Below are 144,179 nucleotides of genomic sequence, written 5' to 3' on the forward strand. Positions count from 1 at the left end.
TTTATAAAAATGTTTATAATTATTATATAGCCTTTAAAATTCAATTAAGTTGATATATTATTTATAAAACCATTTCTCAATACTCGAACATTTATGATAACTTTTTGAACAAAGTTGAGTTTTTAGTTTTCTAAATGCCTTATCCAATAATATCATGTCCCAAAGAAAACCAGTAATAAATTTAATATTTTCTCATGAAAATATTAACAAAAAAATCATTAACATGATGATTTACCTGACTATGTATAACTACAGACACTTCTCTATGATGTATTTTTAACAAAATTTTAAATTATCTTCTGTATGAATTACACATGTTTTTCTCCTTCCAAGAGCAAAGACTGCCAAAATTTAACTATGGTTAAACAAACACAGTCTTTTACTTTATGTGAAACAGACTGTATTTCAAACACTGAAAGGCATTTATGCCTGAATAGTGTGTGCAAAATCACATCAGGATTAAGTCTTCTGGTGCAAAATAAAGGTCATAGTATGGGTCCTTTTATTTCATGAAGTTATTTTTCTCTGCCTATATATCTTTTATCTTCTCAGTAAGTGTGCTGAGTTTCTAACATGTGTCAAGCACAGAACTAAACCCATTCTTTCTATGTCCCTGTGGATCATTCATTGTCTTGTCTCCCTTGCGCTGTGTGGTTAAGCAGCTGTTTCTTTGTTTCTAACTTAGAGTCAGTCTCTCACTCTCAATAATGCTTTTCTATCCACCCATTTGTCTACTTTTCTTCCTCTCTTCATTTATCAGCTATTCTGTTACATACTCTTAATTCAAAGATGCATCTCGTCTTTATGTTTATTGAATAGTTTTATGGTTTCCTTTCTGTAGAGGTACTCCTCCCCTTTTTTAATACATGTGCCAATATTTAGTATTAGGAAGAAAATAAAGAGTAATTTTTATAAAAGTAACACTAAATCTAAATTTGATACATGATTGTTTTCCACGTCAACAAGCATAATGTGAAGAGCAAAACACTATTACAAAATTACTTGTATCACAAAAATTATATTTTATGTATTCTGTATTTATATATATGTAATATGTACATTTATATATATTTATGTAATATATATTTATATATATTATTATATATTTATATAATATTTATTATTTTGCTTATAATAAACTGAAATTTTAGGTTTCAATGATAATTAGCATAATTGAATATAAATTTATTGATAATAAGTGACCCTTTGTTACCATATTTTTCAAAATCAAGTAAGCAGAATTTCCTGGTAAGTTCACTGTGACCACTACTACACCCTGCATACAGAAGGCACTGAACTTAGGCTACTTCAGAACATCACCACCAAGACTGGGTCTTTGTGAGTTCAAAATCCCAATCCTTGAAAATCCCAGGGCACAAATTTAATGTCATAAGCATAGGTTGGGAAAAACAAAAAAAACCCAGGTCATCTCTCCTCTAGAAAAGGTAACACTTCACAGGTTAAAGGAAAGGAGGAAAAATAGAGGAGGTGATGAATAACAGAAGTTGGTAAGAAAAAAAAAAAAAATGAGCTCACGAGAAAGGAACACACAGCCAAGAGAGAGCATCTCACTTCTACCCAGTTCCGTACCATCAGTTGTCTTTGTCAGAATCCAACAAAGGCTAAAACAGCACCCACAGCTCTAGGTACCTCTGTGTGTACTTTTTATTGCCAGGAGCAAAGAGCCATACTGGTTTATTTATGGTGCTTTCTAGTAAGGACTTTCCAATCAGTGTCTGCCATATCTGCCCTACGACTTTCTCAGTCTCATTGGAATTATTCTGGACTACATGCCCTTTCAATGGCCCAGGACACTCATAATCCTCTTAGGTGGAAGGTGAGGTCCTAGACATTGAGGAGAAGAGCAGGACTATGGGAAGGGGAAGCCTCCCCTGTGCCTTGCTTGGAAAGAGTGAACTGAGTTTCCCCAGAGCCAGGGCAGAGATGGAACAAGGGCACTGTTATATTAGTACAGATATGTAGGTGGCATAAGAAAAACAAACAAGAAACAAAATGCTCTTTTATACTTTTAGGAACCTGACATCCAGTGCCCTGCATTCTTCCTCTTAACTCTTTCTGTTTTACACTTTTCCAGATGCTTAGCTAGCAGCACACTGGAAGAGTGGTCAAAATTAAAGTTTTTTTCCTTCCAAAATTTTGAGGTCTCAACACAAGGATAAGAAACATGAAAGATACCACATTTTATACCTTTGGATTCTTTAGGGCTACATTTTTGTTATGTATGTTAATCAAGTGGTGAGAATTTGAATTCAGTACAACACTAATTTTCAAGTGTTACTGATGGCATTTTATACTAATTAACATTTTTCACTGAAAGAGCTTAAGTACTTACTAAATAATTATTATCTCCCATTCAAACCCTCCCTGATAAAAAGAAGAAAATGATTTCAAGATTAGGCCATGTACTGTTTTATTTTGTTTGGGGACATGAAGAGCTTTACCTTCTAACTAAGAAGAACTATTTACCACCATGCAGTACCTGAGTGAAAAGTACTCTGTAAGGAGTTAATACTTTTATTTCAATACATAAAATTTATATTGGTAAATAAAAGAATATACATATCATACTATCATTTTGCAAATCACTTATGATTTGAGTCTTTATATAGAAAATAAATACATGGAAACTGAAAGGCTTGGTATTCCACAATTTTTCTCAATAATAGCAAAAATGTATTTATAGAAATTAGACTGTTTCTCTACCAAAATGTTCAGACATTTCTCTGAAACACCACACACACACACACACACACACACACACGCATGCACACAAACATAAACATGATCATTCATTTGTCTCAAAAAAATCTATCCTGTGACATGCCAAGCACGAGCTGAAGCACTGTGGATTCTGTGAATAAACCATACAAAATTCCTACAGCCACAGATTTCAAATATTTTTTAAGTAAAAAGAACTGTTCATGAAGGTTTGTATGTGATTATATTAGACAAGCAACAAATTCTGAGAATGGCAATAAAGGGAGAAATTTCTCTGTCAATCAAAAAACAGAATATACTTGTACTTGTATTTAATAGTATACATAAACATGATCTTAAGGGGATTTCGGAATGCACAGGAGGCAGCTTACTCCAAAGGCAGAGTTGAATATTTACTTTGTATAATAAACTAATGCCTAGTTTTCTCTTCTCATTTTGATCATTCATTATTTAAACGTCAAATTTTCCCTAAACCCATGTATTTGCATATTCTTTAATCTTCACCGTAAATCTTTCCCTCTGTCTCTCCTACACACACACACACACACACACACACACACACAGGGCCACAGACTTCTGATCTTACTTCTCACCAGCTATAGTCTTTGTCCTGGGCCCCTATCTTTCTCACTGATACACCCTCCCCTGGACTCATTAGGGGGTTTTGGAAGCAACTACTCATTTTGAGTTCTGGTACCCTAGTTTCCAGCCTATTTAAAGTCATGGGTCATTGGGTTGTGGATGACTTTCATGAACTACCATTAACACTCTGGGAAGAGAAATGGCAAACTCTCTGGGTCCCCAGCTTTGTGATATTAGGGGCAGAGGATGGGAAAGATTAAGATAAGAGGAAGGGAAAGAAAAAGGAAGAGAACAGGGACAGTTCAATGGTCCTAAATGCCAATCTAACCCAGTCTCTCTAAGAACCATAATGAATAAATACTAATTTATTTTCAGAGCTAGTCACATAAATAATTTTGAACACTAAGTGAAGTGGCCTAAGCTTAAGATTGCTTCCACACCTGTTTGACAAGCTCTGAAATTCCTTCAGTGCTGGGTTCATAGGTCCCAATGCCCATAGGGTCGGGCAGGAAATGTAAGTAAAAGCACCAGGCTGGGATTAAGACAAGAGCAAGTGGTGTTTATTGTGGGAAATAGAGATTAAATGAGTCAGTAAAGGACACAGCTGCTTCTCCATTCTTTCCGATTGTATCTTTTCAAATAATGAAGGTCCAGTGTTGCTCAACCTTCTTATTTTATAAGAGGAGTGCTGCCAACACTCAATCCAGTTTGGACGTGCACAACTCAGGTTTTTCTAGACAGCAGTGGCTGCTGAAGAAGTCAGGCTGATGAAGGTTAGCTTCTTATACAGAAGAAAAGCAAAGGCTTTATGACCAAAATCTGTCACAGAGAGAATTTTAGACCTTGAGTTGCAAACAATTAGGAAAATGTCAATATGACATGTTCTTTATAGAAATCTAACTCTGGCCTTCTAAGTGTTCCAGTCATAGCCTTGTGAAAGGTTTATTCAAGGCAGAAACTGCAAGATTCCTGAGGTAGGACAATGTGCCCCCTTGTTGGCATGATACAATCCTGAAAGCTCCTAAACCAATGGCTACACAGAGGACAGATTAAAGACCAACCTGGGGCAATGCCACAGGGATGTGGGATATAGTTTCAGGTGAGTCATAATGATCTCTGCAAAATTTAAATACATTGATGTGCAGCCAAAGCACATATCCTACTTAACACTGTTAATTTCACTACTGAACCCAAATCTGAACATTCATTCAAGCTTTGTAAAAAGACCAAAATTTTACCAATAAAGATCCATTTTTGAAAAAAAGCCAAAGGAGGCTTAGAACAGCTGTCTCATATGTGTGGTCCTACCTGTGAATTACTAGCTTTGGCTGACCACACTGAGAATTAAAATTAAACTAACGTGCACATGTGTTGTTCTATAATAATTACCCTGAAAATGTTTTACATTATAGACATGTTACCAAGAAGATTCATGTTCTGGTATAAAATATCTTCATTTTAAAATAAGAATCAGGGGTGCCTGGGTGGCTCAGTGGGTTAAGCCTCTGCCTTCGGCTCAGGTCATGATCCCAGGGTCCTGGGATGGAGCCCCACAGCATTGGGCTCTCTGCTCAGCGGGAAGCCTGCTTCCTCCTCTCTCTCTCTCTGGCCTGCCTCTCTGCCTACTTGTGATCTCTCTCTCTGTTAAATAAATAAATAAAATCTTTAAAATATATATATATATATAAAATAAGAATCAAATTATTTTTTAAAATACTGCTTACCAAATAAAACACACATTCATTTGGCAAGCTGCTGTTCTGTGGTCCTTGCTTTAATAAAAGTTTAAATATTTTTTTGTGATATTAGTTAGAGTTAAATAGCTAGGAAATGCTAGTAAGATATCTAATGAAGTAGAATGAATGAATTTCATGATGAATATAAGTGACTACCAGCCTTTTTCTGGTGGAAATATTTATTTAGAGAATGAGAAGGAAATGGAGAGAAGAATATTCTCATATGAAAAGAGGAGGAGGAGGGGGAGGGGAAGGAGGGGGAGAGGGAGGAGGGGGAGGGGGAGGGGGAGGAGGAGGAGGAGGAGGAGAAAAGGGGGAAAAAAAGAGAACAGAGAGAAGTCAAAGACCACAATAACTAATTGGCTGCTTTCCCAATTCTGCAACCAATTATCCCACACACCCTCCTCTGTGTGCGGTGAGGAATAACAGGTGGGCCACAGAGGGGTCTTCTCTGTGTAGCGATATCTCTTAGCATCTTAGTAGGACTAGGTCTCACTGCATATCACTTCAAGGAATATTTTGTGGCTTTATTCTTGATGTTAAAATCTTTTACTCTATTTTCCAACTTCTAATTGCAATGTATTTTTTTTCCAACTTTTTAAAAAGAGTAGGAATTATTAATCATGATCTTTGGAAGTTGGCTATAAAGCAGATGAATTTTCAAATACTTCACAGATAATTATAAATCATACTAAAGTTTGAAAATTACTGCTCCATCCTTTAATTGGATTAAACAATCAATATTAAGCTGAGGTGGCTTAAAGCACTATCCTACCATGTAGGACTCATTAAGAGAAAAAGAAATGGACAAGAATAAAATCCAAGAAGAGTGGTTTGTGATATATATGGTCTCCTTCGTGGAATCCAAATCCCCAACCCCTACCACTTACATGCCTTTCTTGCAACCCACTTCCTTTGACTCTTTCTTCACCATTTATTTTTCTGTTCTCTCTTACCTATTTCTTTCATCTTCACTCTAGCTCGGACTTATTTTCTCAAGAACTTGCTCACTCTCATTAACTCACTCTGCCTTACCATTTCAATCACTCTTCAGCTTACCACTTCTCTAGCAATTTTTTAAAATACAGATATCTCATTTTGATATTCTACAGTTTGATTGTGGCAGTGGCTACACAATTCTTTATGTCTGTCCAAACTCATAAACTTCACACGTAAAAAAGGTGAATTTTACCATCTGTAAATTATGTGTAAATACATATGGCTTCAAAAATAAATTTTAGTTTTAAAAATCCTGTTTTCAGCTCCATTTGCTTCTCTCTGAATCTACAAATAAATATGGGAGGAGAAGCAGATAATAGTGGGTATAGATTTAGCAAGGTTTACTGAACTAGCATATTTGTCCTTTAATATACCTTTCCCAAGTTGAATAGTTAAAAACAAATCCACACATGGAGTTTTATTTTACACTGAAGTTAAGCCTATGTGCACAACCAGTGGAGTGTAGCCAAATGGGTACAAATTAGGGAAGAAGTAGTAAAGACATCTTACTTCTATTTTATAGTTTGAGGTTCAAGTTTATCCTGGATGGAAAGATAAGAAAAACCTTTTCTCTCACTGCTGACTTTAGATAAGAAAAATTACTCCTTTTAAGTAAGGAAGAATTAGAGTCTTTCTTTGATAAACAGTCTTCCCATACAGTCTCATCAGTAGAGCTATCAGATGGTCAAAGGATAATACAATTTCCTAAAGTTTTATAAATGTGATTCCTCCTCAGAATGGTTTCATTATTCTTTTATCACTAGAATTATGAGAGCCCTGGAACAGCAGCAGAAATGATTCATCATGCTATGCAGCTCTTACAGAAGTCCCATCCCATAAATTGTCTTTAGTGTTCTATCTTGGCTGAGTTTTAATTATAATAGGTCATGTTAATTTGATCAAGTTCTATGTCCAATGCAGATATAGAGCTAATATACCTTTTAGAATTATTGTTTTTAATCTTATTTGTGTTTACATATTTTTGTGATAAACTGCTAATGAGATCTCTTAATAGTGGAATTGTTTGTATTAGATATTGGGAGATTTGTTTTAGTGTCCAATGATAAAACACTGCCACTTGCCATTTTATTACCCTCAGTGTAAGTCAATATTTTAAATAGTGTGTGTTTATTTTCCTTATGCCCACATCTAACAGCACCCCCTTTATATCCAGGTTGCACTGTCAACTCCCTCCATTGTCCAATAGCATGGCATTCCTAAGAGAGAAGAGCTAATACTCCCACAGACTCTCAGTAAAGGTATAATTTCTGTTTGATTTTTCTTTGTAATATAAACTTCAGTAGTCAATGTTTCATAAATTTCAGATGGGTCTGGGCTAACATGAACACAAGGAAATGTCACTAGCTAGCCAAATGATGGCTTTACAAATTGGAAAAGTAGGTAGTTCCCAGTACAACATGATTTCCAAATTCTGGGAAGATACATCTTCCTTGAATTTGGTTCCAATTTATTAGACTCCTTTCCCAAGTTACCTGACTTCAAGAAACTTCAGGTTGACAATTTCTCATCTCTTTCAGACTCCCTGCCTTTCATGCTTCAAGATCTTCCAAAAACTCTTACACTGACATTTCAGATATTTAGTCAGAAAGCTTCTAAAATGCAAATACCTTCGGGGTGAAATATCAGCCATTGACACCTCAGTGAATTTGATTTCAACAGAAAGCAGAGTAGTATGAGAAAGAGAGAAATAAAACATATTACAATTCAGAAAGAGTTGATTTTTATACAGGATTTCAAGGCTCAGAACAACCAGAGGTTCATTTATCCCTTACTCGTTTGTAACATTAAGATTTCTATCCCTTTACAGAAACAAAGTTATTATAACCAGACAAGAGATGAAACCTGTATACTCAAGGGAGGAAGCCCTGCTGATAAGAAGCCTGGAATGACAAAATTGAGAGAGTAAATTATGGATTCAGAAAACTTTTATTGGATGGACTAGTGTGTGGCATAAAAATCCAGAAACATGAAACAGGTTAAAATTATTAAGACTGTGAATCCAATGAGTTTCCTTTCCAGATAATTCGGGTATAGTCTAACATTTTCAAAATTGTCTGTAAAATTTTATGAATTAATTTTGATATGAAATATCACTTACACATTTTCTTATTTTCTTGGGATTAGGCTAAAAGAATTTCATTGCATTTTCATTAGAAAGGAGTTCTTTCAGTGAGCTCCTTTAAAGGCAAGAACTACCTATGATCTGAATAATCTATTTTTATCAGAAAAAAAAATTATCAGTAAGTTACCAGATAATGGATTTTTAGTTCTCCATTAACAGCCATTTCTAAGATTTCATGTTACTACTTTAGTGTCTATTTTTAGGATGTTGTTTAATGAATCAGACTAAGTGGCAGCTCAATTTCCCAATCTAGGCCATGTGATTACAGCTATGCAGGAGATGACTGAGTATCTGATACACAGAAAGATCCCTTGCCACAAGTGCCATGCTATTACATTGTATATAAATAGTTTCAATAAGAAAGATTTGAGGCAGAATTTTTATAATACTTAACAGTTTGTTTCTACCTGCTCTCATGACTACAGTAGTTAAATATCAGTCCCCTAAACAAAACCTAGAAATTTTATTTGAGTTACCTCTATTCTTCATCTCTTACATCCTAAAAATTGCCAAGTCAGTATTACCCCATCATTACTTTTTTCTCATATTTTATCACTAGTATATTTAAGAATCACTATAGTCTTTCCAGTATCAACTAAAAAGAAATACTTTAGGTATATTCTTACAAATGATATATATCTATCCTTAGAATCTTACATTTCTATGTACTTTTGGAACCAAATGAGTCACTTCATCACGCCACAAATCCAGCACTCCAGACATGCTGGAAGACTTCCTGTTACTCCTGTTTTTCCATGGGTATAAAACTCCATTCCATCTTGTCTGCCTATTGGAGACATACAAGATGCAAAATTTTTCTTTAAACATTTAAATTTAAAAACATAATTTAGGGGCGCCGGGTGGCTCACTCAGTTGAGCAACTGCCCTCGACTCAGGTCATGATCCCAGAGTCCTAGGATCAAGCCCCGAATCAGGCTCCCCACTGGTGAAAAGCCTGCTTCTCCTTCGCACTCTGCTTCTGTCTGCTGCTCCGCCTGCTTGTGCACTCTCATTCTATCTGTCAAATAAATAAATAAAATCTTTTAAAAAATCATATTTCATATGACTATTTAAGCACATGAGGCTGAGGGCTAAATGCTAGATGCTTACATACTCCTTTCTCTGGGAAATCCTCCCCATACTCTCACATCAGATTTAAGAGTCACATTCTCTGTAACCAAACCACTCACTGTGCACAACTCCTTTCCAACTCTCATTTCGCCTTGACTTGTGTTAGCTACTTGTTTAAATGCTTGTCTCCTTCACTGTACTGTAAGGCCCTATAGTATATACTTAAGATCTACTATGATGCTTTACGCAAGAAGATTAAGTAATGAGGCTGTCGAATGAGGAAATGAATTAGCAAGTGTTGATTACAATGTAGAGGAATGGACTTCCTGTTCCAGAATATGTATTAGATACACGACTTTACTCTCACCCACCACCAAAGTACTGAACGATTGTAAATTTATTAAATTAAAAATAAATTCATTAAAGTTCTGAAAGTGGAAGGAGGGGCAATATTGAACTAAGATTAAAGATTATGACACATTTTAGGAAGAATGAAGGAAAAGTATCCATAGGAGAAAAATGCAGCAAAGGAAGGAGGTTTTTTTTCATGTTGTGTTTTTTGGTTCTTTTGTTTGTTTGGTTGGCTGGTTTCCATGAAGAAATGTTCTGGAGTTGATAAAGTAACAAGTTATAATAGGAGGAGGAGCACAAAAGGAGATGACTGATCAAAAGCTTCAGTTGCACACATAATACAAACCAGTATCCCCAATAAGTGCAGAGGCTGTTTGCTCCTGGACTGTAGTCTAAGGAGAGTAATTGTTCCAGGGGAAGCTTGTGAGTCCTAGGACTGGAGGGTTGGGTCTATTCAGTTACCTATTACTACATGACCAACATATCCAAAAATTTTTACATATATCAACCATTTTCTATGCTCATCAATATACGGGCCAGAACCCAGGGGAACAAAGTTCCACTGTTGCACAAGGGTTAGTCCATCAGCTGTCATCTGCTGGTAGCTGCGCTGGGCTAGAAGGGCCAAAAAAGCCTCACCCACATTGCTGATGTCTTGGGGCTTCTCATGGCTATTCTTAATCTGGGGTTCTGCATAGAATGGCAGTCCCAGGGCAATGAGAGTTCTAATGGAGCTACTGGCTTCTGAGAAGTGAAGGCAGGAACTGCAGATGTATTGAGGCCAAGACTATAAAGTCATTTCTCCTATATTCTCCTAGTCAGGCAGTGAGCAGGGACAGCCCAGATTCCAGGAGAGAAGAAATAAAGTCCACAATTAATGATAACAAAGAAAAGTCACATTGCAAACTAGCAAGTGGGATGAGAAGCATTGTTACCTATTTTGGAAACACACTCTACCCTATATTAACATTTCCTTCCTATTCACTGTCTTTTCCCAAAATTTCATTCTATTACCACAACAGGCCCAGGCTTGAGTGTGAAGATTTCTTTATCTAAATTGGGTCCAGCCACAAAGAGCTTCTCCAAGTGCAGTTCTTTGGAAGCACCATCTCAGCTCCAAAGATAGATAAATAAAAAATAAAGAGTGTGTCCTACCATCTTTACCCAACATTAAATGTGGAAACAGAGACAGAACAACTTCTTATTTGAAAAGGGGAGAAAATAGGAGGCACACAGCCATAACTACTCCATAGCAATTTTGAAATAACTGAGTATATATCTCCAATTGCTGCTGCTATGAGGACAAGGACTTATACTGATCAAAATTCATCTCTGCCCTCAGGTAGTGGTGGTTCTCAGACCTTGGCTCTACCTTCTGCTTTATGTTCCTTACGATATTGCCCATGTTTTCAGTTGAGAGTTATCTTTGCTTGCTTCCTGACTGTAGAAGTTTGAGGCCCAGGAACCTCTTTTTATTTTGAACTCTCTTGTCCCTTTCAGTCCAAACTGAAGTAATTCTTATAAAAGAAAGGTACTTTTTCCACATATCAAATTATAATGTCATCCAGCAGATAATAATCACATTCACAAAATCTTTAAGACATGTTCCCCTCTACTTTGGGTTGTCAATCAGGATATCACAGGACAAATCACCTAAGATTTTTAGAATAACTTTTGCCAAGTTGAGAGATTCAAGCACTGCCATTTCAAATTTTCTGAAATCTTAAAATGGCATCTTCTAGAGAGACCCTTGACTAGATACTGAACCCAAAGCCACATTTTATTGGCAGCACCTGGATTTCCTTAGCTCTGCCTTCATTTCCTACTTTGGGGATATCATGCCAGCTGGACAAGATGGGAATGACAACTGCTTTTATTTTCCTCACCTGGCAAGTCCTAGGATAGAAATAGTTCCTTCAAATTCTGATTGAAAAATTGAAGAGCTTTTTTGTTGATCTCTCTCAACTTACTTTAAAACAGACACTTAAAGCCAGAATTTTCAGTATTCTGTCTGGAAAACCCCATAGACAGATCAACCAGTTAATTACATGTGCTCCTACCTTTTAGGATATCATAGGTACAGTGTTGCTAAACAGTGCAATGACACATAATACATTTCTCCAGCCTCCAATAACAATTTCCTCATTGTTTTTCTGTTCTCCACAATAGGTTCCCTTCCCCCTTATAGGACATCACCACTATTTGGTCATTAAGGCAATGACACACATTTAGAGTTTTTGTTAGTGCAAAGACACTGACTTCTGTTTCATTTGATTGTCAATGTGTGACTGAAATTCATAGCTGCTGTACTCTGAGACCACCATGATATTTGTACAAAGGCTATGTATGCCTCATGTAGGCTGTTCACAGCCAATAACTGAGTGTAGCATGGATGCTGAGACAGGTCTCTATATATAATCAATGCACCCAAAATTTAGTGGTTTAAAGTAAACAACAATTTTTTTCATGGTTTTTTGGATCAAGATTTGGGCAGAATTTAGACAATACTTCTGCTCTATACAATACTTCTGCTGGGGTCAATCTCTCAGCTGTATTCTCTGGTATCTGGGTTGGACAAGAAAAATCCAAAAAGGCTTTATGTGTTTTGCACCTCTGTACTTTTACTCATGGACTTTTTTCTTTATGTGCAAAAGTGGGCTTCCTCACGGCCATCTCAGGACATTCAGACTTCTTATATGGCATCTCATTTCCAAATGACAACATTACAAGAAGTGAAGGAAGAGATTGCAGACCTAAGACTCAGTTGTAGAAATTACACACAATCACTTCTGGCATATTTTACTGGCCAAAACAGCTCATGAGCCCATACAGACTGCTGCAAGAGGGAATTAAATTCCACATCTGATGGGAACACTTGTAGCAACCACGAAAAATATGACACTTGGATTTTCTGCTATTGAAAAAGTCATTGAGATCTCCAACTGTTACACTCTGAACGCACCACTGTCTACATGCAAAGGGCACGATTCCTGTGGGCTGTTCCCAGCCAATAACTGACAGTGGCAGAGACACTGAGTCAAGCCCATCTTTTAAGATGTGGGAATCCTTGGACAGCAGACTTTGGCCTGAGAGCTCCCCTAGAGCCTCACCTAACAGTTGCCCTCTTAAGTCAAGTCCCCTGCTCCAGTTTCAGAGTAGTTAATATTTTTCTTATTCTCAGTAATGCATTGGTTAGTTAGTATACAGTCCTAATATTGAAAGGGCAACAATATAAGTTTTTTATTTATTTTACTATAAAAGAATTTAACTAGAAAAATGGAAAAGAATGAATAATTCTAAGTCCAAAACAGAGCAGTGCTATTATTAGTATGGTTTCATGTCCTATTACATGAAAGCTTTCTCTAAGTGTACATTATAAAGTGATGGACATAACATGAGGAGATTAGAAGGTAACCAGCAATGGAGCTGGAAGGTGCTTGGATTTTGTCATCTCCCTCAACGCTGAAAAAGTACCTCACGACAGGCTATTGCAACAGGCAGAATGAGAAAGAAATTACCTGTTATTTTTACAGAAATGCACAAATTACCTTTACGACTTTAATTGAAAGTAATGACCATCAAGGGTAAAGGAAGACAAATCAGCTGGATTTGGCACAAGTTTAATAATGTTCTTTCTTTCCCATACTCCAGCAACAACGGTGATCAACCTACCTTCTTGGTTCTTAGTGTCCTCACCAGTCCATATGCAGGTACAACCAGATGATCTCCCAGGTTCTATTCACTTCTACAGTTTAAGAACGTGACTACAACTTCAGTTGGACTGGATTATTTCACCATTTTATTTCACGCATATGCCATTCAAGTGTGAACTATTCAACCAATTGATATGAAATCAGAACACCACTAGTAATTACACTTCACTAGCTATATTCTCTACAGCCTCAATTCAAATTCCAGTGTGTACAGACAGAGAAAACTCTTTCTTTTTTGCACTTAAATATAAGAAGAAAACAGATGTAGTAAGAGAGAACATCTCAATAATCATAAAAATTACTTTATTGCCCTCATTAGCATATATACATTCACCTCAATATACAAGAATCAATTTATGGGTAAATGTGCTGTATGTAAGTACCAATTTTTTTTTCTTTTAAGTAGAATGTTCTAATATTGATACACCTTATTGTTTTTCAACTATTCATTTATAATTTTGGGTGGAAAGTGATTTGGAAAACATCCAAAATCTTAATGGATATAACTAACAGAGTTCTGTCTACAGGGATTATTTCATTTATGGAGAGAGACAGAGAGAGGAAGGGAAGAGAAAGGAAGACTACAATGCCTCATACAAGGCTGCCATAATCCTTATTCCCACATGATTTCATAAGCACTAAGAGTAGTGCCTTGTTATTCAATAAAACAATGTCTTCACAACTACTGATCTTTTAATTTTACCTTGAAAGAGTATATAAATGAAAGAAACAAGGGTGGCATTGATGGAACTAACTTAAAACCATGCATTTTTTATATTAGAAGGAAAAGATGTGGAAATGTTTAGAAAATTTGTTTCTGCACCTAAGGCTATGTGCAAAAGAACACATGTGAAAAATAGGCTGTGATTCCAAATTGTGGTCTAACACCCAGGATTTCATAGGATTATTAAGTGTACCACAGTATCTATTAAGTACTGACCTTTGCCACAGAAACTTGGCATGAACTCTTCTCTTCAGGAAACATATAGCCAGAGAGCCTCTGGTTTCTGTTAGATTCATGCAGAATATTGAGCTGATCAGGCTGTGTTTATGGTAGCTCTCCAACATAGACTATGGAAAAACATGATAAATTATCCTTAATAGGGAAATGTTAAGTGATATTAAGTGATCTAAAATTTTAATTTCAATTCAACAATTTTTAATGAATTTCCTAGTGATTAAGCAACTTTTCCCTTAGTTTGCCCTATTATTCTAAGAAAACTGGGAAAATCTCATAATGATAAAGGAAATACCAAATATATAATATAAAGAAAGACATGTGCTCTGGATGAGATTTTATGTATGGTGTCATTTTCCTGCTTTAAATTCTTTAATAGTTAACTTGGCATTTATCCAGTACTTACTGTGCCAGGCACTGGTTTTATAGGAGATACATATAAAATTATTCTATTCTCACAAGTACCGTATGAGGTAGCCAGCATTATTATTCACATTTTTTCACAATAGAACACTGAGGCACAGAGAGGTAAATGCCTTGTTACTAGTCATATATCTTCCCAAAGACTTAAACAGGATGTCTGGCCTAACACATAAGACCCACCCTGATGTGGTCCTTGTCCCTTTGCGAGCAAGCCTTTCTTTCTTCTCAAATCTTGTACTTCAACCATGCTAAACTACTTTGACTCCTTGAACAAGTGATACCCCCTCAAGTTCATTACTATATTTTTCTCATACTTGGTCTTAATTACCTTTGAAAATGGATACTTTTCTGCCAGAAACTTCCTGCCAGAAGTTCCTTTTCTTGACCCTTCTTTGTCTTGGCTGCTCTTCCTATGTCCTCCCATAAATACCCTACTGTCATTTCTGACACTGAATTTAACTACAAATTATCTAACTAAAAATTATAACTATAAATTGCTTATCTCTTAGCAGGTAAAAAAGTGCCATCTTCTCTACACCAGCTCCCGTAATTCCTCAAATGCACTATACTACTGATTACTAAATTCACCTTAAACCTAACTCCAGATCTAAGGATAAAAAGAGAAACATTACATAGCATGTGCATGTCAACTGTAATGTCAGCACCTTCAAAAACAAAAATGTGTATTAAACATATCTATCTCTCCAAAGAGGACAAGTATACAGTACCTGTTTGATTAATATTTCTGAAATGACTAAATGAAAATAGAGAAAAATAAATTACTTCTGCCTTCATCTTAGAGTAATTATAATTTTCTTAGTTATAATATTGAACAATTCTTTGATGGGAAATAATACCAGGTGATTTATTCATTTCACACAAACGAATTTATATATATAGACATTTTCAATTAATAGACCAGTAATATTTATGTTGTTTCCTCCTTATTGCCCTGAAATACCCCAGAATGAGATGAATGGTCCAAAATTTAGGAAAATGTTAAAAGCATTTAAAAAAGAGATGGAGAAGGAAAGAACACTCTAATTTTCTTGAGAGATAAATAATTTTGCTAACCCATAAGTTGAAAAAAAAAAAAGTTTTCATTGATATCTTCCAAGCACCTAGATATTAGAAAAAAAGATAGAGTAAGGAAGAAAAATTTAAAAACTAAGATTTCAGAAAACAAAACTTATCTGAGTGATTCTTAGGTATATTTTATTATAAGCATTATGTGTGATTTACAGAAATATTATAGAGGAAACTGGCTCTTGATTGCACCAACAAGCCTACTTATAGAATTAGACATGTTTCAGTATGCATCTACTTCTTAGGAGTAAAAATAACTTATACCAAAGACCTCCATATACTAAGATAATATGCCCCCCAAAAGGAGGAGTACCAGGGAAAGACAATATTTGATAGTTGTCCATAATAATAAATCCTCACCAATATGCTACATCGATTAGGTTGGCTTAACTGTGTATTTTCCTCTAACTTTTGAAAATGAAGAGATATTGGCAATAACTAAGATGATTCATAACTACAATAACACATTTCACAAACATCCTCAGGAGCTTGAGTCAAATTATATAAGTTAATCGCTATTACCACACAATCCAAGAGTCCTGCATAACAGAGAAGACAGACTGCAAAAGCAAGTAAAATTATCCAATACCCTCCTGGATCAATATATAATTTTTTATAAGTACCACTATGGCTGTTTAATTAATCACGGCTTTATTTCCAAGATGAGTCTTTCACTTTTTAATCTCAAATCAAGAAATCTTTCCATTGTTTTTTATTCTTTTCTAAACTATCCCTTTAAAATGTCCTTCCCACTGGTTTAAAATTATGACTTTTTATATATTATTGAGTGCATAGGCCTTAAATATCTGAAAATATGTCTGTACCTCATCTAAGAATTTCCACATAAATATGAATATATTTCAATTTTAAATTGTTCTATAGAACCCAAAGACATGATTGTAATCATCTTTATGTGAGAGGGACAAAACTTCTGCTCAATGTAACAAATATATAGTTATATCCTGTTCAAACTATTTAAAGGATTGTATATTTTAAAACATTTGAAGTCAGAGAAAACTGTAATGAGCCTACTTTTTTCCAGTTTTTCTGAATCTAGGAATCTAGGGAATTTTTATTTGAGAAGAATAAAACTAAAACTAACCAAATCAAATGGGCATTTTTATATAATTTTTTTCATTTTCATAGCTTTTTTCAATTTTAAAAAAACATATAGTGGGGGTATAACACATATTACTTAACAAATCAAACTTATGAATGAAAAGGCCTATTCAGGTTGTAAAATGGATGGGATAGAACCAAAGATAATTGAGTAAAGTATTAATTCCTACATATGAGGTCTCTGCAAATATTCTATTTACCCTTCCAGATCCATCAAGCACTGTACCCTTGAGGCTAATCTATGTAGGCTAAATCAACGGGTTCTTTGCCCCTTGGCTCTCAGTTCAGTTAGAACAATAGGAGGCAACAGCAGGAGAACAGAGGCTAAAGAGAATATGCAGTAATCTGAGTAATGGCCCCTCAAAGACATCCACTCCCCAAACCTCAGAGCCTGTAAATATATTACTTTATATGGAAAAAAGAAATATACAGATATGTTAAGAATTTCTAAGATAGGTGGGTGCCTGGGTGGCTCAGTCAGTTGGGCGTGTGCCTTTAGCTAAGGTCATGATCCCAGAGTCCCCTGCACTGGGCTCCCAGCATAGAGTCTGCTTCTGCCTCTGACCCTCCCCCTGCTCATGTCCCCTCTCTCTCTTTCTCTCAAAATGAATGAATGAATGAATGAATGAATGAATGAATGAAATCTTTAAAAAGACCAGAGAATTCCTGAGATAGAGACATTATTCTGAATTATCCCAGGGGACCCAATGTATTACAAGGTTCTTTAAGAGGGAGGCATGAGGATCAAAGTCAGAGAGAAAGCAAGATGAGGCAGGGAATGGTGGGGGGCTGGAGAGCAATGCTGGTGCAACGTGAGGACAGAAGCAGAAGTCAGAGAGTTGGAAAGAGATTTGAAGGCACTACCCTACCGGTTTTGAGACATAAGGGGCCATGAGTTAAGAAATAGAGGTGTCCTCTGAACACTGCAAGAAACAGGAAAACAGATTGACCCCTGAAGTCTCCAGAAGAAAGGCAGCTTTGCTAACACCTCAATATAAAAAAATCATGGATTTTTGTTATATCAACAATAGGAAATGAATACATAGAGCCAGTACAGGGTATTCCTTTCCTTAGCTACCTCCTTGCAAGTTTGCCATCAGCTGAAGGAGTTCCTCTCTGGAAAGCCATAACTCTGGTCAAATGGAACTCTCCATGCAGCTAGTTGTTCTGGGATCTAGTAATCAACCTATCCCTTTCCCTTCAGGTCTCAGGGCCATCCTGCAAATTCCTTGTTGGTTTCCTTAAATGTTGCCCAAACCTAGGTTAAGACAGTAAATTTTCTAATCACCCAACTGGAGAGTATGACATGTTTCCTGTTGAGATCCTAAAATCTTGCAATATGCAATTGGGTCTTGAACAGGGACTTATCCAAATTTGGTTAGTATTACTGCCAAGTATTACCTTGTGTACTTTATTTATATGCTTATTACTATTTTATTCATGTGGTACCACATTCCCACATTCATCTACTTAAATGCATTCTTTCAACATACTCCTGTTGATTGTCAGCTACATGTTAGTACTTGTGCTAATTACTGGGCATGCATTGTCGAGTCAGGGTAGAAAAAGAACTGCCTTAATACAGCTTTCAATTTTATGGGGGAAGGTAGACACTAACGAATGAATTACAAGATAAATGTAGTAATATAATAATAATGAGTGCAATGAGAGAGGAAATCTATAATAACTTAATGCTATATAATAATTTCATTATGTATAATAATGCTATAATAATAACTTTAGGAAAGAAAGAGTTTTCCTAACGAAGGAGGTCAGAGAAGACTTCATTGAGTAAGTGACATAAAAGAATTTAAGGAGAAAGAGGAGAGAGAGAAAAGGATGAGTCCGGCTAGAAGGAAGCATGAACCAGAGCCCTATAACACTATAATAGGAAGGAACATGGTGAGCATGAGGACCTTTAAAAAAAAGAAAAGATTGCAGTGATTGGTACAGAGAATGAAGCAAAGAAGAGGCTGGAAAGTGAAGAGAGGTCAGACATCATGGGGGTTAATGTGTTTTACAATTTTCTTAGAGCAAAGAGGATACTGATTACCTGTACATGCTTGGGGGATAGGACAAATAGATAGCAGTTTGATGTATTCAATATGTTCTAACTTGTGTTTTAAAAACATCATTCTGTCTGAAAAGTAGGAACCTACTAAAGTCAAATCTGCTAAGGAAAATGGAAAACATGTTCCCAGAAGTAGAAGGAAAATCAGGGCAGTACAGTGTCATAGAATCCATGGAGAAAGAGGCTATAGATACATTTGTCTTACTGGAATAATGGTTCACTGAAGTTAAGTTTATGCTATTCATTTTCATATCCTTTCTCAGCTACTGACACATGACTCAGAGGTATGAACATAGAATATATTTTAAAAATTAATTTTAAGGGATGCCTGGGTGGCTCAGTGGGTTAAGCCTTTGCCTTCAGCTCAGGTCATGATCTCAGGGTCCTGGGATTGACCCCTACCCACATCAGGCTCTCTGCTCAGCTCCCTGCAGGCTCCCTGCTTCCCCCTTTCTCTGCCTGCCTCTCTGCCTACTTGAGATCTCTCTCTTTCTCTGTCAAATAAATAAATAATATGTTTTTAAAAATTAACTTTAAAATACATGTGTCACCATATCTACTTACCCTAACAGATTAGTGTACCCACAGGAACTCTCTTGTCCTGGCAACACCAACCAGGCATAAACATGCAGGGTTTCTCATACTTCCTTTCTGTAAGTGTTTTTCTTACAGAATGAAAGATAAAATATAAGAATACCCAACACTATACTGAAGGAGAACAAAAAGTTTTAGGAGTGACAAAGCCCCATATCATATAGACTTATTGAAAAAGATATAGTAGTCAAAGCAGTGCAGTATTTGTGAAAGAATATAAAAATAGATCAATGGAACAGAATCAAGAATCCAGAAATTAGACCCACATAAACAGAGTCAGCTGATCTTTAAAGAAAAAGCACATCAATACAATGGAGCAAAGATAATCTTTCCAACAAATGGTGAGGAACAACTGGACATCCACATGCAAATAAATGAATATAGACACAGATCTTATACTCTTCACAAAAAGTAAAGTCACATACTTAAATGTAAAATACAAAACAATAAAACTCCTAGAAGATACCAAATCAGAGAACTTAAAGAGACTTCAGTATGGCCGTGATTTTCAGATACAACACCAAAAGCACAATCCATAAAAGAAATAATCAATAAGCTGGACTTCATTAAAATTTTTAAAAAGTTCCAAGAGAATGAGAAGACAAATCTCAGACTACAAGAAAACATGGCCAAAGAGAAATTATGAGAAAGAACTGCTATCCAAAAATACTCAAAGAACTCTTAAAACTGAAGAGTAAGAAAACACCTAATTCAAAAAACAGGCGTGGGGTGGTAAAGATTCTGACACCTCACTGCCGAGGATAAACAGATGGCAAATAAGCATATGAAAAGATGCTCTTCAGCATATGTCATCAGAGAAGTGCAACATAAAACAAGAATGAGATACGACTAAATACCTACTAGAACAGCCAAAATGCAGAACCGTGAAAACATCATATGCTGGTGAAGATGTGGAAAAATAGGAACTCTTAGATTTGCTTGTGGGAATGCAAAATGGCCTGCTTACTTTGGAAGACAGTTGGTGGTGTCTTATAAAACTAAACCTAGGGGCGCCTGGGTGGCTCAGTGGGTTAAAGCCTCTACCTTCGGCTCAGGTCATGATCCCAGGGTCCTGGGATCGAGCCCCGCATTGGGCTCTTCCTCAGCGGGGAGCCTGCTTCCTCCTCTCTCTCTGCCTGCCTCTCTGCCTACTTGTGATCTCTGTCTGTCAAATACATAAATAAAATCTTTAAAAAAAAAACAAAACTAAACCTATTTCTACCATGTGATCCACCAGTTGTGCTCCTTACTATTTACCAGAAGAGTTGAAAACCTATGTACACACAAAAATTTGAATATGGATGCTTAAAGCAACTTTAGTCATAATTGCCCAAATTCAGAAGCAACCAACACATTCTTCAACTGGTAAATATCCAAATAAACTAACTGTGGTATACCCAGACAATGGGAATATTATCAGCACTAACAAGAAATGAACTATCAAACCATGAAAAGACATGATGGAAACTTAAGTCAAAGAAGTTAAAAAAAAAAGGGGGGTACCTGGGCGGCTCAATGGGTTGGGCCTCTGCCTTCGGCTCAGGCTGTGATCTCAGGGTCCTGGGATCCAGCCCCGCAGCAGGCTCTCTGCTCATCAGGGAGCCTGCTTCCCCCTCCCTCTCTGCCTGCCATTCCCAGCTTGTACTCCCTCTAATAAATAATTAAAATCTTAAAAAAAAAAAAAAAGTTTTAAAAAAAGATAATCTGAAATACGTGTACTATATAATCCCAACCATAGGACATTTTTAAAAAGGCTAAACCATAGAGACAGTAAAAAGTCCAGTAGTTGTTAGGGGTTAGAGAGAGTGGCAAAGCATTGAGTAGGCAGAGCACAGGATTTTTAGGACAGTAAAAATACTCTGCATGATACCATAATGATGGATACATATCATTACAGATTTGCCCAGTCTCATAAAATGTATATTAAGAGTAAACCCTAATGTAAACTATGGACTTTTATGCCTCAGTGTAAGTTCATCAAATGCAACAAATGTGACACTCTGGGGGTGATGTTGATAATGGAAGAGTCTATGCATGTGTGGGGGTAGGGTGGCATACAGGAATTCTCTGTACCTGCCTCTCAGTTTTGCTATGAACTTAAAACAGCTTGAAAAAAAAAAGAGTCTTAAAAAAACAGAATGCCGCCCCCACCTTTAAAGACAATAGTGTTAAGACCCAGATCTGAGAGATGTTTTGAGTGATATTCATAAAGTGTTTAGTTCAGTGCTGGATGTATTTTAAGGGCTTAATATATCTAGGCATAGCTATTATTTTCCTTTATTCCATACTCATTTTCAAACCATACAAAGCACAAATAAGTATTTCTCCTACATGTCTCACAAACCCAGGGAAGGGTAGTCAAACAATGAAGAATATTTCTGTGAAAAATGAAATATATTTAAGCAACATGAAATATTTCCAAAAACATACATCTAACAAGCCATAAAATGAAATTATTTTGGTTTAAATAATTGGATGCTTTCTGAGCTAGCAATACAGAGGCACTTCAATAAAAGAGTTTCCAGTCATTATTACAGAATTTAAAACAAACTGACTTTTAATAAGGGCAGATTGTGTCCATGGTTCTTAAGTGTATACTTTTGAATTACTTTAAAATCTAACTAATTAGAGGAGGGCCTATACTACAATTTTAATGTTATATCTATATCTTTGGATATTCCAAATAAATCAAACTATTTAATTTCCCCAGCTATTCTATGAGTTATCATAATAAAAAATAAATCTGTAATCCAAGCCTATGAGTAAAATAAATTTGGTGCATATATGTAAAAGCATACAAAAGAAAAAGGCAACAAAGGCACTTTCAAACTTTGCAATTCCTACTTTGAAAGAGACAGAAAGAGGTAAGATCCTGGACAGTGTACCTCCATTTGATGTAATTAAGAGTTTAATTTATCCAGAGATAAGTCAGTTAACTAGCTTTTTCAAAGAACAGGAAAAAATATATATTTAAGATTCCTGATTTCAAGCTTTACTACAAAGCTGTGATCACCAAGACAACATGGTACGAGCACAAAAACAGACACATAGACCAGTGGAACAGAGTAGAGAGCCCAGATATAGACCCTCAACTCTATGGCCAAATAATCTTCAACAAAGCAGGAAAAAAAATACAGTGGAAAAAAGACAGTCTCTTCAATAAGTGGTGTTTGGAAAATTGGACAGCTATGTATAGAAGAATGAAACTCGACCATTCTCTTACACCATACACAAAGATAAACTTGAAATGGACAAAAGACCTCAACATGAGGCAGGACTCTAGAGGAGAACATAGGCAGTAACCTCTTTGACACCAGCCACAGCAACTTCTTTCAAGACGTGTCCCCAAAGGCAAAGGAAACAAAAGTGAAAATGAATTTTTGGGACTTCATCAAGATCAAAAGCTTCTGAACAGCAAAGGAAACAGTCAACAAAACAAAGAGGCAATCCACGGAATGGGAGAAGATATTCACAAATGACAGTACAAAGGGCTGATATCCAAGATCTATAAAGAATTCCTCAAACTCAAAACACACAAAATAGATAATCATGTCAAAAAATGTGCAGAAGACATGAACAGACACTTCTCCAATGAAGACATACAAATGGCTAACAGACACATGAAAAAATGTTCATCATCATTAGCCATCAGGGAGATTCAAATCAAAACCACATTGAAATACCACCTTACACTAGTTAGAATGGCCAAAATTAACAAGACAGTAAACAATGTGTGTTGGAGTGGATGTGGAGAAAGGGGAACCCTCTTACACTGTTGGTGGGAATGCAAGTTGGTGCAGCCACTTTGGAAAACAGTGTGGAGAGTCCTTAAGAAATTAAAAATAGAGCTACCCTATGACCCTGCAATTGCACTACTGGGTATTTATCTCAAAGATACAGATGTAGTGAAAAGAAGGGCCATCTGCACCTCAATGTTCATAGCAGCAATGGACACAGTTGCCAAACTGTGGAAAAAACCAAGATGCACTTCAACAGATGAATGGATAAAGAAGATATGGTCCATATATACAATGGAGTATTATGCCTCCATTAGAAAGGATAAATACCCAACCTTTGTGTCAACATGGATGGGACTGGAGATTATGCTGAGTGAAATAAGTCATGCAGAGAGAGTCAATTATCATATGGTTTCACTTACTTGTGGAGCATAAGGAATAACACAGAGGACATTGGGAGAAGGAGAGAAGAAGTGAGTTGGGGAAAATCGGAGGGGGAGATGAACCATGAGAGACTGTGGACTCTGAGAAACAAACTGAGGGTTTTGGAGGGGAGGGGTTTCTGGGGTTGGGTGAGCCTGGTGGTGGGTATTAAGGAGGGCACTAGGCAAGGTGCATAAACAATGAATTTTGGAACACACACACACAAAAATTAAATTTAATTAATTAAAAAAAATATTCCAGTTAAGTATATCTTCAACCAATTTCTTGATGTTTCCACAAGATATTTTGCAATCTGCTTTCCTGTTTAATTTTACTCTGTTCCTTAAAATCCCAGATCAGATTTTACCAAGATTTTCTTTTGTACTATTTATAGAAAGAAAGGGTGAACCAAACTTTAAAAACAATCAGCAAATGAGCATCAGCCTAAGTTACCGTGAGGGCTGGGAAATTGGAGATTCCCATATGGAGAATTGAATGGTCCCAAACAGTGATGGTTTTATAAGAAAAAATTCAGATTGGCTAGAAGGGATAGATCAGTTTGGTAGTAAGCCATCTCTGCGTATTTTTGGTCCATATATTTCAGATTTACATAGAAGAGTTCTTTAAGCTGACTCTTGAATCAGGTTAAGAGCAAATTTTTTAGTCTGTTAAAAACAACAGTAACCGACTATTTAAAACTTACCCAGCTCCCAAAAATACAGAGATTTGTCCTACTACCATACTGCTTATAAGATGAAAACTCAAATTGGCTATAAGGGATAGATCAGTAGGGCCCTACAGGAGTTTCCCTGTGAGGAACTGAGAGAAGGAAAGAATACAACCTTAGTGAAAAGATTGGACAGTTTATTATATGGGTGCAGGCCAAAAATGAATAATTAGTGGACTACCTAATTCAGGAGTCCTCTGGATGACAGCAGTAAGGGGAAACCCCCCCACACACTGAGGTCTGCGTTTCGGACAGTGAATCAAGTCATACATTTTATCTGGAAAAACAAGTGGCCATACTATACCCAGGTCTTTGAGCACTGGCAAATGTCTTAGATGGTTGATCAGCAGCCTAAAACGAGCACTCTTGAACAACTGGGGGAAAACATGTGGATGGAACCATGAGAATGGTGTAAATGTAATCATATTTCCACAAGGGACTATCCTATGAGGAACTATCACTAAACAAGCAAGTTGCAGGATGAATTCACCTGCTCTATCCAGCTCTTTTCACACCTCTTTTTTTTTCTGAAAGAACTTTCCCAATAAATCATGTCAACAAGTATCTCCTGCTCATATTCTACATCTAGGCAACCTGACAGTGGAGGATAAAACTATACTGCCATCCAATGGAAAAACAAAAAACAATAATAAAACTAGTCCTCTTGGACTGAAATTTAAATAATGAAAACATTTTCAGAAAATTTGGAACCATAGGCCTTTCATCATATGGGTTTCAAATGTAAACACGGGTTTTGTGTTTACATTTGTGACCTACAAATATTCTATGAAAAAAAAATAAACTTCAAAAAATTAACTTTATGTGATCTAGGTTGTAATACTCCTATGTCTTTCCAGGTGAAAAAAAAAAATTCTCCCTGATACATCATGCTCACTCAAGATCTGATATTTTTTTTTCCCATATTTAAAACCTAAAGAATATGAGTTCATGATCCACAATAACAAACACATGAAAAACAAGCTATTATGCAGAAGAGACGAAAGAAACAAAAATAGCATAATTAGACCTCCTAGATTGTTATATATTTGAATTATCTGATATACAATTTAGAGAAATGATATTTAGAATATTTAAATACATTAAAGAGGTAATATGAATAGGCAAAGAATGTAAGATTTCAAGTAACAAGGATTTGAAAAAATACAAAAAAAAAAAAATCCCAAATAGAAGTTCTAAATATCTCCATCTATGTCTATGTATATAAACTCAAGAATTTCAACCTTAATGGATGTAGATATCAAGAAATTAATTCTGAAGTTTACATGGAAAAGACTTAAAAGGGCCAACACAATATTAAAAAACAAAGTCAGAGGACTAACACCACCTAACTTTAAGACTTACTATAAAACAACAGTAATCAAAACAGTGTACTATTGGTGAAAGAATAAACAAATAGATAAGTGGAACAGTGTACAGAGTCCAAAAGTGAATGGTTCAAATCTCAAACACAAACAACACTAAATGCTAATGTGGACAAGGCACAAGAAAAATTTTCATCCATTTCTGGTGAAAATGCAAAATAGTACATTAACTGTGGAAGAGTTTAGCTATTTCTTGAAAAGCTAAACATTGTCATGCAATTCAATCCAACAATCATGCTCCTTAGTTTTTATCAAAAGGAGTTGGAAACTTATGTTTACACAAAAACTTATGCACAAATGTTTATAAAAGATTTAGTCTAACTGCCAAAACCTGGAAGCAACCAACATATTCTTTAACTGGTAAATAAATAAATTACAGAACATCCATACAATGGAATATTAATTATTTAATGATAAAAAGAAATGAGGTAAGAAGCCATGAAGAGAAAAACAGAAAGCTTAAATGTGTATTACTCGGTAAAATAAGCCTATCTGAAAAGACTACACCTTGTATGATTCCAAATATAGGACATTCTAGAATAAGAAAAATTAAAGAGACCTTAGAGAGATCAGTGATTGTCAAAGATTTGGCAGGACTTTGGTAGGGGCATAGGAGGGATGAGCAGAGAGGAATAAATAGTGGAAAAAAGGGGATATTTAGAGTACAGAAATAAATGTGTATATACTGTAACAGTTGGTAATGATAGTAATCATTTGTAAAAATCTCTATAACAGCACAAATCCATATACCATTGATAATATTGTCTCCAATACTGGTCCATCAACTCTAATATAAGTACACAGACACGTAAGAGGCTAATAATAGGAGAAACTACGGGCAGAATGGGAGGAAGTGTATGGGAATTCTCTTCACCTTCTGCTTAATTTTATGTAAACCTAAAACTAAAAAATAAAGTATAATGAAAATCTAATTAAAAATAATCTCAGTGGACAATTAAATACATTAGCTATTACTAAAAAGAAAATTAGTGAATTGAAAAATAGATATAAAATTGCCCAGAATGCAGCACAAAGTTGTCAAACTATAAAGAGAGTAAAAGATGGGATTTAGGAGATTAAAAAAAAAAAAAAAAGAATAGAATGAGAAAATCTACCATATGCTCTCAATTCAAGTATAAGCAAAGCATATAGGGTTATTGGATTTGTTATAATATTTGAAAATATCAGCTAAGAAATTTCTAAAATTGATTAAACACATAAATCCTATAAATCAGGACGTACAGAAACTTGAAACACAAATTGAAGAAGAAAAAAAAAAACCCGCCTCTAAATACCTGGTAGTAAAATTGCGAAACACAAAATTGAAAAATGGAACTTTAAACATCCATTCAGTGAGAAAAGGAATGACAGGTTGACAGCAGGTTCGTAATTATGAACAATGCAAACCAGGATACAGTGAAATGTCTTCCAAAATTGAAAAATAACTTTCAGTATTAGAAAAAAAAAAATCTATAAAGGGTGCCTGGCTGGCTCAGTTGGTAGAGCATGTGATTATTGATCTCGGTGTTGTACATTCAAGAATTCGAGCCCCACATTGGATGTAGAGATTACTTAAATAATAAGATTTAAAAAGCACGCGCGGGGGGCGTCGCCTGGGTGGCTCAGTCATTAAGTGTCTGCCTTCAGCTCAGGTCATGATTCCAGTGTCCTGGGATGGAGCCTCATATCACGCTCCCTGATCAGCGGGGAGCCTGCTTCTCCCTCTCCAGCTCCCCTGTGCTTGTGTTCCTTCTCTCCCTATCTCTCTGTCATTAAAAAAGAAAAGAAAAGAAAAGAAAATACCAATGATTTATAATGGCTAAAATGATGTCCTTCTTAATAATGAGGAATAAGATTGCGTGCTTTAGCTAGGCCTATGGCAATTGAAAAGACAAATACCTTAATAAGAGAGGATGATTATTTAATGAGCCAAAATAACTTTATGGAAAAAATTACACATGTCAACATTTAGTCTAAAAAATAGTTAAAAGATAATATAATCTTTATGTGAAAATCTAGATTCAAATATGATTTACTTTCAAATAATACAGAAAATGAAATGGATTATTACAATCATCTTAAAGAATAATATAATTTAAGAAGAATTTATATGGAGAAATTTAACAACCAAATAAAACTAAACCTGAAAAAGAACTCATGAAACTGATAAAGCTTTATATTAAAGATATCTATAACTAAAAAAAAATTATTTCCACAGTATATCCTGTCTTACAAATTCTAATGAAAAACTGAATACATCCACATGACCAAAGGGATCATGAACTTAGCACAAGGAGTGAGATGTGAGAAATAAGCAAAGTGTTTTATGAAACTGAGAGACTCTAAAACAAGTTATAAGATAATAAATATCTATAGGAAATTTGAAATGTGAGTATAAGGATTTTATTTAGGGCTTTGATACCAGCAGATCCCCTGAGTAAAATCACAGTAAAAAAATGAAAACAAAGATAAAAAATTATAAATCCTTATTTTATATATAAAAATTTCAAATGTATTATGTTAGGATTATAGATCTCTTCATATTTTTACATTGGTTTTGTAAATTAAAATAAAGTGAATGTAGGGACATGCAGAGAAAATGCAGCACGCTCTGTGATTCAGGAATGTGAGTTCTGGATAGGCAAGAAACATAAATTGAATAGCTGTAAGTAACTGAATAATTTATAGCTTGTGGAGACTTAATTAAAGAAATAATAATTATAACTATTGGGAATGAAAAAAATGACCGAGCTGTGTTACCAGCTGTGTTACGAGCTGTGTTACTTGGTCTTAAAAAAACTCTGTACCACAATCAACAAGTGTAAACAAAAAGGAAACAAACCACATTTCAAAGAGATTTGGAAAGTAAACATCTGCTTGGGAGTGAAATGAATGGCAGGCCAAACACTAGAAACTCTCTACTTTATCAAGTCATTTCTACGGGGGGCAAAGGGAGATGGTATATAAAGAAGAGAGTCTTCATCTTAAAAAGGAAGTAAGAATTTCTTAACAAGTGCATTATTTTATCAAGTATATTGATCAATATAAATACCAAAGACTTTAAAAATTATATATGTAATATACATATATGCATGCATACATATCTGGGCTTAAGTAGACAAGAAGAACTAGTAGAAAAATCTCAACATTAAGTTGTTCTGCTTAAGTAAAGTTTGTTAATAAGTGATGATATTAAAACTTTTCAGCCAGGGAGCACTCAGAAAGAAGATGGTATTTCTAAAATACTTATTGCTTTAAATGTTTAATAGAGATATCATGAGCTCAGGCTAATAATAATAAAACAATTAATTTTTAAAAATATGTGTGTAAAAATATGAATACACAATAACATGTCAATTCATAATATTCTAGATCTTCCTTCTTGTAACAATTAAAGCATGTAAATTTAAAAAAATATATTGAGCATAAATAACAAATAATAAGGGGATTAAGAGGTACAAACTTCCAGTTGTAAAAAAAAATAAATCACCCTGATTATAAATATAGCATAGGAAATATAGCCAGCAATATTAGAATAACATATGGTGACAAAAACACATAAATTTACTTTTTCAGAAATGGAGATGGTGAGTAGGAGGAAGAGTGTCATGGTGTAGAAAAGTAGCCCAAAATGTTTGCCTTATGTTTAAAGAGATAGAACATCATGGGGTAGCCAGTAATCCTGTCTGAAACAAATAAAAAAGTACAGAAGGATACAACAGCTGGGCAGAGAACATACTTCCTGTGTAAACCAGGTAAGCAAGAGTCCAAGAACACCCCCCCCAAAAAAGGCCTACTTATCCCTGGTATATAGCAAGAGGTCACAGAGAGGCATCAGTATTGAAAACAGATGCGTTCTACCCCCTCCCCCCAAAAAAATGCCAAGGAGAAAAAATATATAACTAGATCTGACCTAAAGACTATATACTACCTCATGGGTCATGAAAGTCATGTCCTACTGTAATAGAATTGTATGTCTATACCTGGGGTTCCCTGGTTGCTGCTGTTGGCAAGGACAGAGGCAATAGATTCTACCACAAGCAAACACTTCCAAAAGGAATGACTAAGACTGGCTGTGAAAGGAGAAAAATGAAAACAATTAGTAAATTAGGATTGCCTTTTTAATTTATTATTTATTTATTTATTTATTTACTTATTTATTTATTTTGCTGTTGTTTAGGTCTATTGGATCACCAGTCACTGGTTTTGAGAGGATATTTGAAATATACTGCTTATTCTGAATATCTGAATGCTAACAGTGGAGGACTATCTTTTAACAATAAATGATGAAGGAGCCCTAATGAACTTTACTCAAATTTGAAAGCAAAGTTAGCTTGGGGACCCACTTACAAAGCAAAGATAATCTAGTATCTGGTACATATTGGCAATCACTCAGTTCACAAGACGCAAACAAGAGATGATAGGTTTAAATGTTGTGTGAAATGGGAAATGGATATTTAAGTCCTAAAACTGGAGTTATCAAAGATTCACTTAATGTGCATGTACATACAGATACATGTGCACACACACTGCCCCAAATTTAAAATGTATTCCTATTATTATATGTAAAGTTTTATGAATATGTCTTGACATATTCAGTTAATGGACTTTTAAGACTTTTTTTCAAAGATTTAGCTGTGTTTTAATTCACATTTACTTTCCCCAACACTGATTCACCATGGATTCTCAGTGTATAGATTAGATATATTGAGGGTATTTCATATTTTAGACACATAGCATGCATTACATTTTCAAAATAAATGTAGAATATTCATTTAATCAAGTCAAGATATATATGAACTAAAATATGTTTAAGAAAAGACTGGCTTGTATGTTTATCAAAGAGAAAAACTCTGTTATTGTGGATAAAATCATCAATACTCAGGAGGTATAGATGCCAAAATTAGAAATGTGTAAAGTATTTTTATTTTCTAGCATCAAAGGCCCAAAATTTAGAAAACAAAATGAATGTTTTAGACTTTGACCAGTCTCCGGAAAACAGTAATAATACATTAAAAATAAAAGTAAAAATAAAATATTAAAAACTTCCTCAAGGTTTACAGTAAACATCATGTAACATAAATTGCTATAAACTCTGATTGAAATTTTAAAAGTGGTGACTTGATTACCAGGTAAATAGTTATTTTAAGTAAATTACTTTTGACAAATTGTTACTTGGCAAACTGGCTTTCTGAGAATTAGCAACTTTCTTTCTCAGAAAATTGACTCAAAATCATACTGTCAATTTCTCTCACCATGGTCAATAGCCAAACTAAAGCTTGTCCCTTCAACATATTATGCTCCTTTTATAAATGAGTCTTTTAAAATATTGTATCATTTGGCTAAACACCCTTTCATTTCTCCTCCCTATTTGTCTAATGAAATCCAATTAATTGTCAGCCGTATGTCAGCTCTAGAAAACTTTCCCTTAACCTCAGAGAGGTAATACACAGAGTTGATTTATAGTTACATATTCATTGGTTTGAATATTTGGCTAATCATGGTCACAGAGTGGATTATTTTTCAGCAAATATTTATCACCCTGTCCTTTGCAGATGCAGAGTCGTTGCTCTGCTCTACTAATGTTGGGACTGGGTGTGTGAATTGTTTAACTAATGGAATATGGGCCATGCCTGCTTCAAGGAGCATCATGTGTTTCTGCTTGCTGTCTTGGTTTTACCTTTTTGTCATTTACCAGAAGAGGATGAGAAATGCTTGGATTAAAACTGTCTCCAGTCTCTATTTTGTGGTCAACTTCAAAGAGAGTGCATGTCCGCATGAGTCAGGGGAGGGGCAGAGGGAAAGAATCTCAAGCAGACTCTCTGCTGAGCATGAAGCCCAATGTCTGTGGGCTCAATTCCTCTACCCTGAGATCATAAGCCGACCTGAGATCAAGAGTTGGACCCTTAACCAACTAAGCCACCCAGACTCCCCTAAAGTAATTATTGAATAAACAAATGGGAAACATGGAAAGAACATAAATTGTATATAGTATAGCATATTAGTTCAATAAAATATAGCTCATTCTTTCAAAAATGGCTATAGTAATGAAAAAATCCACTTCCTTTTTTCAGCTTATAATACCTGTTTTAAAAAAAGGAATATTTTTTAAAAATAATACAGTTCATTATAATACGTCAATAGAGAATCCCAGAGATACACATTTTATAAATCATGCAAACTAAACCATTCACACTTCACACAAATCTGTTAATATTCCAAAGAGGTATGTCTGTAAATAGATAGACAAAAAGAAATAATTTTATAAATAACCAGATTACATCAAATAAATTATTTTAAAATCAAGACAATATAATTTTAATTTCATGGAGAAGAAAGGTTTTGAACTGAAATTGAAGCAAAGGCTAAATTCCGTAAGACATCATATCTTCTAAAAATGAAAACCTCTTGGAGTGCCTGGGTGGCTCAGTGGGTTAAGGCCTTTGGCAGGGGTCATGATCCCAGGGTCCTGAGATCGAGCTCCACATTGCGCTCTCTGCTTGGCGGGGAACCTGCTTCCCCCACCTCTCTCTCTGGCTGCCTCTCTGATGACTTGTGATTTCTGTCAAATAAATAAATGAAATCTTAAAAAAAAAATTAAAAAATGAAAAAAAATTAAAACCTCTCTATTTAGAAGAGATATTATAAAAATTAAGAGACCAAAGGGTACCTGAAGGGGCTCAGTTGATTAAGCAACTGACTCTTGATTTCAGGTCATGACCTCAGGGTCATGAGATTGAGCCCTGTGTTGGGCTCCACACTCGGTGGAGAATCTGCTTGAGATTCTCTCTCTTTCCTCCTCTGCCCCCTCCCTGCCTGAGTGTGTTCTCTCTCTCTCAAATTAATGAATAAATAAAATCTTAAAAAAAAAGAAAGAGAAAGAAAAAAATCATGTTTTCATATTATGTATTCCAAATGTGGATAGTGCATATTGACTTTCTTTTATGGATTATTAGAAAATGGATATTTTCACACTGTCATGAAAACACTTCCCAATCTTGAATTTTATTAGCTTCATGATTGCCAAAGTTTATTGCATTAACATTCTATTTTATAAACATTTTCCCCATAGTTTTTCAAACTTAAGTAAATTTACTGTTCACCACCACTCCTTTTTCTAAGGCTTCATAACTTATTTAAGTCCATTTCTCATCAGAATTTCCTTTGAAAAGGAGTCATAAGTACAGTATTACATGAGTTCTTTCATGACAGAATGTGTATCAGTTGTTTCTCAACTTGAATGATAATTTGGCTTAAAATAATTTTATTATTTTATGAATTATATTTTCATCCAAACATATTCCAGTTGTCTATGTCACTGAATATTTCTGTTTAAAAATCTAAGGGTAACTGGACATTATTCCTCTTTATAGGGCTCTAGATTTTTGGCTTAAAAAGTCCTTTGTTCTCACTTGAATTTCAATAATGTACAGACAATATATCAATACTATTGGTAATTTTTCTGAATCAACATTTTTTAGAGTTTTGCTTTATGATATGTAGATTTAGTTTTTTCTTTAAGAATTTTTTCATGTTATTGCCTTAAATATATATGCATATAATATATAATTATGTTTTAATATATACTATATACCAGATATTCATTTGTTGAATGCTTTAAATTTTTAATGACATAGGAAACTGCTTATATTTAAATTGTATGCAAAACTGATATGAGAGAAATATATTTACACAGGGGAAAAAATGCAAAGATTATATAGAAATATACACTGGAATGATTTAATGTTTATACTGGATTGTCATGGATGATTGGTGTTTACGTTTCCCCCTCCATGAAACAGATTTTTTTTTTGTTGTGTTTTGTTTTAAATAATGAGCTTTTGATGTTCTAAAATAAATAAAAAATAAAACAAAATTTATAGGTGGACTGATTGGAGGTTAAAATTCAGCTCAAGCTTTAAAAATGATTATGGGGGGGGCGCCTAAGTGGCTCAGTGGGTTAAAGCCTCTGCCTTCAGCTCGGGTCATGATCTCGGGGTCCTGGGATCGAGCCCCGCATCAGGCTCTCTGCTTGGCAGGGAGCCTGCTTCCTCCTCCCTCTCTCTCTCTCTCTGCCTGCCTCTCTGCCTACTTGTGATCTCTGTCTGTCAAATAAATAAATAAAATCTTTAGATTTTCATAGTTTCTTTGAGACTCAGTTTTCTCCTCTGAATATTGAAGATAGTAAGAACTATTCCACAGGATTACATGGATGGAGTAAGATAAAGTACTCAGTCAGTATCAGGAAGAATAAATAACCAATAACATAACTTATATTCATTGTCTTTTCAGCATCTCCATTGCTACTATGTTAGTGTAAGCTAACTGTATCTATTTCTTGCACTACTCATATTTCCATACAGCAAACATCAGTGTTCCTTTAAAAATATAAATCACTATACTTGAATAAAAATGTAAAATAAACAAAACAAAATAAATATATAAATCATTGTATATCATTCTTCTGCTTTTGCAGCCAGTAAAATCAAGTTTGGGTACAAAAATTGCCATGTCTCTTATTTTTCCACTAATGACTCCAGCAAACTCATGTTCTAATATTCCTTATTAGAATAGTAAGAAAAGAGAATAGAAATAGAAAAGAGGCCCTAAATCTCACTGTAAAACTTCTTCTAGCCCTCAATTTCAAGAGCCCTAAGTACTTATTTACTTATTTATTTATTTATTTTTTAAAGATTTTATTTATTTGACAGACAGCAATCACAAGTAGGCAGAGAGGCAGGCAGAGAGAGAGAGGAGGAAGCAGACTCCCTGCTGAGCAGAGAGCCCGATGCAGGGCTCTATCCCAGGACCCTGAGATCATGACCTGAGCCGAAGGCAGAGGCTTTAGCCCACTGAGCCACCCAGGTGCCCCATAGTACTTATTTAAAACAAATAAATCTTTTCTGAGACCCTAGAACTTTGCAATCTGAGTATAAATTGGAACATTTTTTTCTGGAAAACAATTTGACAATAACTCCAAAAATGTAAAATCTATATATTTTTATTAACCAATTCTATTTCTCATAATTTATTGTATTAACAAATGTGTGCAAATATATATGTGCTATAAAGGTAAATAATATGTTTGCTTCCATTTTTTTGTTGGTAGAAGGGCTATATCAATAAGGGAATAATAAATTGGACTATACCCTACACTATAATAAAATGAAGCTATAAAAAAGGGAATGAGGTAGAGAAATGGGACTTCTAAAATAAAAACAGGAGAATAAAATCACTTCATTTTCAATTTCTTTCACTGAAATTCCAGAATGTAATAAAAGGAGTTAAAGACATAAATGTCATCTCCAACTCTTCTAACTCCAAGAGGCATGTGAAACCCTGAACCATCAACAAGAAGAAAGGCTGATAAATATGAAGATAGAAGAAGCTAGAATGCCTACTGCCACAGACCTGTGTAAACTCCAGCAGATTTGTTTAGTGGATAATAGTATAGAATGTGATACAAAATCACTAACACTTCATTTGTAAAAATAAAATAGGGTTACTAGAAGATAGCACAATCCATTCAGCAAACATTGTTCAAATCTGAAAAGACGGCACTCCATAGGAAAGTACTCTGTCAAAATGACAAAATTTTTATGACAAATCTTTTTTTTTCTTTCCTTTTCTTTCTTCCTTCCTTCCTTTTTTTTTTTTAAATTTGACTGATGACAGCTTTTTTTTTTTTTTAAGATTTTATTTATTTATCTGGCAGACAGGGATCACAAGTAGACAGAGAGAGAGAGAGAGAGAGGAGGAAGCAGGCTCCCTGCTAAGCAGAGAGCCTGATGTGGAGCTTGATCCCAGGACCCTGGGATCATGACCTGAGCCAAAGGCAGAGGCTTTAACCCACTGAGCCACCCAGGTGCCCCTGACTGCTAACAGCTTTTAAACTTACTCCTCTCTCGTGCCCTCCACATCTGGGTAAGCTAAGAGAACTTGGTTTTCACTCCTTTGGCAGAAGATTCAAACCATACAAACCTCTGTCTATGGGCAGGAACTTTCATTCTTGACTCACCTCTGAACCACAATAAAGCTAAGAGCCAGCGTCTCTGCACTCTCAAGCCATTTTAGACCTGCTTTCTCCAGATAAATCAATCATGTAAATAATAATCATACCCTCTTGTTTGTGTAGCATCATCAAATTCAACATCCAAACCAAATCTTGGGTAGCAGTCCATCTGCTACTAAAGATGATTGCAGCACAGGGAAAAGAATTGCCATTGTGAATGAATCGGCCTTGAGGGTTTTAGCTGGCAGTGAAAACAGAGGCTAAAGGACCTCACTCACACACTCAGTTCTGTAAGAGTAGAAACATTAGTGACAGCCTAGTATATATCTCTGGATAACAGTCTTCTCCACCCTTATTATTGTCACCACTACTTTTATAATTTCAACAATTCCACAATGAATCCAAAAAGGTTCTATACAAATATATCTAAGAAGGAGGATGAAAAAAACAAAAGAAACAAATAGTCAAAAAAAGAAGCACACCGGAAAACGGTCACCACAGAACAGATGAAGATTTTGAAGAAATACAACTCCATAAATTTTTAAAAGTCAAGAAATCAATGGTCTCTTTAACAAAGAGTAAAAACAAAGATGCAGTTGCTCGGGTCTGTATGGGAGGCAGTAGAAGGAGATCAAATTTTAGTTTGTCAGCATTCATTTAAAAAGTAGAAAAAGAACCAATGAATTCACAAAAATGGCACATAACTGAAGGGGCTCAAAAAGAAAATAGACACCACTGAAAACAAATTTAAGACCATAAAGGACAAATTTTGTTTGTTTGTTTGTTTGTTTGTTTTGGAGAGAGAGAGAGACAGACAGGAGGGAAAGGGCAGAGGGAAAGAGAGAGAATCCTATGCATGGAACACAGGCTCACAGCCCTAAGATCATCACCTGAGCTGAAATCAAGAGTCTGACACTTAAACAACTGAGACACCAAGGTACCCCAGAAGCAATGTTTCTAAATCTATCTATGCAAAAGACCAGGTTTTCTTTCTACCTTTTTAACTTCTAGTCCATTACAGATGAATAATTCTCTGCAATATATGATAAAAATTAATTACCAAAGAAAAAGTTTCTGGCTGTGGTGGTATTATAAAGGTGGCAGATTCCCACTTCCTCCATCTTCTTCAAAAAAGAACAATTATAAAATTGGACAACATTTACAAAATAGCCAATCTGGACTCTGGAAATTGATTAAGGATAAGAAAGAAATTGTACTGTTCATTCTGGAGAAACTGCTAGGACTCTGGATAAAAACAACAGAAATCTCTGATCTTTTTGCATGGATATACCCATACCTTCACTACCAGCTCCAGATGAGAATAGTGGTTTTACCAACAGTAGTCCCAAACCAAAAGCTTTAGTGACAGAGAGGTGAAAATTAGCCAAACTGTGAACACACAGATTGATAGGCATAGAAAATGATTTACAAGAAATATGCTCAGTATCATTGATCTTTAAAATGGGAACTTAAAACTATGTGGTCAGTAAATCTTTCACACAGCAGGAAAGAATATCCAATGGGAAAAAGTCAGTCTCTTCAACAAACAGTTTTGGAAAAACTGGACAGCTACACACAAATGAATGAAACTGGACCACTTTTATATATCACACACAAAAATAAATTCAAAATGGTAAGAAACCTAAAACCATAAAATCCCTGAAGAGAGCATAGACAGTAATTTCTATGACATGTAATAATACATATAACAATACTTTTTAATATATATCTCCTAAGGGAAGAGAAACAAAAGCAAAAATAAACTGTTGGTACTTCATCAAGATAAAAAGCTTCTGCACAGAGAAGAAAACAATCAATAAAACTAAAAGACAACCTGTGGAATGGGGGAAGATATTTGCAGATGGCATATCTGATAAAGGTTTAGTATCTAAAATACATAAAGAACTTATAAAACTCAACATCCAAAAAAATAATAATCTAATTTAAAAATAAGCAGAAGACATGAAAAGACATTTCTCTAAAGAAGACATCCAGGGGGGCACCTGGGTGGCTCAGTGGGTTAAGCCTCTGCCTTTGGCTCAGGTCATGATCTCAGGGTTCTGGGATCGAGTCCCGCATCGGGCTCTCTGCTCAGCGGGGAGCCTGCTTCCTCCTTTCTCTCTCTCTGCCTACTTGTGATCTCTATCTGTCAAATAAATAAATAAATAAAGTCTTAAAAAATTAAAAAAAAAAAAGAAGACATCCAGATAGCCAGATGGTGTATAAAAATGCAACAGACTTCTGTGCATTGATTTTATATTCTGCAACTTTGCTGAATTCCTTCATCAGTACTAGGCAGAGTCTTTCAGGTTTTCTACATAGAGTATCATGTTATTTTTAAAGCGTAAAATTTGACTTCTTCCTTACAGATATGGGTGCTTTTATTTCTTTTTGTTGTCTGATTGCTGTGACTAGGATTTCCAGCCCTATATTGAACAACAGTGGGGAGAGTGGATCTCCCTATTGTGTTCTTGACCTTAGGGGTAAATATCTCACTTTATCCCCACTGAGGATGATATTAGCTGTGGGTATTTCATATATGGCCTATATAATGTTGAGGTATGTTGCTTCTATCCCTATTTTCTTGATGGTTTTTTCAAGAAAGGATGTTGTATTTTGTCAAATGCTTTTTCTGCATCTATTGACAGGATCATGTGGTTCTTATCCTTTCTTTTATTAATATGGTGTATCAGGTTGATTGATTTGCAGATGTTGAATCACCCTTGCATCCCAGGAATAAATCTCACTTGGTCATGGTGAATAATCCTTTTACTGTACTGTTGGATCCAATTAGCTAGTATTTTGTTGAGAATTTTTGCATCCATGTTCATTAGGGATATTGGTCTATAATTCTCTTTTTAGTGGGATCTTTGTCTGGTTTTGGAATCAAGGTAATGCTGGCTTCACAGAATGAATTCAGAACTTTTCCTTCCGTTTCTATTATTTTGGAAGAATGTGAGAAAAATAGGTAATAATTCCTCTTTAAATGTTCAGTAAAATTCCCCTGGGAAGCCATCTGGCCCAGTACTATTGTTTGTTGGGAGATTTTTGATTACTGATTCCATTTCTTTGCTGGTTATGGGTGTGTTCAGGTTTTCTATTTCTTCCTGCTTCAGTTTTTGCAGTTTTTATTTTTCTAGGAATTTAATCATTTCTGATTATCTAATTTGTTTGCATATAATTGCTCATAATGTTCTCTTATAATTGTTTATATTTCTTCAGTGATGGCTGTGATCTCTCCTCTTTCATTCATGATTTTATTTATTTGGTTTCTTTCTCTTCTTTTTGATAAGTCTGGCTAGGGGTTTATCAATTTTGTTAATTCTTTCAAAGAACCAGCTCCTTGTTTCATTGACCTGTTTTACTTTTCTTTGATTTTTATGTCACTGATTTCTGCTCTAAACTTTATTTTTTCCCTTTCCCTGTTTGGTTCAGGCTTTACTTGCTGTTTTTTACCAGCTCTTTTCAGTGTAAGGTTAGGTTGTATATTTGAGACTTTCCTTGCTTTTTGAAGAAGGCCTGTATTGCTATATACTTTCCTCTTAGGGCCACTGTTGTTGCATCCCAAAGGATTTGGACTGTCATGTTTTCATTTTCATTCACTTCCATGTATTCTTTTTTTTTTTTTTCCATGTATTCTTTTTTTAATTCTTCTTTAATTTCTCAGTTGACCCATTCATTCTCCAGTAGGATATTCCTTAAACTCCATGTATTTGTGATCCTTTCAAATTATTTCTTGTGGTTGACTTCAAATTTCATAGTATTATGGTCTGAAAATATGTATGGTATGACTTTTTGTATTGGTCTTTATCTTTGAATTTTTCAAGCTTCATTAGCATATATACTGGTGTTCAGTGTTTTTGTTGATTTTGAAGGGAGTTCTCTGGACCTCTTGGACTTGACTGCCTGTTTCCTTCCCCAGATTAGGGAAGTTCTCAGCTATAATTTGTTCTAACAAGACTTTTTCTCCTTTTTCCTGTTTTTTCTTCTTCTGGGACTCCTCTTAAGATACAGACATTATTTCACTTTATGGAACTGCTGGGTTCCCTAAATCAACCTTCATGATCTAATAATCTTTTCCCTCTCTTTTCAGGTTCACTATTTTCCATAATTTTAACTTCTATAACACCTATTCTCTTCTTTGCTTCTTCAATACTCACTGTGATTATATCCAGTCAGTTTTGTATCTTAGTTATAGCACTTTTAATTTCAGTCTGACTAGTTTTTAGGTCTTTTATCGCTGTAATAAGGGTTTCTCGGTCTCTTCTATGCTTATTTCAAATACAGTTAGTAGTCTTATGACGGTTGAGCTAAATTCTTCTTCAGATTTGTCTCTTATATCTGTTTTTGATCAAGTCCCTGGCTGTGATAACTTCCTGACCTTTCTTTTGGGGAGAATTCCTTCATCTTGTCATTTTGGCTAAGTTTCTATCTTTCATGGTTATGAAAGCTTGTTATATTTCTTGCACCTCAGAGTAATGCTATATTACATAGAGTTCATCCACCATCTAGGGCCTGGCACTTCAGGAAGTGTTTCTGGTATATGCTATGTGCACTCTGGTTTTGCGTTTTGGCTGCTCTTTCCCACTGGTCATTCCTGTGCAGAGTTCCCCTTTACTTGCTATGGGGGGTGTCTGGATCTTTATCTAGGTGTGCTTTGATTTGTTTGTTGAAAAATCCTTGAGAAAGAAAGAAAGACCTCCAAAAAAAAAAAAAAAAAAGAGAGAGAGAGAGAGAGAAGGAACTAAAAAAAAAAAAAAAGACAATCACAACAAAACAAAACAAACAAACAAAACTATAAGCCTGATTCCAAAGAAAAAGAAAAAAAGAATCCTGATTTTAAAAAATAGGTGGGGGAGAAAAGGAAATGATAAAACAAGTTAACAAACATATAAAAAAACTGTTAGCGTGATGCCAAAGAGAAAAAAAGAATAAGAAAAAAATATATAGCCTGGTCCTATTTCCACAGAGGGGGCTGCTTTGAAGCACTGTATCAACAGTAAACTTGGTGCATGTTGTGTGTTGCTCTTCTGGCTAAGAGTCAGTCCTGTCCAGGTGAAAAACACTTGCCAATCACAGGAGAGTGCGATTTGATGTAAGGGGTTCCCAGCTCCACTGAGGGTCACTGTGTTGCTCTGAAGTTGGATCTTGTTCGTAGTAAAATGGCACCATCCCACGCTCTCTTCTCAAGACAGGGGATATCACACCCCTGCAGTCCAAGAGGAAAAAGCAAGGGCCTTCAGCACATCCAGGGCCACACCTTTCCTGTTTTATCTTTGGCATGACTGGGATTCAAAACTCCAAATCTTAAAAGAGCTGGCACCACTTAGATCTGCTCCCTCCTCCAGGTTAGAGCCTCAGTGGACTCTGACTAGTACTCCTTTCCCTAGAATAACCGTCTCCCACCTGTATGGTACATGAATATATGGTGTGGCACCGTGAAAAGCAGTGAGCTGGTTATCTGCTCTTCCTATGAGGCTTTGTCTCCCGCCAACTTAAAAGAGTATTTGCTGGTGCCTACAGGGTCTTTTGTCCTTGGAGAGACAATAAACCCCCTTCCAATGTACTCCAGGAGGGGAAATTATCTCTCCCAGTGGCATCCAGGAGATGCTATACCACTTTGTGTGTGCTTCTGGGCCAGAGACCTCCTCCTCCCCAGGAGCTCATGCTGCTGCTCTGCTTTTGCACACTTCCAAAACCTCAGAGTTGGGTTACATTCACTGTCTGCAAAACCTGCGACACTCAATTACCCCATCTCCCCAGTATGTGGTTCAAGAGGTTTTCTTCTTGTTGAATCTGATTCCACACTCTCTGAAGCCCTCTCCCTTTCTCTCCCTTTTCACTCCCCATAAAAACGGTCCCCTCCTCTCTGCAGCACAGCATTTTTTCTCTCCCCCAGTTCACTTCCATGCATCTCAACCCTACCATGCTGTCCTCCTCCAACATCTCCAAGAATCAGATCCTTCTTCCAATACTAAGATTGATTTCCTGGGTGTTCCAAGTGATATGACCTCAATTCAGCTGTGATCAAAGATGAGGAAATCTCAGGGTCCCCTACTTCTCTGTCATCTTAACTCATTCCCCCAAAGAAATAGACTCTTAATGAGAGAGAACTGATAGTTACCAGAAGGGACGTGGGTTGGGGGTTAGGTGAAATAGGTGATGGGGACTAAGGAGTACACTTGTGATGGCATCATGTGTTATATGGAAGTCTTAAATCACTATGTTATACACCTGCAACTAATATTACACTGCATTTTAACTAACCAGAATTTAAATACAAATTTTTAAAAATGTAAATAAATGAATAAATCGCAAATAAAATCACAAGATACCACAAAACATCTATTAGAATGGCTAAATTAAAAATGACTAATAATACAAAGTATTGATAAAGATATAGAGAAACCAGAACCTCAGGCATGGTTAGTTGGAAGATAATTGGCACAGCAACTTTGGAAAACAGTTTGGCAGTTTCTTAGTTAAATGTGATTATTATGACCCAGAAATCTTACTTCTAGGTACGTACCTAAGAGAAATGAAAATTTTCACATGAATATTTATATTAGCATTATTCATAATAGCCAAAAACGAAATAATCCACATATCCATCAAATGGTGAATGGATAAATAAAAAATGGGTAAATAAAAAATCCATGCGATGGATATACAATTCAATAAATGAAAGAAACCCCCAGTACATACTATGACATGAATAGAACTCAAAAGCATAGACTAAGTGAAAAAAGCCAAATACAAAAGACTTTATACTGTATGACTTTATTTACATGAGGTGTTTAGAGAAGGCAAAACTAAGGAGAAGGAAACCAGAGTAGTGCTTTCCTGGAGCTGGGGCTGGGAACATGGAGTAACTGCAAATGGGCCAAGAGAACTTTTTTGGATTATGGGAATATTCTAGAAGTGGACTGTGTCAATGATTACAAAACCATATAAATTTGCTGAAAATTTTGGAAAGATTCTGAAAATAAGAAGATTATCAGAACCCACATGCTATAAACAAACAAGAGAAGAAAATAGGGTAATTTTTAGAAGTATTCTTATGAGACATTAATTTGATTAAAATACAGATTGAGATACAAGTTAAATTTTTATCACATTGTGACACCTATTTAATGTACTTTTTAAAATGATGTTAAAACTGGGCCATGTGGGTCATGGGGGTGACAACTAGAAAATTATTTAATGGATTGGAAACATGAGTTGTTAGAGAAAAGCGGTTCTAACATTTTTTAAGTATCAATTATTATAGTACTATTCTATTTATAAATAGGTATTTTTTTATATTTAATGTTCATAGCCATCCTGTCATTATAAATAAGTAATTTAAAATTCAGAGAGATTTATTAGCCCACACTAACAAGTGATATATACAAAATTCAAACTTAGTTATCTTATTTCACATTTTATGAGTTACATCTTACAGCCTTTGCATAAGCCACAGAAATTTGTACACCAATGAAACAAACTAATTGCCATTCCTAATAAAATATAAAAAACAAAAATATTATTTGTATTGACTTTGTTACAAGTATTTAAACTGAAAATATCATATAGTCAACATAACATCAAAAATGTTTTTTTGGTGAGCAGGGGTTAACATATCAGTGTTAAGCAAATTATTTTAGAAAATGCCTATTTCAAAATAACTCCTTTCATAAATGAGATATGTTTGATACCACTCCCACTGTGCTGGACCATGAGGAAATTCATCACATTGTAATGTTACAAAAATATTCTCTTTTCACTTATTTCCAGAAAGCAGTTCTTGTATTTGAAATGAAGCTGGCAAGTAGAAAATGGATAAGCAAGGAACTTTTTTCTTCATCTGCCTGCCTCTTGCCTAGCCTAATTAAATTTGTCTAGTCTGAAAATTTCCAGTTGTAAATGCTCTTATTATTCGAAAACACTATAAACATTTACACTGAAATATTCTTAATTCATAATAATGGAGACTTTTGGAAGTATTATCAAAAATATAAATAAATTTTAAAGTATATTTGCAGCTCCCAGGTCACTGTATACATTGTAAGATCATATGATTTGTCTCTGCTATTTTCTAACATATCAATTTTTACCATATAAGCCATTAAATGACAATAAGGAAAGGTCATGAGGTGAATTCTGTTTTGTGAAGCTTTTATATGTAATAAGTCAAATGTTATCAAATGTGCAAATGATTAAGGAAATAAGACTATATGAGGAAGAAAATTCAATATAATTATGAAAGGAGGATCTCATATGCAATCGATCATATCTTGGAAGGGAAAACATCTGTAGTTGTAATTAATATTAAAAATACCTAGTATAGTATAGCTGTTAATCTTGATTTGAGGGCACATAAGAAGAAAATTGGCCAAACCTAAAGAGATTTCTTGACAGTAGAGGTAAACTGGACACATTTTAAAATAATAATAGTTTTCTTGTCTGAAAGGTTTCAACGTGGTCTATCAAATCACCGATATGTATGTGTTCTGCTAAATATAATATAATATAATAATGCAACTCCAAAAAAAGGCAAAAGTAAACACATGTAATAAGAATTGGCACTGTATTGAAAAGTGTACATGGGTAGGAAAGTTAAGAGGACAAGGAATCAGAAAAAAAGCACTACTGAGGAAATTGTGGTAGATACTATAACGTGAACTTCCTAGCACCCATCCATTCCAATCACCTTTTCTTTAACCTTCCTTAACTACAAAGGATGGTGAGCTAAAAAATCGTATCTTCCAAGATTCCTTTTAATGTAGGAGAAGCCATGTGGTAAATCCTGGCCAATGAGACAAACAAATAGTTCTCTTATGATATCTGTAAATTCCTTAGCTCTCCTGGTAGAGCTGCCACTTTCTGATACTTCTGTTACCTTTTTGCCAGGAGTGAGATATAATGGTAGCTATATTGTGGCCTTATATGGAAAAGATCAATAGAATAATAGAAATCTTAATTTGGACATCCCTGAAAACTGATCTGACTTGGGTATTTATACAAACACACAAAAATAATAAATCAGCAATCATATAACCTCTAGACTTTTCATTATATAATTTAAAAAATTAACTTTTATTTTATTAAACCAGTCTAATGTTGCAAACAAGCTGATGCAGAAGTTATTTCAAACAATCCAGGTGGGCCATGAAGAGCATCCAAAATCCCAAAACCAAATTGTAGAAGCTATGAAAATACCAGTGGATTTTCCCATGGCTGATTAGATTGTAGGACATTTTAATGAGAGGAAGTCCAAAACTAATACAAAACCCCCTTATCTGATTAAATAGATGATTAGAAGAATAAAAGTACTGTTAGTAGAAACTGTATTTTTCAATCTTAATGAAAGGAAACAGAATAGAACAACTTTTCAACATCTTTACAAGCGTATGATTTTATGATCAGACACAGTTATTAAACTCCTAAATGTAATTATTCAGAATATTAAAAAGTCAGAAGCCATATTTCCTGCCCATGAAGGGTTGGGATTGGATAGCATAAACACTAACACATTCACTGTACATATCATTACTTCTTAGTAATTAATTCTTTGTGTTTTACTTCCTTCCCTTTCCTCTGCATCTACCAGAATCCAAGCCACCATTACTCTCACTTGACTTTCTTCAAGAGGCTGCTAACTGGTCTTCCAATGCCCATCTGGATGGCCCTGACTACCTTCCATGTAATTGTTGTACACAAGAAGCTAATGTTACTTTTTGAAATGTAAATCCTATTATTCTGGCTTAAAACACTTTAGTGGTTTTCCTTTACCTTAAAGGACTAACTCTTTAACATGAATATCACGATATTCTATGGTCTGACCTCCAACTGCTCATTATGTAGAAAGCTCCCTCTCTGGATTCTAAGTACAAGGACTTTCTCTCAGGTTCTTGGAATGTTCTGGTCTCCTTCCTTTGTACCTATGCACATGCAACTCCTATGTAAGGATCTTTCTACTCACACCCTCCTGCCTCAGATGCTCTCCTTTAGCTCTCAGCTCAAAGGTTATTTCAACAAAGAAGCCATGCTTACCTCCTTGCTAAATGCAATCCATTTATTTTATAGTCTCATGGTCACAGTGTACATACCTCTTCTTCCTTCATAGCACTTACCCCAATCTAAAGTTTTCAATTATTTACATGCAATTATTTACTGTGATTAATATCTATCTAACAGCAAGCTGGTGGAGGAGGTGGGGGGGACTCCATTTCAACCTGTGCCCTGAATTTAGCTGGATATCTGTCAAGCCAGTCTGAACACCCATGATATCAGGCTGATATGTGAGATTATACATTGGAATCTCTACAGGGGCCTTTGTTCCTTTAGTACAAAGGAAGGAGTTGTGATTGTGTGGACAGATATCAGAGGATAAACAGAAGGGGGAGGGGGACACCAGAAGCTACCCACTAGGAAGTAAAATAATACCCCAGTGCAAAAGTGTCCTGCATCTGGGGGCCAGCAATAGCTTGCAGAGTGGTGGTGGTGGGAGGGGAAGCACCCAATAACAGTGCTCAAACAGCATCCAGGAGCTTAACAGGCAAACACCAGGACTGGGGCAGCCACTTGTGTGGAACTGTGCCTGCAGACCTGCAGGGCAGGCTATCACCACAGCTGCCACGCGCACCTATCCATACCGGGATTGCTTGAAATGTTGCTGGCACAGGGGACAGAGACAAGCAGAGACCTGGATCAACCACTAAGAAAATCACTGGGGGCATGTACTGCCTGTGCAAGGCTGTGGTTTTCAGTGGCACTTACAGAGGAGGAGACTGTGTGTTCTGGAGTATTCAGAGAGGAGCAAACTGTGGCTTCTTTCCTCTGGGACAGAGGTCTGGCGCCCTGGCCCTTTGCCCTGGCCCTCTGAGAACAAAAGCTGGCAGAGAAAAAAATCCCCCCCAAAAAAACCATTTCCACGGAGCCCAGTCCCTAGATAGGGGACAGAGCAACTCTGCCCAAGCAGGGTTGCCTGAAAAATAATGTGGCAGACCCCTCTCCCAGAAGACGATCTGGAAGAACAAGAGAAAGACAACCCGAGGGTCCCCATAAAACTGTAAAACCCTAACACCAGGGAAAGATGTTATACTAAACTCTTGGTGTTCCTTCATGGCATGTGTATTTCTTAGATACAACTTTTTTATTCTTTCTCATGTTTCTTCTCTTTTTTTCCTTTTACCTACTTAACATTTCAACTAGATGCTTCATACAACATATTCCATCATAACTTTTTAACTTCTACTCTTTCACACATATACTTTTGTATCTTTTTCTTTTATATATATATCTATTATATATAGATATAAGCTTCAATGTAGTCTTTTCCCTATTTGATACCATATATATATATATTTTTTTTTTTTTAATTTCCCCTGTAACTCTGGTAAGAAGTATTCTCTAACAAGGAGAACAAAATACACACAGGAAGAACTAAAGCACCCTACCTTGCCCACATTAAGAGATTATAGCCCCTCTTTCCTCATATGCCCCCCAACTGCTTTTTTCTCCTAACTTCATAAATCTTATTCTTGGGTTTCATTTTGGCTGGGTTTTCTTGGTGGTGGCTTCCAATTGCTCCAAACTTTCCCAGGGTGCACCTTGCCTGGATTGTGATTGATATTTTCAACTGTATATATTCCCTCAACCACCCCTCAACAGAATGAGTAGGAGGAGGAACTCCCAACAAAGTAAAGAACAAGAGGCAATGGCCTCCCCCACAGACTTAATGGATATGGATATAAGCAAGATGTAAGAAACAGACTTCAGGGTAGCAGTTATGAAGACAATAGTGAGGCTAAAAATGAAACAAGAGGGGATTGGGGAGGGAAACAAACCATAAGAGACTCTTAATCTCAGGAAACAAACTGAGGGCTGCTGGGGGAAGGTGGGTGGGGAGGGATAGGGTGGCTAGGTGATGGACATTGGGGAGGGTATGTGCTATAGTGAGTGCTATGAATTGTGTATGACTGATGATTCACAGATCTGTACCACTGAGACAAATAATACATGTTAACCAGAAAAAGGTAAAAAAAAAAGTAGAGAAAGAAAAAGAATAGAAAAGAAAAGAAAGAAAGAAAAAAATCTTAAAAAAAATTAGCAAGGCTGGAGAAAACCATTAACAGTAACATACATTCTCTAAGGGCAGAAATGAGAGCTAATCAAGCCAAACTTAAAAATGCTATCAATGAGATCCAATCTAATCTAGATAGTCTAACAGCTACAGTAAACAAGGCAGAAGAATGAATCAGTAATATAGAAGACAAATTGATAGAAAGGAAGAAACAGGAGGAGGCCTGGAACACCTTAAAAAATCCATGAAACAAAACAAAACAAAAAATCCATGAAAACAGAATTAGAGAAATAAATGACACCATGAAAAATTCCAATGCCAGAATATTGGGATTCCTGAGGTGGTGGAGAAAGAGAGAGAACTAGAAGATATATTTGAGCAAATCATAGCTGAGAACTCCCCCAATGTGGGTAATGAAACAAGCATTCATGTCCTAGAGTCAGAGAGGACTTCCCAAGATCAAGGAGAACAGACCAATGCCCTGGCATGTAATAGTAAAACTCACAAGTCTCAGAACCAATGAAATCATCTTACGGGCATTAAGGGGAAGAGATTCCTTACACACAGAGGGAGGAACATCAAAATAGTGTCAGATCTGTCCACAGAGACCTGGCAAGCCAGAAAGAGCTGGCAAGACATATTCAGGGTACGAAATGAGAAGAACATGGAGGCAAGAATACTTTATCTGGCCAGGTGTCATTCAGAATGGATGGAGAGATAAGGAGCTTCCAGGACTGTCAGACACTGAAAGACTATGTGACCACTAAGCCAGCCCTGCAAGAAATATTAAGGGGGTTCTATAAAAGGAGAAAGAACCCAAGAGTGATAAAGAACAGAAATTTACAGAGACAATCTATAGAAACAAGCAACCTGATGACAATAATATCTTATCTTTGAACAATCATTTAACATGAACTGCCTAAATGCTCCCCTGAAATGGCACAGGGTTGCAGACTGGATAAAAAGATATATCCAGATAGTATACTAGACACTAAAGTACATCCAGACTGAAAGTGAAGGGTTGGAGAACCATTCTTCATGCCAATGAACCTCAAAAGAAAGCTGGGTAAGCAATTCTCATATCAGACAAACTAGATTTTAAGCTAAGTACTGTAGTTAGAGATACAAAAGGACACTCTATCATTCTTAAAGGGTCTATCCAACAAAAGGATCTAACAATTATAAATATCTATGCCCCCAATAGGATAGCAGCCAATTACATAAGCCAAAAGTTAACCAAAATAAAAAAATATTGATAATATAACATTAATAATCCACTCTCAGTAATAGACAGATCATCTAAGCAGAAAATCAACAAAGAAAGAAGAGTTTTGAATGACACAAGGACCAGATGGACTTCATCAATATATACCAAACATTGCACCCTAAAACAATAGAATACTCATTTTTCTTGAGCACACATGGAATTTCTCCAGAATGGACCACATACTAGGTCACAAATCAGGTCTCAAGCAATCCCAAAACACTAAGATTATTCCCTGAATATTCTCAGACCACAATGCTTTGAAACCGGAACTCAATCTCAAGAAAAAGTTTGGAAGAAACTTAAACACTTGGAAGCTAAAGACCATCCTGTTCAAGAATGTTTGGGTCAGCCAGGAAATCAAGTAACTTAAACAATTCATGGAAACCAATGAGAATGAAAATACATTGGTCCAAAACCTATGGGATACTGCAAATTGGTCCTAAAGGGGAAATACATATCCATCCAAGTCTCACTCAAAAAAATAGAAAAGTCCCAAATTCACCAACTAACTTTACAACTTAAAGAAATGGAGGAAAAAAAAAAAAAACACAAAACAATCAATGAAGCCTAAGCCTTGCATAAGAAGGGAAATAATTAAGATTAGAATAGAGATCAATGAATTAGAAACCAGAAATATAGTACAGCAGATTAATAAAACTAGAAGTTGGTTCTTTGAAAGAATTAATAAGATCGATAAACCACTGGCCAGACTTATCCAAAAGAAAAGAGAAAGGACCCAAATTAATAAAATTATGAATGAAAGAGGAGAGATCACAACTAACACCAAGGAAATAGAAACAATTATCAGAAATTATTATCATGCCAATAAATTAAGCAACCTGAAAAAAATGAATGCATTCCTGGAAATGCATAAACTATCAAGACTGAAACAGGAAGAAACTGACAAACTGAATACACCAATAACCAATAACAAGATTTAAGCAGGGATCAAAACCTCCCAAAAAAACAAGTGTCCAAGACCTGATAGATTCCCTGGAGAATTCTACCAAACATTCAAAGAAGAAATAATACCTATTCTCCTGAAGTTGTCTCAAAAAATAAAAACAGAAAGAAAACTTCCAGACTCATTCTATGAGGCCAGCCTTACCTTGATCCCCAAACCTGGCAAAGACCCCATCAAAAAGGAGAATTTCAGACCAATATCCCTGATGAATATGGATGCCAAAATTCTCAACAAGATCCTAGCTAATAGGATATTAAAATAATGTTAAAAGTATTTTCCATCATGACCAGGTGGGACTTAGCCCTGAGATGCAAGGGTGGTTCAACATTCACAAATCAATGTGATAGAACACATAAATAAGAGGAGAAGAACCATGTGGTCTTCTCAATTGATGAGGAAAAAGCACTTGACAAAATACAGCATCCTTTCTTGATTAAAAGTCTTTAGGGTGTAGGGATAGAGGGAACATTCCTCAATGTTGTAAAAACCATTTATAAAAAGCCCACAGTGAATATCATTCTCAATGGGAAAAGCTGAGAGCCTTTCCCTTAAGATTAGGAACATGACAAGGATGCACACTCTTACCACTATTGTTCAACATAGTACTAGAAGTCCTAGGAATGCAATCAGACAACAAAAAGAAATAAAAGGTATTCAAATTGGCAAAGACGAAGTCAAACTATTTCTTTGCAGATGATATGATACTTTATGTGGAAAACCCAAAAGACTCCACCCCTAAATTACTAGAACTCATACAGCAATCCAGTAATGTGGCAGGATAAAAAATCAATGTACAGAAATCAGTTGCTTTCCTATACACTAACAATGTAACTGTAGAAAGAGAAATTAGACAATCAATTCCATTTACAATAGCACCAAAAACTCTAAGATACCTTGGAATAAACCTAACCGAAGAGATGAAGGATTTATACTCTAGAAACTATAAAGCACTCATGAAAGAAGCTGAAGAAGACACAAAAAGATGGGCAAACATTCCATGCACATGGATCAGAAGAATAAACATTGTTAAAACGTCTATGCTGCCCAGAACAATCTATACTTTTCAATGCCTTCATGATAAAAATACCAATGGCATTTTTCAAAGTGCTGGAACAAACAATCCTAAAACTTATATGGAACCAGAAAAGACCCTGAATCAACAAGGAAATGTTGAAAAAGAAAAAGTTGGGGCATTATGTTGTCTGATTTCAAGCTCTATTACAAAGTTGTGATCACTAAGACAGCATTGGTATTGGCACATGGTATTGGCACATGGTATTGGCACAAAAACAGACACATAGGCCAGTGGAACAGAGTAGAGAGTCCAGATATAGACCCTCAACTCTATGGTCAACTAATCTTCGACAAAGCAGGGAAAACTATCCAGTGGAAATAGGACAGTCTCTTCAATAAATAGTTCTGGGAAAATTGGACAGCTATATACAGAAGAATGAAACGTGACCATTCTCTTTCACCATACACAAAGATAAACTCTAAATGGATGAAAGACCTCGATGTGAGACAAGAATCCACCAAAGTCCTAGAGGGGAATATAGGCAGTAACCTCTTCAACATTGGCCATAGCAACTTCTTTCAAGGCAGAACTCTAAAGGTAAGGGAAAGAAAAGCAAAAATGAACTTTTGGGACTTCATCAAGATTAAAAAGCTTCTACCAGCAAAGGAAACAGCAAAACAAAAAGGCAACCCACAGCATGGGAGAAGATATTTACAAATGACACTACAGATAAAGAGTTGATATCCAAGATCTATAAGGATCTGCTCAAACTCACCCAAAAAACAAGTCAAAAAATGGGCAGAAGACATGAACAGACACTTCTCAAAAGAAGACATACAAATGGCTAACAGACACATAAAAATATGTTCATCATTATTAACCATCAGGGAAATTCAAATCAAAACCACATTGAGATACCACCTTATACCAGTTCAAATGGCAAAAATTGACAAGGCAAGAAACAACAAATGCTGGAGAGATTGTGGAGAAAGGGGGACCCTCTCACCAACCCTGTTGGTGAGAATGTAAGCTGGTACAGCCACTTTGGAAAACAGTATAGAGGTTCCTCAAAAAGTAAAAAACAGAGCTACTCTGTAACCCAGCAATTGCACTACTGGGTAATTACCCCCAAAATATAGATGTAGTGAGAAGAAGGGCTACATGCATCCCAAAGTGCATAGCAGCCATATCCACAATAGCCAAACAGTGGCAAGAGCCATTCAAGAGAAGAATGGATAAAGAAGATGTGGCCCATTTATACAATGGAATATTACTCAGCCATCAGAAAGGATGAATACCCAACTTTTGCATGAACATAGACAGGACTGAAGGAGATTATACTGAGTGAAATAAGTCAAGCAGAGAAAGCCAATTATCATATGGTTTCACTTATTTGTGGAACATAAGAAATAGCATGGAGGACATTAGGAGAAAGAAAGGAAAAATGAAGGCGTGGGGGAAATCAGAGGGGGAGATGAACCATGAGAGACTACAGACTCCGGGAACACACTGAGGGTTTTGGAGGGGAGGGAGGTGGGGGGATTGGTTAGCCCAGTGAGGGATATTAAGAAGGGCATGTATTGCATGGAGCATCGGGTGTTATATGCAAACAATGAATCATGGAACACTACATCGAAAACTAATGATGTACTACTGCATGGTGACTAACATAACATTTAAAAAAATGAATAAAAATTTTTTTTAAAATTTTTTAAAAATCTATCTACCTAATTGAGTATCTAAGATCTTGCAGAATGTCTTACACTATCTTACAAATAAGCAGCTAACCATTATTTGTGTAATTATTGAGTGATCTGAATCAATTACAGGAAAATAAAGCTCTATGAGCCCAGGGACAATATCTATTTGACTCAATGTTTAAGAATGAATGAATGAATGATCAAGATAAGAATGACAAGGTAGGGGAGGCACCTCCTATCCTGAAGAAGTTCTGGAAATGGATGGTGGTAATGGTTGCAGAACAATGTGACTGTGCTTATTACCACAGAACTGTGTACTTAAAAATGGTTAAAAGAGTAAATTTATGTTAGGATTATTTTACTGTAATAAAAATTTTCAGAAGAATAATAAAAGAATGCAACTGAACTGATTTGAGCTGTATCTACTACATATAAGTTCTAGACTTTGGACGTAGCCTTAAACCTCCTAACCTGTTTTCAGATTCATTTCTGACCTTCTAAGAATTAAGTATAAAAACCAGAATCTGACCAATATTACATGTTGTTAGTATGGATTTTGTTGGATTTCTCAGAATACTTAAATAAGTGTATTGTTTCTGCTATTGCCTTAAGGCAAGTTGACAAACAGTTATTATATGAAGGTACTTGCACAAGTAGATGATGTGATGAGAATTAGAGAGCTTAATTCAGCTACCTCCAAAGGCATAGCAGTATCATTTCAATTCTGCTTTCAACTAAGAAAGCTCAAATGTTTGACTGAAGTTTCCAGAAATATTTAGCTTTGATAATGGAAATAAGGGTGGTCTTTTAATTTTTGGCAATTGTGTTGTCTCTCTTAATCCAATTTTTCTTCGTATTGTATAGGGTGGAGTCTTCTCGATAGGAAATTGAACATCTGTATCAAATGGCAATGCAATTAAATTTTGTCCTGTCATTTGTGGCTATTGTTTTATCTTATTCAGAGCAGAGCAAAAGTTCTGTTCCTTGGTGGGGGCGGGGATGTTGTATCTGCACACATTTTTATTGTAATTTTCCTTTTTTAAAAAAACTTGATCAAATTCCTCAAAGTCAGGAGCTATATTGAACCTTTAAATAGAGACAAAATCTGGACCTGGAATGCATGTTAGCTCACATTTCACTGAACAATGTCATTCTTACTGGTTGAAGGGCAGAGGACATAAATTTAAAAGGTACACAATGCACAGCTGGCTGAAGCTGTTTCATGGCTGAAATAAAATGTGAATAAACTCACTCCATATGGTTTCACTCACCAGCATCAGTTTAGGTCAACTTTTAAGAAAAGTAAAATGCAGAGGAAAGAGTAAAGTGCAACTCTCGTTATAATTAGAGCACTACCAAAATCATAAAGAATACAATCTACATGAATTCTATAATTGTTTTTGTGCATCTGAATTTATTGAATACCACATGGGGGCATATTAATTTAAGGGCCTATCAACTTCCATTTTCTTCCTAGTTTTTGCTAAATCAAACTCAAAATTAAAAACTAAAAGTGATTTAAAACCTTCACAATGTTTGCATGGCACTATGAATTAATGGGGCAGTTAAGAAAAGGAATTGATGTGCCATTTTGCAAGTCTTAAATAATGGTAGGCAATGAGCACATCAATTTGAAAACAAAATCAATCAATTAATCAATCGATCAATCTTTATAACTCTCTAATCATTTATTCCATCATCACTTTTTACATTAAATATAATCCTCATGTCTCTCCTGTACCAAAAGAGAAATTGGCAGAAATAGTGTGACAGAGAAGGAGTAGAGCAGGGACCTGGAACTTTAATCCCTGTTCAAAGTACGTACCATGGGCATTCCATGCTCCAGGACACAGGAGTATGCTTGGAGAACAAGACTAGGCAAACAAGGCTCCCCATGGTTTAATCCAAATCAGAATTTGGAAGGCAAAGGCCAACTGGTATCTGAGAATGTGCAGGGGATTGCCTCATTCTCTGGCTATCTCCTTTGCAAGTACATGCTGCCAAAAGGAAAATAACTCAAGATCTGGGGCAAATGAGTGCCCACTAGATATTATCAAAACACACTCTATACTGTGTGCGTTGGTGGAAAACAAGTACACAGAAAGCAAAATCGGATGGGGGTGAGTTCATGAAGTAAGAAGATACCATGAATTCAGGTGAGATAGTAGTAATAGTATTACTAATAATAACAATAACAACAACAACAAATTGAAATATAAAGAGAAAATATGCTTACATGTCCACGACATGGTAGGTACTATTTGAATGCCAGGAATATGAAGCAAACAAGACCGAGCCCTCCCAAGATTTTAAAGCCAATGACAAATGATTGAAACAGATTCTGCTTACTACCACAGTCAGATGAGACATATTTAACCCAAACAAGAAGTTTAGGAAAGGTTTCCTGGAGTAGAGGATTCCTGAAGTGAGTTGTGGAAAATGAGGATCATTCATCTGAGTGGATAAGGATGAGTGGAAAAGAATGGGGAGAGGAGGAGCATAAGGTGGTAGAATGATACAAGTGTAAGTTATTATTACTAATGTCTGATGTATGAATTAATAAGTGAAGGCTGAGTTAGAAGTCAAGTCATAAAGTAGATTACCATGCAAAATAGATTGAACTTTATATTGTAAAAGTAATGCAATAAAGGCCATCCACTGCCGGTTGTCTTCAAGTATTCTTGCATGTCCTTGATAATTCTACCAGATTGCAAGGATTACGTGTCTCCAGATACTGAGCACTTCATGTATTTACTCACATAGGCAAATAAATAGTTTAAGACCACTACTGTATAACAAGGTAACTGGGGACATTCTCCAGGGAAAGAATAGGAGTGGCTGGTTTGTTTCTCTCTACAGTGTGTGTTGCTTGGTCCAAAACTGCTGCATTCCTAGGTTCTTCAGCTGAGAGTTCAACCTACTGCATGGGCAGCTTTCTAAGCCCACTGTATCACCCAGTGGACACAAGGGTAGTAATACTGGTGCAGATAATGCTGATGCTCATCTGTTACCTGGGCCACAGGGAATAAAGTCTTTTTTCTTTGACTCTGGAGTCTTCTGCCACCATCCAAACAATTATGGTAGTTTAACTAATTCGCTTGAAGGTAGGAGGAAAATCTAATAGTTTTCACAGTGTTTGACACTTGACTACAGTATTAAGAGTAAATTGAACAGAGTATGTTTCCCAACATCAACACTACTGACATTTTGGGCTGGACATTCTTTATTGTGGGGTATTGTCCTGTCCATTGCAGGATGTTTAACAGCACTTGTTTACTCCACCAACAGGGTGCCATTAGCAACCCTCCACTATGACAACCAAAAATGTCTCCAAACATTCCCAAAAGTCCTCCAAGGGGACACTGTTGAAAACCACTGGAGGAGGGCAAAGTCTAGAGTTTGAGGGATTAGCTAAGAGAATATCACAATATTTACAACAAAGGAATGAACTAGGAGAGTGGTAATAGGGTTGGAGAAAAGAAAACACATTTATGAACTATTATGAGGTCTGATTAACACAATGTCACAGATAATCACCATCTTCCTGGACTATACTGTGGCAAAGCAGGAGATATATATATATATAAATACAGGAGATATATATATATATATGTATATATATACATATATATATATATATATATATATATATACACAGCCCTGGGGCAAGATCATGAATGAATGCAAGTATCTATCCCAGAAAAATGTGAGCTGTTTTGGGTTAATTTTCCTGATAAAACAGGGGGAAAAAAAAACATATTTCCTAGACTTATAACTATATTCTAATTTCCAGAGGCTATAGTGATCAATTTTACTAGAGATTTCATATCTACTGCAACAACTGCAAATCAGGTAATCTTTTGGTTAACTTTATAGTATTCTACCATCATCCATCATGATAAATTTAGTTTTTGGTTTTTTTTTAAGATTTTATTTATTTATTCGACAGAGAGAGAGATCACAAGTAGGCAGAGAGGCAGGCAGAGAGAGAGGGGGAAGCAGGCTCCCTGCTGAGCAGAGAGCCCCAATGCAGGGCTCAATCCCAGGATCCTGGAATCATGACAGGAGCAGAAGGCAGAGGCTTTAACCCACTGAGCCACCCAGGCGCCCCGATAAATTTAGTTTTTAAAGGAACTGAGCTGTTGAATTAAATGCAGAAATGGTGAGTACCACAACCCCTGTATTCTTGAAGTTTCTGATTTATTGTCATGGTCAGACTCCGGGTAGAATTAGTTTCCAAGGCTTCCACTTTCACTTTCCTACCATGATAACTCCCTTCTATAGTTCATAGAACCAATATGAATGTTATGCTGGCTGCTAACTAAAACCAATCCAATTATGCTCTCAGAGTTCAAGGAAATGACCTGGAGATTGGCCCACAGACCCATTAGATCTCTGTGAAATAAAATAGCATCAAGACTTCATTATTACTGGGCCTCCATATGCCCTCATTTTAAAGTGGGGGTTGGGGGGGTGATATTTTGGTTACTCTGAATTAAAATCAGCTTATATTCTATCTCCAACCATCATTGGATGATTTGGGAATTGTCCTTCCCCAGAGCCAACTTAGTCCATAAAAATGGGTTCCCTTGTAGAAGGACTGGGATACTGCTAAATATTCCCAGAGTGGGAAGAGGATTTGTTCCAAAATACCCCTCCACAAACTCTCTACTAAACTCTTATCTCAACTCTATATACCCACCATGTATGAAAGAGGTTTAAGAATTACCTAACAAATGGCTGGTCACCTACTTTTTGCAAAACTTTCATGGTTATCTACCACATAATCCGCTGTGGCTTCTGATATCTACATCATCAGACCTCAGACAAAACTAAGACAGGAAGATCCAATTTTAGCATCTTATTATAGATACAAAAAAAAAATTAAACAATGCCTAGAAATTCAAATTATCGTTACAGCAATAAATAGAATAATAGAAAAATTACAAAAATCGTAGAAAAATTACAGAAAGAAAAAAAAGTACAGAAAAAAATAGAGGAAAACATCCCCCTAAAATTCCAGAAACCACAGACAAGTGATACCATTTTGATTTATTTCTATGCAGTTATTTCTTATTCTGTGATATGGTTGACATATTATGGTAACATCCTATATAGTACTTCCTATTGAGATTTCTTTTGACTTAACTCTGGCATTTTCCATAGGACTCTAAACACTTCACAAATAGAACTAATAGGGATAAAGTAGCCCACTGGGGATATGCACCACAATTTATTTTTCTCTTCCCCTATTGTTAAGCACTATGATTGGCTCCCAATTTTAGCAATTATGAATTTAATATCATAAATACTTTTTCCCCTGGCATTTTTTTCCTAGGTTCAAGCTTTATAATCTATTCACAGAGGTATAATTACTGTCTTAAAAGGAAACCCTTCAAGATTTAAAGGCTTCCCACTGGTTTAAAACCAGGAAGTCTCATTGTTGCTTTATCCTGGCAAGATAAGCACTGAAAAGGCTAGAAGAGGGTCAGAATAGAGAGAGGCTGCGGCCCCAGTCTAGTGGCAACTGCTAAGACCTTTAAAAGGATAGATGATGGGTTAAGGAGGGCATATATAGGGGCACCTGGGTGGCTCAGTGGGTTAAGCCTCTGCCTTTGGCTCAGGTCGTGATCTCAGGGTCCTAGGATGGAGCCCCCCATCGGGCTCTCTGCTCCGCAGGGAGCCTACTTCCCCCTCTCTTTTTGCCTTCCTCTCTGCCTACTTGTGATCTCTGTCTATCAAATAAATAAATAAAATCTTTAAAAAAAAAAAAAAAAAGAGGGCACGTATTGCATGGAGCACCGGGTGTGGTGCCTAAACAATGAATCTTGGAACATCGAAAAAATAAAATTAAATTTAAAAAAAAAAAAGGATAGGTAAAAACCCAAGGCACGGGGACCCTCATATCTGACAAGTACTTTTGTGGGATGATTTTGGCTAAAATAATCAGGGGCGCCTGTGTGGCTCAGTCAGGTAAGCGTCTGCCTTGGCTCAGGTAGTGATCCCAGGGTCCTGGACTGAGTCCCATGTTAGGCTCCCTGCCCTGCATGGAGCTTGCTTCTCCTTCTCCTCCCTACTGGCGCTCTCTCTCACGGTCTCTGTCTGTCTCTCTTGAATAAATCTTTAAAAATAAAACAAAAGAATCACATGTAGTTTGTAGACCTGAAAACTGAAATACTATTAGAGACTAGTTTTTTTAGTTTAAGACAGTAATGAAAACCTCAAAGGCTTATAGGTGATGCTGGACAGATGAAGGCGGGAAGGTAGCTTAGTGGGTGTGCAGTGAGTCTGCTGCAAAATGTGCCTATATAAGGTAAAAATCATGGCTCACCCTCATATAGGCTTGCCAGATTTAGGAAACAAAAACACAAGAACCCCAGTTAAGTTTGAGTTTCAGATAAACAAGGGCTGAACCTCTATTTGTTTTGTAGGTCTTAAATATTACATGGGTCATAACATATTAAAACATTATTTATTGTTAACTGAAAATTCTAATTTAATTGAGCAACCTTGCCTTTTATCTGATAATTCTAGCCTCACCCTGTTGTTGATATCCAAGAGGGTAGGCATAGGATTGCTTCAAATCTCACAGGAGCTACCAGAAATCTGGAGTTTCTTATGAAATCTCCTTATTTCTAAATTTTAGCAGCTAGTTCAAAATGTTTTAAAAACACATCTGGAGGCCAGATGATGGCAGCAGGCCATCAGTTAGGGAACTCTGATATTAGATTATGATCCAAAATAGACTAAAACATATCTACCATTGGAAGGAACAGTTCTAATGCATATTAATCATGTCTTCTTGTCAGTGATTTTCTGAGAGCAGATGTAGACAGGGGGAAGACAGAGAAAAACCATGTGGCCACAATACCTTCAGAGGAAGTTGGAGAAGAGAAGATTAATGTTAGCAAAAAAAGCCTCTGGATACCACACCTAAACTCCTCCTATTTGACTAGTTCATATAGAACCAGCCCTGTGACTTACAATAGTCAGAGTATGCCCTTGAAATTCAAATAGGTTTCATTAACCTTAGTCAGGTCAACCATTTTAAGGTAATACCAAGGAAAACACAAATTTTTCCTATATTTAAATCCCACAAGGCAAAGCTTCCACAAAAAAACAATAAAAAGTTATTTGTGTTAACATTTACTAGAATAAACTGTAGTTTCACTTTAAACTTCTATTTCTTAATTAAGTATGTTTAAGTTTCTTCAGTACTAAAATTGAGATAATTTTAATTGAAAAATTTTCTGTTTCTCCACTAGGTAAGAGTGATTTCCTCTGATGATTTCCAAGTCCCAAAGTCCTAATTAAAATAAAATAATGGCTTTCCAATCAGTTGTGGGAAGGAGACATTTAGAGAATTACCATGAGGCACTTTGCAAGGAACACCATTAAAAATGATGAATATAGGTAGCTGAACATTTTGCTGCTGCTAAATTGAATTCCGAGGGTAGGTGAAAGAGCTTTTATTTACGTGGTGCCAAGCCTTGATGCATATGCATATAAACTGTCTGGCATATGTAGTATTATAAGTCAAACAGCTTTGTTCCTGTAAAATAATTCTAGATGCAGAGTTGCCTGGATATAATTGCCAGAATTCTATATTCAGCATGTATCTTATGTTTGCTGGAATAGAAGGGACAATGTATACTGGTTAGCAAAAAGGAGTGAGGTTCCTAAATTATCTTTACCTGTTGTTTGAGCCTTCAGTTTGGAGCTGAAGTCCAGATTTCCTAGTGAGCTGTTTAATTAATTTATCAATAACCAAGTGTAAACACACATTCAATTAGGGATCACATTCAAAATCTTTAACCTTCTATCTGACATAGTACTGGCCAATCAGAATGGACACCAACATAGTCAGAAAAGATGTTTGCAATTTAAAAAATGTTTTTAACATATTCCTGTATCAATATATTAGCACCGTATAAAGGCCAGAAAGAGATGTCTTAGGAGAATGAAAAAAATTAGGGCCCGACTCTTCCTTCCAATTGTATACTATAACTGATGTTTATATCAGAAGGCAACCTCTCTGATTATCATTTAATTCACTGGCTCCTTAGGGTAAGTCTCAGGGGAGAAAAACACAGGAAAAATCAGGAAGTGAAGCATCACAACCAACCAGTTCTCTTCTTCTCTCTAGTATTTAAGAGGCTGGTTTGGTTTGCAAAACTGGTGCAGTTCTTCCCCTCCTGGTTCCCAGGCCCCTTTTCAATGTAACTGTGAGGCTCCTCCCACAAAGACGGAGGCTCTTTCACTTGCCTTTGTATTCAGCTGGCCTTGCTATTTGTTTTGACCAACAGTGGAAATGGGTCGTTTCTGAGCCTTGGCCCTGAGTGGCATGCACACTTCCAAGTTCTCTCTTTGAAACCTGCTGCCACCATGCAGGCAAGCCTGGGATGACCTGCTAGATAATGGCACATGGTCCAGTCACCCCTGCTGCCCTCGTCAAACTGCTGGCCGAGTACAGAGACATATAGAAGCCCAGGGAAGATGAATCTTGGCCAGATAAGTAGAGGTATCCAGCTGACACACAGACTTGGGAAATATAATGAAGAATTGTTGTTTTAAGCCACATTAAAAAAAAAAATGAGTGTGGGGGGCAGGTGATTGGTGATGCAACAATAGATGAATACAACTGACCTTGCTAATTTGAAAAATTCGAAGCAGAGAGAAGAAGCAGAAGCTAGAGTTTTTATTAGTAGACAAGAATAAAGAATATACTAATGTTTCAACTTTTACAGTTGTGTGAGGCATGATTCAGAAATACTAACCCTAATCCTTCACATTCCTACAGTGCTAAGGTTGACAAAAACATCGCTGTTTGAATACAAAAGAATGGGTTGGGGGACAGAGATAAAGATTATTTTTGTGTGTAATTTAACACTAAGAAATGGAGAAATAAATTTGCAATAGTCTGTAAATTCTTTTCATTGATGCTACAGATAAAAATAGGTGGAAAACGTACTTCTAGAAACCTTCTCTGCACTACATGTACATCCCAATGTCTTAGGTGAAGCTTTCTGAAATCCAAATGAACCTAATAAAATGATATTTCTTGAAAGCAATTTCTTTAAAAACATGTTCTCATTTAAAGTGACCCACAATGTCGCTTTAAATGCCAATTTTCTAAGCATCACTAGGGAAAGAAGTTGACCTTTCTCTTCTTTTAAACGGAAATATTTGGGTCCATATGGTACTTTTAATTTAAATGTCATTGATTTTCAACAAATGATAACAAGGATGTTGGCATTAAACAATCCTAGTTCTCTCTCTCTCTCTCTCCCTCTCTCTCTCTCTATATATATATATGCTTTTTTATTCTAGATGCCAAGACAGTACAGAATTAGAGCTGGAAAACTGTCACTTAAGGATAAATACCACATAAGATTAAAGATAATGAGAAGCCTGAACTTCAGTAAAAACCATACTGACTGTTATTTCAGAAGAATTACAAATGAGATAAACATTACTGATTTATAATGCCCTGAAATCCTGACAAGAGGACCAACTAGCATGGATTTTTGGCTGTCTTCTAAAATCAGCCTGGGAGAAACTGCGAGTAAGACAAAAACATGGATCTGAGGAACTAACATTAAAAGAATAAAAAGCCTCTGGTAAACTAACATTGAAAGAATGAAACAAAGATTACCTTGAACTAGGACATATGGGCTACTAGGGGGTGTAGGGTATCAGGAGTGGTGACAGTCATGGTCAAGCCTGTGGCAAAGGGGCCCTACAGTGCTGTGGAAAAAGTGGCTGGGATAAATTATTTACATTCTATTCTTGCTCTGTCCTCAAAATCCCTTCAGACAGTCATGGCCCATATCCCTCATGGATACCAACACTAACAGCAAAGGGAGCAGAGAAGCACCAAGCAGCATGAAAGCCCATGGGGTAAGGAGTACATGAAAACAGGTGCAGATTGCCCTGCCTGGTCTTCAGGTAGCCACTCCACTACTGCCTTCCCCAGTGAAGATGCTGTGGATTAAAAGTCATAGAGTTTATTACTTCAGAACAATCCCTGACTAAATAAGTTGCCCTCAGTCACAGCAGTAAACAAAAGTAGTTTTAAGCATCTCTGTCTACATACTGAGGCAAATGGACTCATATAACCAATAACCTACTGGACACTCCCCTTTGAATGCTTCATTAGGCCCATTAGTCTTTATATGTCCAAAATAGCTTTTTCTTCTCCATAAAACCCACTCTTTTTTTTTCTTTTTTCAGTGAATGGAACTATCACCCATATAGCCATCCAAGCCAGAAACTTGAGAAACATTCCAGCCTCTTGCAATACAATTTGTTACTAAATCATGTCATTCTTCCCTGCTAATATCCATTTTCTTCATTCCTACTGCTAGTGCCTTAGATATACAATTTTAATTTATATAGTGTTATATATAATTTACATAGTGCCATATATAATTTATATAGTGCCATAAATAATTTTGCTACCAGGCTATCATTGTCCTGGACTCCATTATCATCAGAATGAGCTTTCTAAAACAAAAATCTGATCACACAACAGGATAAAATCTTCAAAGTCCTCTTCTTGATCTTATTTCCAGATTTTATGTTCAATCATAAACCATTCCACACAAGATATATATTATTTTTAAAGATATCTAGAGAGAAAAAAATTGCTTATGCCAAAACTTAAGCATCTATATTTGCAAGATTATGTTTTCATATTAAAATTATGCCCATTGTAATACTATTTGAAGGTCTCCCTATTATTTCAGTTTATAACATTAATGATAATAATTTTAATGAAGGATCCTTATTACCCATTATGTGATTTAATTAGTTGTTAATTTTCCAAAATTACTGCCTAGATAACTACCCTCTCCCCTTTACAAAGACTGACCACATTTCAATGAAAGAACTAAGGAAACAGTTGAGGGAAAAGATCACTCTTTAGCCTCATCAGCTCTTTTCTGCTCAATGTCAGAGGTGACGGCTTTGTCACCAAAAGAAATCCCAAGTCTGCTAAAAAGGATGACACAGTCTCTCTAATGAAAGATGTGGGACTGAGCAGGACTCACTTGTATTTACCACCACGTCTCTTCAGCTTTCCTAAGACAACTAAGTGTGTCAGCACTGGCGTATATGTATACTGAATATATAGGAAAATATTAATGACTAGTATAAATAGAAAAGAAAATGTAAAGTTCTTAATTTTGACTCCTCCTTGAGTCTCAAAGTGAAAACTTTTATGGAATTAGAAATGCCATTATACTCATTCCCTGGCCCTTGATCTCTGTACCCAGAGGTCTGAGAATTCCTTAACCAGGAGCCTTTTTCTAGGACTCCCTATACTCATCTCTCCTTCTTGTATTAAAAAACCCCCACTCCTAACCACCAGTAGGATCTTTCTCCCTATATTCATTCTACCCCCAGTTCACATGTATGCCCCAGTCTATGACATTCTGTCTAGAAATGCAATCTGGGCTTCTCAAAGCTACAAGTCCCTTGGTAGAATAGCAGTTAGGGTAGGGGGGAAAGGAGGACTCAAGCACTCTAGCTTCTATGGCCCAGTTTGAAATTAGCTCCTCATCTTGGGTTTTACCTTTGAAGTCTTCTACTAATATGAGATGAAAGCTCATCTCGTTCTCTAGTGAACCTGTTAGATTAAATACAAGATCCTCCCATAGGGCAAACACTAATTTGGGAGCTAGCATTAGTGATAGTAAGGCACATACTCCTTCTCTAAGCATCAATGAGACCTCTACCACATACTTGCACATTTGATTTTCTAGTCCTTCTTGAATTCAAGCAATATAAAAAAGGAAATATATTACTTTTAATGACTTCTCTTTTTGGAAGTGCTCAAGAATTATCACTCCCAGAAACATTCAATTAAGTTCTCCAATTGTCTTCAACCTTTATCTTGTGGAATTTGCAGATGGGTGGAAAGGAAGGAAAATCATAGCCAGTTGTTACCAATATTTTTTCCCTTTTCCCCATGTCTAGGCTGCTGTGCCTGCCTTATAAGTTCTGATTTTACTTTCATCAGTAAAGCCCAAAATACTATTGTCTGACTTAGTGCTTGAAATAACTCTCTAAATATATGACTTCATGAATAAGTTACTGAATAAAGAAACACAGGTCATGGCAAATGTGCACAGCTCTGGAACTGTGGTATGTCTTATCTGCTACATCTTTGTTTTCTACCAAGAGAAATGGGTTTTTCCGTTTCATGAAATACAGAGTATCAGATGGTGATTTGTTGAATATTACCACAAGACAAAATCCTGGCACCAGTGTCCCAAAAAATGCCATAAAGCTAAAATGAAACTCAAAAGGACTTTCATTAAAATAATAGTTAAAAGACACTTATTCCAGTCAGGTTTATCCAGTGGTTCCTCTAGGTTCTGTGTACAAGGCCCAGAGAGGACTGCAGCTGCCCTCTGAGGGTGAAGTCAGCCAGCCAGCCACCTCATCTCTAGCCTCTTATATTCTCAGCTCCTAAAGCCACAAATGGATGAAATCCCCAGATATTACTAAATTATATTAGCAACTAAATCTGATTTAACTAAAATTCTGGCATGTCCATCTTGCCAAACAAGGCTATTTTACTTGCATTCATCATCTCTTCTCTATGAGTGTTCATAGTCACTATTTGCCAGCACCATCCTAGTCATTTTAAGGATTTAAAAGGGAATATGAACTTGGTGGCAAGTAAAACAAATGCACAAAAATGACTAGGAGAAAATACAAGAAAATACCAGGAAACACTAAGAGAAGCTATATAATCTTTAGATTATAAGAATCTTTATAAATTATAAACTATAAATCTTTAGATTATAAATTATAAATCTTTAGATTTTAAGAAACAGAGAGAGGGACACCTGGGTGAGTCAGTTCTTTAAACATCTGCCTTTGGCTCGGGTCATGATCGTAGGGTCCTGGGATCAAATCCCACATCATGGTCCTTGCTCAGTGGGTAGTCTGCTTCTCCCTCTGCCTGCCACTCCCCATGCTTGTGCTATCTCTGACAAATAAAAAAAAATTTTTAAATAAAGATGCAGAGAGAAAATGAGGCAGGGATAATAGAAATAGCATGCTCAAGTGGTGCTTTAAAATATGGGTACAAAATGGGCACCTGTGTGACTCAGTCCACTAAGCCTGACTCTTGATTTAGGCTTAGGTCATGATCTCAGGGTTGTGAGATCAACCTCCACATCTGGCTCCTCACTGGACATGGAACCTGAGACTCTCTCTCTCCTTCTCCTTCTACCTCTCCCCATCACACATGTGCATGCACACACATGCATACTCTCTCTCTAAAGAAATTAAAATAGGGGCACCTGAGTGTCTTAGTCATTAAGCTTCTGCCTTCAGCTCAGGTCATGATCCCAGAGTCCTGAGATCAAGCCCCACATCTGGCTCCCTGCTCAGCAGGAAGCCTGCTTCTCCTTCTCCCACTCCCCCTGCTGTGGTTCCTCTCTCACTGTTTCTCTCACTGTCAAATAAATAAATAAAATCCTAAAAAAAAAAAATTTAAAAATATATAATATATACATACACATATATACTTTATGTATCTAAAAAAGAGAGAGCAGAGCAGGGCAGTCAGTGGAAATGTAGTTACTGATGTCCTCGATTCCATCTCCCAAGCCCCAAATTTTATCTTCTACTCCTGATAATACATCCAAAAAATACTGACACTTACAAACCGCATGAAAACGTCTTTGAGTTAAGAAACACATTTCAGAATCAATTAAAATCATAATAAAATATTGTTTCTTGAACATAACTGAGAATTGCTTTGTTTTGTTTTGGCATTGTGAAAAACAGAATAAAAGTTGGTTGAACAAAGACATGTACTTTACTTATTCTGATCCTGCTCTGGCTTTAGGGTGAATCTAATATTGTTTGTGCATGTGTCATAATGATTTCTGGGATTTGGTACTCACGGTCAGATAAACTGACCAAGGAATCCAGGGAGCTCTGTGTGGCACAATCCGATATCACAGAGGTTAGAGGAATGATGAGAACCAGGAAATTTTAAAGTTTATAAAACAAAAGGGAAAGCAGCTGTAAAAGATGAGATCCAAATAGACAAATTTGTCTAAGGAGGAAAACAGATGTTGCTCAAATTTATTTCTTGTTTCTTCCTGTCAATGATGTAACTCTGAACTCAGACATTAGGCCCAGATGGTTTACCCAAAAGGAGATCTGTAGCCAGAGACCTCTTCTTAACCAATTTTGGTAAAAATCTACTCATCTTTTATTATTCTATTTGTCTTTATTTGCATGACTTGCAATTCCTGAATTTCAAAAAATATTTTTTAAAGGTTTACTCAAAACATATTGATATCCGGGCAGATTCAAGCAAGAATTTATTTTATATAATTATCAAAATCAAATCCAAGCAATGAGAACTATCCTTGGCAGCATTCACAGGGAAATGAATGGTGTAATTAGGCTTACAAGTATATAAGCAAATTACTTAATTCAATATTTTAAGGGAGTTAAAACTAAGGTGAAATACATTTAGACAGGAGAGTTAAAAATAAAAAATGATAATCATTCAAATTAAGAAATTTGAAAAAACAAAACAAAATAGGGTCATAAATAAAAGCAGATAAAAATGATACAAAAATAACAAAAGTGAGATCTTCTAAAAGATTAGTAAATCAGATATCTGACAAAACCAAACAAGTAAAAAGAATCAAACAGTATCAGAGAAATGGATAAATCCATTTACATGTACATACATACAACAGAAACGTAAAACATAGTAAAATACAGGTATGAATAGCTATTTAGTAATAAATTTGAGGTTGTGGATTAAGTGGATTCATTTAATCAAAATACAACAATGCAAACTTGGTTCAATAAGAAATAGAATTTTAAATATACTAGTAATTTTTAAACACATTGAACTATTAATCCAACACTCTCAAAGTAAGTCTAGTTCTTGACCATGTTACTGGTGAATTCTACATCCACTACTGCAAACATAGCTAGTAATTAATTTGATCGAATGAAGATAATTTCGGTCTGTTTTGAGGGTGAAGTGGATGAACTCTGCCTCAGAAGAGTTTTAATATACATCAAATAAATATAAGCAGACTTTGGTTTACACAGTACTATGGCAACACAGATTTTATGTTAGTTGTCATAAAACTATGCAAAGTGAGGACCCTCTGTATACAAAATTGCAAATAAAAAATTACATTGAAACAGTTATTAAATAGTAATAGATATGAAGATGCATATGTTGCTTCTTTACTAATGTAGTAAATCAGGAAATAAAATCTGGAAGTGATTCTGATATCTATCTTAATTTCAAAAGGGTAATGAGCCTCAATATTATTTTTAGATATCTACAACTAAAGAGTAATATAGAACTATATCTAAAATCTATTGTTGGAGAAGTAATAGATACTGTTAATGTTATTGTTGTTTTGTTTTGTTTTGGTTTTTTGCATATATCTATAGTTGATGAAAGTCCTAAATTCGGTTTCAGGTTGGTGAAAATAAATATGTACTTTCTTTCTTATCCAAATTTTTGGATACCCTGAATTTTATTGATGGAACCCTTAGTTCATAGACCCCAGGTTAAGAACCTCAAAGACAAATTACTTAATACTTTGTACCTCAGTTTTCTTATCTGTAAAATAGGAATAATAGAATACCTACCATGCTATGTTATTTGAAGAAAAAATTAATAAATATAAATATAAGTCAGTTAGAAGAATAGATGTAAATAAGTATCTGCTACTGTTACTACTCATATTATAGATTTTTCAGTGGATAATTAATTCCTATCTAATAAAAGTTGTTCCAGAGTATAGAAAAAGATAAACCATGCCTATTTAATGAGGCTAACACAATTATCCAAAACCAGATAAGGACAATACAAAAGAAATCAGAATCAGATGTCCAATCACATATGAACACAGAAGCAAGAACTAAAGTAAACATATTCATAAATAATGTATCATGCTTAGAGTTTAAATCAACATCAGAAAATTTACCAATAATATTCATCATATTAAATAGACTCAAATATAAAAACAATATAATTCCCCAAGAAACAAAAAAAAGCAACTGTCAAAGTTGGCACTTATTTAGGTAAAAAACTCTTAGAAGGTAGGAATAGAAAGGAATTTCTTTAATTTGGAAAAGTTTGTAATTCCAAGAAATACAGTAAAAATTATATTCAATGGAGAAGATACATATAAAAGCTGTTTAAGATCTGAAACTACCACTGATATTGTTTGTCAGTGTCTGACCAATACAATAAGCACGATATAGCTTTTACTAAGGAGTACTGAGGGAGAGTTCACCTATATAGAAAAATCAACAGAATGAACTAAGAAACCATTCACATCAATAGAAATTTTACCATATTTGCTGAAATCAAGATAGATGTTAAAATATAGCTGCATATCCCTACATCAAAAATAATCAAATACAAAATATTTAAGAAATGCTAACAGTGTTTTGTTAGTAGTAACAAAAACTGAGTTAAAATATTAACAAAAAAGTATCTAACAATCATGTTATCAAAAATACTAACACCGTTTTAAATAATACCAAAGAAGATAAGTAGAGAGAGTCTGCTGTTGGATCAGAGTACTTAAAAATGAAAAGAGAACTTTATATCATCAATAAATTAACTTACTCCAGTAGTAATTAAAATTGGTTTTTATAATAACTTATAGATGCATTCTAAAATTCATATGAAAAACTAAAAATCCATGAATATCTTAGTATATATTCTAGGGAAAATGAACCAGATATTAAACAAACTTTGAAACAATAGCATAAAACAACATGGTACATGTGTAAGAACAGACCAATAAATCAGTGGAACCAAATACAAATCTTTGAATAGACCTATGTGCATAATGATAATACTGTATAAAGGGGAGACTGGCTACATCTGCAATACTTCATTTTGAGCAGAAAATTTAAAAAAAGAGACTGGCAGGAAATTTAACAAAATTCAACAAAAATTTAACAAAACAGCTGTCTGGAAAGATGGCAGTAACAGCAAGTTTTTCAATCTTTTGAATCCTTACAGGCAAAAAACTAAATAAAAAAAACAAAAACCAATAGAAACCATTTGCAACAAATTAAATGACAAGTTATCTCCACAAACCCTTCAAATACAAGAAGGTGGGGATAAACCAGCAATTTCCAAATGATCTCAATGGTAGTGCCCAGTGGCACATTTGAGTGATGAAACTATAAAAAGAAAATCAGAACAGTGTGATTACTCTAAATACTATGACAGTAATCATATGGCAGGAGGGAGGGCATTGTGACCTGAAGGGGTTTTTTGGGCAGGAGGTAAAGTTTTATTTCTTGATCTAGGTGTTACTTGAATTAAAATAATTCCAATAGGTTTTAATTGCTGCTATGTAAGAATAGTTGAAATGTAGGTACTTGTCATATTCTTCTTTGTTCTAGTCTACTTTTCCGTTGCATTAAAATTTCTCTAAATGACAATAAAATGTGGTTGTAGATCAAGAAGCTGGCATGTATGTTTTCCTCAAAGCGCAAAGTTGTAAGCCAGAAAACTCACTTGTCATCTATTTCCCTAAGTCTAGCATCAAGAGAGGCTCTGAGCTTCTTTGATAGCTATGTCACATATGATAATAAATAATAAAATAATATACAAGAAGTAGTATATACAGAAATGTTCTCATTCAAAATTCTTGAAGTTCCCAATAAATTTGATACTAAAATACTAGGAATGTATCATCATTCATAGATAAGTGATACATGATAAATAGATGATACCATGCAGAGATTTGTGATTAACTGCTATTATAATAGTGACAGATTTTATGATAATCTATCCAAATCATCCATCCATCTCCCAATTATGATAATAAAGTTCATATTAAATGTGTTCAATATGTTTTATAGTTTTAAAATTGATTTCACATTTATTATTATAATAGATCTTTCCAATATCACTAAGAATTGATTCAAAGAACATGTAATACTATTTTTTTTCACTCTTCAACCTGAGGATTAATTAACTTGCTTAAGATTTACATATTAAGCTTGTGGAGGAAATAAAATTCAAACTTAAGTGTTATCTTTCTCTAGTCATTTTGTTAGTCATCTTAAAGCACCGATTTTTCTGGATTTGGAGGTTAGTCCAGCTTATATGGCAATTAAACCCACAGATTTAACCTCATTAATTTAATATTCTAGCTGTGTTAATTAAACTAAGAAAAAAGCATGATCAAACACTGACTTCTGGGGCACCTGGGTGGCACAGTTGTTAAGCATCTGCTTCAGCTCTGGTCGTGATCCCAGAATCCTGGGATCGAGCCCCACATCAGGTTCCCTGCTCCGTGTGAAGCCTGCTTCTCCCTCTCCCACTCCCCCTGCTTCTCTTCCCTCTCTCACTGTGTCTCTCTCTGTCAAATAAATAAAAAATCTTAAAACAAAAACAAAATATTGACTTCTACCTGCAAAACATAAGGGATCTTCTGAAATCTTATTTTCTGCTTTCAAATTCATCATAGATTACAAGGCAACCAAAGAAGATTAAAGTAATAAAAGGAATGAAATTTTATTTTGTTTGTCATCTACTCACAGTCCTTACAACACTTCAAGTAATTTCAGAAGAACAGATTTCCTTAGAAACCTTAGGGTTGCAGGTTAGTTTCAATTAGAATATTTTAAAAAAAATTGACATAGGTAATGAAAATTCTATTTGTCTAGGAAGAGAATGCTTAAGAGTTCTAGAGTCCAGTATTTTGCCATGCAACCTCTGGGTGCTTAATATTGACATAATGACTCCAAATATAGATAAAGGAGCTTTTTATATTAGTTCATCACAACTATCCATATTTTTATTCTATGTCACGAATAAAAATAAATCTCATAAATGAGAATATCAGAATCCAAGTTATCCAAATTTAACTGCCCTCTTTAAAATATATATTTATCAGTGAGCTATAAACTATTTTGTCAATGGCCATGAAGGCTATTACTGCATTATTCCTGGATTTACAAAGCAAATATCCCTTCACACGCATTGATCCCTCACAAGGAATTTTGTGGAAAAAAATCAATTCAACAAATATTTATTGATCTGCTAATAGTGTACAACATTGAAATAAATACTACATATACAAAAAGTAAGTATGAGATGAAGCTCTTTGCATTAAATTAGCTAACAATCTAAGAAGAAGAAAACACAGGAAACCAAGTAATTATAAAATAATGTACATGCATTTTTACCTGTGTTCTTTAAAATATAGTATTTATATCTTCACACAACCCACTGTCCTGCAATGTCTCATGTTTTCAAAGGAAATAAGTGAGGTAATGATTAATTCTACACTGGGGCATGAGAAGTCAGGGAAGATGTTTTAGAAATTTTAACTTTCAGCTGGCTCCTAAATTTTATGTTAGTTCCCACAAGAAACTTAAAGCCAATATATTTTTAACAAATCATTTCAATTCTTTTTGTCCATTAAATCATTTTGGTTCTTATACTGCAAGTAAAAAAAACTAACTCAGAATAAATTAGGAAAAATAAAATTATTTAATTTGAAAAGATGTAATAATATCAGCCCTAAGGAAATAGGAATGACAGATCTTAGAAGGCATGGGAACCAAAAAGGATCTAGAGAGCTACATAGCAGAAACTCATGAACACTCTTTTTAACATACTGTTGTCCAGGAAAAAAATGAATCCCATTCACATGTTGAAAGTATGATATACAAAATACATGCCAAATATAGGATTATAAGTATAGGATAAATGTATCATTCAATAAATTATTACAAAGCAAATACACATGTAAACAAACACTAATTAACATGACTCTTAAAAGCCTTGATTATGTCTCTTCCCCATTAGATCCAATCATTTCTCCCTAGATGTCATCAAAATTGACTTTGCAAAAATTATGTTGTCACTGCTAAAGTTATGTGAAGTTTGAAAACAAGCAAAAAACTCCCAACTAATATCCATTGTTTATTCTTTCTTATTATATTCAAATTCAAATTTCAGAAAGTGATGAGTGAGGAAAGGGGTAGATGAGAAGAGAGACAGATAAATGGCCAATGGAGGAAGAGACAGAAAGGGGATGGGGAAGAAATGAAGAGAGAAAAGGGAAGAGAATGCCTTATTCAGGTTGATCTAGTTTGGGGAACATCCCTACCCTTAAATGACAGTCCCAGTAGAGACTAGATAGAATCAAGAGAGAAGGAGTACTTAAACCTATACAAAGATGCCAATACCAGCAGAAATGGGAATCAGTGCTGGTCAGACAAACTCACAGATGTCTCCAATATCCATACATTTTCTATTAGTGCCACTATAGAAAATGTTTTTATATAGTAAAAGACTTCCAAATCTGCAAAACTGTATAGTTTGGGACCATATATCTCAATTCAATAAAAAATCAAAATTTTCTCTCAACATTTTTCTTGTGGTGTCATCTAACCATACCTTCTCCACTTTATATTGCAGATTTCATTTAAAACCTGGATCAAATTCTACTTCTGCTAAGAAGCCAACAAAAGCCCTTGTAATATCCTGTATCCACATCAGCATGATGATCTCTTTGTGCTAACCCTTAGTATAATTTCCGTTTAATGAGTACCTACTCTGAACTATGTGGTGCAAAGCACGCACATGCATTACTTTAATTTTTATGATGATCCCATGAGATAGGTAATGTATCACCCCCATTCTATGGAAGAAGAAAAGTGAGATTTCGTATACTAACAAAAATCATAAAACTATCAATCTTTTTATATAATCTAAGGTACAAAATCAAAGTGTTCTGGACACTTGAGTACTATTAGACATTCTTAACAGAGTTAAGTACCAATATTAAAAGAGAAAATTTAGAAATAATGATCTAAAAAGACAACCGAAATTTGTTTTACATTTTAAGGTACTTGATGGAAAATAATCTGTGTTAAACAAGAGGTAGTATCTTAAAGCAGAATTTACCAAACTTTTGGTTTTTTTGGTGGGGTTTTTTTGTTCCTTTTTAATGATTTGAGAGTTTGAGACAGAGAAAGCATGAGAGAGGGAGAGAGAAAGCAAGAGTTGGGGAGAAGGACAGAGAGGGAGAAGCAGGTTCCCCACTGAGCAGGAAGCCTAAGGAGGGGGTTGGTACTCAATCCCAGGAATTGGGAATCCCAAGTCACGGAATCATGACCTAAGCCCAAGGCAGATGCCCCTGCCCAACTTTCTGACAGGAAATATGTTTAAGTTGATAGCAGAAATTATTCCCTTAGAGGAACAAGTAATATTAAAATATAATACCTGGCTTTTAAGAAAATTTAAGTTAAATTTATCATATAAGAGTTCTATAGAATTACATTCCCAGCATTTTTAAATTAGTAAGGAATAAAAAGGTAGATCCTGTAGCACATTGTTATGCTAATGGAGTCCAATGAATCACATTTCCCAGTATCCATATCCTTGTGTGTTCCTCCCACATGTACATGGTCATTGACTTCCTTAGGCCAATGGGGAAAGCACTCCACCCCAGGGCTTGTCTTCATGACATACTCCTGTTGCCAGGGGAAGAAGTCCATTCTATACTTCTAAAGGATCAACAACCACATGGAGAGGAAAGTAGCCATTGCACATGTCCCAGCCAAGTGGAGCTCCCAACAGACACTCTTAACTGAATGAATCTGCATGAGTGAGAACAAGGTAAAGCTACAGAAGAATCACTGAGCCAACACATGGAATTGTAAGAAATCATATTTTTCATTGCTTTAAGTCAGCAACAGAGAACTGATTTAGAAATTTGTACCAGAATTGGATAGCTGCAATAACACAAACCTAAAAACTATGGTACTCGGTTTGAGACAGAGTAGTGGCAGACACTGGAGAACTGGTGAAGAACATGCTATTAGAGGCTAGGAAGAGGTCTTGTAGCATTGAACCAATGGTAAAACGGTTTTCTACAGTATTTGGAAGATAGATAGAGAATATGCTGAATAGTTCAATAATAAACTTGTAGATCTGGCTAAGAATTCTAGGCAGAGTGTTAGAAGTGTGAAGTGTCCTTTTAGCTTTATATGATAGAGTAAGAGAAGAGAAAGGAGAACTAAAACAGGAATTTCACTTTGTACAGTGAATCTAGAAAATGTATAAAGAAGTTGCTTGACTGGAAAATAAAACTACTTCATATATTCAGCCTCTCAGCAAAGGATTCTCTAAGCAATGTATGCCTTTAAGGTAATTATCAAATCTGTGGTGTGGCTGGAAGACCCTTTGTTAAGACCTTCAAGGGGTTAAGGGGATGCCTAGTAGACATTCTCAACTAGACAAAAAGGCTTTTAAGAATCATAAGCATCGGGGCACCTGGGTGGCTCAGTGGGTTGGGGCCTCCGCCTTTGGCTCAAGTCATGGTCTCGGGGTCCTGGGATTGAGCCCCACACTGGGCTCTCTGCGGAGCAGAGAGCCTGGTTCCTCCTCTCTCTCTGCCTGCCTCTCTGCCTGCTTGTGATCTCGGTCTGTCAAATAAATAAGTAAAATCTTAAAAAAAAAAAAAAAAGAATCATAAGCATTGCCACTGTGGGGTCTAAAGTAAAAGGAAAAAAAGGTCTACCTTTAAAATAATCGTGGATGTAGCTTCAAGGGCATTGAATAAACTCCAATCTAACTTATAGAAAGATCTCAACATTTTTAAGGCAATTTATCAGTTTGGACTAAAAGAGAGAGAGACAAGTTTAAAAGGAAAAGGAAGGGTGCCTGGGTTGCTCAGTCAGTTAAGAATCCGACTCTTGGTTTTGGCTCAGGTCATAATCTCATTGGGTCTTGAAATCAAGCCCCGCATGAGGCCCACACTCAGAAGGGAGTCTGCTTGAGATTCCCTCCCTCTACCCCTTTTTTCCTCTCTCCCGTCCCCTCCTGTCAAATAAATAAATAAATCTTAAAAAAAAAAAAAAGATAAAGGAACTTGTGGCTCCCCAATTTACTAAGAGCAGGCTGAGAAAGCTACTCAGCTGCAAATACAGATTATTCCCAATAAAAACAAGGTCTGATGTCTCATAGGTCAGAACCGAGTTGTCACAGATAAAAACCAAGAGCAACAGAGAAAAATGTGTGAATGAATGACTCCCCGGAAGAACTGGGCTGGACCCTAAGCAAGGAACATTCCCCACCCCCAGTATGGGGAGCTGTGATAACTATTGCCTGCCTGGCTTTTAGAATTGCACTGGTCCAGTATCTGCTATGTTCTCTTTCTTCTTCTTTTTGAATGAGAGTGTCTATTGCTGTTATCTGACTCACAGTATTCTAGGTTAAGTATGTGAGGGCAAATAACTTGCTTTTTTAGGTCATGAGGGTTTGGATCAAGAGAAGTCCCACCCAAAATGCCTCATCCATATCCAGACCTGATTCTGTTTATGAGATCATGGACATTTTTTTTTTGTTTTTTTGTTTTTTTAAGATTTTACTTATTTATTTGACAGTGAGAGAGATCACAAATAGGCAGAGAGACAGGCAGAGAGAGGAGGACGCAGGCTCCCCGCTGAGCAGGGAGCCAGATGTGGGGCTCGATCCCAGGACCCTGGGATCATGACCTGAGCTGAAGGCAGAGGCTTAACCCACTGAGCCACTCAGGCGCCCCTGAGATCATGGACCTCTTAACTGATGTTGTGTCTGGATGAAGCCATGGGTGTTTAGGAAGTGAAGAGTGTATTTTATGTTTGGGAAAGATATAAATTACTGAGATTGAAATTTGGAACATGGTAGATTGTTATTAAAACGGAACCCAATGAATCATACCTTTTTGTAACAATACTCTTATGAGATGCCCTCCCTCATCGCATTCACTTTTGCCAATGTGACATCAGCTCATATAATGCAAGCAGAGGCTTGATAAACATTTGCACATTGAGGTTTGAGTTCTTGAAACATTGCTCCCACTCTGTGAGGAAGCCCAGTCTATCCTTCTGTAGTAATAAAACATACCATATGGGAAGACATCAAGCCATTTTAGTTATCTTTACTAAGGCTGATCCCCAGTCAGTATTCTAGCTAGGTGCAGCTGCATGAATGAGCCCAGGTAAAGGCAGCAAAACACTACCCAGTCACAGCTTAGAGTGTTAATTTTCCTGAAGCCTTTATCATTTCTAACTTCTGCTGAGAAATAAACATTAAATTAATACTGGCTAATTGACTGGCTGACCCTTCCATATCAATTGTTTTTATTCCAGAAATTATTTAGTTTGTAATACTTTATATATCCACAAACATATAGCATATCAACAAGCTATTTAAAGAATCAGAATTTTGTTAGTTATCCTTAGCTCTCTGGTACCCCCAAAATAGACATTTAATTTTGACTATTGGTTTTTACCTTTCATTTTTTCCAACGTGTTATGATGTAGAAATGAAGGAAATCTGTTAAGAATTTTATAGCATAAGTCAAGTCTAAAATCACTGAACCATGTGTATTAATGTTTCATGCTTGAGATTTAAATTACAAGTCTGGATTTATCCTGAATAATGCCTTGCTCAAGCTAGGAGGGCAAGGAGAAGAGGATAAAAGAAGTTCCAGCTTGGGGTGCCTGGGTGGCTCAGTGGATTAAAGCCTCTGCCTTCGGGTCAGGTCATGATCCCAAAGTCCTGGGATCTAGCCCTGCATCAGGCTCTCTGCTCGGCAGGGAGTCTGCTTCTTCCTCTCTCTGCCTGCTTCTCTGCCTACTGGTGATCTCTGTCTGTCAAATAAATAAAATCTCTAAAAAAAAAAAAAGAAGAAGAAGAAGAAGAAGTTCCACCTTAAAATAACACAGACTCATAAGTATTACTGCCAGCCTTTAGTAGTTCTTCTTGAATAAATGCTTCTAAATTTGTTGTATTCCTTTACTCAATTTCCAAAGTCTTGAAATCGTTATTCAGAATTTTGTCCAATTTTATCATTGCTTTGTGTGGAGAGGAACTGCTGCTTTCTCACTCATTCTGGAAGTTCTTCTCCCCAATTTCCTCTGTTTTAAAAGTATTTATTCACTCTTTTTCAAACTAATTTCTAGGTGACCTATCACTAATTTTCATTTTATTATTCATTTATATGGAAATATCTATATTATAATTATTATACACATTACTCACATTATTCACCACTATTTCCTTTCAGCTTCTCCTATCCTTAGGACACTGTTCTGGTTCACTTACTTTGTTTATATAATTCTTTTTCACATATATTCCTCAGATAATATGTATGAATGATATGTTGTTCTATATCCATAGGCTTAGCTACAAGAAAAAGTGTGTTATACATGGGTACATTATTCATGAGGAAACGTTAACTTCTGTGAATGAACTATCATAGACGCTATAGGCCTCATGAAAGTAAGCAAGTGAGTTTACTTATAGTATCATGAGCAAGGAAAATGTTGCATTAAAGCTGAAAAGTGACCAGAAAATTTCTGCTTACTGACCCAGGGTTATCTTAGGAAATCAATTAAGTGATGTATAAAAATAGAATTCCCTTTAATAAATCAAGATCTCAAGTATACCACTCTTATGGGAGCAAGCCTAAACTCATGCTAAACCTAGATGAAGAAACGGATATTAAAAAATGGATTAGGAAAAGTAAAAATGCTAAAGCTCATTGAAGAATATCCAGTATTAACTCAAAGGAAAAGTGTTGTTACCCACAGCATTCAAAGATTCATAAGGGGGAAAATATTCATGGACAATGAGTGCATGGATACCCATAAAACATAGGAGGAAAGCCCAATGCCAATAATACATCCCTAAGATATTATAAATGGAAAATTTATATCCCAAGTATTAGAGCAAATAGAAAAATCTGGAAGAGTATTGAAAAAGAGTAAATTTAATGCCTAAAAGATATATGAAGCTATTAACTCCATAAAACAATGATAGAAAACTATGGAACAAGACAAGCCAGATTTCAAAGTATCCCAAAAACCTTTGATATACATATAGTAATTGAAACAAAAAATTGTTTTACATGGATCAACTGTAGATGAGATATTGTTGAAGGGATGACAGTAAATTGAAATAGATTTCAGGAGATCACCCCAACATAGATAAAATGGAAAAAATGGGAAAAATCATCTTGAAGAATATACATTGCCATCTGAGACTAAGACTTGCATATTCAATTGCCTACTCAACACTTATACTTGAATGTCCAAAGCGTTTTCCCAGCCCTTTATGTCTAAACTTGATCTCCTGATTCTTCTACCAAAAACTGTACTATTCACCACTTTTCCCATTTCAATTGATGTAACTGTATCCTTTCAGTTACTTGGCCCAATCACCTTGGTGCAATCTTGACTTCTACTTATTTTCATGTCTTAAATTCATTGTATCATAAACCTGTTTGCTCTAGTTTCAAAATATCTGAGCATCTTTCACCATCTCCATTAATACCTCCCTGGTGGGCTACCATCATCTCTTACTTGAGATGATGTATTATTAGAAAAGTTTCCTATCTGGTCTTCCTTCAGTATCAATGCTACATTATAGTCTATTCTCCACAGAAGCTAAAGTTGCTCTCTTTAGAGGACAATTAATAGTATGTCACTCTTCTACTCAAAACTTGATTATTTTATTTCTTTCAGAGTAAAAACTAAAATTCTAACAATGACATCAAGGGGCTACATAATCAGCTACTTCTATACACACTACCACCTCTTTGATACCACGTACCTTCCCTCTTTTCTTTCTCCATCAGTCACTCAGTTCCAAACATGAGGAAATTTTGCTATTCCCTGGTTACATCAGGGATGCCATGACCTTAGGACCCTCTCTCAAGCTGGTCCAACTTTTTTGAATATTGCTTCCCAAATAACCACATGGTTAATTTTCTCACCTGATCCAAGTAACTGTTGCAATATCATCAATGAGACCTCCCTGACTTCACTTTCACTCTCTCATGACAAGTACAAAGGCTAATTAAGCACTTAATACCAGAAATTACTATATTTTATATGAAAATGCTTGATAAGATAGATTGATAAGTAATGGTGGCATGACACAACATTCATGTCAGTGAAATCTGAATTATTTGGGACACATCTAATACCACATTATATTGTTTGTAGAAGACAAATAGTTTTTTATAGTTTTTTGACTATACAAGGCTTGATTAACTTATTCTAGGTGCAGGAAGTTGAGCCAAACTAATAGAGTTTCAGAATACATGAGGTGTAAAGTTGGGTGAGAGCTGTGGAGGGCTAGGAGCCTGGTCACCCATAGAAGTTACAAACTCAAATGCCAGGAGGAGCTAAACTAACAACCTAAATCTGTATACTAGACAGAGTTTAACACAATAGGAAGTGGTAAGGCCTATGGCAAACAAGAAAATACATGACCAGAAAGGAAAACCAAATACATTAACCCTGACCTATATACTTCCTCAAGGCATAGATTCCCCACTTAGTTTCATTTAAAAAAAAAAAAAAAGTAAGTCAGCTAACTTCCTGTTTCTATGTTTCTGTTGCAGTTTTTTTATTGTCTAAAATATTTGGGTGGTGGGAGATAGGGAGTGCATTTAGATACCATTTAATACATAGCTCCTAAAAGAGTTAACACCTCTGCATCTGTGCCTAATGTTCTAATTGAAAGAGTCACTCATGTATTCAGAGTGAATGCTCTTATACTCTAAAAATAAATTCAATGATTGGGTTTGATCAAGCATTTGGGAATCTAAGTCCTCCTAGTCTTTTAACAGTGATTGTGCTATGTGTAACCCAGACCCTTACAGAAAGAGATTCTTGGAAGTGACACATAGATCTTTTGCCATATGGTTTGCACATGCTTTTCTGCATGCATGGCTAATTCAAGGGCATGAGAAAACATATGCAAACACTATTGGGCATAGAAATTTAGACATTTCTTTGAAATGCTGACCTTTAAATGTTTAACACCTGTAGTGTACAGGATATGATAACATCTCACAAAACTAAAAATCTTCATTGTAAATGTAAGTGGTAATGGTCATCCTGTGAAAAGGGAAAGAAATCTCATTCCCTCCACACAAGAGGTAATCTCAACTAGCTGAATTTGGAGAGGAAATATTTGTCCATTCCAATGTTTTCTTTTTTTTTACCCAAAGTTGACAAGATTGATGACCTAAATCACCACCAGAAATAAAAGGTCCATCATTCTACAACTTTAACAAGATAAACTATAAAAAACAACATACAACATCTCAAGATAGAATCTGTGCAACAAAAATAAATTCTATAAATTCTCAGGTTTTTTTTGCACTAAGCTTATGATAATCTAAAAGTATATATTATCCTGAATTTATATATAATTTTTTATTCATTTAATGTGAAACAATACTATCTAAGGAAAATGTTTCATTGTGGAAAAACAAAATCTGTGACATTACTGTTATAATTTTAATAATTATAATGATTTCAATTAAAATTAGCTGAGCCAAAATTTAATCATTTTAATTCTCTGAGCCTCTGTTTATTCATCTATAAAATGAGCTCAATAACACCTACCTCATAGATTATTTAAAGTATCAAGCGAGATAATGTTTATCTACAGACTTTGTAAATTGTAAAGTGGTATGTACCAGCTAGCTTAAAGTGGATCTATATGAACCTGATGCTGATTCTTGATTTCACGCTGACTTGCTGTATGATTTTAAATAAGTTAGCCAGTAATTCTAGTTGTGGTAGTGATGAGGTATTTCTATAGCATATTATGATCCCCCCTCAGTGTTCATATTTTGCATAAAAGATGATTGCTTAAAGGTAGTAAGGAATATAAAGTACAATATCATCTACTTGAACTAAATTGATGAATTTCTATGGATAATCAGATGACCCATATGCAAATAATAATAACTAAAAGTGGTTGATGTTTTCAGAGGAGCTATTCTGTACAAAGCATTTTGCAAATATATAATGTAAGTCACAGGATCCTCACAAAGTTCTCACTGTAAAAACATAATGTTCGCTCTTTGTAATATATAATATATATAATAAAACTAATGCTCAGGTCTATTAAGTAATAAGCAAAAGTCATAATAGGAAGGGTACAGCTACTGGCAACATAAATATTTTTCCCCCTTCACTTCTGAGTTCATAATGTTTAACTATTAATATATATTGGCAATTGTCTTGACAAAAAAGGATCCACAATATTTTTTTTTTAACTATCATCGTAATAAATACTCCCTTTGGCAGTATGTGAAGTGTGTGTGGTACTTAATCTTATAATCCACTGTTTGGATTATAATATATATATAATAATATATAATCCACTACTACCAAATTTTACATGAAATAAAATTTTCCTATATAATGAAATATGCCTGGTGAATCCCATAATTGAATGGAGACCAGAGAAATATGAATGGACTCAACACTCATGAAGAAAGAAATTAAAAGTCAGTAGGCTGGTAAAGAATGACAAGAACATGACCTGTGAGCTACTCCTCTCCACTCTAGAGTCTTTTATGACATCAAGAGTGTATCACAATATTCTTACCTTGAGCCTAAATATGACCCTGGAGTCATTCTTAACATAATTCTCTAGATAGTTATTAACAATTAGTTGGTGAAAACTTATTTGTCATCCATAACCTACATCAGTGATTCTTAACTATGCATTAGAATTACTTGGAGATTTTCTAAAAATACTAAAATTCTGCTCTGAGGGATTCTGATTCATTTGGTCTGACTAGAATCCAGGTATCTTTATGATTTTTTTTTAAAGTTCCCAGGTATTTTAATATGCAATCAAATTGAGAAATACTGGCTAAGGTTTTGGGCAAATATGGTTGTTACTATGTCAAAAGGATAACAAAGAAATAATTAGTATGGATCTTTCAGAATTGAATATAATTAAAAATCACTATGAAATTCAGACTACAAATATTTTAAAATTTGAATATAAAGCTTCCCTATTTTTATTCTTAATAAAAGGGCTGACTTACAATTAAAATACTTAATATGCTTAATGGCAGATATAAAGGGGAAATAAAGGCAAGTCTTCCTTCTTAGCAAACATTTAGCAGTCTACCCAAGGCACTAATAGAGCATTAAAAAAGGCAAAGAATAAAGGTGTGATGAGGTATGCACACCAGAGAAAGACAGGCCAATTTCTTTTTCAACAAATCTCAGAGCAATTTTTTAACTGCAGAGGCATCCGTTTCATTTTAGCTCATACTCATTTCATCCATTTCATATAAATTATTTTTCTAAAAAATATTGTTTCATGTTCTTTAAATTTCCTCGTTAGCATTTACATTTTCATAAATATAAACACAGCTACCTCTTAGTCAACATTTTTTCCTTGAATTAAGGATTCTCAGTAGCAGAGCATAGGGGATGTAATATTTACTCACCAACTGTGAGATGAGACCAGTGACACTTAACATTCTATTCTTACTCTTAATCTACTAAAAAATATAAATAAAATCATTATTCTTGACATTTGTGCCAGTAACAAATTACAAGAGTATCTTCAGGACACTCCGTGGTTTTTTGCTGAAACTGTAGTCAAGCTGCCCATTTCCAATGACATTCTCCAACAATTTGGAAGTTAAAGCCTTTGAGTTACAAATCAGCAGGTTTCATCTCAAACATCTGTGGACATTTAAGTTCACCGGAAAATTGGCAAAATTATCCTAAGGGATAAAAGACACTTGAGAGTGATATCAGTCATCCATCATCTCTCACAATCATTCCAGCAGAGCAACAAATTTAGAAAATTGGTCTTGGGCTTGCTCTCATGTCTCCTCATTCTTGCCAAAGTCGCCTTTCCTCTCACTCTCAAGTGCCCACAAGGTGTTTTCATGATGGAAATTGCTCACACAAGCATTCATCATGGCTGATTGACGGTCAATGCAAAGCCGAAGAAATGCTTCCAAGTGACCCCTCATCAGACATGTCACACAGCTGCCCTAAACCAAACTGAGAATGTGACAGTAAGACAAGTTATAATGTGCAAATAGAAAGAAAGTAAATGGGAAAGGCATAAGAGAGAAAATTATACCAAGTGAAGATGAATTGTCATAAATTATTTCATTTTACTTGCTTTTCTTAACTTTACACTGGCATTTAGTCTAATATTTTACCACTACCTGTGCAGCGTTTATGCCAATTCGTCTTCTGTCAATGAAGTAAATAAAAAATCATCCTGTGAAATTGATCACTGACTAATAAATTGACAGTGAATAAGTAACAATATAAGACTCAATTCATAGACCCTTATTTTCCCTCTTGAAATTGTATTTAAGACCAACACCACTCAAAGTGTGATCTCTTGTGACTGTTTTCAGAGTACTCAAGCATGAAACTCTATTCATAGTAATACCAAGACATTATTCATCTCATTCTCATTCTCCTGCAAAGATAGGGTAGATTTTTCTAGATTCCAATATTTTAGTTATATGCCAAATTATTTGAAAAGGCCATTAAAATAGTTCTGTTTCTAATTATTTATCTGTGTGAGGCGGATTTTCTTTCTAAACTTTAAACAAAACAACAAATCACAAAGTACTGAATGTAGAAGCATGTTTGAGAATCCAGCTTTTTCCTCTTAAGACATGCAAAATGTAGAGCAATTACACTGTTCCTGATAATGTGCTTCAAAAAAGTTTTTTCATAAAAAGGTGTTCCTTGTATATATAAGGGTTGGGTTTATTATTTCATTTAAATGGACTAGTAAATAAATATTTTTAAATGTCTCAATTTTTCTTTTTAATTCAGTAAATATAAATACATATAACCAATGTAAGAAGTGCTTTTTGAGGTCCTCAATAATTTTTAATGTATCCTAAAAGAATTTTTGAGATTTGCTGTTTTAAACAATTGTTAAATGTTATCGATTAGTCCTACTAATCTTCTGCATCATTTAAGATTTTTTTTCTTGATAAGGTGATTGTGCACCAGCACTGAGATCTTGGCTTTTAATAACACTATCCAATTAAAAGAACCAGGATTTGTTGGAGAAATGGCTAGTTCTAGAACTTGGGTAGTAAATACTCAAGATGAGCCAGGACCATCTTGTGGTGCTAGAAAGGAAGGATATACTAAATCAAATAAACAGCAAAACTAACAAAAAAAACAATAATGGGGGCATCCAAATGAGACACTGGAACCAACTGAAAGAGTTCCAAAAGGCCAAAGCTCGAATAATTTTACCAACAAAATAAAGTAGTATTGGATTATAACGAAAAATATGAAATAAATATCCTCCAAATCCACACTAACACTTAAACTAAATCAATAAATTAGGCAGAAGATATAAATAGAAGCATGAGAGTAATTTAGGTAGATACTCCTCTTTTAAGGAGGTAGAACATAACAACCCACACCATAAGTGTGCACTTCCTTCCAAAGAATATGACAAAGGGAAAGACAAAGTGTAACTGTACAGTGGGAAAACCTGACAAACACTACAAAAACAAGTAAACAAAGGAAACCAGGTAAATCTGAGAAAATGAGACAGGCAAGAGGAGTCTAGGGAGACATGATGACTAAATACAATGTGGTATCCTGGATGGAATTCTGAAACAGAATACAGACACTAGATAAAGAGTAAGAATATCTGAAAAAAAAGTATAGATTTAGTTAGTAATACTTTAATTTTGGTTCATTAGTTATGACACATGATCACATTAATGCACAATGTTAACAGCAAGGGAAATTACAGGATTGATGAGAAGAACTTTGTACTATTTGCTCAATTTTCTAAATTTAAATGTAAATTTAAGATTTAAAACCGTTCTAAAAAATAAAGCTTACTTTAAAATAATTTAACTGTGAACCTATCACATTTCTGGTTGAGCTCTAAAGAGACAAAAGACCACAAATAATTATTAAGGAAACTCTGTATCCATAGTTCTCAAAATGCCCTAGGTATATGAGACTCATATGAGACGAGAGCCAATGAGAGAATTAAGACGAGAATCTGGTGAAGAACATGAGAATCTGGTGAAGGAGCCCAATAAAACATGTTCCCTGATCCACCCATCACCAGGCCCTACTGCAATAAAAATTGTGGAAAGTAGAGCCCAGAAATCATGTGAACAATACTGGTTAATAAAACATGCTATATTAGTTGTAAAAATTCTTTTTGCACCTTTACTTACTTCAGTAAAAGTAACAAAAATAATCTGACCAAATAAAAAGGAGCAGCAGGTCAAATAAATACATCTTTCTGAAGAACCTGAATAATTTAGGGTTTATATATTTTAGTGATTTGTAATCAAATTAATCACTATAGTTCTCAAGAACATGGCTCAGAGATTGCCAAAATATATTTCTCTCAGTATTAACCTATTAGATAAGCAATTCATTTTGTAACTTAGAGTAAGAGAAATTTTTTCATTACAAATTGGGCTATCACCCTTAAATTAGTCACCCTTCACCTTAGCCTATGAACTCCTAAGGAGAATTAATTTCACCTAATTTTGATTCAATTTGAAATTTCTAAAGTGAGTTAAAAATTGTTTCATCAAGGGCACCTGGGTGGCTCAGCAGGTTAAGCCACTGCCTTCGGCTCAGGTCATCATCTCAGGGTCCTGGGATCGAGTACCGCATCAGGCTCTCTGTTCAGCAGGGAGCCTGCTTCCCTCTCTCTCTCTCTCTCTGCCTGCCTCTCTGTCTACTTGTGATCTCTCTCTGTCAAATAAATAAATAAAAATCTTTAAAAAAAATTGTTCCATCAAAATTTTGGGTCAAGTTAATTTGCCTTCAGCACAGTAATTTTTTTTTAAAGATTTTATTTATTTATTTGACAGACAGAGATCACAAGTAGGTAGAGAAGCAGGCAGAGAGTGGAGGAAGCAGGCTCCCTGCTGAGCAGAGAGCCCCATGTGGGGCTCAATCCCAGAACCCTGGGAACATGACCTGAGCCGAAGGCAGAGGCTTTAACCCACTGAGCCACCCAGGCACCCCAGTAATTGTTTCTTTTTGTAAAAAATTATATTAATAAATAAAATTTTAAAAGGATGTAAGATTTCATTATGATGGAATGACCAAGGGAAAGAAGTCATACCAGAATGGTTGACAGAGATAATTAAAGAGCAGGCCCCTTCCTTTCCACATCCTCTTTGGTCATTCTTAGAATTTTTACCACCATCAAGGCTTCATAGTACATTCCCTAAAATAAGTAATATATTGTGCCCCTAGGTGGCTCAGTTGGTAGAGCGACTACCTTTGGCTTGGGTCATGATCCCGGTGTGTTGGGATTGAGTCCCACATTGGGCTCCCTGCTCCACAGGGGGTCTGCTTCTCCCTCTGCTTCTGCTCCCTTCTCTCTCTCTGTCCCTCATGAATAAGTAAATAAAATCTTAAAAAAAAAAAAAAGAAAGAAAAGAGAAAGGTGATGTGGTTTTGTAAAGCAAACATTACAGAGGAAGGTTAAGACTTTTTCTGGTATAATTTTATTTGTAGAAATGGGACATATGTGGAAACAGAAAAGACCTTGAATAGCCAGAGGAATATTGAAAATGAGAGCCAAACTTGGTGGCATCACAATTCCAGACATCAAGCTCTATTACAAAGCTGTCATCATCAAGACAGTATGGTACTGGCATAAAAACAGACACATAGATCAATGGAACAGAATAGAGAGCCCAGAAATAGACCCTCAACTCTATGGTCAACTAATCTTAGACAAAGCAGGAAAGAATGTCTAATGGAAAAAAGACAGTCTCTTCAACAAATGGTGTTGGGAAAATTGGATGGCCACATGCAGAAAAATGAAACTGGACCATTTCCTTACACCACACACAAAAATAGACTCAAAACGGATCAAAGACCTCAATGTGAGACAGGAATCCACCAAAATCTTTGAGGAGAACACAGGCAGCAACCTCTTCGACCTCGGCCGCAGCAACTTCTTCCTAGGAACATCACCAAAGGCAAGGGAAGCAAGGGCAAAAATGAAATATTGGGACTTCATAAAGATTAAAAGCTTTTGCACAGCAAAGGAAACAGTTAACAAAACCAAAAGACAACTGACAGAATGTGAGGAGATATTTGCAAAGGACATATCAGATAAAGGGCTAATATCCAAAATCTATAAAAAAACTTATCAAGTTCAACACCTTGAGAACAAATAACCCAATCAAGAAATAGGTAGAGGACATGAACAGACATTTCTGCAAAGAAGACATCCAGATGGCCAACAGATACATGAAAAAGTGCTCCACATCACTCGGCATCAGGGAAATACAAATCAAAACCACAATGAGATATCACCTCACACCAGTCAGAATGGCTAAAATTAACAAGTCAGGAAATGACAGATGCTGGCAAGGATGCGGAGAAAGGGGAACCCTCCTTGGTAGGAAAGGTTGGTGGGAATGCAAGCTGGTGCAACCACTCTGGAAAACAGCATGGAGGTTCCTCAAAAAGTTGAAAATAGAGCTACCCTATGACCCAGCAATTGCACTACTGGGTATTTACCCTAAAGATACAAACGTAGTGATCCAAAGGGGCACGTGCACCCAAATGTTTATAGCAGCAATGTCCACAATAGCCAAACTATGGAAAGAACCTAGATGTCCATCAACAGACGAATGGATAAAGAAGAAGTGATATATATATATATATAGGAATCCTATGCAGCCATCAAAAGAAATGAAATCTTGCCATTTGCGACAACGTGGATGGAACTAGAGGGTATTATGCTTAGCGAAATAATTCAATCAGAGAAAGACAACTATCATATGATCTCCCTGATATGAGGAAGTGGAGATGCAACATGGAGGGTTTGGGGGGGTGAGGAAAAGAATAAATGAAACAAGATGGGATCAGGAGGGAGACAAACCATAAGAGACTCTTAATCTCATAAAACAAACCTGAGGGTTTCCAGGGGGAGGGGGGGAGGGAGAGGGTGGTGGGGTTATAGACATGGGGGAGGGTAGGTGATATGGTGAGTGCTGTGAAGTGTGTAAACCTGGCAATTCACAGACCTGTACCCCTGGGGCTAATAATACATTATATGTTTATAAAAAATTTTTAAAAATTATTAAAAAAAAAGAAATGGGACATATGGAGTAGTGTTTTTGTTTCTTGCTCTTTCCTCATCTTTGAGGATTTTGAAACTGTATCAAGAGGGAAAAAAGGTAAAATATTCCATTGTGTTTTTCTTGCCTTTTGGAAGTATTTGCTTATTTCTCTTTGTATAGGATGAAAACAGAATTTTAACTACTTGACAAACTTTGATAAAAGTATACAATAATTGTGAGAAAATTATCTCACCCATTAGCATTTCAGTTGCAAACTTAACAACATTTAAACTTTTGATATCTACAATTCTGACAGGCATGAATGTGCAAAATGTTCAAATTATTAAGGATACCAGAAGTTATGGTAAGGCATCTTTCACTAGAGGACTTCCATCACCTCTATTTATAAGGTAAAACATCAACATGAGTTGTATGTATGTTTGTGTGTCTGTGAAAACTACAGCTTTAGAACTACTTAGATATTTTAAGTACAGGGAACTATTACTAGATTTAGAAATAACACTGACACGTTCAAGATAATAAGTATATTAAAAATACACACAGTGATGGATGCCTGGGTGTCTCAGTGGGTTGGGCCTCTGCCTTCAGCTTGGGTCATGATCTCAGGGTCCTGGGATCGAGCCCCGCATCAGGCTCTCTGCTCAGTGAGGAGTCTGTTTACCTCTCTCTCTCTGCCTGCCTCTTTGCCTGCTTGTGACCTCTCTTTCTCTGTGTCAAATAAATAACTTAAAAAAAAAAATACAAACAGTGAATATCCATCTCATTCTACCAAATAAGACATTCAAGAAATTTAACTGTCTTTGCTATAACTAAACTTAATTTGTGTTCTAAGCACCTGTATCCATGAGTAACCCTAATAGTCATTTTAGTGTCTCTCCTTATCTTTTCCCTGGGTTACCTGGTAAATTCTTTATGGCTTATATCATGACAGGTTATGAAGAACCTGGCAAAAATCTAGGCATTTTCCATCATTATCTGTATACATATCACTTTGCAAGCACTAACTAGATGTTTGTGTTGCATGGAGTCTTCTGTGTTCCATTCATACACATCACTGTCACAGCCTCCTTATCTTGCTAACAAGGTATGTGTTTCATTGGTTCTCTGTGCCATGGCCATACTGTGCCATTCAGAAAATATTTCTGTTGCTCTCTGAGCTGTCCAGGAGCACATGAATATTCCAGAGGGCTGCTTCAGGCCCATTTGCCTAGCTATCCACACAGATGTTTCTGAACCATGCTAAGGTAAAGAGAGGACGTGGAGCCTTTCATTTCCTAGGATCTGGCTCAAAAAAAGAGTATAGATCATTCCATTCTCAAAGTTCATCAAGTCCATCTGGATGGGGGATGTTTCCCTTTTCTTGGATTTGAAAATTAAGGGTGGAAAATGGGGGAGGAGGGACTTTATCTGGCACATTTCCAGGAATCTACCAGAGACTATCCCCCTTTTTCTTCTGTCCACCAATCTGGACAGTCTTCATATAGTCAGTGGGACACAGGCAAAACGAGTCTCTCATTTATCTTGAATCTTTCCAAAATGTTTGTATTGTATTTGATGTTTGCTTTGAAAATTAAAAATTTGACTCTTATTCTCTGCTTTCTTCTTAAACAAACTGTCTTGACACACTGAATGTCTCATGGTCTAGCTCCTGGAATAAGGGCAGGTCACAGAGCAAATTGGAAACATTAGAGGAGGAGGTGGAATGCATAAGTTATTATTGCAAATATCATTCTGCCAAATGTATGTGTGTATATATCATAGGAAATAAATCTTTCATACTTCTATACTTTAAGTTCTTACTGAAAACATAACTGATATTCCTGGAAAGGTTATAAAATTGAAAGGAAATATTATCACAGTAGAAAATTTTCACAAATTGCATCTATTTCTGGTACAGATTATTTTTCCATTCAGGACAGCTTACTTATTCAACCCAGATATCCTCATGCTGGGTAACATTGAATCAATTGCCTCTTCAGCAATTAAAAAAATACATAAAAATTGAAATTAAGACACTAGCCTCTATGTGTTTTATTAGTCAATATGATCCTAATAAATATGAGAAACCAACTTATGGATGGATGTATACTAAAAAAGTCTTAGAATGGTTCAGAATCACTTATCAGGAAATATGTGTGTGCATTTTCATTGATACATACGTTTAATTTATATCTTAGTCTTACAAAACCACCTGTCTTTACTAAAAAGCAAGAGGAAGGTCTTTCCCTATCTCCAATTTCATTTCCAATTCTTGACTGACATACACAATTTCCAGGAAGAAATATAGAAAAGTGATTTTGAGGTATTTATAGTCAGGTACTTTTGTTTATATTTTATCCCTACCCACACTGGTTATCCACAAGGGGTGTTCAACCTATACAAAATGAAAAAAAAAAAAAGAATATAGAGAAATGATTAAAAAATGAAAAATAAAGATCAGTGTGATGTTGAAATTAATCAGTGACTTGTAAAAGAAGGTATTAAGAAAGTTTTTAGATGGATAGAATATCCTACTTTGGTGTTAAGATGAGAATTCTCAAACTTCATCAAACTTAAAAAATTGTCTACCTCTGATTCTGTTCAGCAATAAATTACGGTCACCTCTCAGTCCTATATGAAAGTGTGAAAAGGAATCAAAATCAGACTAAAAACAGATGTGTAGCGATGCAAATTTGTGGGAAGGACATGAACAAATTTGTTTGATGAAGAGCTACTCAGAGAAATTCTAAAACAAACAAACAAACAAATACCCTATATTCTAGAAAATTGTCCTCAAACAAGACTGATTATTTTTTGTGAAATTAATATTCAAAAATTATGATGCAATGTTTTTTTTTCCCCCACCATCAAAGTGTTAATCCTTTAAACATGAGTTTTGCATCCAAGTGCATATCAGGTTTCTGTAGCTCTAGGAATGTGCCCCCTACATTCCCCTAACCAGCTCTGGGCAACCAAGTCATTCATACTTTTTTGTCTTTTGTTTGTTTTTGTTGTGTTGTTGTTGCTTTGTTTTTTGCTTTGTTTCAGTGCCAAAATTTAATCTAAAAAAATGAGACATTATAATTCATTTATTAGTTTAGCCACTATAGAAAAGAAATTAAAGTATCCTGGGTCTTTTTTTTTTTAAGATACAGCCTTTAAATCCTTAAATTGTACATAAGGCAAAAATCAACTACAACTTTTTCCCCCCTCCTATCAAAGAGAATGATATATTGGACTTGCTATGCACATTTGAAACATTTTTATCCAAACTCTCTAACACTATGTTATTCTTTCTGAACACTGAAAGAACTTTCCAAGGATCATTACTCATGAATTGATAATTCTATGCAACATAGATGTTAAATTGCATTTTAGGTAGTCTGTACCTGAGAGGTCCAATGTGTTCACTCTACATGCAGTCCCCTCATTTAATTGGCCCCCTGAGAAAATGATTCTCTTAACCTTTATCTTTTTTCCCCACTTCCTGTATAATGCTAAAGCATAGAAATCTGCCTGGCAGCAGCTCTGTAAGAGTGTACAACTTGGCTCTAAAGAGTATGTATAGCCTTTTATTGGTTGTCTCCCTTTGTGTTGGGCTGACACAAATTGCCTTCTAACATGAGCAGGATCAATTAAGCTGGTAACAGAATTGTGCAAGAACAATGAGACCTACCTCCACCATAATGCCAGAGCTTTCATCATACAGATCCTGTAACTCCACAAATGAATAAAGACACATATACCCTATTAAAGTTCCTTGCTGCTAGGAGCTGGCTATGTTAGAGAAAGGGCTCAGGGGAATGCACCATATATTCTCTTTGAAAGGGAAAGTGCTGACACCTCACTGTGATGAGGACAGTGAAAAGCAGCATGAGCAAGGACAGACAGAAGACAGAAAAATAAAGACTCTGAAAGATAGGAAGAACACACTTTTGGCATACAAGCAGCTCTGGAATCTGAATGAAAATACCAATCTAATTTTAACTTCACAAAAAAAGTATATAAAATTTTTATTGCACCTATTTCTTAATGTAGGAAATGTTGAACTTAATAAAAGATTCATTAGTTGTCATTGGTGAAAAGAAGCAAAAGCCACATTCCTATCCTTTATCCATAATTAAAGCAAAATGAAAAATCAACTTTTATTTGCACATGAGATTTGATCCATAACTACATCTCTATGTTAGTTACTGAGAAAGTTTATTTTATACTTGTTTTCATATTACGCAGCTTCAGACATGACTGTGTACAGCTCTGAAGGTAAGATCTATCTCACAGGGAACTTTACTGTGTGAAGAAAAATATCCAAAGTGCTATATACAATTTACTCTTTAGAAAACAGATTTGGCATTCCCATTTAACTTTCTCTGCAGAACTTCTCCAGCCTACCGTATATGCCCATTCCACAGGGTTTATTTACCAATGCATTTTCAATCCTTTTCTCTAGTGCAAGTTGTAGGAGCTACTCCTCATAGAAATATGGAGACTTAAAATTCAATTATCATTATTTTGCCACAGGTTATGTGATCAATAAAAACACAATTCTTATTAACTAGCTTCATAGTCTATTTTGGCTTTATTATTTTGGAAAAAATTAATATAACTGACTTGAAATGCTTTGTTATATCCTAGAAATGAAGATTTTTCTAAAGAAAATAGATTACAAATAAACAGCTAGTCAAAAGCAAAGTCCAGTTAAGATATGCAAGCATTCCCCATATAAGATAGCATGCATAGAATCACTGTCTATTTCAACAAAAATTATACCTTTGATAACTGGTCACAGTATCATTAATTTCAAAGAACTAAACATTTTAACACACACAATTCTCTTTGTCTCCTAATCTGAGTGTTAGCCAAGGAAGCCACCTCTGGAAGTGTTTTCAAGTATTTAGTTTCTTGGGGCACCTGGGTGGCTCAGTCACTTAAGCATCTGACTCTTGATTTTCTCTTGGGTCATGATCACAAGGCTGTGAGATTAAGCCAGCAATGGGCTCTGCATTGAGGGCAGAGCCTGCTTAAGAGTCTCTCTCTCTCCTTCCTTCTGCTCTTCTCCCCTAATCCCCACCTCTCTCTCCCCCTATCTCAAAAGAAAAAAAAAAAAAATCAGTTTCCTGCCTAGGAAGTTCCTGTTAAGAATAGCAGTGCCATAAGGTGGTAGAACTAACATCCATTTGAATAACCACATCCTATACTAGCCTCTGAAATCCTACTTTCCCAAAGATATACAGCACAATTCTAAGAGAAGAGTATATTGGTTTGAATTCCTCACAAAACAAGCACTAAGAAAGGCTGTCTATTTGGGGAATGATCTCAGCAAGCATTATGAGAGCGTGGGGAAGTGAACAACTAAGGAGGAAACAATAAACATGCATTAATACGTTTGATCCTGTCCTAGCTAATTCTCAGGAATCCCAAGACTGGGGAGACATGCCTCAGAATTCTGCAAAAAGAAATATTTCCTGGGCGTGCCTCAGTGGCTCAGTCATTTAAATGGTCACTCTTGATTTTGGCTCATATATTCCCATGAATTCCAAATTTCTTAATGAAACCTAGACCTTTTCTCCAGTTACCTGTCCCATACATTTAGCTCCTGCCTGAAGTCATCCTTTTAAATGCTCAACAGACAGGTGAAGCTCTCCAAGTTCACCATATAACTCAATATCTCCTAAGTAAACTCAACCTTCTCCTATCTATTTTATAAGGAATATCATGAAACAGAATCATATACATTATTCTGAACTTTTACCTCTTCTTTATATCTTATCAGTCACTGAGCCCTCACTCTTTAATATTTTCTCCATTCCTAGTGCTAACATCTTGGTTCTGATCTGCATTATCTCTTACTGTTAAAAAATAATAATCTATTATGATAAGCAAAAGGACCCTTCAACTCATCCTATGTACTCTATGTAAACCTTTTAATAATCTCTTCTTTGTTAGAAAACAAAGCAAATAACTGGCATCCAAATAACTACTCTGTATCATATTTTTATGTTACATTTGTTAACAGAAGTTTTGTGTTGGTATTTTTTAACACATTTTAAGAAAGTGAATTAATAGAGAATTATTTCTTTTCTCATTAACTTTCAGTAAATTAATTTCAGTTTCAAGGGGAGGAGCAAAATAGTGGAGGAATAGGAAACTTAAATTTCATTGGCTCATAGGAGTTCAGCTAGATAGTTATCAAATGATTTTAAGCCCCTATGAACTCAACAGGAGATAGAAGAGAAGAAGAGCAGCAATTCTATGAACAGAAAAGCAACCACTTTCTGGAAGGTAGGATGTGCAGAGAAGTCAATCTGAGGTGACATACGGGATGATAGACGGCGGAGGGAGGGGCTGGTTCCAGGCAAGCAGTGGAGCAGCGGAGCACAAAATCCAAACTTTTAGAAGTCTGCTCCACTAAGGGACATCATTCCAGAGGCTAAGCAGGGGTGGAGCCCTTGCAAGGACGGTGTGGTCTCCAGTCCCTTGGGGTCACAGAAAGACTGGGAGTGCCTGAGTGTGGCCAAGCTCCCAGATATCACAGTGGGGAAGCCACCTGCAAAGACGGAGTGAAGAGTACACTCTCAGCTCAGGGTCGCCATAGCTGTAATCCCCAGCACAGCTGGGCCATACTCTTCGAACAGAGACCCCACAAGTGGCAGATTTGGGGAGACTCACCTTCTTACATGGGGTGGGGAGTGGTGCAGGAGTGTGCTGCAGGAATCGGCTGGGTGTGGAGACTCCAAACGGGGCCGTGCACTGGAGATAGAAATGCTCCATCACAGGCCAGGTGAATATGGAATGAGGCCGGAGACCAGGGAGATGGGGTGATTGAGCGCTTTTTTCCCGGGGAGCACTGAGGAGTGGGGCCCTGAGCTCTCAGCTTCTCTGGGCCGGAGATTGGGAGGCCACCATTTTCATTCCCGTCCTCTAAAGCTCTACGGAAAACTTTCAGGGAACAAAAGCTACTGAGCAAACCCAAGCAGATTACTTAGGCTGCCCCAGGGAAGGGCGGTGCAATTCCGCCTCGGGCAATGACATTTGAGAATCACTGCTACAGGCCCCTCCTGCGGAAGATCAGCAAGAAGTCTTGCCAAGACCAAGCTCACCAACCTATGAGAAATGCAAAACTTCATAGCCGGGGGAATATAGCACATAGAATTCATGGCTTCTTTCCCAATTCTTTAGTCTTTCAAAGTTAAATTATTTTTAATTTTTTTTTCTTATTCTATTTCATTTTTCCGCTTTCCTATTTTAACATTTTCTAACTCAATACCTTTTTAAAACTCTTTTAATTTTCATTGTTATAGTCATATTCTATCCCTTCATTGTATTTAAACTCATTTTTTGTATACATATAAGTTTTTCTTCCTTTAAAATTTTGGGATACAGTTTCTTCCAACATATAAAAATATACCCTAAATATAGCATATGGCTTTGTTCTAGTCTCCAGCCTGATCACATTCTCTTTTTTTTCTTTTTTTCCCCAACTTCTTAATTTATCGATTCCTTTTTTAAAATTATTTTTAATTTTAATCTTTACAGTCACATTCCATCCCTCCACCATGTTTACCCTTATTGTTGTGTATATATATAAGTTTTTCTTTCTTTAAAATTTTGGGAGGAATTTTCTTCTAACAGACCAAAATATACCCACAATCAAGTGTGTGGCTCTGTTCTATTCACCAGTCTAATCATATATATAGATATATAGATATAGATAGATATAGATGATATAGATATAGATTGTTTTTCCTATCTTCTCAGATAGGAAGGTCAGAGTTTCAGATCTCTTTGATTTTTCTTGAGTCATTGCTATCCTATTAGTATTTTGTTCTTTCATTCATCTATTCTTCTCTAGATAAAATGACAAGGCAGAAAAACTCACCTCAAAAAAAAAAAAAAAAAAAAAAAAGAACAAGAGGCAGTACCAACAGCTAAGGACCTAATGTCAGAACTAGAGTTCAGAATGACGTCAGTTGTCAGAACTAGAGTTCAGAATGATGATTATAAAGATGCTAGCTGTGCTTGAAAAAAGCATAGAAGATACTAGAAAATCCCTTTCTGGAGAAATAAAAAAACTAAAATCTAAACAAGTTGAAATAAATAAAGCTATTAATGAGGTGCAATAAAAAATGGAGGCTCTTACAGTTAGGATAAATGAGGCAGAAAAGAGAATTAGTGATATAGAAGACCAAATGATGGAGAATAAAGAAGCTGAGAAAAAGAGAGATAAACAACTGCTGGACCACGAGGGGAGAATTTGAGAGATAAGTGATACCATAAGACAAAACAATGTTGGATTTAATTGGGATCCCAGAAGAAGAAGAAAGGTGGGGCAGAAGGTATATTTGAGCAAATTATAGCAGAGAAATTCCCGAGTTTGGGGAAGGAAACAAGTAGCAAAATCCAGGAGGCACAGAGAAACCCCCTCAAAATCAATAAAAATAGGTCCACATCTCATTATTTAATAGTAAAACTTACAAGTCTCACAGACAAAGAGAAAATCCTGAAAGCAGCTTTGGACAAGAGCTCTGTAACATACAACAGTAGAAATATTAGATTGGCAGCAGACCTATCCACAGAGACCTGGCAAGCCAGAAAGGATTGGCATGACATATTCAGAGCACTAAATGAGAAAAATATGCAGCAAAGAATACTGCATCTGGATAGGCTGTCATTGAAAATAGAAGGAGAGATAAAAAGCTTCTAGGACAAATAAAAAGAATTTGCAAACACCAAACCAGCTCTACAGGAAATATTGAAAGCAGTCTTCTAAGTGAAGAGAAAGCATAAAAAAAGTAACAGATGAGAAAGGAACAGAGACAATATAAAGTAACAGTCACCTTACAGGTAATATAATGGCACTAAATTCATATCTTTCAATAGCTACCCTAAATGGAAATGGGCTAAATGCCCCAATCAAAAGACACAGGGTATCACAATGGAAAAAAAAAACAAGACCCATTGATATGCTGTCTGCAAGAAACTCATTTTAGACCCAAAGTCACCTCCAGATATAAAGTGAGGGGGTGGAAAACAATTTACCATACTAACAGACATTAAAAGAAAGCTTGGGTAGCAATCCTTAAATCAGATAAATTAGATTTGAAGCCAAAGACTATAATAAGCTATAATAAGTGATGACGAATGACACTGTATCATACTTAAAGGGTCTGTCCAATAAGAAGTTCTAACAATTTTAAACATCTATGCCCCTAACATGGGAGCAGCCAACTATATAAACTAATTAACAACAAAATCATGGAAACACATCAACAATAATACAATAATAGTAGGTGACTTTAACAACCCCCTCACTGAAATAGCCAGATCATATAAGCATAAGATAACAAAGAAATAAATGCTGTAAATGACACGCTGGACCAGATCGACATCACAGATATATTCAGAACATTCCATCCCAAAGCAACAGAATACACATTCTTCTCTAGTGCACATGGAACATTCTCCAGAATAGATCACATCCTAGGTCACAAATCAGGACTCAGCTGGTACCGAAAGATTGGGATCATTCCCTGCATATTTTCAGACCACAGTGCTTTGAAACTAGAACTCAACCACAAGAGGAAAGTTGGAAAGAACCCAAATAAATGGAGACTAAATAGCATCCTTCTAAAGAATGAATGGGTCAGGGTGCCTGGGTGGCTCAGTGGGTTAAAGCCTCTGCCTTTGGTTCAGGTCATGATCCCAGGGTCCTGGGATCGAGCCCCGCATCAGGCTCTCTCCTTGGCAGAGAGCCTGTTTCTCCGTTTCTCTCTGCCTACTTGTGATCCCTGTCTGTCAAATAAATAAATAAAATCTTAAAAAAAAAAAAAAAAAGAAGAAGAAGAAGAAGAACGAATGGGTCAACCAGGAAATTAAAGAAGAATTTTTAAAAATTCATGGAAACAAATGAAAATGAACACACACCTTTCAAAATCTTTGGGATACAACAAAGGCAATCTTGAGAGGAAAGTATACAGCAATACAAGTCTTTAACAAGAAACAAGAAAGGTCTCAAATACATAACCTAACCCTACACTTAAAGAGGCTGGAGAAAGAACTGCAAATAAAGCCTAAACCCAGAAGGAGAAAAGAAATAATAAAGATCAGAGCAGAAATCAATAATATAGAAACCAAAAGAACAATAGAACAGATCAATGAAACCAGGAGCTGGTTCTTTGAAAGAATTAGTAAGATTGATAACTCCCTGGCCAGACTTAACAAAAAGAAAAGAAAAGGATCCAAATTAATAAAATCAGATGAGAGATCACAAACAACACAAAAGAAACACAAACAATAATCAGACCTCATATGAGCAACTATACATCAGCAAATTTGACAATCTGGAAGATATGGATGCATTCCTAGAGATGTATAAACTACAAAAACTGAACCAGGATGAAGCAGAAAACCTGAACAGACCCATAACCAATAAGAAGCTTGAAGCAGTCATCAAAAATCTCCCAACAAACAAGAGCCCAGAGCCAGATGGCTTTCCAGGGGAATTCTACCAAATATTTAAAGATAAATTAGTATCTATTCTTCTGAAAATGTTTCAAAAAATATAAATGGAAGGAAAACTTCCAAACTCATTTTTTAAGGCCAGCATCACCTTGATCCCAAAACCAGACAAAAGCCCCATCAAAAAGGAGAATTATGGACCAATATCCCAGATGAACATGGATGCAAAATTTCTCACCAAAATAATAGCCAATAGGATCCAACAGTACTTTAAAAGGATTATTCACCATGACCAAGTGGGATTTATTCCAGGGCTGCAAGGTTGGTTCAACATCCACAAATAAATCAATGTGATACAATACATTAATAAAAGAAAGAACAAGAACCATATGACATTTTCAATACATGCTGAAAAGCATTTGACGAAGTACAGCACCCTTTCTTGATCAAAACTCTTCAAAGTGTAGGCAGAGGGTACATACCTCGATATCATCAAAGCCATCTATGAAAAACCCACAGCGAATATCATTCTCAATGGGAAAAACTGAAAGCTTTTCCCCTAAGGTCAGGAACACGGCAGGGATGTCCACTATCACCACTGCTATTCAACATAGTACTAGAAGTCCTTGCCTCAACAATCAGGAAACAAAAAGAAAATAAAAGTCATCCAAATTGGCAAAGAAGAAGTCAAACTCTCACTCATTGCAGATGATATGATATTTTGTTTGAAAATCCAAAAGACTCCACTCCAAAGGTGCTGGAACTCATACAGGAATTCACTAAAGTGTCAGGATATAAAATGAATGCCCAGAAATCAGTTGTACTTCTATATGCCAACAAGAAGACTGAAGAAAGATAAATTAAGGAGTGATTCCATTTACAATTGCACCCCAAACCATAAGATACCTAGGGATAAATCTAACCAAAGAGGCAAAGAATCTGTTGTACTCAGAAAACTATAGAGTACTCATGAAAGAAATTGAAAAAGACACAAAGAAATGAAATAACATTCCATGCTCATGGATTAGAAGAGCAAATATTGTGAAAATACTTACGCTACCTAGAGCAATCTAAACATTTAATGTAATTCCTATCAAAATACCATCAACTTTTTTCAAAGAAATGGAACAAATAATCCTAAAATTTATATGGAACCAGAAAATACCCTGAATAGCCACAGGAAGATTGACAAAGAAAGCCAAAGTTGGTGGCATCACAATTCCAGACTTCAAGCTCTATTACAAAGCTATAATCATCAGGACAGTAAAGTACTGACATAAAACCACACATAGATCAATGGAACAGAATAGAGATCCCAGAAATGGACCTTCAACTCTTTGGTCAACTAATCTTCGACAAAGCAGTAAAGAATGTCCAATGGAAAAAGACAATCTCTTCAACAAATGGTGTTGGGAAAATTGGACAACCACATGCAGAAAAATGAAACTGGACCATTTCCGTATACCACACATAAAAATAGACTCAAAATGGATCAAAGACATCAATGTGAGACAGGAATCCACCAAAATCTTTGAGGAGAACACAGGCAGCAACCTCTTCGACCTCGGCCGCAGCAACTTCTTCCTAGAAACATCGCCAAAGGCAAGGGAAGCAAAGGTAAAAATGAACTATTGGGACTTCATCAAGATCAAAAGCTTTTGCACAGCAAAGGAAATAGTCAACAAAACCAAAAGACAACTGACAGCATGTGAGGAGATATTTACAAATGACATATCAGATAAAGGGCTAGTATCCAAAATCTAGAAAGGACTTCTCAAACTCAAAGCCTAAAGAACAAATAATCCAATCAAGAAATGGGCAGAAGACATGAACCGACATTTTTGCAAAGAAGACATCCAAATAGCCAAGAGAAACATGAGAAACTGCTCAACATCACTTGGCATCAGAAAAATAGAAATCAAAACCACAATGAGATACCACCTCACACCAGTCAAAATGGCTAAAATTAACCAGTCAGGAAATGACAGGTGTTGGCGAGGATGCAGAGAAAGGGGAACCCTCTTACATTGCTGGTGGGAATGCAAGTTGGTGCAGCCACTCTGGAAAACAGCATGGAAGTTCCTCAAAAAGTTGAAAATAGAGCTACCCTAAGACCTAGTAATCGAACTACTGGGTATCTACCCTAAAGATACAAATGTAGCGATCTGAAGGGGCATGTGCACCCAAATGTTTATAGCAGCAATGTCCACAATAGCCAAACTAAGGAAAGAACCTAGATGTCCATCAGCAGATGAATGGATAAAGAAGATGTGGTATATATATACAATGGAACACTATGCAGCATCAAAAAAATGAAATCTTGCCATTTGCAATGATGTGGATGGAACTAGAGGGTATTATGCTGAGCGAAATAAGTCAATCAGAGAAAGAACTATCATCTGATCTCTCTGATATGAGGAATTTAAGAGATGGGGGGCTTTGGGAGAAAGGGAGGGGAAATGGAACAAGATGGGACTGGGGAGAGAAACAAACCATAAGACTCTTAATCTTGGGAATCAAACTGAGCCTTTGAGGGGTGTGGGGTGGGAGAGATAGGGTGGCTGGGTGATGGACATTGGGGAGGGTATGTGCTATAGTAAGTGCTGTGAATTGTGTAAAACTGATGAATCACAGATCTGTACCCCGAGACAAATAATACATTATATGTTAATAAAAGAAGGAAAAAAAATTAATTTCAGTTTCTAGGAAAGACTGTAAGATAGTCATTTCCTATAATATTCTGCTTAAAATATGTATTATGGATAAAATAAGTCTTCAAAGTGCAAAACCATTTAACTAAAATGTTACATCTATTTCTGAGTTTACATACTACTTTGTTGTTGATACATACAGAAAATTCTTTTATGAATTAGTTCATGATATAGGACATTTTTACTTAACAGAACTACTTGATTTCATTTTGCCACTCTATTACTCATCTACAATGAGCTAGTTGAAATGAAACTACTAAAACATAACCTAGTTGTTTCATCTATAAATAAACATATATGTATGTGTTATATATTTATATAAAATCTTCTTATACTTCTTAAAATTACAAAATAAAAACCCTTGCACAGAAAAGACATGAAAGAGGACTTTATTCACATAACAACTTATAGAGTAGTGAAATGAAATAAGATTTTTTTCTCATGTATAGGAAAAGATTTAGTTATGAATCAGGCAGAAATCCTACCTTTTGGCATTAACTACACACATGCTCTGATATGCATATAAACACACACTACACAGACATACAAGTCCTGTTCAAATTTTCCACCCTTATAACCGTGTATCACAGGCACATTGTGTATCTTAGTCAGGAGGCTAATTCATATGGCACAGAAAACCACAGTAGCCGCTTTTGAACTCAGTCCCCATTTGCACTTTTCAGTTCATCAAAAGCTTTTGTTCCACTTTTTTTCCTCAGTTTTGTCATGGTATGTTTTGTACTCATTTTGTCCATTTAATAACCCAAAAAAATCAAAGGACATATTCAGATAAATATTCATGTCAAGCTAAATGGGCAAGGGGAAAGCAGGCAGAATAAGGAGAAAGGGGTCTGGACACTTCCATCTCTTTATGCCATACTCCACTCCCACAAAGTGATCCAGCCACAACAGCCTTTGAACAACTTCTCATGTGCCAAGCTCTGGCTATCCCCAAGGTTCTTCTTCATCTTCTTTCCCCTCTCTGGGAGATTCCTGCCTATCACTGGGTCTGGAAAGTCTCAGCATAACATCTCATGAAAGACACCTTCTCTACCACCTAGTGTCTGACAGGTACCCCATTATTCCCCTTGACAGCATCCTCCTGTTCTTAGTTTACCAGAGTTATTCAGTACAAATTTCTTTATAGATTTACATGTATAATGTCATTTTTTTAATAGACAACACAGTTCATAAGGGAGGACCACTGGTTTTTTACTACTGTTGTGCAGCACGTGGTACAATGCCTGGCCCAGTACATGGTAGATACACAATAAACATTTAAGGAAGGGGAAAAGGAAGAGAGGAAGAGCAGTGATGAGAACTGAAGAAAAGGAAAGTTGCGGGCGCCTGGGTGGCTCAGTGGGTTAAAGCCTCTGCCTTCGGCTCAGGTCATGATCTCAGGGTCCTGGGATGGAGCCCCACATCAGGCTCTCTGCTCAGCAGGGAGCCTGCTTCCTCCCCTCTCTCTCTCTGCCTACTTGTGATCTGTCCAATAAATAAATAAAATCTTAAAAAAAAAAAAAAGAAAAGGAAAGTTGGAAAGAAAGAAGGTAACTTTTAAAAAGATAGTAAAGACAAGAAAAGAATAAGCAGAAAAAGGGACAAAGAACAAAGGAGAGTAAAGCTGTTGGGAACAAAAATTAAAAAAATAAAAAGCATAAAATAAAACTAAAATGATCTCTGAGTCACAGTCCAGCCAATCTAACATTTTTCCATGAATATCAACTAGAATACCAGACTGAAACAAGATTATGACTGTCACCAATGAAAAATTGTCACACGGATGTCTCCTTGTAATGCATGCAATGGTTTATGAACCCAAACTCCTTGAGTCAGCACCACAAATCAGGCTAATGTTCTTCAGAGCAGCATTTGCCCTTTAGGGTTCTGATTTAGCTGACATATGTGTAAAACCCCTTGTAACCAGTTACCTTGCTATTGATTACACATCTGTGAGGCTCATAGACTCATGTTTTTTCTAGCTAAGGTCAGCATTACCTTAAGCCTTGCCTCCTGATACCGGGCTGTCTATTTTAGAGAGCATGACATAAATTCAAGCCATGCCTTGGCCTCTTCCACCTCATACCCCTGGTGTTTCTGTAGATGAATATGGAAGATATTGATCTAAAGCTCTCTGCTGGGAAATAAATGTGTGTCAGTGAATTTTGGGTTAAGGCCAAAGCTTGGTGCCATCTCTCCCTTGTACATAAGCAAAGCCAAAGCTTAAAGTTGTCAGAAGATACTCCCAAGTGAATTTCGGTATCAAATATGCAGTTGTCAATGAAGCCTACATTAATAACCTTGTTAAAAATTGCAAACTGACACTTTCAGTCACATTCCCAGTCCCCTTTAACCTGATCTACTTTATTGCCCTTAATACCTCCTGACGTTCTTTCATAGGTTATGCCATTTGTTATTTATTTGCTTCTCCTTCCACTAGAATATAATTAAATAAGGCCAGAGATATCATCTATTTTGTGCACTAATGTATTCTAAGAACCCAGGACAGTGCCCACCATGTAATAGGAACTTGATTCATATTTTTTAAATGATGAATCAATGAATGAATAAGTGAGTGAAGATCAGTAGTCTATACTGTGGGGAGAGAGGAGGCAGGTAACAAAGATATAAATGTTGGGATCTTTGCCTTTGAAGAGCTTATGGTTTAGTTGGGACGATAAAGATACACATAGGAAAGTGGATTATAACCCCTATGAGATAACAAACACTAAAAAATATAATAACATGTGTTAATAAAAGCAATTGAACCATAAGGAAAGTAGTTTCCTCTAGCAGGAATAACATTGGACTTGGAAGTTGGGGTTGAATTCTGCCTCTACCATTTACCAACTGCAACTTTTTCACTCACCAATTGTGACAAAGATATAAATGTTGGGATCTTTGCCTTTGAAGAGCTTATGGTTTATCACTTAAATCCTCTGAGCATCAGTTTCCTTATTAGTATGAATGAGTAATAATGGCTTCTTTATGGGATTCTTGTGAGGATGAAGTAAATTACAAGTGTGAAATTAACTTGCCAATAATATTTGATTAGTAAATGTCAATTGAATGAATAGACATTCTCATTCAAAAATAAGACAAGCACAGTGGTGAGTTTACCTCCCTAAGGTCACCCAGTTAATGCAGGATTAGGAATTCCAAGTCTTCTGATTCCCAAGCCCAGTGATACTGAAAATAGAATAGACTGCCTATCCCATTCCTTGACTTTATTCCTATGGGCAATTCTGTTTCTCACACGTAACAAAAATTTATCATTTGTTCTAGAAAATGAACATCATTTCCCTGAAATACCCTCATTAGGCTCCAAGATGTCTAAGCCCTGTCTTCCTTTAATCGGTTTACTTGTGAAGGAGCAATTTGCTTTACGACCTCTCTGCAGAGTCTGAAGGGTTTATGACCATGTAGTGTCAACAAGGAGCTCGAAGATGCTTTCAGTTCCATTTACTAGCTTCAGAGTCTTCAAATTGTAGGAGCCTATTTGTTCTGAAAAGACTAGAGTTTGAACATTAAACCTAAACAGACCTCAACTTTTTCTCTTACTGTGGAACAAGAGAACAATGTTCCTCTTATAAGGAACAATCTCTTTTGTGGTTCATTCCACCCAAAGTAGTATGTCCTAAGGAAATAGAGTAAGTTCTTAATATAATGTGTTTTTAATAATATACCAACTTAAAACACATCATCTTGCCCTTTCACAAGGCTTTGGAAAGGCTGGGTGAATATGTTTTGGTCAGTCTTACAATTTTTCTGTAAATGAAAATAAAGATTTCTAGGGAGCCAACAAACCCACTGGCTCAAAGCTAGAAACCTGGAGCTCTATGAATGAATAATCAATCTATTATCATGTAAAGGGAAAGCTACTACTTTACTTTCAAAAGCCTAAGTTGAGACCAAAGTAAACAAAAGAATAGAATGTTTAAAGGCACAGAGGCCTCAGACCAATCATCATGCAACACAGTTAGCATCACAGGAATCCTAAATTATATAGTAGAATCCCAGAAAAATGTTGACAGGCAGGGCAGGAGGTATAATAAGTTAACTCAAGTAAAGTCTCACTCTAGCTCAAGTACAAAAAGGTGTAGTTGTTATACATGTATTACTGTGTCTGATCATTTAAGAGCAGGATATGAAATAGAATCAAGTAACACTCTCAGTCTCTCAAATGCTACCTTGACTCTTAATCTTTGTCATTCTCTGTTGCATTTCCCTCCTTCTAATCAGTTCTATTGTTTTTTCTCCTTACTCATCAGCAGTTATGACTTTTTTGATCAAATTTCCAAAGCTGACTGACTCAATTTTTTTGGTATCTCAATTCCCAAAATCCTAAAAGTGAGAGGAGAATCTCACTGGCCTTCATAATCTTTTCCAACCCTCCACCTAAAGGCTGGGGACTCCTGGGGGTGGTGGGGTTGCATTGGACAGTACTCCTGTGGTGTAGGCAGTCTCTGCAGAAATCTGTGATTAAAAACAATAAACAGGCCCTATCCAAGAGTGAAAAACACAATTTCTTATTAATTCTGGAATGAATTCACTTCTCTCCATTGCCACTGTCTTAATTCAGGTGAAGTTACTGTCACCACTAACCTATATTGCCTCTTAAGCGGTCTCCCTATGTTCAGACTCTCTTCTTCTTAACACTTCCCCAACACAATCAGAATAATTTACCCCTCATTCTTGGCCCAAAAATCCAAAAATGACTCTTGCTTGTCTTCAGAGGAAGACAAAGTCTAAAATTTTTAACATGCCTACAAAGCCTCATATGACTCCATGTTACATCTTCGTAGTTCTCAGGTCTTGCATTCCTTCTACGTCTCAGAATGATGGCTCAGACACACTAACCACTTAGAGTTCCTTAAGCACACCAGGTTCTTTGTTGCCTTCAAGACTCTGCATATTCTATTCTACCTGGCATATTCTTCTCCTTCCTTGCACCTGTCCAGTTATTCTTATCCCTTAGAATTGAATTTAGACATAAATTTCTCAAAGATCTCCTGCACCTAGGATGGGCATCCTAGGTGCATTCCTATTCTAGCCCACATTATAGTCCATTATCATGGGGTGATTTACTCTCCTATTCCTGCTACCCTCACCAGCCAGCCAGCATGCAGGAGGCAGAATCCTTGTGAAATTCATTGTATCCTCATCCTGGAACAGGGCCTGACACACAGTTGGTGCTTGGTATATATTTTTGGATTTAATGAATGAGAAGACAAAGGCACCTCAAAACCCCTGAAACCAACTCCCAGATCTATTATTTTTCATATGGTCTTTAACCAATGATTAACAGCTTCTATCTTTTTTCTGCATCATGAAGCATCCAAAGAAATCACAAAGCATGGTCTTCTCAGCTTTAAAATCCAAAATCCTCAGAAAATGCATTAGCAAACTCATATGCTTGCCCCTCCCCCCAAAAAAATATTTAAAGTGATTGCAAAGTATACTACTACTCTCTTCTGCTGGTCTTAACTCTTACGCTTATCCCCTAGCACCAGAGTAATTAAAGGGGCCTACAACTGGCCTGCTGACAGGTATTCATATAAACAGATTGTCAGAGATATGCCTCTGAGTCCTCAAGTCGCCACTGTCCCTCCAACCAAACCCAGAAAATTAAAGTCCTCAACTGAAACTATAACCCCACCCTTCTAAATAAATGGCACATCAACACATGCCCATACAACTCTGTGCAAGGTCATGTGCTGAAAAAGACAAACTTGCTCAAGCAAGGAAAGAAATCTGATATTTCACCACATTTTTTTCTTTTGTATCTGCCAAATGGAACCTCTTATAGCTTTTTACTGAATTTAGCTTCTCCTTACCATTTATGGAGCATTTGGTATCCACCAGGACCTACAGACAAGGTCCTCCTATAGTCTGCAGGCCCACAGGCACCTTCTCAACCCTGAACATGCCTGACACATGAAACTTGTCTGCAGGATTCGTGGGTCCCATTAAAATCTTGACTAGTAGACAAAAAGTGTTTAACTTTTCAGCTGCCCAGGAACAACCCAATTAACATGAGTGGACATTTAGTAGTTTATGAAATGAAGTTCTAACCTACTTTTAAATCTATTCATATTTTCTCTTGGTTGTGCCCAACAATCCCTGAAAAGTGGCCACTTAGCTCTTATCCCAGGTCCCCTTGTTTCAATCCCTTTCAATCCCATGAAAATACTTTTCATGTATTTCTTTATGGTTACAGCCATCCACCAAAACAAACAACTTCTGTAAGGTGAGTATTTTAATTCTGCCCATGCTAAAGTCAGATTAAGGATTCTATTTAATTAAAAAAATTACTAACACTAATGTTTTAAATACCACATATAGGTAATACAGAATTTATATAAGAAGACACTAATGTGAATCAAACATTTTGCACATGTTTTTTTGCCACTGAAGCCAATGGAGATAACAATTACTCTGTCATTGTCAGGCTATAATGGACTAGTCTCCTATTCCATCATTTCTTAGCCCACAGGTTTCAAGTGATTTACCCTAAGTGATATAGCTAATTACTGATAGACTCAGAAAACAAATGAAGTAAAACAAGCAAACAGTTCAACAAAATAAGCTTCTAACTCCCAATCCACATCTAGAATTTGCTTCATACAAACAAACCCAACTATAATTGCTTTTGCACTGAGGCAACAGGCTTCCTCTTATTTATTTACTTTTAAGATGTTAAATTGAAATACAATTGACATGTAACATTGTATTAGTTTCAGGGGCACAACATATTGATTATATATTTGTATTTCATAGGAAATAATGTAAAATATTATTTCATTTACTGTGAAATATTATTTCACTTATTGTGGTGATGATTTCTCCATAGTAAGTCTACTTATCATTTGTCACACATTGCTTCTGTATCTTGGCTAATATAAATAATGCTGCACATAGGGGTATATATCTTTTTGAATTAATATGGGTGGTTCAGTTGGTTAAGCAACTGCCTTTAGCTCAGGTCATGATCCTGGAGTCCCTAGGATCGAGTCCCACATTGGGCTCCCTGCTCTGCACGGAGTCTGCTACTCCCTCTGACCTTCCTGCCTCTCATGTTCTCTCTGTCTCATTCTGGCTCTCTCAAATAATAGATAAATAAAATATTTTTAAAAAGTAGTTTAACCTTTGAATTAATATTCTTTAAAAAATGATTGTATTTATTTATTCAAGAAAGATGTAGTATAAAAGAACACAAGCAGGAGCAGGGGCAGAGGGGGCCAAGGGAGAGGGAAAAGCAAGCTCCCTACTGAGCAGGGAGCCCAACACAGGGCTCTATCCTAGGTCCCTGAGATCATGACCTGAGCCAAAGGCAGACGCTTAACTGAATGAGCTACCCACGTGCCCCAAATGTTCTTATTTTCTCTGTATAGATGATAGAATTTCTGGATCATGTGAGATTTTTTTTTTCTTTTTTAAGATTTTATTTACTTACTTGAGAGACAGAGAGAGAGAGAGAGAGCTAGTGTAAGCGGGGAGGTGGAGGAGGAGTGGAGGGAGAGAGAGAATTCCAAGCACACTGCTGCTGAGCATGCAGCCCGACATGGGGCTCAATCTAATGACCCTGAGATCATTACGTGAGCAGAAATCAACATTAAACACTTAAATGAGTCACACAGATGCATCCCCATATGATTTCTAATTTTTTGAGGAACCCCCATACTGTTTTCCATAGTAGGTGTGCTAATTTACATTCCCACCAAGAATGCATGAGTGTTTCCTTTTCTCTACTTCCTTGCCAACACTTGCTATTTTTTGTCTTTTTTTATTAGCCATTCCAACAGATGTGAGGTGCTATTTTACCATGATTTTGATTTGAATTTCCCTGATGATGAGTGATGTTGAACATTCTTTCATGTGTCTGTGGGGCATCTGTATGTCTTCTTTGGAGAAATGTTTATTCAGGCCCTCTTCCCATTTTTTAATCAAATTGCTTGGTTTTTTATTTATTTTTTATTTTTTAATTTATTATTTATTTTTTTATTTTTATTTATTATTAAGTTGTATGAGAAGGATTCTATTATATATATATTAAAATTTTATTGATTTGACAGACAGAGATCACAAGTAGGCAGAGAGGCAGACAGAGAGAGAGGAGAATCAGGCTCCCTGCCGAGCAGAGAGCCTGATGTGGGGCTCGATCCCAGGACCCTGCATTCATGACCTGAGCTGAAGGCAGAGGCTTTAACCCACTGAGCCACCCAAGTGCCCCACTAAGCTTTAGCATTCCACTAATGGATTTTTCTTTCCTTGTTTTTTAAAATGTATGTGCTATGGTGAGCAATGTGAATTGTGTAAGACTGATGAATCATAGACCTGTACCCCTGAAACAAATAATACATTGTATATTAATCAAAAAATAAAACCCCCAAAAAATAAAATATAAAAAGTTGTTAATCAATCTCTTTTTAAACAAATACATGGTCTTCACCAGGTGACATGTCACTAAATCATGACAAAGCAATTTTTTCCTAAAAGGAGCCTCTCTGCCTCAGTGTTTCCCACTGTATCACAGGATCAGGTTTTACTTATTTACAGCATGTGCTATAAATTATGAAGTGGTAGCTAACTGGCTTTTTGTCTGGGGCAGCCAGTACTGTTGGCTGGATCAAAAATAGGAAAAACTGGAATATCATATTCTCTAAGAAATCTTTGTCCTCTTAGGGTAGGACACCAGATTTTAGTCTTATCTATTTGTTAGCTTCAAGATTCCTAAACTAATACCAGACTTCTGCCATCGTCATGAGACCCTGCAAAATGTTAACTTATTTTAAATCTAAAGAGAAATCTTCTTGAAAAAAAAAAAAAAAAGATAAGAAAGTATATTCATTTTGTTTGAGTGCAGGAGTATGTTTTCCACTCTCAGACTTCCCTGCCAGAAAGTAGTGTCAGGATCAAATAGGCATAATAATGAGTATTTAGGTAGCCTAACGTTCTCCAGGCATCTTTGTCTTACTCAGATCCATCAATTATAAGGATCACATTGTTCATAGAATATCATATTGTTATCAGTTTAAATCTACTTGATGAATATAGGTCTCAGCAAGCTTATGTATGCTCACTGCTTACAAATGGACTTGTATCCAAGTTCTCTGCAAAATCAAGGACCTAGTTAACCTAAAGTGTAATTTGCCATTAAGCCTTTTTCTAAAAAAGCCTTCATGTTCTCCACATATTCTCACGGCCACTCATTTCTCCACCCTCTATAATCTATCTTCTACTTTCATCACTCTGTTTATCTTTCAAAAATAAACCATTAATCTCCTAACAACCACTTTCTAGACCTCTTCATCTCAGCGCTGCTGAAAACCACACAGATGCAATCATCATTTTATTTTTGAAACATTCAACCATCTTAGGTTCTAAAACTCTGAGATAAGTGTGCCTTGTTTTATTCTCTCTGACTACTCTCTTCTTATATTTCTTCCTCCTTTGACCCCAGGCTAGATATTGTCCAGATCTCCTTTCTTAACTCTTGTCTTGTTTATGTTTTTGTTTGTTTTTTGTTTTTTTCCTCTTCTCTCTCCTTTTCTTTTCCCCCTTCCACCTCCACCTCATCTCTCTTTTTATGCTGGCGATTGTCAGCTTCAGAACTTTTCCACACATGATTCCTAACTGCCTGTTGTTCAGCTTCATATGAACTGATCCATACAAGCATCAAATTAAATATGTTGAAGAATAAATCCATTATTGTGCTCTTCAATCTATTCTTCCCCTATCATTTCCCTTATCTCTTTATTATACTAACATTTGTCCTATTACTCCAACTTAAAACAAATAGAAGCAATGTTTCTCTCCTCTTCCTCTGTTAAATTGTTTTTTGCTGTCTCTTTTTTTCAGCTTCTCATTCTATAATATTTGTTGTGCATCTATGAAGTGCACGCACCATGCTGCTATTCATTACAAATACAGTGGTACCCACAATAGACAGGATCTCTTCCCAACACACAACACCCATTTCACTGCTTCTCTATTTACATAAATCCTTTCATATTTATCTTCTCAGTTCCAGCTGATACTAAACTAACTCAGAGAAATATTTTTTTCCTATAACTATAACAGTCTCTTAAATGATTTTTTCTCAGTTTCTCCTTTATTTCCTCACGGACATGACTATATTAATCTTATAAGGAACAGAAAATACACCTATCCAAAGGCCAGTGAATATTCCCCTTCTCCACAAAATTAGTTTAGATAACATTAGCATGGCATGTCAAACTCTACCAACTTGTGTACCTTTTCAAAGCTTATTTCTTGTTGTTCATAAACATGATTGACCCATGAAAGCATTATGCACAATTCCAAGTTTCCCCATACATGTTTCTGCCAATGTTCTTTTTCCATTTGTAACATAAACATTGGACTCTTCCACAAACACAATTTTCCATGGACTAACATGAAAAGGCCCCAGTAATACCTATATACATAAATGGTTACTTAATAAAAAAAGAACTTTGAGTTTAAGCAAACTGGATATTTTTATACTGGACATTAGTTATGTCAGCACTTTGTTTCAGAGAAAGAGTATTTCTATCTGTCAAAGCTGCTTGCTATAAAAATACTCTTGAAAATATAGTCCTGAGAAATGATAACCAGCGCCTTCACTGAAAATATATGTAGAAACACAAGACTTAGCAAGAATGGTCTCCCCAATATTGCTAGTTCTGAACACCCCTCTAGAACAAGAAAAAAATAAACATATTTCACAAAGTCTCACATATTATCATCCTCCAAACACAAGCCAGTTAAACTTGCAAGTACTGTAATATCTCTCTCTTCTGGATGTTAATGATCTCTTCCTTACATTCTTTTTAAGCACAACACTTTTGCTGCTCTGTACTTCCTTGTGTTCATCTTTCTCCGCCTACTAGAGGGTCTTTTAAATTCTAATTGAGGGTCTTCTAAAGCACACAGGAAATATGTATTATGCTTTTAAAAGAGGAGGGAAAGTTAGAGAAACTTATATGAAATGGAAACATACCTAGAAATCAAAATTACCAACACTGACTCAGAAATAAATAGAAAAACTTGAATGGATCTATAAGTAAAGAGACCAAATTAGAAATTTTAAAACTCATGGTGGTGGGGGGGGGGAGGTCCAGGCCAAGAAGGCTTCATTGGTTAAGCCCATCAAACATTTAAAGAAAAATCAATACTAACTCATGACAAATTCTTCAAGAAAATGGTAAATGGAAGTGGAAAAGGATACTTCCCAACTCATTCTATGGGACACGTATTATCTTGAAACCACAATGAGACAAACATAACACAAGAAAACTACAGACCAATATCTTATGAATAAGATGCAAAAATCCTCAATGAAGAATAGAAAGCAAATCCAACAACATATAAAGAAGGTTATACATCATGACCAATGTGGGATTTATCTAAGAAATACAAGATTGTCTTACCATATAAAAAATCAGCTAATGCAACACACCCTTTTAATAAAATAAAAATCCCAAATCATATGGTCAATAGATGCAGAAGAACATTTGACAAAATTCATCACACTTTCTTAATAAAAATAGTTAACAGAAGGACTAGAATGAAACTCCCTCAACCTGAAAAAAAAAGGCATCTATAAAACACACATACACACACACACACACACACACACACACACACAAAACTATAGCTCACATTAAAATCAATAGCAAGACACTAAATCCTTTCCTCCCAAGGTATGACAAAGATAACCCCTCTTGTCATTTCCATTCAACATTGTACTAGAGGATCTACACAGGAAAATTGGACAATGAAAGGAAATAAATGTTCCTCTTCCCCTAAGTGGCTTGAAGTAACCTCTGAAAATGGTTCCCTATTCGCTTGACCCAGAAAACCCTACAAAATCATGCAAATCAAGAGGTTCATATCTTCATGTTCACTTTAAGAATGAAACTTCCCAGTCAAGGGTGTGCATCAAGGGTGTGCATATCCAAAAAGCCACCAAGTATCTGGAAGACGTCCCTTTGCAGGAGCAGTGTGTGCCACTCCTTTGCTACAATGGTGGAGTTGATAGTTGTGCCCAGGCCAAACAGCGAGGCTGGACACCGGGTTGGTAGCCCACAAGGAGAGAATTTTTACCGCACATGCTTAAAAATGCAAAGAGTAATGCTGAACTTAAGGGTTTAGATATAGATTCTCTAGTCATTGGGCACATTCAGGTGCACAAAGCCCCTAAGATGTGCCACAGAATTTACAAGGTTCATGGTCAGATTAACCTGTACGTGAGTTCTCCCTGGCACAACGAGATGATCCTTATTGAGAAACAGTAGATTGTTCCTAAAACAAGAGGTTTTACAAAAGAAAAAATATCCCAGAAGCAACTGAAGAAACAAAAATTTATGACTCAGGAGTAAATTCTGCAGAGAACAAATGCAAAAGAGAGAGAGAGGCCAAATTATCTGGATTAGAAAAAAAGTAAAAATATCTCTATCTGTACATGATATGATCTAACATAGAGAAAACTTCAAAGAGGAGCACCTGGGTGGTACAGTGGGTTAAACATCCGACTCTTGATTTCAGCTTAGGTCATGATCTTGGGGGTAGTGAGGCTGAGCTTCATGTCTGGCTCCTGTGATCAGTATGGAGTATGATTTATAGTATCCCTTTTTCTCTCTCTGTCCCTCCCACTCGTGCTCTCTCTCTCAAAAATAAATAAATACATCTTTCAAAAAAAGGAGAAAAAAGAAAATCCCAAAGAATGCACCAAAATACCTACTTCAATTAATAAATGAATTCAAGCAAGGTTGTAGGACATAAGATCAATATGCAAAAATCAATTATATTTCTATATATTAGTTATAAGTGGCCCCAAAATGAACTTTAATCCCATTCATAATAACATAAGAATAAAATTTAGGAATAAATTTAACAAAATAAGTATAAGATGTTTACACTAAGAACTACAAACTAAGTTGAAAAAATTAAAGACCTGAATGAATGGAAGGAAATCCCATACTCATGAATTGAAAGAATTACTAATGGAAGAAAAAAAAAAAAAGGTCACATTTCCCAAATTTATTTACAGATTCAATCCAGTCTCTCTCAAAATTGAAAATGGCTCTTATGCAAATTGACAAGCTGATAGTAAAATTTATATGGAAATGTAAGAAACCCAGAATAACTAAAACAATCTTGGAAAAGAATAAAGTTGGAGAACACATACTTCCTCATTTCAGAACTTTCTACAAAGTTACCATAATCAGTATAGTGTGAAACATAAGCATAGCCATATAGATCAATGGATTAGAATTGAGAATCTAGAAGGAAATCCCAACATTTATAGGTCATTAATTTTTGCCAAAGAGGACAAGGCAATCCAATAGGGAAAGAATAGTCTTTTCAATAATTAATACTGAAATAACTGGATATCTACTTACAAAATTATGAACTTGGACCCAAATCATACCCTATAATTAACTCAAAGCATATCATGGATTTAAAAATAAGAGCTAAAACCATAAAACTTTGCAGAAAATACATAGAAGCTAATCATTGCAATCTCAGTTTGGGAAGGCATCCCTGGATAGGACATGAAAATGACATGGGATTACAGTTTGAAAAGTTGGATTCCAACAAAATTTAAAACTTACATGCAAAGTTACCATCAACAGAGTGAAGAGAAACTGGGAAACAGTATTTTCAAGTTATGTATCTGATAGGTATTTGTATCCAAAATATATAAAGAACCCTTATTACTCATTAATTTAAAAAAAAAAAAAAAAGGCCAATTTTAAGATGGGCAAAGCATGTGAATAGAGAGTTATCCAAAACTCTCTTGCCCTCTGGTTTCTGGTTAGGTTTATCCAATGGGAGATGTAAATAAAAAAATCAAGGATGGGGAAAAGGAGATGTTGGAATATTTGTTCCCCTGGCTATCTCCCTGTGGTATTTTGTGAAAATACATTTCTCTAACAATGGCACCATTCTTGTTAGGTGACGCTTACAGATAGGCCCTGATAACCATTTCCTCTAGCTGTCGCATCAAGCTTCCTTCCCCCAGAATGTTTCAGAATTCCTTGTAAGACGTTCTTAACCTTGCTCACATCTATATAAATGATCCCTTCATAAACCTCTTTTTAATCACTTCTTTTGAGTGGGCCATATGTTTTAGAGAAGCTGGGATTCATGTAGTAACTCCCCAATGAAAGTTCCCATTTTAACCAAATATCTGCTGAGTAACAGGACACAAACTCACTGCTCCATAATCCTGTGGACATCTGTCCTTCCTTCCTGACTTTAGAAAACTTTTCTTGACTAGGGAAAATCCTTTTCTGTTAAGGATTTTCCTCACAAGTCCTTTTCTTCTCTGTTTCAAGAACATACAACATAATCTCAATGACGCAAATTCAAAAGGAAAATTGAGAAAGGAAACTTGTCATGTAGTTTCTTACATTTCCCAAACCTCCCCATGAGGTAAAAGACCCCAGAACATGATCCAATGTGTGGGAAGAATAGGGTAAAAAGAAAATAACTTCAAAATTTCTAAAAAAAAAAATGGCCCTGACATACTATCATCTACATCAGTGTTTCTCAACCAGGGGCAATTTTTCCTCTTAGAGAACATCTGGCAATGTCTAAAAATATTTTTTCCTTGTCACACAACAGAGGTACTCCTGTTATCTAGTGGACAGAGGCCAGAAATGCTGTTAAACACCTTATGATGCACAGAATTGTTCCTTCTCAATAAAGCATTAGCCAACCTAAAGGTTGATAATGCTGAGGTTGAAAAGTGTAACCTCCCTTGACCTACATGGTTCTATGACAAGGTGAGAGATTGCAGCTGCTGCCTTGCTGACTGTTACACTTTATCTATTGGTTGAGTCAGATCCAAATTCCAGGCTGCCATTAAAAACACTTTAATAAAGTGTGCCTCTCATTCACCTTGTCAGAATACGCCTAACCTGTGCTGCAGTTATATGGAATGCCTTTTTGTTTCTTCCACACACCCTCTTATATTTTCCATCATTTCCTAATTCTCCTGCCTTTGTTCCATTTTTGTTTGCTGGACTTGTAAGCTCTCCTACCCATCTTCAGATGTCTAAGCCAGGTCAATTCTCCATCTCTAATTCTGTCCTCCCACTCTTTTGCATTTCCCTAGCACTGTCATAGGGACAAGATCTCCCTGCCAAAATGTGTTAGAATTTTAAGTGGTGCTTAGCATCCTTTGCTTCAGATTATGGTCCTTTGGAAAATGTCTGTTCTCTCACAGTACACTATATACTCCTTTTTATGAATACAATTCATCTTTACAAAATAGTGATAATAACAAAAATTAATGCTTATTGAAACTTACTCTGGGCCAGATACCATGCTACATCCTTTTCATGGGTTATTCCATTAAATATTTTATCTCCAAAAATAACATTCAGACAGTTAACAACTGTTACATCACAGGTACTGCCCAGCTTGATAAAATGCCAGTTGCAATCAGTATCTCAAACAGTGGTGTGCTAATGAACATCAGCCCAACTTTTACAACACTTCGTTTCTTCTCTATTACCTCACATGCAATTGGAAGCCAATGAAATTTTATAGAATATGTTAATAAACCATTGAAGATATAACAACATTAGCAGGAAATCATATCTATTTCTCCCTCTGTTTTGCCAAAAATTGGAGAAACGTGATAAACATACAGAAGGTACCTGCAAATACTTATAAAATAAACAAAAAAATAGGTATCACATATTTGCTCTGTGCTAGACATAATATTACACATTTATTATATTATTTCAGCCCATAGAATAATGTCACCATGAAGAAATTACCATAACATTACAGTTAAAGAAATGAGATGCATAGGGATAAACCATAACAGAGTTAATATATTGTTGGAAAGAGATTAAGACCAGTTCTGTGTAGCTACTTAGATGTATGTTGCTCATAAGAAACTCTACTAGGTGGCCAGTGGTGGTAAACACTCACCCCAAGTAAAGTAAAGAAATGGGTGGAGACAATTGCATTCAGGTAGAAAATTATTCAAGGAAAGTGTGAGAAAGTGGATTTGTCTGTCTTTTTTCTTTTTGAAATAGTGAATAAAAGGTAATGGTGGTTGTGGTCCCATGTTGTTTCTAGCGGTAATAAAAAGATTCCTACATGAAGCTACAGTGGGAAATTTAGTACACATATAACAGGACAAAACCTCTAACTTTCTAACAGTTAGTGAAAAAAAAAAAAAAAAAAAAAGGAACCATAAAAATGTTCCACTCCCAAAATCTAGAATTTTCTGTGGTGTTTTTGTGCTGACTAGGAAACCACCGCGGACTAAGACTGGTCAACTGCCACTGCCAGTGATGCCCTAAAACATCACAAGTACACACTGGGACTACACACTCAAATGGTTCCACATTATTTCTTTTCAACATTTTATTTGAGAATTTAAGAACATACAACTTCGCAAAAGCAAGTGAGCCCTCACAAAGCAGAGCAATTGAGCTCAACTGTGGTTAGTTGTTCTAGTTGCTTTTAAGACCACAATATTCCTCTGTTATGTTGTTTTTTTCCACTTGATCCTTTTATAGGTATTGTAGGATGGCTGTACATTATATGAAATTTAATCAAGCAAATACTTTTGTCTCATTAAATCAAAATCCAAGCATCTGCTTTGTTGATGACCTTTGACCAACCCTGGCTTACTGCAGTTAGGCATATAGAAAGGGTAAAAATTGTATTTAAGCTAAGCAGTTATGAGTGTTCAAGCTATACTCTTTGCTACTTGGACATCAAGCCCCAAGCCCCGACTGCAAATTCGACAAATCCCGTTCCAAATTGTGGTTTTTTTTTTTAATATCTTTCCCATAAGTCAAAGATCCAAATGTGACAAGTATATATGCCTGTTTCTAAGAATAGATAGACCTATTCTTAACTTATCTGATTTCCAGTCTTTAGCTTTACTTTGAAAAATTCTTAATTTTCAAGAGTACATTCCCAAAGATCAACCTAAACTGTTTTTTTCAGAGTCAGTGGCACTGGACTATCAGAATCTATTTCACAAAGAGAAGGAAACTCCTGGATTCTACAGGGTGCCTCCCCCTTTGGGAGGTTGTACTGATCGTCCTGCTTTATCTGTCTACAATTGCTCCTGTAGTTCACTATGTATGAGTCTGGGTTCTCTGAAGAAACAGAACCAATAGGATACATACAGATATAGAGATGATGATACAGAGACAGAGAGAAGCAGACATGAAGAGAGATTCTTAAAATGGGCTACAGGATAATGAAGGCTAAGTAGTCCCACCAACTGGTATATGCAAGCTAGAGACTGAGAAGAGCCAGTGGTACAGCTCCAGCCCAAGTATGGAAGCCTGAAAACAAGGTGAACTGATGGTGCAAGTTTCAGTCCAGATGCAGAACAAGACTGATGACCCCAGTTTGAAAACACAGGCAGGGAAAGAAAAATTCTCCCTTACACCAAATTCTGTTCTATTTAGGCCTCTAATGGACTGCAAGATGCTCATCCCAATCTGCTGTACTTGGGCTACTCAACTGAATGTTGATCTCATCCCAAAACATAGACATGTCCAGGATAATCTTTAAGCAAATTTTGAGCACCCTACGTCCCAATCAAGTTGACACATCAAAGTGATCATCAAATTACATAGTTCTTGTCTCTGAAATATAAAAAAATACAGGAGCTAGAGGAGAACTGACCCAGTCAAAATTTAGTGTGAGAGCTGAAGGCTAGAGACTGCATTCCTTGAGAAGGTTGTTCACATCTCACTACTCCATAACACAGCTGGTATCCAGTAAATGTTGAATTAATGTCTCTGTGCTGCTTGAAGTTCAAGTGAGTATTTGATTATTGTTTTATGTTAAGAAGGTAAAATTATCTACATCTCTTATCCCTTATCTCTGTAGCTCTCCAAAACCCAACATCTATAGCAAATGGAAAATGATACGAAATACTGTATAAAAAGAACTCAAATACCAGTAGTTTCTCCAATCTTTTTTTTCTTGTAGCATCTAGTTAGATATGTTCAGAGCAAAGGAAATTTCACATTGAGCCTTCAACAGAAAACTAAGCTACACATGACCTCCTGCATTTCCTGTTTGCCAATTTGCTTGTTGATTGATTAGAAAGTCAATATTACAGGATCAGATTGTTTTGTTTCCTTACTTTTCTCCTTTGGCATGAAAACTGCTCTCTTGTTAATGGTGAATTCAGAGATGCAACAAGAATATTTCTACCTAGTTTTTTCTAAGGTCTTATCAAGAAATAAAATACAAATGAACACATAACTGGGATCAGGGCACAAATTCAAATCCATTATCTGAAACTGCTTTTTCAATAATATCTAAAGAATAATCATATTTGCTGTGTTAATAAATGAATGCAGAAATGATCACTGAGTTTATCTTGGCTCCAGACTGGATTTCTTGGCCAGTCAGAGCCACGGGAGTTATTTGCAGAATGCCTTCAACCAAAGCTTTCTCAAGCCCAAAGGCTAAGGAGAAGACCCCATGGAATTGCAGAAGATAGAGAAGCAATATAATTGGCCCAAACTGGACAAGTTAAATCTTACTAATGCTGCCCCCAGGAACTTTAAAGTAGCTGTTGATATTTTTACAGCCCAGTTGGGAAGCCATGTGGTTAGGTTAGGCCCACAAAGGGTTATATTGTCAACTGCAGGGATCATATTAGCAAAATATACTGACTTGATATAAAAGCCATTAAATTTTGGTAGGAAATAATGTACCCTCTACATGGTTATATGTGTGTAGAACCTCGTGCATACATATAAACACTCAACTTGTAATTTTATAAATTACCATCATTTGGGGGATAAGATTTCTTTTAACTGAAAATGGATGCTATCCTATAATAATAATGTTCATTCTTCATCTCCAAGTTTTCAAAAATATTTTATTAAAGAAATGTGATTATTTTCCCAGTTTAGTTCTTTTTCTGGTTGACCTCATATGGCTGTTTGGTTTACAAAACCTGACAAGACAATTAAGCAAAAGGCAGCCAAAACAAAGAACATAGCAGGAAATTTTAATGACTTAAATAGAAGTAATCTTTCTGACTCAGTGTTGTTAAGCTGCCCCAAATGCCTTCTCACAGGCTCAATAGTCTATTGATTACCTGAGTACCAGCCTCTGTCAGCCCCAGGGGGAAGCCTTGACACCATAATGGTAACAGAGAATACTGTCAGTGAGTTATATTACAGTGTCCATTTCTCAGCAAAAATTGTGAAAATATTTTTTTAAGTCTTGTATATGACCATCACAAAGAGAAACATTAAATTCAAGAAAAATGAAATTCAACATGATAAAAATAACAGACTACTAGTGAGCTTAATGGAATACCAAGTTGAAAAAACATCACTTCAGGCATCTCTTTTTTCTTCTTTCTTCTCTCATTTAGATGATTTTATCCACTCCCAGGGCTTCATACATCTCTATGCAGAGAATGCCCAAATTTAAATCTCAAACTTAATCCCTTCCCCCTGAGCTCCAGACTTCCTCACTCTGCTTTCTCGGCATCTTCGTTTTTATATGTAATGGGAAGCCTAGAGTTTTAATATAGTCCAAACAATTTAATTCCTCAGTTCTTCTAATACTGCTTCAACCCAGTTTTCTCAATTTCAATTACTTTACATCCATCTGAATGAGTAGGGAAAAACCCAGAAGTCAACCTTGATTCCTGTCTCATATGAAATCCAACAAGAAATCCTAAGAACATCACCTTCAAACTACATCTCAAAGCTAATATTGCATTTTATCTATGCCCACTACTCTAAACTGCTGAAACAGCATCTTTCTCCTAGATTCCTTCAGTGTCCTTCTAACTAAAATCCATTTTCTGGGCACTTGGGTGACTTCGTTAGTTAAGCATCAGACTCTTGATTTCAACTCAGGTTATGATCTCAGAGTTATGAGATCAAGTCTTGTGCCAGGCTCCATGCTGGGCATGGAGGCTACTTAAGATTCTTTCTGCCCACACTTTCCCCGCCCAACCCCCTGCTCACTTGCTCACTCTCAAAAACAAAACAAAAAAAAAGACCAAAAACTCCACACATATTTCTACCCTGTTCCTCATGGTGTAATATTCACATAAAAATTATGACAATATTTTCCACACAAAAGTAAGTTTCATGATCTTGTTCACTGAGAAATAATTATATCAACTAACAAGTAACACTTGGTAGTACTATAGGAACTCACCTCTGTTACTGGCCTAAAACAAATAGCTAAGCTGCTGAACTTAAAGATACACAAAGCAAGGGTTTAGTTCACTTAAAATTAATGTAATATGAAAAAGCACAAAGTACCTCTTTCTCCTTCCTTCACCAGTCATCAGTGTCTGCATCTAGCATCATGTTCTTTTTCTTGCATGTGGTCTACTCTTCTTTTATTATTATCATTATTTTTTTATTTAACATATAATGTATTATTTGCTTCAGGGGTACAGGTCTGTGAGTCATCAATCTTATACAATTCGCAGCACTCACCATAGCACATACCCTCCCCAATGTCCGTAACCCTCCTCCCTCACCCACCCCCAACCCTCAGTTTGTTTCCTGAGATTAAGAGTCTCTTATGGCTTCTCCCTTCCCCGGCCCCATCTATGTCTCTTGCATGCCATTCTCCCATGGCCCACTAGCTGTTAAGTTACCTGTAGAAGTCATACTTAACTGTTGTTAGGGACCTGAATGGACCACGGTACAGCCAGTGTACCTGGGAAGTGTATCTGTATCACTCACTTTGCTTGACCTGTGTTCAGCTCCTTCTGCTGCCTCTTAAGTCTTCTCTACCTCTACCACTCTTCTACTGCAGAATTATGTAACCCATGCACATAAGGCGTAGTTTAATAATGAACATTTCTGACACAACAGAATCATAAGGAAAAGTTAAAGGTTAAATGAAAATGTTAGTTATCTAAGTCTTGTGAAGGATGGGTGGTCAGAGCCAACTGGAAGAACACCAAAAACACATAACCAAATATGGAAAATGTCTCTAGTTCATGGTTTTCAAATTTGAGTATGTTTCAGAATCACCTGGGGGCCTAAGACACAAATAGCTGGACCCCATCCCAGAGTATTTAAGTCCAAAGATCTGGGTGGGGAGTGAGGGGAGGTTCCAAAATTTTTCATTTCTAACAAGTTCCCAAGTGATGCTGATGCAGATTCTCAGAAATGTAATTTAAAAACCCCTGTTCTAGTCTACATCCAGAAAGTAGCTACAAATGAAATGAATTGTCATAACTTCACTTAAAGTTATTCTTGGGGCATATCTGGGTGGCTCAGTGGGTTAAAACCTCTGCCTTCGGCTCGGGTCATGATCTCAGGGTCCTGGGATCGAGCCCCACATCGGACTCTCTGCTCAGCAGGGAGCCTGCTTCCTCCCTCTGTCCGCCTGCTTCTGTCCCTACTTGTGATATCTCTCTCTGTCAAATAAATAAATAAAATCTTAATTAAAAAAAAGAAAAAGGTTATTCTTGTCCAGGGGTGCTAGGGTGCCTCAGTGGTTTAAGCCTCTGCCTTCGGCCCAGGTCATGGTCTCAGGGTCCTGGGATCAAGCCCCGCATCAGGCTCTTTGCTCAGCAGGGAGCCTGCTTCCCCCTGCCCCTCTGCCTGCCTCTCTGCCTACTTGTGATCTCTCTCTCTGTCAAGTAAATAAATAAAATCTTTAAAAAAAAAAGTTAATCTTGTCCATCAGAGACTTTCTGTAGAGCTTAATCTGTGTCATCTTATAGCTCCACTGCACCACAGGAGACTCATGAAGCAACTTTGGACTCTGAAAAGAGTTAAATTAAAAGATGAGGAACCCTGAAAAAGGAAGCATGTCCCCAAAGGAAGCATTTCGAACTTTTAGAGTAATCTATTTCAGTCAACTTTAGCAGTGGATAATCCATGGATCTTTATTCAACTGATCTGGGGTGAGTCTGGGTATTTTTTTTTTTAATCTTTCCCAGGTGATTTGAATGTACATCCATGATCAAGAATCATTGCAGTCTGGTATGGTCTGATTTCCAAGGATCCCCATCTAAGGATATTTTGCCAATATCTTGAGATATTTTTGATAATCACAATTCAGTAGTGCTACTGCCATCTGGTAAATGCAGGCTAAGGATGCTGCTAAACACCCTACAGTCTATGAGAGTTCCCCACAACAAAGAGTTACCCAGACCAAAAGATACCAATAGTGCCAAAGTTTAAAAATCCTGCCCTAATCATAGAATGTGAGGTCCCAATGTTTCACTAAAAGGGTATTTAGCAATATATAAGGCATCATCAAACTCTGAGACAAGCACCCTAGGTCCTTTGATTTATGTTGGGGAAAGAGAGAAAAAATTTGGATTAAGCCAAGTACAAATTTGATAATTTAAAACAATCAAACAATAAAAATATATAACCTTTCTCATATTCGGCTTGCACCAAGACCTGAGTGTGCAGTGTTAATAAAAATTGTTAATGTTTCTCTTCGTTCCTAGTTTTCTGCAGTTTTTAGGCTTCATTTAAAAATTCTATTTGATGAAACAACTGTAGTAGTTAATGGGAAGACATTATTGGTAACAAAACCTTGTAGTATACTCTAGGGAAATTGGAAAAGCTTGACACAGTCTAAGAAGGTCAAAATGGTTTACAATCTATTTATGTCACACTGTTTGGGATTAAGAATGTCATTTATCAATCATTTGGTTAAGTCAATGTGTAAAGACCTAATACGAAAAACAGAAGCCTCGTTTGGGCTTTACTGTATTGATGTTTGTCATTGATTCTTCCAACACTGTTTCTCATCAAGCTGCTCTTGCTAATTACTACTGGCACAAAATCACATCCTACATTTTCCTTCAAGATTGGATGTTTTCCCCCAAGTGAATAAGGAGGAAAGGGGATATCTAAAGTAATAATGTATTTTATTACCCTTCTGCTTATTTTTAAAATACCATTGGCACTAGAACCATTTTGCTATTCCTATTGTTTTTGCATCAGTAAAACTAAATTAAAAACAAAGATACATAATTTACTTAATCTAGGAGCTGATCTCAGACATGCAATAGGGGAACACTTCACATCATTTTTACTGAATTAGACTAGGAGGAAAATGCTTCCTATACCAACAAAACTGAATGCAGTAAACATGAGAAAGACAAGCAGTGTGTATCCTGAATACACATCCCTCTGCTGCTTATTTGGAAAGAAAAAGCCTTGACAATATTGCCTAATCAGGTATTTCCAAAAAGTTGGGGAACTGGGAGAAGAGATAAAAGCAAGAACTAATATTTTCTGAGTAGCTAATATGCACAGAAAAATGCAAGATACACTTGACATATGAAATCTCATTTGAGGAAAAAAATGGCATGGACACTGTCAACAAGACAAAAAATAGGTCAAGGGAGATTAATTAGAAACTTCAACTCTCCCTCAGGGCTGGCAGGTGATTGACAAGGCAACATATTTTATTTTTCTAAGATCTTTACAGTTTATAAATTCTAAATCCCATCCCATATCATATCATAATTACCACATGAGCTAGCAAGAAAGACATTATTATTTCAATTATCGAGATGGGAAGACTAAATCCCCTTGGTACTGAGTGACAGTGTCAAGATCAACCCACCAGTAAAAGGCAGAAACTGGAGACAAATATCTTTTTTCTACCATTTCATGCTACCTTTGTAAATACTGTTCTGGCCTAAATTAAGATTGCTACGAGTTAAATTAAAAGATGAAAAGATGAAAAAAGTTAAATTAAAAGATGCTATGCTATGAGGAAAGAGTTCTAAAATGATTACATAAGTCTAGCTCTCAATAATCCTTTCAGGGCTAGAATCCAAGAGTAACAAGTTATCAAATATATTGCTCACTGAAATAAGTAGGCAGGGATGAATCATATTTATTTATGCTGGTGAGCAGCTCAACATGGATTTTTCTGATTTATAAAAACTTCTACCTCAGGGTGCCTGGGTGGCTCAGTAGGTTAAGAATCTGACTCTTGGTATGAGCTCAGGTCATGGGCTCAGGTCATGATCTCTGGGTTGTGAAATTGAGCCCCCAGTTGGGCTCCATGCTTAGCATGGAGTCTGCTTGAAATTCTCTCTCTCTCTCTCTCCCTCTGCCCCTTCTCCCCACTGATACATTCTCTTCTCTCTCTCTCTCTCTCTCTCAAATAAACAAATAAAAAATATTAAAAAATAAAAAACTTCTACCTCATCCCCTGTCAAACAATTCTGACGTCTTCCTATGTCCCTACTGTTCCTCTCTTCTCAGGCCCCTGCTTTTTTCTCTCCTCCTGTTCTCATTTGCCCTATTTTTCTTTTCTCAGTATTATGTGGTAAGGATGAGAGCGTGAGTTGATAGAATATTTTTATTTGGGGAGACGAATCTTCACTAGCATGTGTCAAAGAGTCTTAAAATGGTAATATTTTTAGATGCAGAAATCTACTTCATATAATGTGTCCTAAGGGAATGATTTTAACTGGATGTAAAAACAGATTCCTTCCATATCAGTTTTTGAGGCCCAAATGCAAGTGTCAACCATCCCCATCTTACGAAGAGAAGGGCTAGGGTACCCAAGTGGGTATGGCAAATAGGGTAATGGAGAATCAGTTTTGTGACCCTTACCTACAAAACAGGGTTAGAAAGGCTGAGAATGGAGAGGGAGGATGGCAAAAAAAATTTATCTGAAGCAGGTTGCCAGGGGGTTATGGCCTTTTCCCATGGTGAAGGGAAGAGCTAAGATATTCCCCTGTATCATCAGCCAAGTGGAAGGGCCTCAAAACAACCATTTGGAGACCCTGGGCATGGGAGCACAGGCAGGGCACACTGTTTTCTACTAGTTTGTGAAATTATTTTTCTAAGGTGAGTAGCTGAGAATGGAGAGGGCAGATGGAGTGTGTGGCAAGGAAGGAACAGAAGAGAAACCAACCAGCCTTTTTTCCTTGCTCTTAGCCAGAAGTCAGCTGCAAGTAAATGTGTAATTTCTTATTATTACTCTATACTAGACACATTTATTACTAAGGGAGTCTCTTATTTGTGATTATAAACGACTGGGGGACTTTTTGTTATCTCAGAGTGAAAGGATCATCTATCTATATAAGCTGCCCTAGATTTCAACAGATAGTAACATAAATTTTCTTTATTATCCTCTCCTATCTTCTCTGTATTTTCTACTTAAATATTTGTTTTATACATAGAAGAGACAGGAAAAAAAGAAAATGATCTGTGTGTTCATATTAAACTGGAGAAAATATTTTAGTTGTGTGTTCCATAAAGTTTTTCATTTCTAGATTTAATAGAATGCTTAATAAATATCTAAAAATATACTTATCAAATTTGCTAACTATACAATACCATATTATTAATTATAGTCACCTTGCTATTCATTAGACCCTCAGAACTTATTCTTCTTCGAACTCAAAGTTTATACTGTTTGATTTACATCTTCTCATTTTCTTCTCTCTGAGCTGTTTGCAAAGAGTAGATCCTAAGCATTTTTAACACACATGTTAACTGGTTGTATTGATATCTTGATTTTGATAATCATTCTTTAATGTATATGTATGTCAAATTATCATGTCCACACCTCTTAAATAGACACAATCATATTTGTCAGTTTGGAAATTTTATCAAATATCAACCCTCCTCCAAATAATTCTGCTACTTCTATATAAATGGAAACAATTGCAAAGCAAATAACTCTACCACATCAGCTCTATGAGGTCAATGTAATCATACACATTTTATATATATAAGAAAATTGCATTTCCATAACCCATGAGGGCCCAAAGTTAGATAGCCACTGAGTATCAAACTTCTAAATCTTTTTTTAAGATGTGGGGACTGTTTCAAGAAGGATTCACATCTGAGGTGAACAGAACTAGCTGACTTTGAAGATCCTTTGTAAATCAAGCATATTGTCAGTCTTTCATCACGTTAAAAAAAAAGTAAACTTATTTCCATAAAGGAAAGAAAGCATAGCTTAAAAGAAAATGCTTACCTTGTTGTATTTACATGGTTTGCCTTATGAAAAATAACTTAATGAATAAAAATCTAAGTTTCTACATGACAGAATTTGCTATGAAAATAAGTAACAATAAAGAATAGATTAAGAACTATGAAATCTAAAGACACATTGTTGAAAAAGAAAGGACAGAGGAAACAAATGTCAATTTTGTGTAGATGTGAAATTTATTTTTTTAAAGATTTATTTATCTGAAAGAGGGAAAGTAAGTGAGAGAGAGAGCATGAGTTTGGGGAGGAGCAGAGGGAGGAGAAGTAACCCCCAGCTGAGCAAGAGCCCCATGTGGGGCTCCATCCCAGAACCCTGAGGTCATGATCTGAGCCAAAGGCAGATGTTTAACTGACTGAGCCACCCAGGTGCCCCTAAATATGAATTTTAATTATGTATTGATAACAGTAGCTATGCTATTTCTCTAATTTGATGTAAACTATTTCCCAGCATCATGAAAGGCACAGCTTTTTGCCAAGTTTTCACTGAATAGGAGCTGTCAGAAAGAAATTGGATATCATTTTCATTTCACACAACCAACTTGAGAACATGGAGCTAATTTGAAATCTCTGATATATTCACAATATCTCTTAAGACCACCCCAAAAGCAAATTTAGTTTGATGCAAATTCTCTTTGCCAAGCCACTTAAATTGAATCCAAACAACATACTCTTTTTAACTGTAACCCCTTCATGGTTCTGGTGAGTTCAGAATACTATGCTTTTGGAAAAAAAATATATTGATGGGGTGAGAAATGCAGAATTTATCTCTAATCAGAAACCTGCAGATGAATTTTTCCTCCTCTTGAATAATGTAGCTGGCTTGAAGGGTAGGCATCCTTCTCTACAAGAAACAGCATTTTATTAGGAAATTGCTATAATCCCAAAATAAAGTGAGATGATAGATGTGTTACATCCAGCATGGGGGTTCCAGAATACACTTGAAATTTGCAAAATGTTCCTTAAAATTAGTGTATATACTTACTCAACAAATATATACCACTGATAGCAGTATGGACAGAGTTCATATATATTTTTCTAACTTGGGACTTAAATCCATGTTCCCATCAGGTCTTCTGACTTTGGTCTATGTTGCTAACAGGCCTCCTCTTCAACCCATCTTGGGGTTCTCCTAATCTCAGGGGCATGTTTGTTCCATTCCCAGCTATATAAGAACATTCTTCACCCTCTTAGCTACACAAAAATACTGTGTGGTCTATTTATACCCAACAACCTAGACAACCATTACAAGACTATTTTTTTTCATCAATATATTTTATTGTGACAAAAATATACGTAACATAAAACTTACCATTTAAACCATTTCTAAAGGTATAATGCAGTGATATTAAGTACATTCACATTGTTGTGCAACCATCACCACCATCTACCTCCATAGCTTCTTCATCATTCCAAACTGAAACTCTGTCCATTAATTAATAATTTCCCATTTCCGCCTGCCTCCAGTCCCTACTAAACACTATTGCACGTTCTTTTTTTTTTTTTTTAAGATTTATTTATTTCAGAGAGAGAGAAATAGAGTATGAGCACTAGAGGGGCAGAAGGAGAGGGAGAATCTCAAACAGATTCTATCCTGAGTGTGGAGCCCAACAAGTGGCTTGATCTCACAACCCTGAGGTTGTGACCTGAGCTGAAACCGAGAGTCAGATGCTTAGCTGGCTGAGCCATCAAGGTGCCCCAACACTATTGCACTTTCTTTCCATATTAAAGATAATTTTTATGCTACCTTATTGTAGTAGCAGGTTACCTTAAGCCCTGCTTGACACCTATTGTCCACGTATTCCACCAGATTTAGCATTTGCCCAGATCACTTTCACCATTACAAATGTCCTGGTTTTGATGATTAAATAATACAGTCCTCCTACTAGAGGACTGCGGTTCTGTTTGGTTAATGGGTTCCACCTTGGTGGACAAAGCCACAGATTCCTTCTGGCCTCAAGTGTCCATAATTCCCAAGGGCTTCAATAGTCCCAAACAAGATAGTGGTGAGAAGTAGGTGAGAGACCAGGGCTCAGAAGCCTTTTTATATCAATTATTTCCTTTTACTCTTTTCTGCCACCCTCAGTCCATAGAGTCTTTATTTAATCTGAAAGCAGGCACCCTGATTTTTTATTCATTCTTCAGAATAGAAAGCTTAACTGCTGTTTCCTAGGCTTTTGAAATTCAAGTGTTTATCTCTGCTGTGAACCCCAAAATATCAATTTTGGAACTCAAAAGCCAAAAATTGACTCTTTTCTTCTCCATATCTTTTAAGAACACCTGTTCTGAGAGTCTACCTACCCAAATGCAGAAATTATCATAAAGTAACAATAAAATTATCATAATGTAACCTGTCCATCAAAGTATTAACCCAACATATTTAAAACCTCATTCTTTTAACTTCTTTTTGAAGAGAATTAACCTGTATGTGTTATTTATCTATTGTGTATGGACTCCTGGTTGTAGTCATCATCCACTGGGTGTTCTCTGTGGTGAAGGAAGAAGTTTTCATCAGGAAAGGGACATTAGCAACTGCTGCTGACAAGCTGTCAGGGTCATGCCAAGCTAGGGAACCATCCACGGGCAGTCTACCAGCTCTTATGAGAATACCAATGCAGGAAGCAAGGTTTTGAAGATCGAGAAACATTGCATAACAGAAGCTAGACGCTCAGTCTAAGTTGGAGACAGAAGATAAATACAGTTGCTTAAATTAAGGTGAGGACATGGGGCCAAGAGAGTTGAGGATGTATAAAATAGGGTTGAGGGAGACAAAAGATGGAATTTGAAAGGATGGATTCAAATGCAGTTGAAAGAGGGTATTGGGTAAAGAATGACATATTGAAAAAGAAGAAGGGGATGGGACAGAGTGCAGTTGACAAAAATTCAACCATTTACATTCACAAAATGGAAATTGATACATCTAGAACAATTGGCCTAAGGCCATTGTGATTTCCAGTAGTGGTTTCTCCTGTAATTGTAAAATAATTTAGAAAAATTTTAAGTTTGGTGACAGCATCTGGTCATTTCTCAGGTCCACCGGGCCCTCACCCTAAGGTGAGTCCCACCCTGACTCCTCACTACCACACCCACACCCTCAAACACAGTTCCATTACAGTTCCTCATGATTGAAAAATGAATGTTATAAAAGTCACTTCTCATTAAAAAAAAAAAAAACCAACTTGAAGTTATATTCCACTGAGTGTTTTAATTTGAGACTACATCACCTTACATTAAAGTTCTTGGCTTGTTTTACCCATGTTTGTGCTCTCTATTATGTTAAAAAGGAAGAATCTCCCAGAAATGCAAGTGAATCCATTAAATTAACATTTAGTTGTTATTCCATTCATAAATCCAAAGGGCAGAAGTGTACGTCTTGCATGAAAAATAACTGAGCTCTCTCTGCATGAAGGTGCTCTCAGAAAAACATTAGAAGTATTATTGATTGACTGAGCTTTCATTAAGAGAAAAAAGATCCCAAACCCTATCTTGCTCAGTGATATTCTGTGTCATTTGGATTTGCGTTAGTCTATTTTTTTAAAGCCTACAATTTTTTTAAAGTCTACTATTTTTTTAAAGCCTGTTCACCCCTCAGAAAAACCTCAAATCTGTCTTTGCAAATGTTATGTACATTCTACCATGTTAAGTTTTTGAAACAGTCTTTTCTCCAACCATTGTATTTGTCTTCTGATAAAAAATATTAACCAACTTAAACAAGTTTTATATCATGTCTGGTGCCCCTTTCCTGGAAAGGTCTTGGATCAGAGTTGACAGGACAGATTTTAACAGGTATTTCTATCTCATCCTCCCTCATTTCAATTTGAAGAGCTATGCAGACCTTAACTGATGTAGCCAAGTGCTTAAATTATTATAATCATGTCACATACATGCAAAAGGCAAATTTGTATAGGAAGACAAATATATTCTGAAGGTGGAAACCTCTACCCCTAGTTAGACAAGTGATATAAATTAGACTGAGAAAAAGTAACATAAAATGATAATTTATAATAAAAATCATGTAATACTTCTTCAGCCAAATAAAACAAAGCAAAAATCTTAATATTCTTTGCACTTCTATGTCTGCAAGTTTTTATTTCTAGATAATTTTTATATTAATGTTCTCTTCTTCTATTTAAAAATATGCAAAGAAAAAAATCTACTGGAAATGGCCAGAAAATTAGACCTTGAATGAAACAGATAATTGTGTCAATTTGTTGAAACTTAAACTTATCTACAATAGCATAAACTAAGTTCTTTAGGAGCATTAAAGTACTGAGAGATGTACATAAATCATTTCTCAGAAGAGAAAGAATTACATGGGAATATCAGAGAGAAAAGTCTAGAAGAATTTAGAAAATAATTGCATCACAGCTTTCTCCAAAGCATTCTTCTATCCAAAAGAACACATGACTGAAATGACACTCCTGGGTTCGGTATAATCTGTTTCCAATTGTACAATCAATAGTTTGGTGACAAAGGAGACTATGCTGGTTATTTTCCTCACTGCCTCCAAAATATGTTATGTATGAAGTATTCACCACCTTTTATGCATATTTTACTATGACCAAGCATGCTCTTTCCCCATCTCTCATCCCAGCCTACCAAGCTTGTAGCCCTTCTTTCTCCATGATCCTTTTCATGACTCAGCCCACGGCAATTCTTTGTCCCTTCGACTATGCTCATTGCTTAATATTGAGAAAATGTAGAAATTACACAAAATATAAATCACCCATGATTCCACTACTTAGAAATACTAAGTAAAACATACAGTATCATGGTCAGAGTGGTACGGAGAAAAGTAACGCAGGTAAGGGGAGAGAGAGTGTAGGGGGAGGGGCGTGGGTGCCTATTACATTTTCAAATGGGAAAGATTTCACTAGGGAGTGGTTTGGGAAATGAAAAACTCTTCTCTTTCCTGAAAAGGAGTTTCAGGCAGAGATAACCTGCTAATAAGCACATTCACAGAATAGAAAAAAGCAAACTAACAGAATCCAGAATGACTGGACCAAAGAATTAAGGAAAGGCAAAAATACTAATATAAGACCGGTTAAGAGATGGGGGGCGAGAGACAAATTGTGTCTGACCATATAGGCTATCATATGGACTTTAGCCTCCTCTGATTAGGAAACCATTAGATGGTGCTGAGTGGAAGAGTGACAGAATCTGACACACCCTGACTTTCATTTTAACCAGAATGCACAGCCTGTTGAAGGGGGTAAAAACAAAAGGAAGAAGACAACTTAGGGAATCATCGCAGTGATCCAATTAAGAGATAGTGGAGAGTTTCACAGTTTCAGCAGAGTAGTGGCAGTGAAGGTGGTGAGAAGTAGTTGTATCCTGGATATCATTTGAAGAAGGAGCTGATAGCCGATTGAATGTGCAATGTTAGAGAAAGAGAGCCATCAAGACTGATTCTCAAGGTTTAGGACCTGGGAAAATAGGACAAAGGGGTTGTTGTCAACCTAGATGGAAACACTATGGGAAAAAATACTTTATTGGAGAGGAAATTAGGAGGTTTAGAACATGTCAAGTTTTGTTTTTGTTTTGTTTTTTTTAAGATTTTTATTTATTTATTTGAAAGACAGAGATCACAAGTATGCAGAGAGGCAGGCAGAGAGAGAGGAAGGGAAGCAGGCTCTCTGCTGAGCAGAGAGCCAAATGTGGGGCTCAATCCCAGGACCCTGGGATCACGACCTGAGCCGAAGGCAGAGGCTTAACCCACTTAACCCAGGCACCCCCAACATGTCAAGTTTGAGGTAATTTTTATACATCTGAAAATCAAAGCAATCATTGCAAACTTCATTGATAGGAACTGAGCTGGCCCTAAAAATGAACGAGACTTGAAAAAAATGAAGTAAAAGACAATATTTACATTTAGAAGGGATATGAGAGAGATAAAGCTTGTGCTTTCTCCTTCTTGTTTGCTCTTTCTCTCCCATTTGTGCATGCTCCTTTTCTGTCTCCTATGCTGACTGAACAAATTATAGATGAATATAATCTGTGTAGAAAAATTATGAGTCCATATTAAGGAGAAATTAGGAGCAGGTTTGATTCTATAGTTTACTGCTAGTGCTCACTTGCTCCTGGTGTCTGTATCCTCAGGACCTGTTCTGACGCAGTCACTCACAATTAACCTAGCCGGATCACCTGATGAAGAGCACAATGACCTATGGCTTAGGAGACTGTCTCTTCTCTGAAGTAGGTGTGAGCTGGCAAGCATTCTGAGACTTCCCAGAAGGGAACAGTGAATCTGACAGGCACTTGACCTAGAACAGCATACACTGATCTAAATCATTATCATCGTAGAAATGAGATTCAATGGTTTTATGTCCAGGTTTCCTTGGTCACTCCTCTAGTTGTTATAGAAAAAATTATATTAACAGCTCGCCAATGTTCAGGAAGAGTGAACTATTGTATTTTAAGATTTTATTTTAATTCTAGTTAGTTAACCTATAGTGTTATATTAGTTTCAGGAGTATCACTCTATGGTGTATTCTATACATCACCCAGTGCTCATCTTGACAATGAACTACTGTATTTTAACTATCATTTCCATAATTTCATCCTTGGATTCCCTTAAAACTCTTGGGAGAATGCCAACCTGTCACAAAGATTTATGAACATCCAACTCATTAATTTTTCCTATGCTATTAAAAATATAGAACCACTAATACTGGCCATTTTAATTCCTACTCTCAAATAATTTATTTTGTAATATGCCCGTAATTAACCAGATTTTCCCATAAGTTATGAAATCTGAGATAATACCCACCAATATTTGTGGAAAATCTATCTTCAGTTGGTGAATGCTAGCTAAAAACCTGTAACAGTCTATAGAGTCTCAGGGAAGAAACATGACCTTTATGGCACCCAGTGAAATCTATCTACTCTCAGGCCATCTGATTAAATTCTCCAAAATTGAGTATCCTAAGATCCAGGTGTTGGGTCCATGTAAGGGGATGTTCTCAGTGTCTGGCCCAAGGAGACAAATACAGTGTAATACAAGTGTACTACATTTCATACAGTGTGTGCAAGCTTATTATTCAATGTCAGTTCTGCCACCCAAATGACCTTACTTATATGTAAATCTAATTATGTCACTTCATTGCTTGTAAATGTTGTCAATGCTAGATATTCTAGTATTTGTGATTTTTTTTAAGTTTTAAAAAATTCTCAAACATACACAAATGTAGACCAAATAGTATAACAAATCCTCATGTGCCCATTACAATTCTGTAATATAATCAACTTTTTGTTACACTTTATATAGACTAAAAAAAATGATTGCTGAAGTATTCTTAAATTCCTAGGAACTCCAATATGTATTATGTAAAAATCAAAGAACATTTCCTCATGTATTTGGGGTTATTTAATGTGAGTTTGTGAATATATATCCATGTGGATTGAATCAGGTTTGTCTAGTTGAAACTCCGTGATGATTCAATTTAAGATTATTTAAATCCTCTCATCTTTTTAAAAGAATCCAACAGGGGTGCATGGGTGGCTCGGTCATTAGGCATCTGCCTTTGGCTCGGGTCATGATCCCAGGATCCTGGGATCAAGCCCCACATCAGGCTCTCTGCTCAGCAGGAAGCCTGCTTCCCCCCTTAATTCCCCCTGCTTGTGTTCCCTCTCTCACTTTGTCTGTCTCTGTCAAATAAATAAATAAAATCTTTAAAAAAAAGAATCCAACATAAATTGTAACTGTTCTCAAAATATGGCCTCTACCTAAATGTATGTCCTCCCCTTCTCTTACTCCATGTTTATTTTATATCACACTCCAACTACTATGCACCATGTTCTCTTTCACCCATGAAATTTTCACAAAAACTTTCTCTACCTGAAATGCCCCTGGCTTCTCCTCCTCGCACCATTTCATTCTTCATTGTCCACCTGGCAAATTCTTCCTAACTCTTCGAGGTATGCCTTTACTATAACACATCACACCGTAACATATAGTGAATAGATACCAATGAAAACCAAACAGTAACAGTAAGATAGCACCACACACTTCTTAGAATGTCTAAATTACAAACAATGACAACACTAAATTCTGACAAGGATGTGAAGCAACAGGGATTTTGATTCACTCTTGGTGGGAATCCAAAATAGTGCAGTCACTTTGGAAGAGTTGTCTATTTCTCACAAAACTAAACATACTCTTATCATACAATTGAGCAATCATCTAAGTGAGTTGAAAACTTAACATCCACACAATAACCTGTACGTGGATATTTACAACAGCTTTATTCATAATTGTCAAATCTTGGAAACATCAGAAATGTCCTTCAGTAAGTAAATAGATAAATTACAGCACATATTACTTAACAATAAAAATAAATGAGCTGGGGTATGTGGGTGACTCAGTCAGTTAAGCTTATGACTTCTTCTCAGGTCATGATCTCAGGGTCCTAGAATGGAGTCCTGCCTTGGGCTCCCTGCTCAGTGTGGAGTCTGCCTGTCCCTTCGCCCCTCCTCTGACTTGTGCACAAACTCTCTCTCTCTCTTTCTCTCTCAAATAAATAAATAAAATCTTTCTATTTTTTTTAAAGTTACCTATCTGGGGTACCTGTGTGACTCAATCCGTTAAGCATCCAACTCCTTCATGATCTCAGGGTTGTGAGATGAGCCCCATCTGGGCTCCTAGCTCAGAAGGGAGTCTGTTTGAGATTCTCTCTTTCTCCTTCTCCCTCTGCCCCTCCCCCTGTTTGCATGCTTTCTCTCAAAAAAAATAAATAATAAAAATAAGTGAGCTATCAAGCCATGAAAAGACAGAGGAATCTTAAATGCATATTACTAAGAGAAAGAAGCCAAAGTGAAAGGGCTACTTACTGTACAATTCCAACTACACATTATGGAAAAGACAATCTATGAAGAGTAAAAAGATCAGTGGTTGCCAAGAGTGCAGGGGGAGAAAGGGATAAATAGGTTGTATACAGGGGATTTTTAAGACAGTAAAACTATTCTGTGTAATGGTAGATACATGTCATTATACATCTGTAAAAAACCATAGAAGGTACCATGCCAAGAGTGAACCCTAATGTAAATTATGGACTTTGGATGATTTGATGCATCAGTGTTGGTTCATGGATTGTAGTACAGGTACTATTCTAATACAAGATGTTGATGATGGAGGAGGCTACATATATGTGGATGCAGAAAGTATATGGGAATTCTCTATTTTCCATTCAACTTTGCTGTGAACCTAAAACTTCTCTAAAAAATAAAGCCTACCTCTTTAAAAAAAATCAAAAAGGTCCATAACTTGCTAGAATACATAAAATATATTTCATAATATTTCATTAACATTTAATAATATTTATATAAAAATACATGGAATCAATAACTAATGTCACTAGACAATGAACTTATGGAGATCAGGGACCACATAATTCTATAATCTTTGATTCCTTCAGGCCTAGCATATCCCCTTGTGCATGGATTATACTTAGTAGTTATAGGCAAATTTAAAATCCTAGTTCAGACAAGCTCTTTAACATAAGCGAATTCCTCTGAAAATAGGTGTGTAATAGAAACAAGTACTACTGATTTGCAGCTAATTAAAATACATCTAGATTTTATCATCTTTATATAATCAAATATTTGAAAAAGGGTACAGACTGTAGTAAAATTACAAGGGAGAATGATGGACTCAGTTTCCACATTGATTCTTTTTGCTCATTACCTTAATCTTCATTGTGTTCCTTGGAAACATATTGGCTACCATGTAGACACAGTCCAAATACCTTACAGATATTATTACATACTTAAAAACTTTACCATTTTCCTGAAAGAGTAAGAGTGAATGCTCTTTGCTCAGGAAGAAACTGAGTCTTGGTGAGTGTAACCAATTTGTTCAAAGTTATTAATGCCAACAACAGGCTAACTTTCATGCACTTCTCTTCATTTTCCTTTGGTGTTCTATTTTCTATGCAATGCATCTTCACACATACAACTGGTAAAATTGAAATGCATAGTAATTATGTGATTTACTCCAGGCCAGAGCAGAAGACTATGAGATTGTTATGTAACCTTAGGGACTGACATGAGGGATTCTCTGTAAGCATCAACCATTGTGTAAGTCAGTAATTCTAGAAAAAATCACTTTCATATTAACCATGGCATGGTTTCCAAATGAAACAACAGTAAATAACATTTTTTTAAAGATTTACTTATTTTAGAGAGACAGAGAGAGAGTGTGTGTGCAAGAGTGAGGGGAGGGGCAGAGAGAAAGAGACAATCTCAAGCAGACTCCTTGCTGAGTGTGGAGCCTAATGCGGAGTTCCATCCCAGGACCCTGAGATCATGACCTGAGCAAAAATCAAGATTCTGACACTTAATCAACTCAGCCATCCATGTGCCCCAGCAAGCAAATTCTTAGTAAGGAAGATGTCTAATACCAATCAACAATTTCAGTCAAAAACTTTTGAAAGTTACATTTTTTCACTGTAATATATCGTCTTCTATGTAAATGAGTATTAGTAGAAAGAGGAATTTCAAAACTGATTCATGTAGCCAAGGATAAATGGAATCAAGAAACAATAGGTAATGGAATATAGACATTTCCTTCCTCCCAAAATTATAATTAAAACCAATAGGTTAAGCAACCTATAGAATGAGAAAAGATATTTCCAAATAATGTATCTGATAAAGGGTTAGTATCCAAAATATATAAAGAACTTAAAAAACTCAACAACTAAAACACAAATCATCCCATTTAAAAAGGGACCAAAGGTATCAAAAGACATTCTCCAAGAAGACCTATAGATAGCCAACAGACATGAAAAGATGCTCATCATCACTAGGGAAATGTAAATCAAAACAACAATGAGGTATCACCTCACACCTGTGAGAATGGCTAAAATCAACAACACAAGGAACAAGTGTTGATGAGGATATGGAGAAAATCAAACCCTCTTGCACTGTTGACGGTAATGTAAACTGGTGCAGCCACTGTTTAAAACAGTATGGAGGTTCTGCAAAAGGTTAAAAAGAGAACTATCTTATGGTCCAGCAATTGCACTACTGGGTTTTTATCCTAAAAATGCAAAAATACTAATTCAAAGGGATACATGCACCCCTGTTCATAGCAGCAAAATTTATAATAGCCAAATTAGGAAAGCAGCCCAAGTGTCTACCATTTGATGAATGATAAAGAAGATGTGGTATATTTTTACAAAGGAGTATTATTCAGTCATGAAAAACAATGAAATCTTGCCATTTGCAACAACACAGAGCTAGAGCATATAACGCTAAGCAAAATAAGTCAGAGAAAGATAAATACTATATGATTTCATGCATATGTGAAATTGAAGAAACAAAACAAATGAGCAAAAGGTAGAAAGAGAGAGAGAGAAATCAAGAAACAGACTCAATCATAAAGAACAAACCAATAGTTGTGCAAGAACAACCCTGTGTATATGTCTTGTGCAAGGCAACCCTCTTGCCTGTCTAGTCATTTTTGCCTCAAGATCCTCATCTCTAAATTCACTTCCTCATTGGCTCTTTCACTTCAACCTTCATTCCTCTCTCCTTCACCAAGAAGCTTCTATTGACATTGTCTTTCTCCTTGCAAAGTACCCAAACTTCACAGAGGGATAGACTGTATTTACTTATTTCACTTCCTCAGAGACCACTCAAGTGATCTGGCTTCCACCAGTATTATTCCACTGAAATTGCTCTTGCCCGAGGCACAAAAGCCCTCATATAACCAAACAGACACCACTTTTTTGGATCCCTTAGATGCATTTAACTGTTATCACACCTTCCTTCTTGAAACTCTCTTCAGTGTTTTTTCTTCTCTTCACTGGTGTTTTCTGTTTCCTCCTTCCCACTCTCTCTCCCCTCCTGCCAACCTCCCCCCATTAAAGTATTTGTTAGGAAATGAAATTATATACAGAATGAAATTTTGTGTATAATGAAATAAAATTCATCTTTCAATATAGAAAAGCATAGGTGATCCTTGTAGAATAGGGCAGCTGCCAAGTTCAGAACTAATATCCGTGATTTCTAACAAAAAAAGTTATTTCATCTTAGTTCTACCTAGCTGAGTGGATGGAACTTAGAACAAGCTGCCAAGATAGGCATCTGCACAAATAACTTCAACATCAAGTTTTGTAAAGTCTGAGCCATTACCCTACTATTCAACTGAGCTTCAGCTGCTGAATATATTTAACTCTCTCATGAGACTTCTGCCCATGTAGGCCAGCACCTATCAGAGTGATTGCCTGCCCCTCTCCTCTCCCTTCTCTGTTTATACTGTCTGCATTATAGGAGTACCTGGAATAAAAAGTTGCTATAGGACACATTAGACACCCACAAGTTGTTGGCTCCCTTTTTGTCCATGGTTCTATTCTATCTGCCTTTTTAGTAAAATGGCCGGCCCACATTTTTTATAAGCTAGATTAAAAAGAAAATTCCAACTGTTGAAAATGAAATGGAATAACACACAGAGGAATTGATGGAAGGGGGTGTTAGGCAATAATTCCCAAGTAAATTCCAAGTACTCCCCAATCAATTAATTTAGCAAGTGACTATTCTAAAATGAAAAATCTCCCCGGAGTTGTAAAATATATCAATTATTTTTCATAGGACTTATATCTCTGAAATATCTTGTTTGTTAACTTGTTCCTGCTTCTCCTCCCTGAAACTCAAGTTCCATGGATTCAGAAACTTCATTTGTATTTCACAGCTGTATCCACAATACAAATATTCAATATATATTTTTGAGTAACTGAATTAATTCTTAATTTCTGCTTAGTATTTTAAGGAGTGACTTTTAGCTTCTTATATAAAAGTCTTGGTATTAGCAAAAAGGTGTGCGTACGTGCATGTGTATGTTTGTGCACCACATATTTTGTCTACTTTGCAATGTTTCCTAAGATCTTATTGGTGCTTGCGCATAACTGAAAATCATCTTGGTTCCAAAGCCTTAGACTTTTAATGCTTGGAAGAACAAGCAAACATATTAAAGGATAATAGAGAATGATAATAAAAAATGGAAACTCTGGACATATGCTAACATCTTGGTCCAGGACACTCAGTACATTTCCAATCCCTACATGTGGAAGTTCAAAGAACAACAAGTGGAATTCACTAAGACTGTGTTTTAAAGTCTTAAATTGTTTGAAAATAACCTTTAGTTGGGAAGAATCTCAATTCAAAAGGGAATAAAGACTTAGTGTAAAATTTTGCACCTGGAGTTAGTTGTAAAGCCAAATTTTGCAGGGTTTAAATCATGTGGTGATACTGCAGCCAAGCAAATATGGGTCCAAGAAATTAAATGACAATACCGTGTTGGATCTGGAAAGTGATAACTAATGTAACAGCTGTTTCTTCTTCAAGATTGTTAATATGAAGATGCAATGTTTACATTTTCTCTTTTTAAATATTGACTTTTGTTCATCTTACTAGTCAGGCATACCAGAATCATTTGCTGTCAGATGTATTTTGCACCATTGTAAATATATCTATTTCAATAAATTATATGACTTTTGATTAATTCTCACAGGTACCATGAAATGGAATTGTTTGAAAAGCTTGCCAGCTTTGTCCACCCTCTTCTCATTAAATATATGATATTACAACAGGAAGGAAACAGAACCAGCCCCCGTAACGTCCTTCTGTTTTTAACATTCAGAATGACTGCACCATGGCGTTGGTGGTATAGTGGTAAACATAGCTGCCTTCCAGAATGACTACACCATGTGTCAGTTCTCTTTTCAATGTGACCAAAATAGAAAGGACATTTCTCAGGGATATTTCCAGGTATAAAAATTAACAGATGTATTATTTAATGTAAGGTGAATAAAATACATTAAGATTATTAGTTACAAATTAAGAGTTTTTTTCTCTTGTGATTTATTCATTTCAAAAACACACTCAAGAATAATAAAGAAAAAGCTGACAAATTCTTTAGATTTATTAAAAATTTTAAGTAAATCACCTATAACCATATACATTTGTTTAAGTATTCTGTGATTGCTTTGTTTAAGTATTTGTTTAAGGATTTGTTTAAGTATTCTGTGATTTGTTACTGTCTGATTTGTTTAAGTATTCTGTGATTGCTACTGTCTGATTAAGAAGTGTTGCAATAGTGTCTGATTAAGAAGTAAGCAACAGTTTTGATTCCTCCTTCTAAAAACAGAGTCCATTTCCCTGGCAATAGAGTAAGCAACTGGCAGAGGGTTGGTAAAACCTTGATAATCACAATGCTCCATTCTAGCAATTGGATGGGATCTGTCATGTGACCTAAGGCAGGCCAATTAGAGTCCTTCCCTAGGGTTATCTGGCAAAACTTCACTGAAGACATTCTTTTTTATCAGAGGCTATAAGGATATATCTCCATATCCTTATATGGGCAGTCTTATTCCTCACTATATGGAGAATCAAAATAAAACAAAACAAAAACAAAAATGGCCTCAACTTAGAGACCAGTCAAGATAAGTAAATCATAGTAAGTGTTAATGTTATCCAGGTCTTTCTTCCTCAACCTTGACCAAAGACCTATAGGTGTCTGGCCAGCCATGCAGCTGTCCCAATTACCATCTGATAAATCTTCCTATTTGTTTGAACTGGTTTGAATTGGATTTTAATCACTTACCACAAAAGAAAACCTAACTAAAATATGGCCTTTTAAATAATTTCATAAAGAACACATTACATCAAAGTTTTTTGTTTTTGTTTTTGTTTTTAAGAGTTGTTTAGAGGGCTCCTGAGTGGCTTAGTAGTTAAGCAACCAGGTCTTGATTTCAGCTTAGGTCATGAGATGAGCCCTGAGTGGGGCTTCATTCTCAATGGGGAGTCTGCTTGAGATTCTCTCTTTCTCTCTCCTTCTGTCCCTACCCTCATGTGCTATAAATAAATAAATAAATAAACAGGTCTATAAAAAATTATTTTGTCTGCAAAGCATAGTCAAGGCAAGAGCTTTGGAGCTCTAGAAACAAAATTCAAAACTCAGTTCTTTATTTATAATCCGTATAACTAGAAAAGTTACTTATGTTCCCTTGGGCCCTGTTTTCTCCTCTACAAAGTGGAGATAATGATAGCACTGGCCTCAAAATTTAACTGAGGTTAAAATTATATATGTGTTCACAGCCCACAAAAGCTAAATTACTATGTTTTCTAATGTACCAATGAAGATTCAGGGGTTCAGAAACGTTCAGTAACTTATTTGACAAAAAAATAAACAAACAAAAATAAATAAATAAAACAAAAACTAAAGGGAAGTGTCAGAATTATAATCCAGTCCTATTTCTCTACAAAGCCTCTATTCCTTCCAAAGGCCACCACAGTTGATAATGAAGAGAGGAGAGGAAGAAGAGGAGAGGAATAGATTTCTAGATAATCTACCTAACTCGATCCTTTAGAATTTAACCACATCTGGTACATATGTCTTATGAATTTAACAAATATACTGAAAAGTATCTTCCATTTGGGTAAAGGCTTTAAGTAAGATGAGTTTTATCCGTAACACTAAAGTTGGAGCCAGAGCCTCAAAAAAGCACATACAAATGCATACAACTCGTCTAGTTCCATGCTTAACTACCGGTATAAAAAATCTGCCTTCTATGTACATCTGCTTTGGCAGTGTATACAATGCCTCTTCTTTATTTTCATATCTACATGTGGTAACTTATAGTCCATTACAATGCTGAAGACTTCAAAAGAAGAACTCCCTAGCATGACTCCCTAAATGGAGAAGTATGCCTGCACCAGGACCTCACTCAAACTCATCTCCTAATCCTTTATCTTTTGGGGTATGAATTTAACACAATATGTAAAATTGTTGCTTAAAATCAGTTATAAAGCTAAAATTCTATTTGAATTGTTGAATTCAACTACATTTACTCTCTTAGCCCTCTCCTTCTCTTCTTCATTGCCTCCTACCACACTCGTCACAATCCCAGATGTCATTCTACCTCCCAGACACTCAGAAACTAGCTGGAGAGAGACAGTCTCATCAGTGGCTTAACAAATGCATCAGGAAGACAGTGAAACAGAACTGTCCAAATTGGAATTTCCAGTTGATGAAGATAACATGGCTGTTGATCATCCCTTTACAACCAGCAAATTTACAGATTACTAAGAGGTCACACTGGAATGTGAAAAGTCATTATTATAAGTTAATAACTTACAAAAACAACAATAAACAGGGCTTCCAATATTTGGATTTCACATGGATCCTAGGACTAGAGTAGAAAGATCAGACTAT

General features: G+C 36.0%; 1 pseudogene; it reads left to right on the plus strand.

Annotated features, from left to right (window-relative positions):
* The first annotated feature begins 113,818 nt into the window (after nucleotides 1–113,818).
* On the plus strand, nucleotides 113,819–114,367 carry LOC116858797 (annotated as a pseudogene).
* Nucleotides 114,368–144,179: the final 29,812 nt, after the last annotated feature.

Source organism: Lontra canadensis, unplaced genomic scaffold (assembly GCF_010015895.1).
Source record: "Lontra canadensis isolate GAN:19392208 unplaced genomic scaffold, GSC_riverotter_1.0 scaffold4, whole genome shotgun sequence".
NCBI classification, from domain to species: Eukaryota; Metazoa; Chordata; class Mammalia; order Carnivora; family Mustelidae; genus Lontra; species Lontra canadensis.